Source organism: Cajanus cajan, chromosome 10 (genome assembly GCF_000230855.2).
Source record: "Cajanus cajan strain Asha chromosome 10, NIPB_CcT2T_4, whole genome shotgun sequence".
In the NCBI taxonomy this organism is placed as follows: domain Eukaryota; kingdom Viridiplantae; phylum Streptophyta; class Magnoliopsida; order Fabales; family Fabaceae; genus Cajanus; species Cajanus cajan.
In genome coordinates, this window is record NC_138526.1 from 48828275 (window position 1) to 48967372 (window position 139098).

Genomic DNA, 139098 nt, shown 5'->3' on the forward strand with positions numbered 1-139098 from the left:
AAGTGTGAGTAGCATTCAAGCCTAAATAGAAAGTAATGTAAGAAATGTGAAATTAAAGTAGTCAAACATGATCTAACATTTTAAATTAAAATATTTTAATACTTAAAATTAAGGTAATCCTCTAAACATAACTAAATTATCTAATATATAATCATTATCTAAGTAGTCTTCATGTATTATAATAAAATCATTATGTGATACTAATAAAATCGTAATGTTATAGAATAATTTTATTTGATTTGATTCTCGGATCATCCAATTTGTGAAATGTAATTTTGTGATTTGTGCCAATTAAAGCAAAATCTAATTGGTTAGATTCAGATTTAATATGATCAAGTAATTATTTTAGTTTAATCATTACTTTTATAAAATTATATGAATTGATGAACACTCCTAATGATAATAATAATAAATAATATAATATTATAATAAAGATAATAATAATAATGACAATAATTAAAAAATAATTTATTTTTATATATAAAAAAGTGTTAATAATTTTGATGATCTATAATACTTAATTTTGATTCAATAATTGTTATTTTTTTATTCTCATTTATTCTACGAGGTACTTTGCTGTAAAAAAAAAACAAATAAAAGAGAAAAGTTCAGGTTAGTTAAAGTGCTAAAATTGTTAATAATTCAGTCTAAATTAAATATAAGTTTTCCTATTATATGGATTGACTTCACAAACAAACCAACAGTAAAAAATAAATGTCTACTTTAAAGAGCATTAAAAATAATTAAAAAGATAAGAATGATGGTCAACCATATTAACGTTGTGATTTTCTTTGTATTAAGTACCGTCCTTTTCCAATAAATGACGTTATATTAGTAAGTAAATTAATAAATATTAAAAATAGTACTAGTTGATTTGGCTAACCTTTCCTAATTAAGAATGTCAAGAAATTCATACTCGCATATATTTTGTTATGAGTAGAAAATAAATAAATATTTTAAACAGGTACTCATAAATAATAAATATAAATATAAATATTTTTAATACTTACATATTAACAAAGAGGATAGATGTATGGATACATGTATTATAATATCTGTACAGTATGTATTTACTAATATTTAATTATATAATTACGTATTAAATTGATTTAAACTTATACAAATGAAGTATTTTAATAATTAAAATTATATTTTAAATTAAAGAATCTTGATTAATAAAAATCATGTATAATATTTTGATAATTTAAGTTTTAATTTTTAAGTTATTATTTTTAAATAAATTATTAGAACAAATAAGAATTATTATTATAATATTTTAAAAATAAATATCTACAGTTATTTATGAATACCTGTGAATTTTAAAAAAATGCGTGGAAACCCGCTTAATGTGAATACAGTTATTTAAACAAAATTGATTTTAAAAATTATTTTTAATAAATGTGTTTTTAAGTGATTTTTTTTTACAATAACATTTTATCAATATTTTTTTAACTTTTTATATAATGAGCACAGTTCTGAAGGTTATGCAAGTAATAATAAACCCTTATTTAAAAAAAGTAGAGATATGTAAAAGGTGCAGTGCTAATTAAAGTGATCAAGTGGTATTTCTTATCCCAAAGGCACAAACTCAAAGCCAATGGCTGGTTCATGTAAAAGTTTCATAATCAGCATAACTGCATAATGCTTTCATGAGTCATACTCCACCAAGAGCTGTCAGCTTCCATCTTTGGGTTGGATTATTGGGTCAGATTTCAGATATAAAATAAGGTAAAAGCACTGTGTTCTCACATTTCAATTCAAGATTGGATTACAAAACATCTATGATTGGATCGAGTCCTTGTCTTATACTCTTGTTAGTTTATTAGTGTAGTTTACTTTTAAAACTATAAAATAAATGTGTATTTTTTTTTAAAAAAATTATTAACATAAACGAGTACTTTATAAATAAAAACAGGTCATATCTTAAAAAAAAAACATATAACTTTAACTGTTTAAACTTTTACTTATTTAATAAATATGTCAAAAAAATTATTTTTTTAAAAGATTAAACTTAAGCTTATATAGAAGTGTTTTTTTTTAAGTTTTGTAGAACGTACAACTTATTTATGTATATAATATAATAAAAAATTTAATACACATAATACCCTATTAATAATATAATTAAATAAATTCATAATACAAAATTAAATTATTAATTTAGTATACGTATATATGCATAAGTGGAAATGTTCATTTAATATATTTTGTATCTTACTTTAGTCTTTTATTCTTTTAGAAATAAATCTTAGTATTAAATTAATTTTTCTACCATGCAAATTAAAAAAACATGGTTATCAGAAATAATTAAAGAATTTATTGACTTATTTAAAATTAAGCTTGTTGTCTTATTTAATCTTTTTAATATAAAAAATATTTAAATAGGAGGTAATCAATTAAACTAGACTTTTAAAAAAGTCATATCAAACCTAAAAAAAATCTATGATAAATAATAGATCGTGATCATAGAATAGATCATACTTATATATTTAGTTTTATCTGATGTAGATTATTCTCACTAAGTTTATTCTCTCTCTCTATATAGAGAGAGATGTTATAGTAATACCGGTGTAACTTTTACTAAGTATTATACTACTCAATAACTTTATATTAAATGTGAATTTTGTAAATTCAACCGTTAGATTGAAAGTTCATATCACTTTATATGTGTATATCAAATTTTGTTAAAATTGAACAACAACTTGAAGGTAATCAAAGTGTTTATATTTTATATTTTGAAATGAATATATTACGTCAATTTTATTTTATAAAAATGTAGTATCAAATCATCTTGGATTAATATAAAATTTTGTATATATGATCTAAAAGTAGAGAACTTTCAATCTAATAGTTGGATTTACAAAATTCACATTTAATATATAATTGTTGAGCGATGTAATACTTAATAAAAATTATACCAATATTATTATAACCCTCATATCTCTCTCTCTCTCTCTCTCTCTCTATATATATATATATATATATATATATATATATATATACCCATAAAGGATGGGATCCTACTCGCATTAGTTAAGAGTTGGAATCACAACTCAACTACGGAATATCCAACTCTAAATAAATTAACATTAAAAAATTGTTAATATACTTATAACTTTAGATAAAAATTACATATAAATAAAATAAATTAAGTATTTGTTTAATTATTAAATGGATTGACCTGCTAACTCATCTATAAACGAGATAAATTAAAATTTTCAACTCACTTTTCTATAAGAATAAGATGGATTGATTCATTTTGTTATCTTATTAATCATTTTAAGTGTAGTTTTGTACATTTACCAATATTTCCATTGCTTAATAAATGGTATAAAAAAAACAAAAAACAATTTAATCGATGTTAATCACATTCATCAGATCAAATATGATTTAATCCATGTTCATTTAATAATTTTTTTAAAAAAATACTATAATTTAGAGAGGGAGAAAAAGCCCTCACAGACCACACTATTTTCATGACAAATTGATTGTGGTAATTCATAAATAAATACAAGCCAACGGTAATGGTAAAAACCAAAAACAGAGTTGAAAATTTTAAAATTAAATATATTAAAAAAATAATTATTTTATTAAATCGGGCCAAATCTATAAAGTTGACATAAATTGTCGCATTTTATTTCTTTTAACTAAGTTATAAATATCAGTAAACTATATAAAGAGAGGAATACTAAATTTGTAATTGTTGTCAAAGATCTTCATTGATATATGATAGATAATAGTTCACAAAAGATTAGAGACCAACCACATCATAACACTTAAGATTCGTTGGATCCTTAACTTAAATAGGATTATTAATCAGGTTGAATTTGGTGCTGAAATTTGGAGTCAAGTTACAAGTTCAAAGCAAGATTAACACTAAAATACAACAATGACGGCTACAATTAAAGAGAAAGACACACACATGTATACCTACCACAAAAATACAATTAGAGAAATTAACACTCATTAGTATGAAAATTAATTTTACAAATTCAGGAAGGTAAAAAAAACACAATGCATTTCCAACCATAGGTCAAACAAGAACGTGATTGGTCAGTTAATATTCTAAACCTTTTGGTGTACCCCTGCTTTGGTGCTAAATAACACTCTTTTTTTTGTCAAAAACAAAATAATATTTTTTTGTTTTTGCTAAAAGTATAACAAGAAAGGTGTTTTAAACACTAGCATTTTTTTAATGTATTTTAAATATAAACTTAATAGAATATGAAGTTAGAAAATAATATTTGATTTAACTAAATTATTGAGGGGGGAAATCTGCTTAATTCCATTTTATGGTTTCTATCCACTTGTCAATCAGTACCATGGTCGTTTTTTGCAAGAAATTTTGTTTTTTTTTTTCTTTCTAATTTCTATTATCATAAAATATGGGCCGGGCTCTACTTTATGACAACTAACGCGCGAGCCAGTGACCCACATGAATAGTAAATTTCAGAAAATTACTTCTTGAACCGGTATCTGTTTTATTACACCAACCAGGGTTGTTTTTTTAAAAACTTCTTGCACCCTATTTTGTTTTAATCGAATGGGCCAAGGTCATTTTGATTGATGTTTTCATTCTTTTACGGTTTTACGATGGTTTTAAAAATATATTTCTTTTTTTTTATTTTTATATTTAGCATATTCAATAAAATGATTAAGAAATAGTGTATTAGAATGTGTGTATTTTTGTGTTATTACAAACAATAATGTAAAAGATTGACCAGTAAGCGTAGAAATAATTGTTACCCTTTCACTGGTCAAACAAATAAAAACATTTTGTGGTAATGGAACAAACAATTAAATATATAAACATCATCGTTGCAAATTCAATGAGTTTTTCTTTCATCCCTATACCAAGTAAAATTCACCGAATTTAATTCAGGTTTAATTTCGCTGATTTTGACAACGAATCAATTTATGAAATAAGTAAAAGATATTTCTTAAGTAACCTAGTAAACTAAAATGCATGATAAGACCCGATTTGGAGGCAATCGTGTTCTTAGTTCACCAGCCCTGTAGCCCAACTCACCAATTATATTCAACGTTTTACTTTCATACTTTAAATAAGTATCCATTATTTGAAGGAAAAAAAGGTTAAAAATTGAAGAAAAAAAAATGTAAAAATTTGAAGAAATATCCCGAGTCAAAAACAGTATTTTTCATATAAAAATGTTATACTATTTTTACTTTATTTTTTATTTTTAATATTACTATTATATTTGTCTTCTGCAGGAAAAAACAAAATAAACATCCCCCATTTGACGACCCATTTTTCTCACACGACGTTGCGCAGGTAAAAGTATAGTATCAACTAAGTTAGGTTATATATATCTTTGGCTTATCAAGATTTCTTTTAAAGATCTAATATATATATATATATATATATATATATAAAAGCTTTGTCTAACATGAAAACTAATATTTTATAATAATATCTTTTAAGTGTTTCAGATAGCAAAAAAAATTCGACAGATATTTTGAGGATAAAATTTGTTATGATATTTAAATGAATAATTAAATAGTTATCTGTTAAATAATGGAACATATATAGGTAGTAAGATATTTGTCCTGCAAACACATGCACCTTAAAAAATATTAAAAATATTCTTAGTTATATATAAAGTAGTTTAATTTAATTTATTTTTACACTAAATATGTATCATAATTATTTATTTAGTATAAATATGTCCCAAATTCATTTTTTAATATAAATATAAGTTTTAAAATTATTTAATTTTAGTTTAATTTTATTTCTTATCTTTTTATTTAAAATTTTAATTTTATTAAATATCAACAAATAATCAAGGATATCCGCAAGTATATAAAATTTTTATAGATATCCATTAAATAGATACTTGCACTAAATAGAATGAGTGACGGGAAGCTACTATCCATTTTATCTATTTCATTCCTATTCACAATTTGCTTATAATTAAATTGATTAATATGCCTAAATTTATATCCAAGCTAGTGGACTTAAACCTTCAAATAAATTAACACTTTAATATCAAACTTTTATAGTGAAAAAAAAAACAATAATAATAATTATACTATTATTTATATTTATTTTTTATAATTATTTCATTATAAAAAATGTTACTTATAATAACATACAAAAAATATCATTATATATAATATATATAAATATTAATTTATTTGACATATACTCACACATAATTTTAATATTGATTTTGAATGAGATTTAATAATATATATTGTGTTATATTATACCATATACTTATACTTTTTAACAATATACCTATATATATATTGTATTTATAGTATATATAAAAATAATTTTTATTGATAAATATTATATTATTATATGGTGTGTATGTCACTGCAAGACACTTTTTGTAGTGTTTATATTTGTTCAAATAGGTTAATTTGTTAAGTGTTGATGAAAACTTTTAATTTGAATATCTCCTAATTAAAAAAAAAAAAAAAAAAACTTGATACATAAATTTCTAAAACTCCTAACTCATTTAGTAAATAATAAGCTTGATTGGCTTAACCTGGGTTAATCAGGTCATAGACATCAACAAGCAAGTCTCATCCTTAATGATATATAGTCTTACCAACTAGAGATCATCTCAGTCTGTTAACCCTAAAAAAAAATGATTTTGCATTGTTAGATATAGTGCCGTTGTTTGTCAGCTTCAAAAGTCATAAACATTGTTATGAGAATATATATGTAAGGTTGAAGAAGAGGGAAGTATAACAAAAGATCGCAGTGAAGTTATAAAATATACCGTCCAATTGAAATGATTGATAAAAACACATTAGTTATGTGGTATGGTGGAAAATGATACAAAAAAGTACTACCCCTTTTCTTATCTTTCTACATATTGACGAGCCAATTCTCGTTACTTGTCCATTTCAAATTAAGTTACTTTAATTATATTCACTTATTGATAATTGCCCTATATTCTACGGCATATTTTCCGTTTGTCAAATATAATAATTATATTTAGATATCTTTCAAGCTTGAAATCGTCGAAGTTATAATTACTCTTAGAATTTCAACCATTTAGCTTAACTAACATCCATATAGTATGATGAATTCTCGAAAGTTGAGTACCCATTAACCGTGATTTTCTACCAAGTGGACTTACTTTTATCATTAATTAATCTTTCCAAGTATATAAACAATCATGAAAGCAAATTTGATTGCTTTCAAGATTTTAAGAACAGAATCAATTATTACCATACGAGAACTTAATGGCATCCAATTTGAAAATTGGGGATCAGTGCATGTACGAAACTTTTCATATATTGGAACAGACTAGTAGTATTGTCTTGAGCATAACTACATATTCCAAGTTAAAACTATGCGCATATTGTGTGTGTATATATATATACACACACACAATAAGTACTACATATCTTACAAAACTTGAACAAAAAATAATGTACGTATAACAATCTATTCACATCTCCTTTTACATGTATGGCAAATTATTTTTGTTAACTACACAAATTAACCTGCAAGACTAATTACATGATCATCAAATGGATATCAAGAAAAATATATATGTTGGACTACAAATAAGGTCCTTCACAACTGATAGACAGCTGAGTCTCTTTAAGTATGATATTGACAGGAGCTCAATTTCTTTATCATGTGTATGAAAAGACTTTGTTGAAAAATGCAAAACCCACTTTATGATCTTTACGCCATTTTCGCTTGTGAATTCTGTATAAGGGCGAAAATACTTGCATATTATACAAGGCTGTGTGGAGATTGATCAACCAGTATGACGAAAGAAAATCGGTAGGGAGAACAATTAGAATGAAAAGTCAACAAAAGGGAAGGAGGAAATATCTTTCATGAACTCCTCAAAGTCCCATTCTCCCGTGGCTAACTCTTGTTGAAACAAATTCTCCACCCCAGCTTTATTTTCAGCTATGCCAACGTTGCAGTTATTAAGGATACTATTTATGTCATCAAAGTAACTGTTGTTAGTTTCTCCCATGCACGTGCTACTCAGGTTATTATGATTAACAGTGGTGCTAACATTCTCAAGGGGAGGAACAAACATATCCCCTTCTACCCCGATATTTACACTCCCAAACACTCCGTTTTCCAAATAAGAACCTTTGTTGTAAACTTCACTTTGAGAAAAGCATGATCCTATTCCTTCAAAGTACCCTCCAGAAGGTTGCATGGTTGATCCATGCTCCAGCATAGGCAACCTTTCAATCATGGTATTGAAAACTGTGGTTTGCATTGATGGTGATGGTGATGGAGATGAAGCGAACATAGGCACAAAGCGTGCATGTTGGTGATGTTGCTGCGTAGACATAAACCCTCCCATGTTGAGGTCTTTACTAGGTTCAGACGAGGATTCGCTTGCGTTTGGTGAGGTTGAGGTTGTGGTCGTGGAGGACATGTTCTTGAGTCTTTTCTTTATCGTTGAGTTCCAAAAGTTTTTTATTTCATTGTCGGTTCGACCAGGCAAGCGCGCCGCTATTTGAGACCATCTTCATCAAAAGTGAAACATGCTAAATATCATGTCAATGAATGCACATCTAGATGTCTACATGTTTCTTGTTGACAGCTATATATATGCATGTATATAGAAAGGAATGCTTCGCAGGGAAACTTATAAAAAGTGATAAACAATATACAGATATGGAGTGCCTTCAACTCAAAGTTCTTGTTCTGCGCGTGTGTGTGTGTTCATGCCGTTGTTATTTGAACTTCAAAATATAAGTGTGCAAGGAAATCGACATTTCGACAGCTGAAAATTGTCTTCCTAAATTTTCTCCATCCATCGAGGGATATATTTTACAAATATGACTTCTGGATACTCAGAAACCAATTTGATATTCAGTGAGAGAAATAAAAACAGAAAAGTGTATTTTTTTTTAATGTATAATAACGACCAACTCTAGTTCAAAAAAAAAAGGCGAAATGATAAATGTTAATTAGGTGTTTGAAAAAGTAAAATATCCAAAATTCATTGCTCATACTATTGATCAAGGAAAAAAATGTATACCTCAGTTTTTACTTTTTTGGTGTACTAAGAAAAAAGAGAGAAATAGATCGGAAAAATAACCGACAAATATAATATGTCATGCAATGAACAAAAAATATAAGAAAAGATATGAAAGGAAAAATATAGTATATCACTATTCATTCATTAATGAAATAATTCTTATGCACTTCTATTTTTGATTTTTTTTTTCATTTTATTCCTATAAAAATGGTGAAAAAATGTGTAACAAAAAAATAATGTTAGTTGTATAATAAATTGTACGATAAATTTAATAATAATAAAAAAGATACATAAATATGAAATTATGAAAAGAGATAAAAAGAAAAGGTGTTATATGTATTCTCTAACAAAAATAGTGTGCAACCAATATTTTTAGTTGTTGTATGATTCGGCGTAGGTGTGTAGAAGTGTCTATTGGATTTGTTTACACGATTAAAAAAGTTGAATTAAGATATCTTAGAAAATATGCATTCTCTGGCATGTTAACTGACAAATATATAACCCTTCTAAATAGTGTCATTTTAGAATTCATTCTTAGTTTTTATGGTTTCAACACTAAAATACATCACTCTTCAGGTATTTGGCTTAGCTTTAAAGATAAACTTCGATTTTCGTAGTATATGTACTAAGAAAGTTCTCAGCAGCTGAGTCCTTTAAAGGAAAAAAAAACCCTTCAAAATTAAAGCATTATGCTGTTAAATACTATACATGCTACAGCAGTACAGTCTAATTATAAGTTCTTTAATGTTAAATACTGCATGAATATAAATTTATTAAGTAATAATAAGATTTATAAACTGATAGTTATATAGGGGGATGGAGTGGAAATGATAGACGTATATATATACCTGTTACCAAGAAGGGAATGCAAGTGTATGATGAGTTCCTCCTCTTGGGGTGAGAATGCACCTCTCTTAAGATCAGGTCTCAAGTAATTGATCCATCGAAGCCTACAACTTTTGCCACACCTTTGAAGGCCAGCATTTCTCGCCACATCGCTCCAACACCCTTGTGCATTGTTTAGCATGTAGTTCATGAGCTTGTCATCTTCTTCTGGTGACCACAACCCTTTTCTAAGCTTGCTACAGTTTTTGTTTTTAGTACCATACGCCTCTGGCTTCCTCATCGCAACGTTCCTCCAAAGGGCAATTTCCTCTCCCGACTGGTTTGATGTGTACAACAACACAAGGATTAATTTATAAAGTGAGAAATATTAGAAAGAAGCTTCATGGGGAGGCAATTAATGATGACCATGATGATGATGGTGATGGTTATGGTTATGGTTATGGGTTTGCTTGCAAAATAGGGAAGAGTGAGAAAACAAAAGAGAGAGAGAGAGAGAGGTTGGTTGACAAGTCTAGTAGAAAACGGTTTGGAGAGGGACCTAAGGGATTGAGAAAGATAGGTGGTCGTCTTGTCTTTGACTCCATGGCTTTGTCTTTTTCTTTTCTTATTTTTCTTCACTCACAAGGTTATCATCACACACATGAATCATAAGGTGCCGGACAAAATATATATGTTAATTGTATATGTATACGAGTTTGTTTTATAACCAAGCCAAGTTATTTTGCTTCCACTTCACATAGTCTCTTTTCTCCACCCACACGTGTAGTTGAAGATATATATACAACAAATATAAGAATAATGAATGAAAGCTAGGGCGGCGACGATAATGAATATCACCTGCATATATGTATTTTGTTCATTTAATTTTTAGCATAAGATCCGCATGTTTATGTTGCAATGATATAAAAAAAAAAAAAAAAAAAGTAAAACAGACTCAAATATGTGCGAATCAATGACTTTTTCATTCATATGTATATATGTATATTGGATCCACTACCTGATTGAGCTGATGATCTGATTTGAAAGCATCACACAGCCATTAGATTCATAGATTAGTGATTGTCATAAATGATTTTTTATTTATTTATGAAAATTGAACTTGGTACTAATGGATTTAGAACAATTCAAGCACACTTCTCGACCAACTGATAGACTCCTTACATTCTTAATTGATTATTCAGCCAATTCCAATTATATGTATAGAACTGTTACTTTCACAGACAAAATAAATAAATAAAAGATTACTCAGTCACCCATTTGTATAATTGGTTTCACATTTGGTAGTGTACTCCAAGTACGGTCAAGGATTACCAACCAAGGTTGATTAACACGTATGCAGATTATACCCATGAATAATACATGTATTTAGCAAAATATAATTTAGCAAAGAGACTTATAACTTTCTTAAACAGTAATCAAGAGGGAAATGTATAATTAAATTGTGATTGAAGGAAGTGGTGCACTTTAGCCTTCTCTGTGCACAATCTTTTTCAAACAAAGGTGAATCATGTGAGAAAAAGAAAGAAAGAAATGGTGCAACAGATCATTGACTTCTGACACCATCTTTTTAATGCAAGGACAAAATGAATTAAGTCACAATTTCATTTTTCTTGTGCAGAATTAGAAGCTACAAAACAAACTAGAATGGGGGAGACCAAAATCTACTTTGTTTTTGGTTCTTATTTCAATTTCAACCACACATACCTATGAAGAATATCGTGCTGGTCAGATTATTTTTTCATCTAGAATTTGGCCTACTTGCCTACTTTTTTACCCTAGTTTGTGAAATACATGTCTGGCAAATCTGATACATGGAAGCTTTGTGGTAGTTAAAGTAGTGAATTGAGGGTTTCAACTTTCAAATTGGAATGAACTATAGAATGAAATTAACTCCACTATTGCAGAATTGGAAAAAGCACTAAATTGGAATGTATCAAAATTACGAAACACCAAAAATCCTTATAAGGAGTCAAGAGACCCACTCCTGCAGCAGTAAAAAGTGGAATCAATTTGATTAAAAGTTTCAAGATGGTACACGGAAAAGTAAAAAATTCGACCAATTTAATAAAGTGGAATCCCTTTAGAGGGACCAAATGGGGAAGCAGGGACGAAGAATGCTATATTCAGTCATCAAATCATGTACTTATAGAAATGTGGCATTGCAGGATTTGATTGGGTGTAGGTAGAATAGATAAAGTTATAAAAGAAAGGAAAGGAAAATATTATCATTGGTCCACCGCAGAGTTCCAATTTAAATCGTTACCAACAACATATTACTTTGACTTCAAATAACATTCATGACTAATCGCAGTTATGGTAATACTATAGGATCTAGAAGGTTAGTTAAAGGCCATAGATTAACTATAAAAGTTGTCAAATACCACATATAAATTCACATTATAAGAATTGTATTAGGAAGAGTTTGTTAATGAGTGTATTGATAGGATTTTTCATCCCTAGAATTTGCTTTCTCTGTATTGTTCTCTCTTAAAAGCTTAGCTCTGATTGTGTGTTGATTACCTCATAACTAAGCAAGCATGAATTTAGTTAGATAAGAGGGGTCCTACCAACTATAGGCTTTCTTTCCAAACCTAGTAAGAAAATGCAACCACCAGAGTAACGACCTATGCCTCAAGGGCAGGTGGCATATAAGGAGCGTTTTGTTTACATCATTCAAATAAAAGAGCTAGAAAAACAAATGGGAAAGGCATAAAATTTTAGAAGAGTTTGAGAGTTTATTTATTTTTTGTTTATTACAAGGAACACCTCCCCTTGAACATAGGGTGATAGAGGCCCAAATAACTCAACCCAAATCAGAGTAATCAGGTGGGCCACCCAAGGCCCAAACGCAACAGAAATATACCTGGTTGGCTAAGAGATTATTATTAAGGATCCTCTTTAATTCTTAGAGCCGTCAGTTTTCCAATAGATTGGTTCATTCTGAATGGTTGAGATAATAGTACTGTTATTTTCCTTGTTCTTTAAATTTGAAGTTGTAATGGTTTATTGGGTTTGAAATGAAAATTTATGATGTTATTCAGTAGTTGTTTTCTTCAACCATTATTTCCCTTAATAACCCTTTTAATACTATTCTGAGTTGCTATCATAGGACTAGTTTCTTTTGAAGGTTTAATAGATATTGAATGGGTTGACATTCTTTTTGGGTTTGAGGATTTTTAAATACAAAAAAAAAAAAAGATTTGAGAATTTTTCTCAAAAGTATTTCTATCTTAATAATGTTATTATTATTAAATGCGGAATGAATAAATAAGGGATTTATTTCATGTGAGCAAATATATAGGCTCTTCTTTCAGCAAGAAAGCTATCCGATATCCTTTAAAAGTAAAAAAAAAATAGAAACTAGTCCAAATCCTATTTCAATTACAACATTAGAGATTTGACATCTGTAGTTGGGCTTATTGACATACTTGGGAATGATGATGGAATCATACTTGAAAATACAAGAGGTGACACACTCAAAAATCTAAGAGGAGTGGGCTAGACATAGAAGATTGGGCCAGTCAAGGCCCAATGGGCCCTATGGGCTTGGAAGGCCCGTACTTAGTTTCAACATGGGCCTAACTTGTTTTTAACTTTCTTATTATATTTTTGTTAGCATAGTTTGAATATATTTTGGTCTTGTATTTTGGACCACATAGAGTAACATTTTAGGTTTTAGGCTTGTTGGGCCTAGTTTTGGCTTCATGGGCCATTGGGCTTTTGGTACCCAATATTGGGCTCATTTTCATTCTTGTAATTTTTCTTTTTCATTGTATTTGTTTGACCAATGTATTTAGGTCATTAGAATAGGAAAATACAAGGAATACTAAAGTAGGCTAATTAGGTTAAATTAGGTTTAATTTGGAAGTCATTTAAGTTACATTTGAGTCACATGTTTAGCACCATGGGTGGCTGAACATGTGCCACTCAAATTAACCCTAAATAACTCTCAAATCAAACCTAAATGCATCTTGGTACCTAAAATTTCGGAGTAGCACATGGGAGCCAAAATTTGAATTCAAATTTCAAATTTGAATTCAAATTTTGGGCGCCCTTACCACTTTGTATGCACTTTTGAGATTAATAAAATTGGAGAGCTTATTCAGCCCAAATTTTCCTTGAAAGTCACCTTGAGAGAGAGCTTCACTTTTAGGAATCCATTAGGTTTTCCTCCTCTTTGAAGTGAGTTTTCCCTTGCACCTTAAGCTTGGATGCTTCCATCCAAGGCTTAAGCCTCTTCCTATCCGTGAATCTTCCTCCAACAAGTGTTCAAAGTTTCAGACTCCATCTCCTTGAAGAAGATCCGTGACTAGGTGAAGAATAGGAGAGGAACATCCAATCACTCCTCCTTACCTCCTCCATCACTTATGAACTTTGTTATTCCCTCCCTTAAGTTGAAGGATGGTAGAAAACAAGTTAATCAATTGTACCCAACTTGAAATCAGCATTACCTGTGTTAAAGCTAGAAATAATTGACAATCCAAGTGTAAGACTGTTGTATGATAATGTTTGGGATAGTATGTGTGTAGCAACATGAAATATAATATATTAGGATATTTTTAATTGATTAACATTATTTTTTAAAAAATTAATATGATGAACCTCTAGGTTTAATTAAACTTTTTAAATAACTCCAAACATGTGGTTTAACGGTAGGGGTTGATCCACCTTTAAGCAAGGTCAAGGGTTCGAATCATGCCTTGTGTATGTAGCCGTGTTAAATCTTGGGGCAGCTATCCCATCCATTGAGGTGTGGTTTAACGGTAGGGGTTGATCCACCTTTAAGCAAGGTCAAGGGTTCGAATCCTGCCTTGTGTATGTAGCCGTGTTAAATCTTGGGGCAGCTATCCCATCCATTGAGGTGCCTCCAACCAACGGTGGATACTCCATGTACGAACCAAAAAAAAAAATTAAACTTTTTAAAATACCACAATAAGTATTAAAAAATTGACATATATTGTTTTATGAATGAAATAGTTTTATTGAGTATTAAAAATTCAATTAGATGAAATTTGTAAAACCATAGACATTTTCATATATATGTCATAATTTAACGTGAAACTTGGCACAAAAGTATTCTTAATATTTGTGGAATCTCCTCAAGCTTTTATACTTTAATGAAAACTAGGATGAGTGGGCCAACTTTCATAGCCCAAATTTGGTGTAGAGTCATTGAGGCCCAACTCTCTTACAATTTCAACTCTTATCATAAATTTGATACTATTGTTGTGTTGGCAAGATGCATGGTTGCCATCTACACTTTGCATGGAGCTTATCCACCACCTACTTCTTCTTCTCTCCATTTTGTCGTTAGGACTTGCATCAACATATTTGATAATCAAAGAAATTGGAGTTACTCTAGAATTATAGATACTCAAAGAAATGAGTCAATGACACTAATGAATAAAATAACACTTCATTAAAGTATTACATTATTCCAAAAGATTGTATTTTTTTCTTCTAAAGTACATACATTATTTATAAAATGATATTCACAATTATGTTGTAACAATCAAAAATAGGTTTTCAAAATTAAAATTGCTTCAATTTCATTTTGAAATTAATTACATAAAATAAACAAGTAATTTTTATTATTAATAAATATTAAAAATAATTGAATATTGTAAAATTTTGATAAATAATTTTATAACATAAAGTTACAAGAGTAAAATATAAATTAATAAATTATATAACAGCAAAACTCAGTTCGGATGTTTAAATAAGGTCTCAGTCCAAATATTATACATGAAAGAAAAATAAAAACGGGATTAGGAGAAAATATCTTATTAAAAACTTTCATCCAAAATATTTAATAGAATAAAATAGTCATATCGGTGCATATTTCATACATTTAATATGATTACCTAGATAAAATACCAACTGTCTTGTATAAATTTAACTTAAGATCCTACATACGGACCAAGCCTAGATAGTTATATTAGGAAACAACTGATGAAATGTACTTGGGGACGTCCACACTTGGATCTAAGTAAATGGAATGCCTACTATGGATCCTATATGCTTCATTTATGGACTTTTTGACGAAAGTGGGGTTGTTTTAAAAGTTTATTACGTAAATGGGGTTGTTTTGAAACTATTTACGCCTTTGGGGCTGTTTATAACGGTGTCGCTATGGGCCATAGCGACACCGGTGACACGTGGCATTTTTTTTCACTTCAGGGACCATATAGATAAAGTCGCTACAGCCCATAGCGTCACTAAACGGCTTAAATAAAGTCGCTATAGCCCATAGCGCCACCAAACGGCTTAAAATAAATAAATTCAAATGTAAAAAAAAATTAAGTTAATAATTTAAAAAAAAAAAAAAATAGTGGCGCTATGGCCTATAGCGACACTGTGTCGCTATAGGCCAAAGCGCCACTGTGATAAATAATAAAGTACATATTTAATTCGTGATAAAATAATCTAAAGGAAAAAAATATATATAAAGAAAAGAAATTACACAAAAAATAAGTTTATAAATAGAAATTAATATTTAATTTGTAATATAAAATAAATAAAATTTTAAAAATAATTAAGTAAATAATTCAAATAAAAAAAATAGTGGCGCTATAGATATGTATAAAATAAACAAATTATAGAAATAATAAATTTATAAATATATATTTATATGAAATTGATAATATAATTTACTAGAATGTTGAGTATATAATAATTTTTAACAGATATATTTTATTTAAAAAAACTGGGCAAAAAATAAGTGAAGGAAAAAAATGTAGAAAAACAAAAATGAAAAAGAAAAACTGGTAGAATAAATCTGGAGAAAAAAAGAGACCCAATAACCCAAAAAAATGAAAAAAAAAAAAAAAAAGCTAGTGTCGCTATGGGCCACGGCAACAGTGTCGCTGTGGCCCATAGCGACACCAGCCTTTTTTTTTATTTTTTATTTTTAAATTTTCGTTTTTTTTTCTACTTAAAGTCGCTATGGGTTATAGCGACAGAAAGTCGCTGTAGCCCATAGCGACTCCAGCCTTTTTTTTTTTTTTTTAGTTTTTCATTTTTTTTACCTCAGTTTTTTTTAAAAATTTTTTTTTTGTGTTTTTCGGTTATTGGGTCATTTTTTTCTCCAGATTTATTCTACCAGTTTTTTTTTAAAAAAAATTTTGTAATTCATTTTCTTTTGTTTTTCTACAGTTTTTTTCCTTCACTTATTTTTTGCCCAGTTTTTTTTTTAAATTTACATATAAAAAATTATTAATAAACTTAAATAATAAATTTTCTTTAAACTACACAATTAATTATTTTTAATTAAATTTATTAACAAATTAATGATAATATATTAATTTTCTTTATTTACTTATTTTTGCCACAATTTTTTTAAAATTTAACATATTATAATATAATTTTATTTTAATTATTTAGTTTCTGTACTTTTAATTTTAAATATAAAAACGCAAAATTATAAATAAAATCTCATTATTGCACAGTGTCGCTATAGGCCATAGCGCCACTTAAAAAAAAACATTAAATAATAAAGGAAAAAAATATATATACACAAACCTAATTACAGAAAAATTAAGTTTACAATTACAATATTATTTAACTGCTAATATAAAAATAAACAAATGGTAAAATAAAATAAGTAAATAATTTAAAAAAAAAAAAAAAAAAAAAACAAATTAAATAGTGTCGCTGTGGCCTATAGCGACACTGTGTCGCTATAGGCCATAGCGCCACTTAAAAAATAAATAAATGCAATATTTAATTTGTCATAAAATAATAAACGAAAAAAATATATATACATAAAACTAATAAGAGAAAAATTAACTTTATAATTACAAATTAACATTTTTAACTGGTATTATAAAAATGATTTTAAAATAAAAGAAAATAATAACTAAAAAAAAAACAAATTAGTAGTGTCGCTATAGCCTATAGCGACACGGTGTCGCTATAGGCCATAGCGCCACTTGTAGAATAATTATATATATTTTTTATGATTACGTTTTTAAATAAATATTTTTTATTTTTATAAATATATAAGTTCACTTCATTATTTTTAAATTTAGAAATTATTTTACTTTTTTTTGTTTTTTTTCTTAAATGGTGTCGCTATGGGCTACACCATTTTTAATGGCGCACAAACTGTGTCGCCTCAGCCCATAGCGACACTGTTTTGGCTCATTCGAGCCCACCCCACACAAAAAAAAAAAAAAAACCACGTGGCATTGGTGTCGCTATGGCCCATAGCGACACCGTTGTAAACAGCCCTAAAGGCGTAAATAGTTTTCAAACAGCACCATTTACGTAAATAACTTCCCATTCAACCCTACTTTGGTCAAAAAGCCTCATTTATGCATATGATAGTTTGGTGAAAAGTATTCCCTAATATCACTATTTTTTTTTTTTAATTTTATTTCCGTATGCTAAGCCAGGTATATTTTCATATGAATAGTAATGGATACAACCAAAACGTGACATGGTAATAAAAAAAAAAAAGTATTCACATTAAATTTTGTTTAATTTACAAAACATTTACTATCATAATATTATATCACTTCATCATTATTATCATTGTTTAACATCACTATTATCACTTATTACTACTGTCATCAATTGCTATGATTGTTAATGACAAATCCAAAAAATTTGTTAAATAAGAGTAATAAAATATTTTATAATATCTTTATTAAAAATATAATAATTTTTGGAAAAGGTATATTTTTGTGACAAAAATTTAATATATCTATATTTTGTACTTTAAATTTTTTTCATAATACAACTTAATTAATGATCTTGATTTTGAGTACTTGATATAAACTACGTTAAAAATTTAGAGGAGAAATTTTATTGTTCACAATGATTTTACCAAACTTATAAATAATTATTTTCGATATCAACAATATTTATAAAAAAAAATATACATGCTTCAAATATATATATATAGATTAACTAATTAGTGTAATGTCATTTAAATTTAACTTGTTATCTTGAATTTCAATATGTTAAAATTTGGAGAAAAACTTTGTTACTAAAAGTGAATTTACTAAATTTAAACATAATTATTTATAAAAAAAATGTTTTCTATACAAAGAAATGTGCTTCTAATGTTTTTAATTATAAAAATTATTTCAGTGATTATAAATTAAAATTTTAAAATTTTAATAATTTATTAAATGTATATTTTATCATAATGTTAATTATTAATTAACAATTATAAACATAAAAAACAAACACTTCCTTTTGCTTTAAATAAACCAAAAATATAAGGTATATGCCACTGAAATTAACTCAATAAAAAACCACATGTCTAATAATATGATAGAAGATTAAAATTAGTTGCGCGAATAAAACAATTTTGTTAATAAAAAAATTTCAATTTGACTTTAAAAATAATTAGTTTTTTTAATCCATTAAAATTAAATTTGATATTAAGTTACAATAACTTACATATTATTTTCAGTTACCATTTCCAAGTTGTTGTCTTTGTTGTGACATTGCCGAAAAAATAAATAGACAACAAAATTTAAGAGTGAGACAAATTTGTGAAAGAAAAGAGTGACAATTATCATGAAAGAAACAAAATGGATATCAATCACACTGAGGAGGTCCTTTGTTAAATTACTTAAATGAAGGGTTGTCTCCAAATTTAATTCCCATTTGATATGAGACGCTAAGGTTAGCCCGATATGCTTTCTATTCAAAAATCATACTGGGTGATCTAATTTTAAAAATATATATATTAAATATGAATAACTATTTTGTGTGATAATATTTATTAAAAAAATAGATGAGAGGTTTTTTCTAAAGAAAATTTTAATTTTTATCTAATTTAACTTTTATTTATCACAGTTATTTATAAATTAAATTTTAATATTTTAAAATAAATTATTAATAAAAAATAGTTTTATAAAATTAATTATTTATCATAAATTTTAAATATAATTTATATTTATATATTTATTATTTAAATTTAAAATATAATTTATATATTCAAACATAAAATATCTTGATTTTAAAATTTATTTTGGTTGCATATTTTTTAAAATATTTATTTTAGTCATTTGTCTTCAAAATTTAGGTCAATTTAGTCTATTTAAATATATTTTTTTTCTAATTCAAAATTTAAAATTTGTATTCTAAGATTATTTATATGTAAATTATTTAATGCAATTAAAGTTTAAACCAAATGCGTGTTATAAATATGGTGAAAATAAAAAAGATTAAAAATATAATTTTTTATTATTTTTTAGTTATTTATTTGATATATTTTTCACATTATTTTTACTATATTTGTAACCCTTTTCAGATTTGAAAGTTAATTGTATTTCACAATTTTTATACAGGTGAATTTAATGTTACAAGTTTTACATCTTGAATCAATTTATTATGCTATAAAATTGAAAAATTATTGTTTTAAAAAAGATCAAATTAATTAAAATATAAAAGATAAAAGATAAAAAAAATTAATAAAAAAAGACTAAAATAATATAAAAGACTGAGAATATAATTTAACCAATAATTTATTATAAATTTTAGTTATATACAATAAACATTTTATTTCAACATTATACATGTTAAAATATTAATAAAATAATAAATGTGAAAAAAAATTGTTTTTTTTTTGGGAGTGCGTATCTTTTCATTTTGGCATAATATAAATTATGTTATTTTGGCTGTTTATCGTACTAGTATAAACTAATCAAGTTGATAAAATGATAAGTTTGATAAAGAAAAAATATCCATGGATACCAAAATCTATTTAATATTTGGAGAAAGAAAGTGATACAATGTTATAGGAAAAAAATAATAATAATAATAATAATAAATAATAATAAAATGTTTATACATCATAATAATTGCCTTTTGTTTACTTGTGCAACGAGGAAAATGAATTTATACATGAAAGTTTGAATGAAATTTTAGGGTTTTAAAATTAATTTTAGCAATGTTATTATCAGCTGGTACCACTTATGCTTAGAATGAATAGTCTTTTGTTAAAAGGCTTTTTGGTATTTCTTAACCAGAAGGTTAATTTTGCTGTTTTTTTTCTTCTAATTCATTATTTCTAAAAAAGGAAAAAAAAAAACTGGTACAACTTTTAATTATTTAATTTGTCCATGACATGAGGATGTTAGGTGCAATTGAATGCTGTAACAAAAGAAAATTAAAAAAAAAAAATAGTGTAATGAATGTGGTAGTGTGGTGAATTCATGAGTTTACCAACTCAGAGAGAAAGGACTGTCTGTCAAGTTAGGAGTGGAGAGCCGTAAGTTTTGAATTCTCTGGTTTTTAGGGTTTAGGGTTTGTTAAGGTCACTATGATTTTAGGTCATTTTTATGTGCCACAAAGAATCTGATTTAAATGACTCATATCAACTTAAATATTTTACCGTCCTATAATGATATTTGCAGTTTAAAATTTTTATTCACAAAGTAAAGATATAATTTTTATGTAGTTATATTAAAGTGCTACATTCGTTTAATTAATATATTATTTTTATGGGATAAATTAGAAATTAATTAGAGTATATTAAAAAATAGGACATCATCCTTTTAAAATATTTAGTATTTTAGATTATACATTTCACAGATCAAATATTTACCATATATAAGTAATTTTTATAATAATTATATATACAAATAAATACAATGTTTAAATATATAAATTATATTTAAAATATATATAAATAAATATTTTTAAATATAAAAAATATATTTTATATTTAAGATAAATAATTTATATTGTACTATAATATTATTTTTAATTTTTGAAAAATTTATTTAAAAATAATAATATTTATTTTATAAATATATATATATATATATATATATATATATATATATACATATATATATATAATAAATAAAATTAAATTTGATAAGAAGTTATAAGATAAAAAAATAACTCCTAGAAATATTATTATAAAAAACAATCACCCACGTATAAATATGATAAATTTATTTATTTGTGATTTTATTTCTTAAACCATAATTCATCATTAAGATAAATATATTATAATTTAACTATAAAAAATAATTTAAAAAATGCAATCGAACTCTTTGGTTCGACCGATCTGTCTAAGAACTAATTTACTGACCTATCCATGCACTAGAAGATCTTTTTTTTTTAGAATTTCAAAACTGTATAAAATAGTCAAAATGGTTGAAATTAGTATAGAAAAATGGTTTGAATCCATAGTATTAAAATTAAAAAAAAAAAAAAAAAAAAAGTCATATACCAAAGGCAGGTGATTTAACACACGTGTTCTTTAATAATAAAATAAAAACATAAGAAAGTTATATACATTATTTGATTTGGAATAAATTCATATTATCACTTTAGTTATGAAATAAAAAAAGTTATATTAACATTTTTTTATTTAACATTTCTGTGTCATTTAAACCTTTTCCATACGAGCAACACTTGTCGGTACACAGTTTACAAAACTATTTATTTGAGAAAATTCGGCTGGTTTTATTTGGAATTTTTTAAATAACACACAATATTCTTTCTTTCTAATTATACTAACATTTCTTATTTATTTATTTAAATAATGCATATGACTTTTATATAAAAAAATTTGTATTCTATTAAAAAAGAAAAAATATTAATACAAATATTAACAATTGAATGTGACTTAATTTTTTTATATTCAATTTTAACTATCAAATTATATTTTAAATATCATGAGTGTTATAATTTAGAAAATATATACTAATTTCAAAAAATAATATAAAAAAGACTTGAGTAATTATTATTTTCAAAATTAAAAGATAATAAAAACGTTCATAAAAAATATATAATATTACATGTAATTCAAAAATAAAAATGAATGCGTATATAATTGATAAAATATAAATTAATGTTTAATTTTTTTCTTTTTTCATTTTAACTAACGAAATTATTTTAATAAAAGTTAGTAATTTTTAAAAATTAGAAAAAAAATATATATCATTTAAATACGTTTATGTAAAAGTGATTATAACTTTTTTCATTTATTTAAAAACCCGTACGTGTGCTAAATCTATCAATCTGAGAAGATAAAAACATAAAATAAAAAAAAATGTTTATTGTATCGGTGCTAATGAGTTATGGGAGCAACAATATATAGGTTATAATTTTTTTTTAAAATAGAAAAGATTACAAAGATGGTTGCAATAAGGATTAAACCTAGGTCTTCATGTTTTTAACTATCTTAACCTTTTTTTACGCCGATTATATTCCACAAATTCCTTCCTGAACTTTAAATTAACCATTTGTTAGATTCAAATAGGGATGTAACTGAATGGATTAAGTATGAGATTTATGATATTTATTTTTCTCTATGTGATTTAAACTCATTCTCATTCAAATATTAATAATTTTCAATAAAAATAAAGTGATTCAACCTCAATAATTTATAGTGTTGAAAATAGTTATTTTAACATGTAAATAATGCTGGCAAATTTAGTTGAAGCGATTCAAATAGGGATGTAACTGAATGGATTAAGTATGAGATTTATGATATTTATTTTTCTCTATGTGATTTAAACTCATTCTCATTCAAATATTAATAATTTTCAATAAAAATAAAGTGATTCAACCTCAATAATTTATAGTGTTGAAAATAGTTATTTTAACATGTAAATAATGCTGGCAAATTTAGTTGAAGCGGATACTCTTGTCAGTAATGCTCGTAAATAAAGTAGGGGTGTGCAAAAAATTCAAATTTATTCGAACCGATTCATAACCGATCCGATCCATATTAAAAAATCCGATCCATTTTGAAAAAAAATCCGAACCGAACCACTTTATAAAACCGGTCCAGTTATCCGATCCATTTTTACAAAGTGGATCGGTTCGGTTCGGTTTGATTTTCTAAAAAAAACGATCTATATATGAGTAAAAAAGTGGATAACTGCACTGCACCGCACCGAACCGATCCAATTTTAAAAAAACCGATTCATATTTTAAGAAAACCAAACCGATCCACTTTATAAAAAATGGATCGGTTAACCGATCCACTTTTATAAAACGGTTCGGTTCGGTTTGAATCGGTTTTTTGAAAAAACCGATCCATGAACACCCCTAAAATAAAGTTATATGGAGCTCTTGAAATATAAGTTAAAAAGAAAATATTGAATCAATTTGATTTAGTTTTAATGAGTCTATTGGGTAGAGTATTCAAATTCAATCCAAAAACAAATTGAAAACCGAATTAATTGACTTTTGTATATAAATATGAACAACTAGAGCATTTTTAAGTACTATTTATTTAATTTTTATTTATTTATTTATGAATTCAATTTTAATATTTTAAGAATAACTTATTAATAATGAAATATTTAATATATAAATTTTAAATATAATTTATATATTTAAATATAATATTTATTTCTATTTGTAATTTATTATAATTTTATTTATAAATAATAAACGTTTATCCCGTAAAGAGATGGATCTTGAAAAAATAGTTATATTTATATATCTTTTAGAGATGAGCCTTTTAAAATGAGTTTTTAAAAATACAAAAAAAATAACTTTTGAGTTATGAGACTTAAACAAATTATATAAATATTGATGTAAAATATTTTTTTGAAAAGAGTCTAAAATAAGGACTATTGACTTCGTTCTAGACCGACCATAATTATACCTTATTTAATAAGTACTTTCTCTATTCGTGTAATTCTCTCTTATTTTTATTTTTGATTTTACAAAAATGAGATAATAAAGTTGAAATAATAAAATATTAAATAAAAGTTGATTCTTTTCTCCATAGAAATTATATTGACCCTAATAAGATTCAAAACTAGAATCTTATGCATACTACCTAATCTCTATCACCACTTGATTGACTATTAATTCAATTAAAAGTTGTTAGGATAAATTTATTATATTAAATATTTATTAATCATGTGTATTAACCTTAATGACCAATAATTTGGAATAAAGGGAGTAATTTACAGAAAAATTTATCCGAACTAAACTTTTAAAATAATTAGCATGAGATGACTTTTACAAATTAATTTATGCATAAATTCAATTTATTTTATATTTTTTCCTTTCTCGTTAGTACCTTTTAACAAATTATCCAAATGGCCTTGAGGCTGGAGTTAATACAGTCTGGTACCTTTTATGTCATGTCCACTTTGTCAGACCAGTTAATTCAGTTAAACATGGGATGAAAGATTAGAGTGCATGTTTGTAAATGAGAGGAAACAAAGAACCTAATCGACACAATTATAACGTTGGAAACAAAAATTATTGCATATTGAAGACAGTGAGCTACTGATAATGTAATTAAGCCTAAAATTTATTATAATTAACCTTAACTGTTCAGCATAATTACACTTATGTCCAAAATAATATTAACTATAAACTTTTCTTTAGAACGTGTCAGGTGAGAATATTGATTACGAGATGTTAACCAAATTGACACTTTGAGTGGAGATTATATATACATGTTGCAGATAAGTAGCAGTGCATCAAATTCTTTATTTATGACAATTGACATCATGGAGCGCTCTGTGGAAGCTTTGGAAAGAGATCTGAAGAGCGTGAGGAAGTACTATGGGAGTGGAAAAACAAAGGACGCGTCATGGAGAGAATCACAGCTCAAAGGGTTGCAAAATTTTATAGTGGAAAGAGAGGAAGAAATTGTGAGGGCCCTCAAGCATGATCTGGGGAAGCATTACGTCGAGGCTTTCAGAGATGAGGTGTGTTATGTGACTCTTGATACTATTAGCAAATAGTATACTTGTTTAAGTTCATTTCTTAATTATTAATCTATGATTACTCGCAGGTTGGAACGTTAATGAAGACCTTAAACTTGGCAACCAAGTCGTTGAAAAAATGGATGGCGGCCAAAGAGGTGAGGTTCTGGTAGCTGCCATCAAAGAGTGCACAAGATTTTTCCTTCCATAACCAAAATTTGATGTTTGTCACAGGCCAAACTGCCACAGATAGCATTGCTTTCTAGTGCAGAGCTAGTTCCTGAGCCACTTGGTTTGGTTCTCATAATCTCATCATGGAACTTCCCTTTTGGTGAGTTAATTCAAATCGAAAGATTGATCGTCTGTTTATATACGAGTTCAGAAGAATTTTTAGAGTTTCTCTATAGAAAATATTTTGATTGAAAAACTTTTGAAAATTTTTCTAAACTTGTATTGAAATAGGTCCGTAAAATTTTCTTTTAATATCATTAACAAGGTTTGTAAAAGTTGCTTTGAATATCATTAATCAGATCAACTAAGTTATGGTTTTATTAAACCAGGACTATCCTTGGAGCCACTAATAGGAGCAGTAGCTGCTGGAAACACTGTGGTTTTAAAGCCTTCAGAGATGTCTCCTAGTTGCTCTTCTCTTTTGGCCACTGTTCTGCCAACTTACTTGGACAATAAGGCCATTAAGGTCATTGAAGGTGGGCCAGAAGTGGGGGAGCTACTGTTACAGCAAAAATGGGACAAGATTTTCTTCACAGGTTAACCTTTTCCAAGCTTAGTCTTCCATCTTCTTTTTTTGTGTTCTGGTCATAATTACTCATAAGTCATAACATTTGATGAGATCTTCTTTTAATGTATGATCCAATACTAGGAAGTGCAAGGGTTGGGAGGATTGTTATGTCTGCAGCAGCTGTGCATCTAACACCAGTGACTTTGGAGTTAGGTGGAAAATGCCCAGCATTGGTTGATTCCCTTTCTTTTTCTTGGGACAGAGAGGTGGATACTCCTTCAACCTTGTCACATCTCATGATAAAAAAAAGGAAAACACAAAAAGAGAAAGGAGTTTTATTTGGTGTGGTACTGGTAGGAGGGTTAAAGTAACATGATTATAGACATGTTCCGGTGGTAAATCTATCCATTACTTCTAAAAGAGAAAAAAAAAAAAATTATATAAATTATAATTATTTTATACATAAGTTAATTTATACTTAAACAAATTCTATCATATTGACTTTTCCTAAATCTTATTTTAAACTTCATTATATATTAGTTTTAATTTATAAAAAAAATATTAAAAATTTTCTTCTTATTTTTTTCCCCCTAAAAATATTTTTAGAGACTTTTATCAAGACAAAACTTATATAATTATGTGTAAACTTGTGGAACAAAACAATTTGCTAACTGAGAGTTTCTTTTGTTGAACCACAAGGTGGCTGCGAAGAGAATTTTGGTGGCAAAGTTTGGGGCTTGTGCAGGACAAGCATGCATTGCAATCGATTATATCCTTGTAGAGAAGGGTTTCAGTTCCAATTTGGTACGAAAATTGAAAGAATCTTCCTCCTTCTGTTATTTTGATCTTGAAGCATTTCTACTCTTTCTTTCTTTAGGTGTCATTAATGAAGGTCTGGATTAAGAAAATGTTTGGAGAAAACCCCAAAGAGTCCAACACTATTGCAAGGATAGTTAATAAAAAACAGTTCATGAGACTTAAGAATTTTCTCACTGAACCAAAGGTCAAAGAATCGGTGGTTGTAGGTGGATCAATGCACGAAAATGACTTGTGAGTATCTCTCTTTTCTTGGCATATAATCCTCTAAAGTTTTCTTTTACATGATTATCCCCTAAACAATTTTGTGCAGATTTATTGAACCAACAATATTGCTGGATCCCCCACTTGATTCAGAAATCATGTCTGAGGAAATCTTTGGACCAGTGCTTCCAATTATCACCGTAAGATGCATAATTTTTTTTTGTCTATTCCTTTCTGATTAATATTCCAGGAATGTGATGTGAAGTTTCATTTGTATTTTCCTGGCTTTTGCAGCTGGATAAGATTGAAGACAGTGTTGAGTTCATAAACTCAAGGCCTAAACCTTTAGCAATTTATGCCTTCACCAAAAACCAAACTCTGCAGAGAAGATTGCTATCTGAAACATCATCGGGAAGTCTTGTATTCAACGATGCAATTCTACAAGTATTAATCTATCTCTATCTATTTCTCTACCTTATCTAATTAATTAAATATTGGGGCATCTCATTTCGAACAAAAGTAGAGGGACGTGAAAAAAATTGTTTCCGTCAGTAAAACAAGTTTTTTCCTGATAAACTTATTTAGAAATACTTCTAAAAAAAATATAACAGAAAAATAAAATTAACTTTTACATAATTAAAATAAATAAAAGTTTTCGAAGAAGTTAATAAAAGTAATCTCTTACAAATTAATTTATGTACAAGTTAATTCTATCTTATGAATCAAAATATTTCATATTTTCTTTTTCTATGAATACTTTTAAAAATGTTTATTCAAACAGTACAAGTTGCGGTGTAACAGTTTTCAATCATAATAATAAAAACAATCACATGTATTGGCTGTTTATGCTGGAAAGTTAATAAGTATGTGTTTTTGTGTAGTACATAGCGGATACCCTACCATTTGGAGGAGTTGGTGAATGTGGATTTGGCAAGTACCATGGAAAGTTCTCCTTTGACTTGTTCAGTCACCACAAGGCTGTAGCTAGGAGAAGTTACTTTACTGATTTTTGGTTCAGGTTTCCTCCATGGACTCTTCAAAAGCTTCAACTACTTGAGGTGTCTTACAATTTAGACTACCTTGGAATACTTCTTGTTATCCTCGGCTTGAAGAGATCAAAACGATCATTATCTTAGGCTTCTAATTGATGTGCCTTATGTTCCTTCACTTATCTATTTCCAGTGAGCCCCCAATAAGGATAGGTTAATCCTACCAAGTGTGTTTCTAAGTTTATGATTCTCAAGTCTATTCTCTTATTATTATTATTTTTTTTTTATCATGTATGTGTAATGTGTTATTATAATTTGGTAAAAAAAGTTTGAACAATCATTTTTTTCATGATTATAACTCATATAATATCTTAAAACTGACAACAAAAAATAATCTGTCATTATAAAACATGATTTTCGTTGAATAAACATTTTGATGTTTTAGATTGGGAAGACAATAAAATAAGAAGTAAAATAAACTAACAAATAAGAGAGATACTGTAATTCGGTGTATACCACTAGATTCTGAAAGAAAAAAAAAATATAGCCAAATGAATGGAACACCACACAAGGACAAGATAGCACACAAGCTTCACTAGAAAAATCCTGTCTTCAATTTCTAATAGTACAAGACAATGCAATTTATTCCATGGACTCCTCCAGACAGAAATGCAGTTCAAAATCAATACAATAGGACATGCTATTCACTATATGTAACTGCATTCGACATGTACTAGGTCCACTATGTTTATTATCATTTCAGGCTCAGAAGCAAATAACCAGAAAATTAAATTTTCAATAAAAAGAATAAGCTAGACCTACTGTTCAGTTAATCATTATTTATTAATTAGACATATAATTTGTATATATTTCCGGAACAACTATGAGTAGCTACAATAGTTTCTGGTTTATCCAGTTTATTGGCTCCAATCTTACACATAAACATATAGTTTGAAACTTTGAATGGACTTTACAATAAAAAAGAACATACGTAGCATAACAAATAGAAAGTTAAAAAGAAAACAACAATATTCAACATGAAATGGAATGCTCTGGGTTCAGATCTGTTGGTGGTGGATGCTAGAGGTAGACACATAATATAAAAGCCATTTATGGGTCTTCAATCATATGCTGCTATTAGGTAAAGACACATGAATGAATTTTATGTTATCTTTCTAACATTCTGGTTTTCTACTTGTCGTGTTTGAATGTTTCTGGTGAGAGTCACATGGAATAAGACCCGTTTCTAGCAAGAGTAAAATTGATGACTTTTCTATTATTATTCAAGTTATTAATCAATATTCGTGATATATTTGATTTAAACTTTTATATATTTTTTAAATGTTAAGAAATTATAAATTAATATTTTAATATTATAAAATTGTGTTATTATATTTTATTATTATTATTATCATAGTTACACAGATTCATTTATTAAGTTGAATCATGGTTCAATCATTGCCACATTTGAACTCGTTGGTTATATCCAATCATTAAAGAGTTCGTGTATTCGATCTAAGCACCGAAATTACAATTAATAAAAAAAATAAATGGTGTACAATAATGAGATCCAAAGGATGCTTATCTACCATTAACATATATTAATGGAGCCGTTGAGCTGACCACCACATTAAAATCAATGAAGTTAAGGATTCATATACTTTTCCTGAAAGATCCCAGTGAGAGTAGGCAAGGGGGGTTTGTCCTTAGAATATGATTATCATTTAAAATCATTTGATTTGGGTTAAAAAAATTAAAAGTTCCAAAATCTGTTAAGATCAGACTTTGTTCTTGATCATATAGAACTTTTTGCAGCCTCTGCTATATATATATATATGAGAGATATTCTCTTATAAATTTAATTAGATTTATTTTACTTAATAAATTATGTTTTGAGTTAAATTTTTATGAATTTAAGTTAAATTACAAGTTTTGAATACATAGATTAAATTTTAAAAAAATTAAGAAATTGAAAATTATTTAATATTTTATTGAAATTTGATTTAAAACATAAGTTATTAAATATAATAAGTTTAATTAGACTTATTATTATTATAGCAAGTAAATTCTTCCTTATTCATTCATATAATGTGCATATAAAAAATGACACATTAATAATTCAAGAATATTCTCCATTCTATGTACAACTAAAAAAAATATAGTTGCTACTTAATGTATATCTACATGATACTATAAAATATTATAAAATCTAAATTTTGATATTCACTTGTCAAATTTTTTGATTTGTGGTTGTTTATCAAACAATAACTAATTACTACACTTTTATGGGTTGCACATAAAAGAAAAAGTATTCCTAAACTATTAAGGTGTCACTTTTTATATGTGCATTATATATGTGCTTTTGTGTTAATTTGAATATATATTATAAAATATCATATCATTTTCAATTTTTTTAAAAATTTATAGATTTTATTTATATATTAAAAACTTTTAATTTAACAATTAAATCATTAAAATTTAACGTAAAATATAAGTTATTTAATAGAGTAAGTTTACCAAGACTTATTATAGGAGTAAGTTGATCTCTTATCTCATATATATATATAGAGAGAATTATTTTTATGTCAATTTAAATTAATGAAATGAAATATCAATAAATAAAAAATATTTTTAAATGTAAATTATTTATGAAAAATCTAAAATACAATTGACATGTTTAAAAATATTTATATATATACTTATTTTAAAAAATAATTTATATATTCAAATATAATATTTTTATGTATAAATTATTATAAATTTTTATTATATTATATATAATAAAGTTGTGCATTGCACAAGATAAAATACTAATACTATTTCTAAATTTAAATTTGTTAATTTTGATTGATTGTAATATGACTTATTTTTTTTTATAATACTAATATTATTTTTAAATTTAAATTTATTAATTTTGATTGGTTTTAATATGAATTTTTTTTAATTTATATTTCAGGTAGTAATTTTATCTCCAAAGATAAAAGTAATATATTGAAATAAATTATCAGTGATTAAGTAAATTATATTTTTATAAGTAATATAATGTGAAAAAATATAATGTTAAATAGCATATCAATTGCTAACATTTATTTATTAAAAAATAAATCAGTAGATTAAAAAGTAAGGATAATATTATAATAATAAAATTTATCATTCATAATATATTAAAATTAGAATTAAATTTTAAAAAATTACATATAAATATCTTAATTATATAAAATTTAAATTATCTTATATAAAATTACTAAATTATATGCCTATAAAAATTAATTATCTCAATTTAAAATATATTTTTTCTATCTTAATTAATATTATATATTTTATTAATTATTTTAACATGAAACTAATTAAGGTCAATATTATTAACGGGATTTGATATAATATGTAAAATGTTATAAGTTTAATTTTTTTATGAATAATATTTATTTGTTAGTAGTTAAAAATAAAATTATATTTCATAATAAATTAATTTAACATGAATTTAAAACATAATTTATATGTTAAAAATGTTTATTGATTATGATTTTTTAATAAAATTAATTTATATGTTTAAAATAAATATTTATTTTAAATTTTAATTATAAAAAAATATTTATCATATTCATTAACGTGAACTAAAATCTTTTCTTTACCAAAAAATATTCCTTTACAAAAAAAAACTAAAATATTTAATTTTTAAAATATATTAAAAAAAGAAAAATTACAAATAAGAACCGTGCATTGGGCCTGTTATTATAGAAGCCCACATGTGCCTAATAATCATTGAACAAAAAAACTACATAAAAATAGTTCAAAGGTGAGAAAAGGAGAGGGAACATTTGGCGCCAATTTCTCATCGTTCTATTCTAAGCACCGTTCTTGCACTCACTTCTTCTTTCACCAAACCCTAAATAGTTCCACTCTCCTTCAATTCTTCTTCCATCAATGGCTGCAGCAACTCCTTCCAAGTCTTTTCAAACTCCCTCCAAACCCAATCTACGATCCCAATCCAATCTCAAATCTTCGCCTGTTCTAACCCCCCTCACACCACAAACCCTACATCTCCGCAGATCCGTGCGCGCCAAGTCCCTCCTCTTCGATTCCCCTAAACCTCCGCATGCACCTTGTGAAGTCTCACTCACAACCCCTAAGCGGAAGACTCGACGATCGATTGATTATGTCGAAGAGGATTGCAGCAAAAACAAAGCCACAACCCGCACAGTTCCATCCGTTAATGCAGCGAAGAAGAAGAGTGGGAAGCGTTCAATTGAAACTTCCTTGGCTCCGGTAACGCCGGTTTCATCGGCGAAGGGGAAGAGGAAGAGGGAGGGTGAGGAGAGTGTTGTCACCAGAGCTAAAAGGGGAAAACCAGAGAATCGGAAAGGGAGTGCGAAATTGCCTGGGAGGCGTGTGCATTATAAAAAAGTGGTTTACGATGGAGGCGAATTTGAATTGGGTGATGATGTGTATGTGAAAAGGAGAGAAGATGCTACCTCAGATGCTGAAGATCCGGAAATGGAAGAGTGCAGGATGTGTTTTTTCTCAAATGATGAGGTGATGATTGAGTGTGACGATTGTTTGGGTGGGTTTCATTTGAAATGCTTGAAGCCACCGTTGAAGGATGTTCCTGAAGGGGATTGGATATGTGGGTTTTGTGAGGCTCTTAAGATGGGTAAGGAAGTTCAGTTTCCAAAGCCTCCCAAGGGTAAAAAATTGGTTAGAACTATGAGGGAGAAGCTTCTTTCCAGTGATTTGTGGGCTGCGCATATTGAAAGGTATGCATGTCTTTTGTTGTAGAATGACACACTCTTTCTTTTGTTGAATACTAACTGTGTTGGTGTCAATTGGGCACGCGAGTAGCATATGGAAAGAAGTGGATGGCAACTACTGGTGTCGGGTGCGGTGGTATACAATTCCAGAAGAGACTTCTGTTGGGAGGCAACCACATACTCTTAAAAGGGAGTTATATCGAACTAATGATTTTGCGGACATTGAGGTACTGGGTGTTAATTGTTTTGGTTGTTGCTTACGTACATAGTAAAATGTTAACGTGTGTAAAGGTTTTATAGTTGAACTTCCTATTTATCAAGCTTGATTTTTAATAAATTGATTCTACTGTTTTTTTGTGGTAATCATTGAAATCTTTTGCTACATCTATCTGGCTTGAATCCCCTTTTCTATATTCAAGTCTAGTTAGGAAAAGAAAACTAAAGCCATCTAGATGTACTGGAAGACAATAGAACTATTCTTGAATTTAATAGATAGTATCCATTGATAATAAAGACTGATTGCATATTTTGATAGATGATTCCACTATTAATTAATTTAGCTTTTTCTTTAATCATGTATTTACAAATTGGCCCAATTTCATTTGCCTTTATGAATCTTATCAAACCTTTACATCATAGGGTTGTTTGAATTGTTTTCAATAATAAGAAATGGAAGTTCTATTTTCATGCTAACCTGGTAAGTTAGAATATAATGTGCAATTCCACACCCATGTTTACTTAAGTAGTCAGAAAATAAATTGAACTAATAAATTTCATCATCTTGCTCCTGGAAATTTGTTCATTATTTGTGTTCAATTATATCATATTAGAGACCAAACAAAGGAAAATTGGGAATACAAAGTTATAATAATGAAACAGTTTGTGCAGCCAATGCTTATGTTATAGGATGATAAGTATGGGTGCTTTCATGGCTATTTTTAATATTTCTATAGCCTCAGGCATACTGTTTTATGTACTAGGAATTTATCCTCCTTTACTTCATCATAGTGCTCCCACATTTACTGCAGATGGAATCTGTTCTTAGACATTGCTATGTCATGACCCCAAAAGAATATGCTAAAGCTAGCAATGAGGGAGATGATGTTTTTTTATGTGAATATGAATATGACATCCAGTGGCACAGTTTCAAACGGCTCGCTGATATTGACAATGAAAGAGAGGTAATTGTGTCACAATATCTGTAAGATCCTTCTTATTATAGAAGTAAGTTAACCATTGAACAGTGGCAGTATTGATGAGGTTATTCTTACATGGTAGAATGACGAAGGGACTGACAGTGACGAAGACTGGAATCTTGACAAGGAACCAGACTCTGATACAGATGAAGATGTTGAATATGAAGAGGAAAATATTAAAAGTGCACAATCTCAGCCATTAACAAGCCATCAGTTAGCTGCTGTATGGATATTATTGTTCATTTGTCATTCATTTTCTGTTTTTGGTATTAATGATTTTTGACAGAAAATAAATATGTAATTGATGCAGAATCTGCACAAGGGACGGTTCTTTGGGCTTCAGAAGATAGGTGCAAAAAGAATTCCACAGCATGTAAGGTGTCACAAACAGACTGATCTTGAAAGAGCAAAGGCTACACTGCTGTTAGCATCGCTGCCAAAATCTTTACCTTGTAGAAATAAGTATGTTGAACTTTGAACATGATTTTAATTATTTCACATATCTCTGAAGTTAATAATCAAAACGTGCTTTTATTTAGAGAAATGGAGGAGATAACTGCATTCATTAAAGGTGCTATTTCTGACGATCAATGTCTGGGGCGTTGCCTCTACATTCATGGTGTTCCGGGAACTGGCAAGGTATTGTCAGTTGACCTTCTATATTGTTTCTTTAGTCTACTATCCAATAAGGCTTTAACTTAGCTATTATGGAGCAAGTCTTGCGTCTTAGTGCTTTTATCCATGTGTAACTGCAGACAATGAGTGTACTATCAGTAATGAGGAGTTTGAAGTCAGAAGTTGATGCAGGGAACATCCAACCATACACTTTTGTGGAGATTAATGGTCTGAAATTGGCAACACCAGAAAATATTTATAGGGTAAAGTTAATGAAGTATTTAGTATTTTTTCCTGAGTTAGTTTAACCATATTCCTTTGTTACTTTCTTATGGTTCTGATGTTCTTTCAGGTCATATATGAGGCATTAAATGGACATAGGGTCAGCTGGAAAAAGGCTCTCCACTTGCTAAATGAGAGATTTGTAGAAGGAAAGAAAACCAGAGAAGAGGCTGACCGGCCATGTATTTTACTTATTGATGAACTTGATCTTCTAGTAACCAGAAACCAGTCGGTAATCTACAAATCCTTCAACTGGAATCTTGTCATTAGGTCCATACTCTTTAAAATATTCATTTTGTGATGAACTTTTCCTTTTTTTCATAGGTTCTGTACAATATTCTTGACTGGCCTACTAAGCCACATTCCAAGCTAATTGTCATAGGTAAGATAATTCTCTTTTAAATTATGTTTTTCAGTATTATATTCTTCCAGTGTGCAGAAGTAATATAAAATCTTGAAGACTCCATATGATTATAACAACTTGAAACCTGTGGACTGCTAAAACTTATTCTTCAGTTATAATGTAATCAATTCAGGGATAGCAAATACTATGGATCTTCCAGAGAAGTTACTCCCTCGTATATCAAGCCGAATGGGCATACACAGGCTTTGCTTTGGCCCATATAATTATCAACAGCTTCAAGAAATCATTTCAAGTCGCCTCAAGGGGCTTGATGTATTTGAAAAGCAAGCTATAGAATTTGCTTCAAGAAAGGTTAGTCTCTATGCCATTATGAAGATTGATTTCCCTGACAATTTTTTGGTGTAATAGTTCATTCATATACGTTCAAAATTGTGTTTGATTATTCAGGTTGCGGCAATCTCAGGAGATGCACGTCGTGCTTTGGAGATATGCAGACGTGCAGCTGAAATAGCAGATTATCGTATGAAGCTAATTTCAAATCCTGATTTTTCTACTTCGGGTATGTGAATGCCTACAAATTTTACATGTCATCTCAGTAGAAGGGTTGGGTGGAGGGGGGAGGGGGATGGAATCAAGAAATGTTTCCTGCCTTTTGACCTTTTCATAATTAAAATTTGTTGTGTGTGAAATGGTATCATTGGTATGTTTCCTACTTTAGGATATTATTTCAATATTTCTTACCATTGTTTATGACGTCAAGGAATATCTCTTTTTAATGTCAAATGTCTTTTAATTGTATTTGCAACTGCAGATGGAAATTAACAGTTCAAGATATACTTGAATGCTTGATTTCGGTTTGTCACAGGCATATACTTTGCATCTTAATTTTTTAATCACATTGATCATTGATCATATACGAGAGAAATAGCATATGACTTTCTAATGCATTGCTTGATGATTGCTGTTCTATCTTCTTGTACAAGCTAAGCTTTATATAACATTCACTCCGTCTCATATATTATAGGGATAACAAAATAAAAAGTTTCGTTTGTTTGGATTCTGCTCCGAAATTGCATGTATACTGGTGCTTGATATTACCATGAACTGTGTGGATGAATTCCTTCTGACTTCTGAGGTGGTGCTTCTGGTCACTAATTCATTTGCTATGCTCTATAGGAAAAGGACTTGTTGGTATGGTAGACGTTGAAGCAGCCATTCAAGAAATGTTTCAAGCACCTCATATTCAAGTGAGTTGAAAGTTGCGATGTGCTGGTTTATTTTTGAATGCTTGAAGTAACACCTTTTTTACTGAATGGTAGATGTTCCCATATGGCTTAGACAGTGAATGAAATCTTGAGAATAAGCTAATAGTGATGATGTTGCTGAATGATGTAACTTTGATATGCACTTAATAAATTGCAAACGTGATCTATGTCTTAAATTGAGGACTATAGCATGAACGAAAACCTTTTTCTGTTTTATATGATCGTGGCTCAGAGTTATCTAGAAACAATACAAATGCTGTTTTAGTTCGTGTCTTCGTGATACTTGACTGATAATTTTTGGGACCAGTAGTCGTAGGGCGCAGTAAGTAATAATAAAATAGGAAATCAATGTTATCACTGCCCTATACATAGGCCATATTTTCCTCGCAAAATCCATGAAATTTAAGTATTTGATACAATCGCAAGCACCTCTTATACATTCGTTGATCTGGCAGAACGATGCTAACATTTTATCCCAGTCTTAGACTTATCCCGTTATTTCTTTTTGAAGATGATGAAAAGCTGTTCCAGGCTCAGCAAAATTTTCCTGACAGCCATGGTGCACGAGCTTTATAAAACCGGAATGGGGGAAACCACTTTTGAAAAGGTCAGCTTCTGAAGTTTCTTCTGTTATTTTGTTCTCGAGTTGCATTCAGTAGTGTTTGTTCACCTTTAAACCCCAGTCCTGAGCCCTTCACCTGACCAGCATTACAGGAAGTTTTATTTATGCATGTCATGCATATTTGACTAATATTTGCCTTTTACACGAATAGAATTCGTTGGAAGCTAATTTGAACTCAGTATTGGTTTACCGGTAAACCTTTAAGGGAGGCTATGCTCTGCCATGCTATCTCCTCCCCAAAACGTATATCATGAATATTGAAGGTAAAAGGTTGATTTGTATTGCCGGCCTGACGTACGGTTTTACTTTAAATGCAGTTGGCTATGACGGTTTCACGTCTCTGTACCAGCAACGGAGAAGTGTTTTCTGGATATGATACTCTCCTGCGAGTTGGGTAAGACTTCTAATTTCTAATGTTTTCTTTTCTTCACGGTCTGAGATGATGTGACTGTAGAAAAAATGTGGGGGATGTTGTGTTTCTACTCGAAATAGCATTGATATGGGAAGAGAATATTGAACTGCAGGCATGGCTAAGGAAGTGTTTGTGATCCGTGCTAATAACATGCTATTTGATCTGATGTTTTTATTACTTTTTTATTTGCAGCTGTAAGCTGGGTGAATGCAGGATTATTTTATGTGAAGCAGGTGCCAAGCACAGGTTGCAGAAATTGCAGCTTAATTTCCCGAGGTTAGTTCTCAAAGCCCTTATTAGCTCTTCGGCTGATTCCACAGAAACAAATGATGGGATTATGAATAGTGCCTTCAAGTTCAATACCCAAACTAGTGAATCATTCTAAGAATCATTATCCTGCCGTTTTTATCTGAACACGATTTTGCTGTCTTCTGCATGTGAGCCACAGTTGTATGTTTAGATTCAATCTGGTAGTCAGTTATTTCAAGTTTGGTTGATATGTTTTAAGACAACCAGGTCAAAATTTCAAGTTACTAACTTTCCCTATTAATTTTTTTTTTCAAAATTATTTAATATTTTTAGTTCAGCTTACATTTGCGACAATAATTTATTTTTGATAAGTTCTCTAAAATAATTGACAAAATTATGCAATTGTTTCTTCAAAATAAACTGAACCAAACCACAAGCACAGCGATGATGTTGCCATTGCACTGAGACCTAAATATCTTATCTATTTACTTTATTTACGACCTATGTATAAGCTGATTCCACCATGGATTTGACTGGTTTCATTTTACCTTTTTGGCAGTGATGACGTGGCATTTGCGCTGAGAGACTGCAAAGATGTAACTTGGTTGTCAAAGTATCTGAATTAGGAATCAGAATTACATTATGTCAAACACACCGAGATACCTGGCGAGAAGGAACAAAAACTAAGCCCCAGTAAGAGCTAATGAAAGAACAATTTTGCCCATAACTTTTCTTTTTTATATTCTTTATGACTTGCATGATTTTCATCGTCTTTAACACTTTAAAATAATATATCATTTGGTGTTGCATTTTTTGTTCAATGAAAAGATAATTCTCTTTAAACTTTTCCTTGTAAAATTATTCTGAAAAAGTTAAGCCGAAAACTAGACATGAACAAGGGATGAGCGTTTATATCCAACACGCGTGATATCCAACTCAAATGTTCAAAATCGACCTAACTCAAATGGAAAATCGAAGAAAACAAAAAAATGATAAAAAATAAAATATTAGTGGTTTGATTTTTAATTTTCTTAACTGTATTATTTGGTTTGCAATGAGAGTGTGAGACTGATTCAAACTAAATTAAATTGTACTTATATATAATTTTTTAAAATGCATAGTATATAAATTGAAACATAACATAAAATGTACATTATAATGTATGACTCATAAAAGGTATTTTATGAAGTTATAAACTACTAAGTTGTTTAAATGTACATTGTAATATATTCAATTTAAAAAGGTATTTTTTACAAAACTATAAACTACTAAATTGTATTTTAGTACTTCACCAAAATAGTAATATAAAAGTTGGTACTAAGATTATTGAGTGACGATGTTTTCAATATTTAATTTAAAGATTTGTATACTTTTAATTTTAATATCAATTTTAAATTAATAATATAATATTATATATTTTAATTAATTTTTAAATAATATATTTTTAAAATCTCTAAAATCGAAGTAAACCAAATCGTGAAAGAGTTGTTTAATTTGGTTTGATTCACATATAATACATTCAAACCAAATTACATTGAATAACACTTAATTTTTCGTTTATTCAAATCACTTTTATGCTAAAAGTCGAATAGTATTGCACCATTGACACCCGTAATATTCGATGTACAGTAGTATCACGTAATACGTATGGCGATTCCAGAAAGTCAATTCTGGTCGAGTTTGGTTCACAATTCTAAATGAGTAAATTACCATTTTATTATATATAAATATAGTGCTTTCACATTATTTAATTATATTTTTATCCACAAGTCACATTAATTCTTGAAGCTGTGAAAATAGTTAAGTTATTAGTAAGAAATCAGGTGATGAAAATAGTTAAGATGTATAGAAATATTGAAATAACTAGTGGATAAGGATTTCACATTTCTTTTATTTATCTACCAAACATAATTTTTTTTAATTAATTTTTTCACTTATTTTTCTCTTTTTCACTCTATTCCTTTTTCTTCACCAAAGAAAGGATGAAAGTAGAATCCACCAACCATAGTTTAAATAAATATTTAAACAATGAAATAATAATATTAACGTATATACTTGGACCAAAATAATAGTAATCAAGTTAACAAATTTATATAAAGTAACTATAAATTTTACTCATTTTAAATTCAACTGATCATGGAGACCCAAAAAAGAAAGAGAAAAAAAGGTTCAAGTTTCTATGCTTTATAAACATTATTAATACTTGTCAATGGTTAAAATAAACAGATAATGGGATCGATTTGATCGAATAGTACTTATCGACCTATCTATATTCTAGCTTTCATTCTTTACACCAGCAGAGTTGTGTTCAAGAAAAAATGTATTGGGATCAAGTCAAGTATTAACAAGTATTTAAATTTAAACCTATGGCGGCTAAATTTATGGCTGCAGTTGCAGAGTATTTTGAATATAATGCACATAATTGATCAGGCAGTACAAATAGATCTTAGGCTTGCTGTAAGGATGCTGTACAGGTTTTTTGCCAGAGTGACCGCCCCAAAATGGCACTTCCATGCACTGAGAGGTATGCAACATTTAACCTAGAAAGGCAATCATGGATCGGTCAGAAACACATGAAGAGAAGCCAATAAGCTCATGTAAAGCAGGGTCTGTCCCAACTTTTACAAGAAAGGGGAAAATTACTTATCAACATCAGGCATTGTCACGGGATCATACAATTCCTCCCTTTGTTCCAATGTAGGCACAGACATACCCGAAAGGTCTTGAGCACCTTCAACCTAAAAATAAACAATCCGTGTGCATGAGCAGCCCAAAAAAAGTATTCTCTGCATAATATGTAAACTGGAGTTAACATTAAATAGTTTACCTGTTGGGGGTACAGTGCATAGCCAGCATATGCACCATATGCATACAATGAAGGATCTTGAGCAGCCCCATAAGCATAGGCTTCATAACCCTGTCCATGCCCATAGTAAGAATTCCATTGACTTGGATCCATCTGCGGTCCCCAGCCACGAGGTAAGTCCTAGAACAATTTTGGGCCAAAGTTGTGTTAGCGCAAATACAATACTCCATACATGAGTTATTTGTTGAGCTAATCAGAGATATTAAACTTGTTCACGTATAACCATGAATATCAGTAACTAATATTTTAGCAGTTGTAATACACAAGATAAATATTTAATTTTATATAACTAAAATTTAAAATGAACAAATACTACGGAATATATAAATTATATTGTATATTACAATTAAAATTCATAATGAATGAACCTATTAATTACATTTTTGATTTATGATAAATAACTTATATTGTAACATGAGGTCATTGTTTAAAAAAATATTGAATTTCAATTTAGATATAAAGATAAAAAAGGATAGATTGAAAGAGATAAGTAGTTAAAAAAATATTAATAATATGGACAAAGATAAAAGGGAAGTGGTTTGAAATGGACAAGAAATGATTTTTTAGGCTGATAGTTAAATCAAATTAAATTTGATATTGAAATTAAGAATATATTTGAAAGGAATAAAAAATTAAAAATAAAACTAACAAATATACAAAATTAATTAAACTAAAGCTTGAACGAGTAATTCACGAGATGAATAGCTCATGAATAGCTTAACTCATTTACCCCCTCACGTATTCAACAATAGCTCCCAAAAAGGTATCCATAAAAGGGACAAGGATTTAGATTTATAAATATAGGAGCAGTAGATGCTTAGGTAAAAGCTATAATAGAAGTTCATATTTGTCATATGGGGGGTTCTAAATGGTAATTGCTAATGTTCAAAAAATATATCAATTTTCCGCTTACAAATTTGGTGAAACACTTCTTTGTCATCCTCCAACTAATACTCTCCCATGTAAGATCTACATTACTGTTTAAAGTCTTAACATCTTAACAGCCATTTCTACACATGTTTTGTACAATATCATTTTTTTTCCTTCTATTAGTCCATTTTAAAAGTTCTCAATGTCTCTCAACATCCTCATGTCAAGCGTATCATCTTCACAATCTCACAATTGTTCAGGAGAATCTAAAACCACATCAGTGTGCTACATTACCAACCTGAAAATTCTGGAAGACTAACAATATAACACATACCGTAAAGTTCCCGAAACTGAAATGCATGATGAAAAACATCTAAACCGAAAGAGGCCATTTCTAAATAGCAAAATCACCTGTCTAGCTGTTAGCGTCCTACCCCATGAAATTCAAACCACTTGTTGGCCTATCATCTTCCCCTGCATCTTCTGCATGGCTTCCTCCGCAGATGCTCTGCACACACCAAATATGAGAAAGGTAAACAAACAACCAGTGTGTACAGTATAATAGAATGAATAAATAAATAAAAAACAAATCAAAGCATTAGCGCATGTTTGGCTCTACTTCCATGATCCATGTTAGACAAAAATCACATCCAAAATTAATGTAACTCCAAACACGCTCTTAAGATACATAAAAAAAGTAGGCCACATCAAACTCACTTCCCTTGACAAGCAACATGCCAAAATAAATAAATAAAATGCTTAAAACTTAAAAGGGTTACTTGGGGTATAAAAAAAACGACCTAGCCCCAAATTGAACAAAACCAGACCCTTGCCAGCCTGGATTTTTGCAGAAACAATCTCTCCAAATTGCAGAAAGTTTTGCTTCAGCTCCTCCTCTGACACATTAAGATCCAAATTACCAACAAAAATCTGCAGCATAAAGCATGAAAGAGCAGCACACACTAAACACAAACCACAAAGATCTCAGGTCCACTCTCTTCATCCTCACAATCATTACTAACTAACTTACAGTAGTATTATTTATATTATATCGTACTCCGGCGCAGTGTAGGCAGGGACGGCAAGGGCAAAAACGTAAACTTGATCAACCAAATGAGAAAGATAGATGAAGCAATAAAATGGAATGGAGGGTTTTAGTTTTAGGTTTACGTTTGGGAGGTTGAGCTTGTGCGGGTGCAGCGTAAGCAGTATCGCATGGGCCTAGTGGAGCAATAAAGCCCATTCATTTCAGTCATGGCCCGATTCCGTTCATCCTCGTCGGAGAATTTAACGAAGCCATAGCCCTTGGAGCGGCCCGAAGCAGTGGCTCAGGTACGCCAATCCACAGCGTTCGCACTTCCTCCATCCCTCTCTAACTTAACAACTTTACACTATAATTTAATTACAATTATATTATATAATCAATTTCTTTATTTTTAATCTTTACACTATAGTTGTTATCTTTTATATTGTTGCTTATTTTCTTAATCATAGGATATGCTAGTTTATTCGTCCACGTGCTTTTACTTCGTTTAAAGAAACGTTACTTAGCAATTCCAGATGGTGTTTGCTTATTTGGTTATCATTTGCAACGGTATTTATGGCTGCTTAATCGGTCCTTAACCCATATCCCAGCCTAACACAGCTATTCACTCATAACAAAAATCTAAATATTATCACAAATTCCTTTCTCTTACACACTTTTATTTTCCTCTCATCTTAGTTTCTGTATGTGGCGTAACAGGAGAGAGAAACCATGGCGTTCCCAGCTACCGTTGTTATTCTTCCTCTAGGCGTTCTTTTCATCATCTCGGGCCTAATTGTAAATATAATTCAGGTAAGATAAGATTCAATCTACATTCATTGAAATATTCTTCCTCTTTGGTTTTATAGCCACTTTATTAATTAATTATTGATAATTTTCTCCTTCGTATCTAATGTAATTTGCATTATTGCATGCACATTGCCTTGCTTCCGATCCGTTAAAAGGAAAATATAACAAAATAAAACTGTGATATAGGATGCAATGCAAGTTTACAAAATCGCATTTTATTTTATCTTTTGATTAGTTAATTGTTTCACCTATATGCATTTACAGGCTATCTTCTTTGTCCTTATTCGTCCAATATCAAAGAATTGTTATAGAAGAATAAACAAATTGCTCACAGAATCACTATGGTTGGAGCTCATATGGCTCATAGATTGGTGGGCTGGCATCAAGGTGTTTTGGTTTTTTTTTTTAATTTTTTTTATTGCAAGACATTTCATTAATCATAATAAGATTGATACAATATGTAGACTAATATGAAATCACGTGTTTTGGTTATCTTAACTCCATCCATATTTTTTTATTTAATTTAACTCTCATATGCTTGCCTTGTAGCATGCACTATTTTTTATTTCGTGTTTGCTGTATAAACTTATTATATATAGAGCATAAAATTAAATACACCCGAAAGGATTTGTGTACCAAACTGGGGGCAAATGCTGTTCTTTCGGATAGTTTTATTTTCTTGCAATTCAATTATCATCATAATACTTTGTTTGCGTCTTTATCTTTTGACATGCTAAGGATTTATGTAAAGCAGTAAGTATTGCATTATCCACAGTCTACAGTCTAACTAGTTGAATCTTCGGATTGCAGATTGAACTATACACAGATTCAGAAACTTTTCAATTAATGGGTAAGGTGATAGCTTAAGTTCTTATAAATCATTGTTTTATTTATTTATTTTATCATCCTGGTCATCACCATTATTTACATTCTGTTGCTGAGCATAGTGTACTTCCTCGAAATAGTACAGGTCTCACAATTTTTCTTTTTTATCTGAGAAAATTTTAGGTAAAGAAAATGCACTTGTGATCTGCAACCACAGGAGTGACATTGATTGGCTTATTGGATGGGTCTTAGCGCAGGTGCCTATTTTCTGTGAATTTATTATTAAAATGCAGAAGTATGTCATGTTATGACAATAAATTATATCTTTGTTTTTGTGTGAAGACTAAAAGACTTTGCTAAACCACTATGAGCCTAATGCTGGTGGAAAGTTAAGGTAGTATACATAGGCTTTAAGTTCGAATTCTAATATATTTTTTAATTCTTATAAATAAAAAACTAAGGACTTTGCCTTAAAGTGCATGAATAAAGTAATTTCAGAATCATTTAGCTTGTTTTGTCTAAATATTTTATTGTCTACCATAATCGTCATTTAAAATGTTAGTTTTACTTTGAGAAGACCCCAGTTCTCAAAAGCACTGAAAAGTATACCCAAATTCCTTCACTCCCCTTCCCATTTGCCCTTATCTGAGGGAAGAAAGGGAAGTTTGAGGTTAATTTTGCAATCAACAATTTTTTAGTCATTCCCCATACTGAATTTAATTTTCCTCTTAATTTTCTTTGAAATTTAGGGTGTAGTTGTTCTTCTAACTATTTTGTGCACACTCAATTGCACAGCTTATGACTATACACTATTTTTTACCAACATATCATTTGATTCATTTCTTGGCTCATGTATTCTTTTTGATATATTTGAACTCGCACATGATTTATTTGTGACAGCGCTCGGGTTGTCTTGGCAGTACTGTAGCCATTATGAAGAAAGAAGTCAAATTTCTTCCTGTGAGTTTCTGTATATCCCTCTTCCTTCGATCTTTAGAAATTAGAAATTATATCAAGGCTTTCTCTTTTACATTTGACTGTTCTGTTGCATAGCCTAAATACTCCTTTAAACATATTTTATCATTAGTCACAATTTATTGAAAATTACAAAATTTAGAAAGAAAGATTACTTAAATAAAAAGTGAGATTTACAAAAATTTATGATTTTCAATTTATCTATTTATTATTATAATATAAAAGTCAAACTATTCTATATTACCTCAATATGTCAATTTAAAATTTAACTAAAACGTCATGTTAACAAATATAATTTTATCCTTTTAACTAAATTATCTATAAATTGATCTTTAGAAATTAAAAATTATATCAAGGCTTTCTCTTATATTTGTGGCTTCATTTATTTTTTTTAATATCTTTAATTTTAATTATCCTTCAATGCATTTTATAATTGAGTTGAATTTCAAAATCAATGTAGTAAAATATTTAAACAAAAATATAACATATTTCTTCCTTAATGACACAGTGGATTCAAAAAACTAAAATTACAACAAAATCCAATGTTTTGTCAATTATCTTCTAATTTGTCACAAACATAAGTACATATCTTATGTATAATTATTATATATTTTCTATTTTAATTTTTTAATATTTATTAAATATAATAATTTAATATGATTTTAATCTCTTTAAAATATAATACATACATTTTTTTTACACGTGCAATGCTCATTTCAACATCTAGTTTCAACTAACGGTAGAGTGTGTTAGAGAGTATAATGAAATGCGACTTTAAAAAAAAAAAAAAAAGTCACTGTAGTTTGTTAATAAAGCAGAAAATCCTGTTAGTTCTTGCATAAAGGAAAGATTGACAGTTGTATATAGTAATCCAATTCAAAGTACTTTTCAATTTTGCACTTATCATGGCCACGTAGCAGAACTGACTTATACATCAGAACCCTTGCACCAGAAGTCATAAACTGCATTACAAATTCCCAAGGGCTTACCCTGTTGTAAAAATTGGTGCTACTTCAGGAAAATTAATCTTATCTAATACAACCATAAATAATTACAGAGCATCTATGCAGGTCCTAGGTTGGTCAATGTGGTTTGCTGAATATATATTTCTAGAAAGAAACTGGACTAAAGATGAAGCATCACTGAAGGTATATCTAAATAAATTCTCCTAATGCACATATTCATATTTTCCTCATTAACAACTTATTTATACTTGTCTTGGCTTTTGTGTGGCAGTCAGGTTTTATGCATCTGGAGCACATGCCATTGCCTTTTTGGTTGGCTCTTTTTGTTGAAGGAACTCGTTTCACGCAGACAAAGCTTCTACAAGCTCAGGAGTTTGCAGCTTCAAAAGGGCTACCTATACCTAGAAATGTTTTGATTCCTCGTACTAAGGTGACCAAAGTTGGTGATTAGTATATTAGGAGAGTTAAAGTATTATAATTTTTCACTGATATACTATAATCTATATCCTCTTTCTAAGTTGCACCAAGATGGCAACATTGACACCATAAGTTTCTAATTGCACATTTTGATTGTGTTTTAGCAGATAGCTTGATACCTTTTAGCTGATAATCTTTCTCCAGGGTTTTGTCACAGCAGTTGCAAACCTTCGGGGATTCGTTCCAGCCATTTATGATTGCACATATGCAGTTCCAAAGAGTGAGGCTTCACCTACTTTGTTGAGAATATTTAAAGGCATGTCTAGTTCGGTAAGCCAATTGAAAACCTTGACAGAAGCTAAATTAGATAAAACACAAAACGCCATTTCTGTACTCCAAAATCAACTCTTTTATTGGCCCTCCTCCTTTATGTGATACAAACACAAATGTTGCTATTTGTCTACCACGATTTCATGATTTTTCTTATTCATTCAAACTCTTGAATTTATTGTGCTTGTCAAAATAATTTTTTGCTGATAGAAATTAGATGTCTCTCACCTTGTACCAAAAGATGAAAAATGACTTATTTCGTTGTTTTTTCAGTTGAGTTTTTTTATTTGAAACCACACATTATTGGTTTCATCATTTCATTAGTTTGTGGCATTGTGTAGATTGTTGATATAGCGAACCGCAACTTTATCAGAAACAATAAATTTGAGTTTTTTGGTCTAACAGAAGAAATAGTTAACTACTATTGTTCCTACAACTTCATTAATGTGCCTGCTGTTAAATACAGGTGAAGGTTCAAATTAAGCGTCACAAGATGGACGAACTTCCAGAAACAGACGACGGCATAGCACAATGGTGCAAAGACGCATTTGTTGCCAAGGTATTATAACCAGTTTCTAGAATTGAGCTTTTCTTCTGTGGTTCTCGTAGTTGTTTTTATAATCAGATGCATGCATGCATACATTGCTAAAAAATTTCTATACTACGATAATTGTGCAAACAATTAACAATGTGTATTTTCTAAACTACAAGGATGCTTTGCTCGAGAAATTTAGTACTACAGAAATATTCAGTGAACAAGAACTTCAACAAATCCGTCGGCCTAAAAGATCTGCTTTGGTAAGATTCTGCAAAACAAGAGTATATATATAGAGCAAGAAATGATTACATGGTCTAGTATCACTCAATGTGTCACTTAGAGATTGGCCGACATCATAAACATAATGTTCTGTACTATCAAATAATTTCTCGAGTCATGTGTTTGTTTTGTGTCTGCACAGGTTGTGTCTTGTTGGTCTTGTCTTCTTGGATTGCTTATTTTTGAATTCTTCCGGTGGTCGGCACTGCTCTCCTCCTGGGAAGGGATCTTATTTACAATGCTTTTCCTGCTGCTCATAACAATTATTATGGAAGTTTTCATTCATTCATCTCAAGCAGAGCGTTCTAAACCCATGGTTTTACCTACACAAGACCCCATCAAGCAGAGGCTTCTTCAGCCATGAATGATTCGGCGCATGCATGTTAATCTTCATCACATGTCTCTACTTCATTCTCACACTTGTATATTACTATTTTTAACCTGCCCTGTCAAGTAAAATAATATCATATCTATTCCTTGGTATCTAGTCAATTCTTTAGTGAATGACTTAATAATTAAGTGGGAAAAATGAATTTTATTTTACAGATTAGGTTATGGGTAACCGTTGTAATTAAGACATTATAGTGGTAGTATTTTCTCTATAATCAACTTTTGAATTTATATCTAAATTCGAGATCTCTCTTTTGGGCTTTTTCATATGTTTTTCTCTTAATAAAATATGGTATTGACTTTTATTTTTTATTTATTTTTTCACCATCTCAGTAGTGATGATCAAAAGACTGAGTTCGTTTAACTGTCAGAATAAAATATAACAATTATCCTAATATGTTATAATAAATTATTTGTTGTGTCAATATATGATATGATAGGTTTATCCGATTCTTCATCCTATTCCTATCATATTGATATCCAATGTATTTTTTATCGAGAAAAAACCTGTTTTGGGATTTGGGGAGCAACAAAATAAGCACTCATCCTCTATCTCATACATTATATTATATAATACAAAATATAAAATATATATAATAAATATGACATAGATAGTATTAAATATTGATTTATAATATAACGGCATATATATTATATAATATATAATAACGTATTCTCTAAAAAGAAAATAACGTATATGTAATAGTTTATATATATATATAAATAATTTTCATGCAACATTTTATCTTATATATAGTTATAATAACTTTAACATGTAAAATTATAGTATATTATTAATTCAAATATTAAAAAATAAAATAAATAAATTGTTGTTCAAATAACTTTTAAAGGAAATATTTGAAGGTAAATTGGACTGATGAGGGGAAGGAATCGAGTTTGTTAAGGTAATTGTTCTTCTTGTTCTAGGCGTTTAAGGAAAAAATGGTGTGAGAAGTTTTGGACATGAGCTCTCACAGATATGGCAGTAGATGAAACCTCCTGCCATGTATTGATGGGTTCTGTTCATATCCACTTGTGCATGTTGTTTGAGAGACAATAAAGTTTATTAATAAAAATATATATGTACATGTTAAAGTGTTCTGTTCTCATCAATAAAAATTACACTGTTTAATAACATTGACCGATCATGTTAAAGTGGGAAAGAGGCAAGCCAACAGTAAAAGAAGGCGAACGTTGTTTGAGAAAGAGAGAGATTGAAAATAAATATTATTATTTTTATATAAAATTTTAATGTGTTGTTACAATGTTATTGTGTTCAACATGTCAGATTTAGGTACGTGTCCATACAAGAAAATTGAATCGTTTTTTTCGTTGTTCGGTTCTGATGAGAAATAAATATATAAGTGCAATTAAGTGCTGTGAAAAGCAATGCAAGAGTTTATTACTTTATTGTAGTGTAAAAGAAGAAGGTGCTCCGTTCCGAAATTGGAAGCAGTGAAATGGGATCGTTGAAGAAGGAGGAAGAGCAAGATCTGAAGGTGTCGAATGAAGCTTTACTGTATGTTAACGGAGTTCGCAGAGTGTTGCCTGATGGATTAGCTCATTTATCTCTTCTCGAGTATCTTAGAGGTACTCTTGCATGCATGCTATCACTTTCTCTGTCATCCCTTTCCTTTGTTTATCTTTTTATATTTCTTCATATGCTTCATTTGGAGTTCGCTTCTTCATTCACCGCTTCAAAAAACACATGCAATTCAAGAAAATTGGGACTTGTGTTGTCCTTGTATGGGGGTTGTTGATGGTGTGATTCACTTCCATTTTTGTTTAAAACTTACTCCAACTAAATAAAAAATTAACCATGATTTAATATAAAATTTGAATTAAATTAAATCTATTTTTTTTAATTTAGTTTGATTTGACTTTTGTGATTTAAAATTAGAATATATAAATACATAAAAAATTTTAATCACTTAATATATGTAGAAACATTTATTATCATTTAATTCAATTTTAGTTATTGTATTAAATATTATATATAATTTGTCACTTAAAATAAAATTATTTTTGAATGTAATAAATAATTAATAAATTTTTATTCTAAAAGTCAGTAATTTATAATTTTATAAAATACTTTTTAAATCATAAACTATCTCCATATATCTATATCTATAAAAGGGATATATTTTAATAAACACTTTTTTGAATTTTATTTTTAGTGGACCATTATTATACTCTTTCGATATGAAAAAAAAATTTATATTCTTTTTAAATAATTATACGAAGTGTCTCAATTCCTTTAATATATAAAGAATTTTTTTAATTGTTAGTTACATTAATTATATCTTTTAAAAATATTTTTTATTTAATTAATAATTTTTTAAATAAAAAACAATTTTTTTCTTCTTATTATTAAATATCAATTAATTAGATAAAAACAATTAAATAAAAAAAGAGAGCAACCCCAAGCGTGTGGTTCAGCTATCCCACCCTTTGAGGTGCCTCCAACGTAGCGAGATTAGTCACTGCAGGACGAACCAAAAAAAAAAAATAAAAAAAGAGAGCAATCTCAAGCGTGTGGTTCAGCAATAGGGTTGACCCACACTTAAGCAAGGTTAGAGGTTCAAATCCTGCCTTGTGTATGCAGTCGCGTAAAATAAAAATAGAAATTTAATACTTATAATTAAATAAATAAATTTTCTTAAAGATCGTATAATTTAATTGAAATAGTTTTGTAATTAAAAACAAAAGTAATATATTAATTATCTAATTGGGTGTACCCTCTGACACCGTAACAATACTATTAGGCCACGTCATGGGGCTCTCTGATTCTGGTTCTCTCCCACCCTGTACCCTTTCATGCATGCCTCCCCATCTCAATCACAACCAATATCCATTTTTTCAAATCAAATACAAGAAAGAGACGTGCATGTACTTATCTGTTTTAAATATTTAGAAAATTTAACTTATAATTTATAATTTATGTAATTTTTATTTTATTTTAAATTTATATAAAAAAATTAATTAATATAATTTTATAATTTTACTCTATATTTAGAATTCTTTTTTTATTTATTTATTTATATTTTTTATGTAAATAAAAATATATTTAATTAATAAATGAGTATAAGATAGCGGAATGGAATATTAAAAGTCTTCGTTTCATTCCTAATGTCTTGATTGATAGAAAATTAATGAATAAAAAATAAGATGGAGAGAGCGAGAAAAAGAGAATAAAAATAAAAAAGCTTTGCCTTTCAACGTGATTTTGTAATTGATTTTGATAATATTAAAAATTAATCAAAATATACATTGAAAGAATGTTTAAATACAAATTTAAAAAAACTTTTGAATTAAAAATAAAGAGCTTCTGCTGGTTCAAGGTTATAAAAGAAACTCTTCTAGCCTTCTCCAATAGACCTTAAGACTCCCGTCAAACTGATTTAGTAAAGATGCATATGTTCGGTTATTATTAGGTAAAATTAATTTTACCTCCAAATCTCAGTTTGACTAAAGGTGATAAAAATTAAAAAGTAGTTTCTGCGTTAGGTTGACAATTTTACTCTAATAGTGTGTTTGGATCATATAGGTGAGAATTGCAATTGGTTCTACCCCACAAAATCATATGGTGATACCCTTGAAAAGAAAGAAACAACTATTAATTGCTTTAACTTCACCGTTGGAAATTAATTGATTTTTTTCTCACCGTGAATCTAATCCATACACACTAAGTTTTAAACCAAACTTTCTTTCAGGATAAAAGTATCAAGACATAAATCACTTCGCTTCACAATAATTTTTAACTAACATAAATTTGCTTGTCCTTTTAAAGTTTCTCCTTGGTGAAGCTAAACTAATTATGGTTTTCCACTCTATTTGTTACAAAAGATATAGGTCTGACTGGGACTAAACTGGGCTGTGGGGAAGGTGGTTGTGGAGCTTGCACAGTTATGGTTTCTCATTATGATAGAAAATTGATGAAATGCTCGTAAGTGTGTCTTTCTCATGCCTTGCTGATTTGATGCTCCTACATGTGAAACACTACACTCTTTTATCTTAACATCACAGTTGCGCTTTCATTTTGAAAATATTCTTCCAGACATTATGCTGTCAATGCTTGCTTAGCACCACTATATTCTGTAGAAGGGATGCATCTGATTACAGTGGAGGGATTGGGAAGCTGCAAGCGTGGACTACACCCTGTCCAGGTGAGACATGCTCGTACTATCTTCTTTTATCATGCTTGTGTAATAGTTGCATGGTACTGTTTTGAGTATCCTTTACTTGTTTGGTTTTCATTGTGAAATGTGTAATACCTCTCAATACTTGAACTTACCCCTTTAAACTCTTCAGGAATCCCTGGCTCGCACCCATGGTTCACAATGTGGATTTTGTACACCTGGTTTTGTCATGTCCATGTATGCATTATTGCGGTCAAGTCAAACACCACCTAGTGAAGAACAAATTGAAGAATGCCTTGCAGGAAATTTATGTCGGTGCACTGGTTACAGACCAATACTTGATGCATTCCGGGTCTTTGCAAAAACTAGCAATGACTTATATACTGGTGTTTCTTCATTGAACCTTGAAGAAGGCAAGTCTGTTTGCCCATCAACGGGAAAACCCTGCTCATGTAATTTAAACAATGTAAATGAAAATGATAAATGCGTGGGCAGTGATAATAGATATGAACCTACTTCGTATAATGAAATAGATGGGACCAAATACACAGAAAAGGAACTTATTTTTCCTCCAGAACTGTTGTTAAGGAAACCGACCTCGTTAAATTTGAGTGGAGTTGGTGGGTTAATGTGGTATCGGCCTTTAACACTTCAACATCTATTGGATTTAAAAGCCAAATATGCTGATGCAAAGTTGCTAGTTGGTAATAGTGAGGTAGGAATTGAGATGAGACTAAAGAGAATGTCATATTGGGTTCTAATTTCTGTAATGCATGTGCCAGAACTAAATGTTTTGGATGCAAAGGATGATGGCATAGAGATAGGTGCTGCAGTACGATTATCTGATCTTCTGAATTTTTTCAGAAAGGTGGCAACTGAGCGCGCTGTTCATGAAACTTCGTCTTGTAAGGCTTTTATTGAGCAACTGAAATGGTTTGCTGGGACACAGATAAGAAATGTTGCATCAGTTGGAGGGAATATATGTACTGCCAGTCCAATATCAGACTTGAATCCTTTATGGATGGCAGCCAGAGCAAAATTTCGAATTATTGACACTAAAGGAAACATCAGGACAGTCCTGGCAGAAAATTTCTTCCTTCCGGGTTATCGTAAAGTGGATTTGGCAAGTGGTGAAATCTTGCTTTCAATATTCCTGCCTTGGAATAGGACTTATGAGTTTGTGAAGGAGTTTAAACAGTCTCATAGAAGGGATGATGATATTGCCATTGTAAATGCAGGTATTCGTGTTCATCTTCAAGAACATAGTGAAAAATGGGTGGTTGCTGATGCATCAATTTTTTATGGTGGGGTGGCTCCGTATTCACTTGCGGCAGCAAAAACGAAGGAATTTCTCATTGGAAAGATTTGGGACCAAGATCTGTTGCAAAATGCATTGAAAGTCTTACAAAAGGATATATTACTCAAGGAAGATGCTCCTGGCGGAATGGTAGAGTTCCGGAGATCTTTGACTCTAAGTTTCTTTTTTAAATTTTTTCTGTGGGTGTCTCATCAAATGGATGGCATCAAAGAGAGTATACCATTATCCCATCTATCTGCTGTGCACTCAGACCACCGCCCCCAAATTACAGGATCTCAGGACTATGAAATCATGAAACGTGGGACTTCTGTGGGTTCTCCAGAGGTTCATCTATCTGCAAGACTTCAGGTTTGCTGAACTTGTTAGGCAAAATCATATTCACTAAATTATTTATAAAATGTTGTATTTTTATTCCTGCTTCTCTTGCTGTTTAACCCGCAAATATGTGATATTATGAAAGATTAAATCCTGTTACTTATCTCTAGGTTGTAGTGGAATTTAAACTGTGGCCGAAATTTGTTAAACCTGGGATGCCCTGAATAAACTTGTATTGTTTCCACTGTCCCGATATATCACATGCAATATGCAACTTCTATGTTTTCTATATGTAGTTTTGCCCATTATCATTGCCGTGTCTTGGCATGTTATTAGCATTGCTGCCTTCTGGGGTCATTCGATGATGGACATAGATTTAGTTTCTTATACACAAAATCAATAAGCTTTGATATGATATTCCTTTTTGTTGGCTACATGTTTTCAAAATTGTAAATATATGGGATCCTTGTTTTTAGTTTATCTGGCAAATTCTGGTCATTTTATTGAGTTTTTCCTAGATATGTTACTTGTATCTATGAGTTGCTTGAATCCTTTGTTACCTGCTCTCTCTCTCTCTCTCTCTCTCTCTCTCATATTTCACATGTTACCTTTGGTGTTCCCAATCTTTCTATTGTGTTCTGCATGTGGTCTCTTCTGCAAATTATGCCTTTTACTTTTCAGTTGAACGCTTGGCCACACAGTTAATATATCTTATGTTCAGGTTACAGGAGAAGCAGAATATGTTAATGACACACCAATGCCTCCTAATAGTTTGCATGCTGCCTTAGTTTTGAGTACAAAACCTCATGCCCGAATAATTAGAATTGATGATTCAGAGGCCATATCCTCAACTGGATTTGTGCGCTTATTTCTGGCCAAAGATGTACCGGGTGATAATAAAATTGGACCAGCTGTTGCTGATGAAGAGCTTTTTGCCGTAGATTATGTGACTTGTGTGGGTCAGGTATCTAGCTTACAGAATAATGTCTCACTTGTAATTTGTTTATTATAACTTCAAAGCTTAAAGGGAAAGGAATTCTGACTTCAATCAATCTTCACACTTGACTCTATTCTCTTTTTGCTTTACATCCGTCGCATAGTCTTCTTTTCAAGCCACTCATAATTATTTATAGATCTATGAAGTCTTGATGTTGAACTGCGTTAGGTCTGTGCATTTGTCTTCATTATTGGCTTATCGTTTAATCATACAAATATACAATGAATTGTACTTGAAGATCTTTCATAATATCATGTTGAATTTCCCAATTCACCGTGGCTTCCTATTCCCAATTACACCAGAATGCTCACTCAGCCTTCTAGTCCTACTAATGATTGTCTTTCTCCTTCTGTATACATTATTTTTTTTTTTTGCTGAACTTTCTGTATACATTTGACCAAATCTCAAAGTTGAAGGATGACTTTTACAAGCAATTGTGATGAATTCTCATGGAATAGATACAAATGAGTATCTATTCCCCATATTACTTTAAATGAGCATGGGGAATATATACTCATACAAATGAATCTTGTGCCAGGAGCCAGATTTCAATCAGTGATTCAAGGATTTTCAGTCCTCTGCTCTACCAGCTGAGCTATCCTGACCATTCTTAACGCATAAGCCTCATCGTTTATTTTAAAAGATTACTAGAATATATGTCAATGGATCTAAGTAAACTAAGTCAAAAAATATAAAATTATAAGTTAGTTTCAATAATAGTAATTATTTTGTAGTCAATGGGATATATATGTGTTTTCAGGTTATAGGAATAGTTGTGGCCGATACTCATGAAAATGCAAAGATTGCAGCAAGAAAAGTTAATGTTGAGTATGAAGAGCTCCCAGCCATCCTTTCAATACAGGATGCCATCAATGCTGGAAGGTTTCATCCCAACACAGAGAAGTGTTTGAGTAAAGGTGATGTTAATCACTGTTTTCAATCAGGTCAGTGCGACCAAATAATTGAAGGGGAAGTTCAGATGGGAGGTCAGGAACACTTTTATCTGGAGCCACAAAGCAGTTTGATATGGACAGTGGATGGTGGAAACGAAGTTCATATGATATCATCTACTCAAGTAAGTTATACAATTTTGTAGTGGATGCCTAAATTTTATAATATATGTATTTTTTGGAAGCTCAAGTTATCCGAAATTTTTAACTTGTTTTTATCATATCTATTGCTTTATGGAAAGATTCAGCCATGTATAACTGAATCACAAAGTATTCATATATTAAGTATTGAGAACAGCAGATGTATATAATGACGATAGCAGAGTCAAACATTGGTGAAATAGTGAAAAGAAGGGCATTCAGAATACAACTAATTCCATTTTGGAAACTTGGTCTTTGGGAAAATTAAAATTAGTCTTTCTTAACTATGGCATGTCGTTCTGTATGCTGAACAAGTACAACTCAAAATGGGATAGATAGAGTGAATTATACTGAGAAGTGAGTTGAATAATTCAATAAAATGGATTTTTTTACGTCAGCATTTTTTATCTAAAGCTCTTCGATCAGAAAAAATGGAATTTTCAAGCAAAAAGGACCATCTTAAGAGCTGCTACTGCTACGCATATGGACATCTGGAAAACTTTATTTTATGATGGTATTATTGGCACTGAGAAGGATAGACAACTTGATAAAGAGGATTATCAATATGCTCAGATGGTTCATTTCCTTCCATATTGACAGGGTGGTAACATTTACTCTACTGTTCTTCTATTGCAAGATTATTGAGGGAGCTTCTGGTGTTGTTTTCTTCATTGTCATTTTCTCAGTCTTTTGTGTTAGGTACGCCTAGACCTATGGAAGGATGTTATGCATGTTTGTGCGTTAGTGTTGAGTGGTGCTGGTTTGTATTGGCTGTAACTTATGGCTCGAAGGAAATAACTGCGTTGTAAAAATAACATTGTGTTATTGCAGGGCCCTCAGAAGCACCAGAAATATATTTCTCATGTTCTTGGCCTTCCCATGTCAAAGGTAGTTTGTAAAACAAAGCGAATTGGTGGTGGATTTGGGGGGAAGGAGACAAGATCAGCCTTTATTGCTGCTGCAGCTTCAGTTCCATCCTATCTGTTAAATCGACCAGTGAAAATCACACTGGACCGCGATGTAGACATGAGGATAACTGGGCAACGCCATAGTTTTCTAGGGAAGTACAAGGTATGGCTACAGTTATTTACATGCATTTAACTGGTGTTTTTCTTTATAGTTTATACGTCAATGTTTTATTGTAAAATAAATCCTGTGAAATTTGTATTATTAAAAAATATAAACAGGTGATACTTATGCACTCTGTTTGTGTCACGATGAGTTTGAGAATACCTTCTCTTGATGTTTCTGAGTGATGTTTGATCTGCCAGCACATAAGAATGTCTAACACCCTACGTTCTCTCCTTGTTTTCATGTTCATTTGGCCCTTGTTTTGCTTCCTTACAACAACGACAAAACCCCCAAGCTTTATTCTCCGGGCTGGAGGTCAGCTACATAAATCACTCAATACCATTGATCCCTGTCAAAACCCAGAATTTCTGAATTCCATTTAAACCAATATGTTTTTTTAATGGTTTCTCCTACAGTTTTTTAGGTCTAGATTTTCCCTTTCTAAATGGATTATCATCCATTTGACCTCCATTTTCAGTTTATCCTTTATTGGTCTTCTTATCACATGACTAAACTGCCCTAAGAGAGTTTCTATAATTTTCTTAGTGTTGCTCCAAATTTCTATCATACACATGATTTGATCTTATTTTTATTGTCCACTTATCTATCTTGGCATTCTTATCTCTGCCACACTTAAGTTTTGCCCTTATTGGTACTTCACTCCTTAACAGTCACTGCCACAGAGCACCACTAGTCTTGTAGTGAGTATTTCTCCGACTCCAGTCCCACCTTGCTTAAATCCTATGTGTAACTTCATCATCAATATCCCCATCACTTTATAAGCTAATTGATATATTGAAGACACCTAAAATGTACAGCTCCTGGTATGATGGATTCATCAATTGTCACCTCTTGAAGAGGGATAACATGTGTCTTTTGGAATGTGCATTACATATACGAAGTCTTACTCCGACTTCAGTAGAAATGCTTTGATTCCAAAGCCACTCTCCGTGACTGTAAGTTTAAATTTACATGTTTTGACTTATTACTATGGCTATAGTCCTGCAATGTAAATAAATAAATAAATAAATAGTGAGTCAGTAGCGCTTACCTCTCAGATGTGTTAAGCATGTATCAATAACTTGAATGATCATGATAATGAACTAAATGCTGGAGAGAAAAAAAATCTTACCAAGGAGAGATAATTAACCTTGCTTTGCTATGATGCCCAAATGTTTGTTATGACATGATATGATACAACATGAATATGAGAATAAGACAACTTTCTTAAAAATTTACAATACGACAACTTTTTTTAAAAATTTAGGATATGATACGTTTTGGATATGTTAATAAAATTTTATAGAAACTTTTTTTCTAATTGTAGAATATTGGTAAAGAATGACATTAATTCTTTCTCATTAATTCATAACTATGATGATTACAATTTATAAAAAAGATATTTGTGATCATAACCACAAAAAATACAATTTTTGCCCATATCAAATTAACTATATTAATAAAAGCATCTTTGGTAGAATTTAAAACTAACATTGATTCTATACGATAGTCTATGACTCAAAAGCATCATTATTAAATTACTCTCTTTTTTTTAGTAATTTTTTACTAAATTACTCTCTAATGCTAATTGTATCACTCTCTTCTCTGTCAAAATATCTAAGAGACTAGAAAATATTTTACAGTATGACAAAACTTTTATTTTGAATAATTCATTCGCCTTCTGCAGCCTCTGTTTCTTAAATAGACAGCAAAATATATGTTTTTACAAGAAGGTGAGAGATTACAAGAGTTATACAAGAAAGGGAGAGATTATAGGAGATTTCCTAACAGTTATGATATATGCCCCCGTATAAAATAATACAGCTATAATCCTATTAAAACAGGTAATAAATTACATTAAATATATATTAACATTCTCTCCCTAGAAAAAAACAGTTTCAAAATTTGGTTCATCAAGAGACAACTCTATCATTTTAAGAATATCATCAAGTGGATAATGCATATCTTTACCAATGTCCCACAACCTAGTCTCTCCTTTTTTATACTCTTCATCTTTTATAGACAAAAGTTGAAGGTCAAAATGCACATTAACCAAATCTTTTACCTTTTTGGGTCCATTTTGTTTTTCCTGAAAGAATGAATAAAGGAATATATACTCCAATTCCTTTCACAGTATGATAAAAAACATGATTGTACAAAAAATTTAAGACAAGCTTTTTGGATACTTTTTAGATATGTATACAGAAGTATCCAGGATAAAAAGGTTAAAAAATAAATAAAAAAAAGTTTGACACTTTGAATACATATCTAGAAGTATCTGGGCTTCATAATTGCTAACCCCTGATTTCCTACATTCTGTTGTTCTTGAGAGTTGTTTAGTTGAGTAATAATAAAGATAAGTTAGTTATAGCCCCTGACTTGTAGATAAATTGGTTGTAAACAGATTAGCTTTATTAGGATAAACTGTTGGTTATTTTATTGAAGGAAAGGTTGAGAGAGTGGAACGGAGAAAATTGAGTGTGGAACAGAGGAATATGAAACTGCATGTATTTTATTGAAGAGTGCAATTGCTTTTATAAAGCACATAAGTGAACGGAAATGTACGTAAATGTAGGCCACTATAACCACTAACAAACTAGTGCTCTTAGTGCCTAGAAAATAGCAAATAAATCCTACTAGTCAACATGACTTTTATTTTCCTAAAAAATAGCATAACATATAATTTAATTTTTTTTTTAATATTTCCAATAGTCATCAATCAACACTCCTCCTTGACTTTGGAACTGCAAACTCCAAGCTTTTGTCTCAAGAACTCAAATCTAGATTTTGGAAGTGCCTTGGTTAGGATATCAGCCACTTGATCTTCTGATTTGCAGTAAACTAGTTTCACTTGTCCTTCTCTTTGAACTTCTCTTAAAAAGAAAAGTTTTATCTTGAAATGCTTTGTTTTGCCATGAAAAACTGGATTATTGGCAATTGAAATTGCAGCTTGATTATCCACAAAAATCTTTGTGCTGTCTTCTTGTTCTATGTGTAAATCAGCCATGATCTTCCTTATCCAGACAGTTTGATTTACAGCAGCTGCAGCAGCAACATACTCTGCTTCTGCTGTTGATTGGGCTATAATTTCTTGCTTTTTGGAACACCATGAAAAAACTCCAGAACCAAGTGAGAAACAATAACCAGAAGTGCTTCTCATATCATCAACACATCCTGCCCAATCACTATCTGAATAACCATGAAAACTTAAGCTTTCAACTTTCTTGAACCATACACCATAATCAATTGTGCCTTTAACATATCTAAGAATTCTTTTTGCTGCTTGAAAATGAATTTCACTAGCACAATGCATGTACCTTGATAACAAACTCACTGAATGCATGATATCTGGTCTGGTGGCAGTTAAATACATTAAGCATCCAATTAAGGATCTAAACAGCTTTTCATCAACCTTTTCAGCACCATCTTCTCTGCAGAACTTTTCTTTTTGGTTCATTGGAGTTGCAGCTGACTTACACTCTCCCATGTTGAACTTCATAAGCACTTCCTTTGCATACTTTTCTTGGCACACAAATATTTCATTTTTCTTTTGTTGCACTTGCATACCAAGAAAAAATGTCATCTTTCCAAGGTCTGTCATTTCGAAGACATTTTCCATTTCTTCTTTAAACTTGTCAATCATCTCCTTACAATTTCCTGTAACAAATAAGTCATCAACATACAGAGATATCATAAGTATATCTTCATTCACCTTTTTAATATATAAGGTGTACTCACTCAGACTTTTCACAAAGCCTAAGCTCATTAAATGTGCATCAATTCTGCTATACCAAGACCTTGGTGCTTGTTTCAGACCATATAATGCCTTTTTCAGTAGATAAACCTTGTCTTCTTGTCCTTGAAGAGCAAAACCTTCTGGCTGTTCCACAAAAATTTCTTCCTCCAAATATCCATTCAAAAATGCTGATTTTACATCCAATTGATGTATAAGCCAGCCCTTTTGTGCAGCTAGTGCTAGCAGCAACCTTATTGTGTCTAGCCTGGCAACTGGGGCAAATGTTTCAGAGAAATCCACCCCAAACATCTGAGCATATCCCTTGACAACAAGTCTTGCCTTGTACTTGTTCACAGAACCATCAGGATTGAACTTGGTTCTATAAACCCACTTTACTCCAATGGCCTTCTTATGACTAGGTCTATCCACCAACTGCCATGTCTGATTTTTTTCAATCATTTTGAGCTCCTCTTCCATAGCATTTATCCACTTTTTGTCAGTTGCAGCCTCTTCATATCCACCAGGTTCCATGACAGCAACATTACACCTTTGATAGATGTCAGAAAGCAATCTTGTTCCTCTGACAGGTTCATCATCCACATCTTCATTCTCCTCCTGCAATCCAAGCTCATTGTTGCCTTTCCAGTCCAAACAATCAATTTGTTCAAGGAATTTGTTGTCTTTCCAGCTCCAACAGTCAAACTCCAAGAATTTCACATCCCTGCTAACAATGACTTTGTTTTTGTGTGGAAGATAGATCCTGTAGGCCTTTGAAATCAAGCTATAGCCTACAAAAATTCCAGGTTCTGCTTTCTTGTCCAATTTGTCTCTCTTAATATGAGGAATATAAGAGAAACACAAGCAACCAAATATCTTTAAATTAAAGAGCTCAGGTTTGTAACCGTACCATGCTTCAAAAGGTGTTTTCTGTTGTAAAGCTTTTGTTGGCAGTCTATTGAGTAAAAACACTGCAGTATTTACAGCCTCTGCCCAGAATTTTTTAGGCAAATCTTTGTCATGAAGTAAGCACCTAGCCATCTCCATAATAGTCCGATTTTTCCTTTCTGCGGTGCCATTTTGCTGAGGTGAATAAGGGGCTGTAAGCTGGTGTTCTACACCTGTATCTTCACAAAACTTGTTAAATTTTTTGGAAGTATATTCAGTTCCATTGTCGGATCTGATCATCTGCATTTTGCACTTGCTTTGATTTTCCACCAAAGTTTTAAACTTCCAAAAAATGTCAGCAACTTCATATTTAAACTTCATAAAATATATCCAACACATTCTTGTCATGTCATCAATGAAAATAATATAATACCTACTGCCATTCAATGATGGTGTGCTCATAGGACCTCCAACATCTGTATGTATCAATTGTAGATTTTGTATAGCCCTCCAAGTCTTGTTTTGTGGAAATGGGAGTCTTGTTTGCTTTCCATACTGACAGGCAATGCATGTAGGAGATTCTTCTTCAATATCAGATAAGCCTCTGACCATGTTATTCTTCTTCATGAATATTAGAGCACTGTGGTGAAAATGGCCCAATCTTTTATGCCAAAGTATTGTATTGCTGACCTCTTTGTGCACTGCAGCATGTTCTTCACTCATGAAGTCCAAAGCAAAGCTTTTTCCTTTCATTCTGACTTTAAATACTTCCTTGCCTGCTGAATCTTTGATTATGCAGTTTTTATCTTCAAACAACACCTTATAACCTTTTTCAAGCAATTGAGGAACACTCAACAGGTTTTGGTTAATTTCTGGAACATATAAGACATCTGAAATTAGTTTCAAACCTGTTTGACCTTCAATTGCCACTGTTCCTTTGCCTTTTACTGCAATATATGCTCCATTACCCACTCTGACTTTAGAAAGTGCAGTTTTGTCAAGTTCTTTAAAGAGCTCTCGATCATAACTCATATGATTTGTGCAACCACTGTCTATGAGCCAACTTTCGGTGGAGCTATTGGCAGCAAAGCATGTAACAGCAAACAATTGTTCCTCTTGTGATTGATCCTCAGCAACCTTAACTTCTCCTTGTTGTTGATGAGATTTGCAAATCTTTTCCATGTGTCCCAGCTGCCCACACTTATGACACTTTACATCTGGTCTCCACCAACACCTTTTTTGTGGATGATTGGTTTTCTTACAATGAGGACAAGGTGGAAAAACCTGAGTATTACTACTCGTGTTGTTGATCTTGTTTAATCTTCCAGGTCTGGTATCATTGTTCTGCTTCTTCTTCTGTTTGTTGCCATTGCTCTGGATTTGACTTGAAAAGCACCCTCCACAGATCCTTCTTGCCTCATAAGTCTTCTTTGCTCTTGGGCCTGTAAGGCATGCATCACCTCTGCCAAAGTGATCTTAGATAGATCCTTTGTGTTCTCCAAGGTAGCTATAGAAGCTTCATATCTCTCTGGTACTGATACAAGAATTTTTTCAACAATTCTTGAATCAGAAAAAGCTGTGCCCAGCAATCGTACTTTGTTGGCAATGCCAAGCAACGTATTTGAGTACTCTTTTATGGTGTCTGATTCTTTCATTCGCTGCAGCTCAAATTCTCTCATTAAATTCAATACTTGCATGCTTCTAATCCTCTCATCTCCTGCATATTCTTCCTTCATGTAATCCCAAATTGCTTTTGCTGTGTTGTGAGACATGATCCTGGTGAAAATTATTTTTGAAACACCAGAAAATAAACATGCCTTTGCCTTTGCTTTCCTGGTTTTTTTTTCCTTGTGGGTTTTCATCTGGGTTATAGTGGGGTTGTCGGGCAGCGGAGCAATTTCGTAATCCTCCTCCACTGCTTCCCAAAGATCCAAAGCCTCTAGGAAGTTCTGCATTTTTATGGCCCAGAGGTCATAGTTATCTCCATCAAAGATAGGAGGAGCAACTTGAGAAAAACTTGTTTCGGCATCCATTTCAGGTCCCGTAAGATGTAGCTCTAGATACCAATTTGTTGGTTATTTTATTGAAGGAAAGGTTGAGAGAGTGGAACGGAGAAAATTGAGTGTGGAACAGAGGAATATGAAACTGCATGTATTTTATTGAAGAGTGCAATTGCTTTTATAAAGCACATAAGTGAACGGAAATGTACGTAAATGTAGGCCACTATAACCACTAACAAACTAGTGCTCTTAGTGCCTAGAAAATAGCAAATAAATCCTACTAGTCAACATGACTTTTATTTTCCTAAAAAATAGCATAACATATAATTAAAATTTTTTTTTTTAATTTCCAATAGTCATCAATCAACATAAACAAAAGTTTATCTCTTCAGTTGCATAGTCTGTTGCTTTATCTGTTACGGGAATATTGTAATAAAAAACAATTATATATTTGTTGCCAAGTGAATGAATAGTAGCAAGCCATTGACCATAATTCAATAAGTAACAACATTGTTTTCATCACTTTTTCACGTGGTTGAGTAATTAGTGTGAGATATCATTTGATTCAGGTTGGATTTACAAATGAAGGAAAGGTGCTTGCACTGGATCTTGAAATTTATAACAATGGTGGAAACTCACTGGATCTGTCGCTTGCCGTCCTTGAACGTGCTATCTTTCATTCAGACAATGTGTATGAAATACCAAATATGAGGGTAATGGGGAGAGTTTGCTTCACTAATTTCCCTAGCCACACTGCTTTCCGTGGATTTGGTACTCCTCAAGGCATGCTCATTACTGAAAACTGGATTCAAAGGATTGCTGTGGAACTCAAAATGAATCCAGAAATGATAAGGGTAAGTTACAATTTTGGTTGTTTTTTTCTTCTCTGAATTGCACGTATAAAATTTTACTGTCATCCTACTTGATGTTGGACATTCTAGTCAATCTTCCTAATCCAAGATTCTTTCTAGGAAATTAATTTTCAAGGAGAGGGATCCGTTCTGCATTATGGCCAGAAAGTTCAGAACAGCACACTAGCCCCACTGTGGAATGAACTTAAGTTATCCTGTGACTTTGCGGAGGCACGTGAAGAAGTTGACCAATTCAATGGTCATAACCGCTGGAGGAAGCGTGGCATTGCTATGGTTCCTACTAAGTTTGGTATATCCTTTACATTAAAACATGTCAACCAGGTAAAATCTAAGTACTATCATGCTATTTTAATTTAAGAAATGGAAAAAGAAAGTGATTTCATCTGAACTTTAAGGAATTAAGGAAGCTTGTCATGTTTGTTTTATGTTTTTGTGGTAACAAAGTTTCTGGTATAAGACTGGGTAGGTGTTGATAGGGATAGGTCCAGTTATTTCTAACATAGATGTCTCCTCATTTGGTTTCTTTTGGTTTTTATTTTTCTATTTAAATTTTTTCTGTGTTTCATTGCCTACTATGAGTGATCAAGATTTCACATAACGATTGTTTCACTAAAAACAATTGATGCACTCTTGAGCTCTAGCCAATGTATAGAACCTTTTAAATAGGTTAAAGTTATCAATTAGTGTGGGATTCAAGTATATGATTGTTTTAAGAACTAGTATTCTTTCTTAGACCTCTCTTAATTTGGAGAAAGAAGATAAGAGAAATTTCTTAACAGAATTACTATCAAGAAAAGGGAAAGTTGAAGTGGGGACGAGAAAATTTGGGTTATCTCTATATGCAATAAATCTATCCATGCAGGGTTTACATGGCTTATTCTGCTGTTTGAATTTCCCGCCTCTTGTATTCTTTTGCTTCATAATATTATTTTTTTTTGTATCTTTTTTCTTTCCCATGCACACGGGATTTGTATCTAGTATGGTCATAAACCACTTCAAATTTGAAAGCATAACATATTATAGCTGAATACAGCATGTTAAGGGTAAGGGCTATATATATATATATATTAGATTAAGTATATATTACGAAATTTGGGTAAGGACTAGCATCATAGGATTTGAACTTTGGGATTACTAGTCGTTGGACAACTTAATTCAATGAGAACTACATTAGTTGCTTAGCAATCATGTTTTATATTTTTGCGGTACTTTTGTTTAAAATTTTATTTTTCCTAATATTCCTATTTTGTTATTTGTGAAATGATTTTGTTATTAGATAGTGATAATGTTGTACTTTCATCTTTTCTTAATAACTGTAGGCAGGTGCTCTGGTTCAAGTGTATACGGACGGAACTGTTTTAGTTACCCATGGGGGTGTAGAAATGGGGCAAGGTTTGCATACCAAAGTTGCCCAAATAGCTGCTTCGGCTTTCAATATCCCTCTTAGTTCCGTGTTTATATCAGATACTAGTACTGACAAGGTACTAAGTCACTCATTTTATGGGTTTATTTTATTTTATTTTTCATGAAAATTAGTGTCTACTAGATCATACCAGGTAAATAAGTAATTTGTTACTTTCTTTTTCTCCTTCCCTTACAACTTTTTTTTAGTTTTTAATGGGTTTAATCCAAAACAAAATCAGCAAAGTCAATTCAAGGTTTAGAACTTCAATCTTTAGTTGGTAGTTTTAGAAAGCTGCATGGGTTTGCAAAATGATTATGTATAGTTCCTTAAGTGCAGTTAATACTATTTTTTTTTATATCAAAATTGGAATTTTATTACTTTGATAGTATGCACTTACATTTAATATGGATTTAATTAATATACCTTTACACATGTTATTCAGATAACTTTAATTATGATCAGAGAACAACACCAATTATACTTAAATAACTGTATGGAAGTTTTGTCAACATATATATGGTAATGGTGGGCTTCGTCAACTCTCCAAAGTAATTTTGGAGAACAACAAAAGCTCGCGAGCTATCATAAGAAAGAGACCGGGTGTTTGGAACCTTGTTGTTTATAAGTATTTTGAATATAGTATTAATATCCTTTTGTATTCTGGTTCAATTGGATTTTCCTTTTCTAATTTCCCCCTTTTACCCTTTTTTGAATCGGGGGCTATTGTTTCTGATGCTAAATTTCTGTGATGTACTCATGCTTGCTGCAAAATTAGGTTCCTAATGCTTCTCCAACAGCAGCTTCTGCCAGTTCTGATTTGTATGGAGCAGCGGTTTTAGATGCATGTGAGCAAATAATGGCACGCATGAAACCTATTGCTTCACAGCGTGACTTCACCTCATTTGCTGAGGTACTCTTGTATTTTCAGAATTTGCTTCTTAGTCTACGAAGTGATCTACCCCGAATAAATGACTTTATAAGCAAATTTATTAATTGTATTTCATGGAAGTTGTATTTATTTATGTTATGACAATATGTAAAAGAAAGAAATCAAAAGAAAGAAGATGACACACAAATTACGTGGTTCAGTCAGTGTGACTTACGTCCACAGGCAGTTCAAGAGTTTCTTATTTCTGAATGAATAGAGATTATGATATAGATGTCTTTTAACCTTATAACAAGGATAAAATATAACAGCCTCATTACAACCCAAGTAAAGATAGAAATAGTAACGGACAAAATATAAATTCAAGACATCTCAACAATTCTCCACCTTGACTTGAATTTTCCCAAGTCACCCATAACCACTAACCAAGAACAACTCTCCTGCCTATTCTCCCCAAAGGGTCTCAAGCGATGTGAACATTCACCAAGTCCAAGCTATGCTTAAACTTTTTAAAAGACAAAGGTTTAGTCAACATATCTGCTGGATTGTCTACAGTAGCTATCTTCTCTATGGAGAACAATTTGTCTTTAATTACATCTCATATGAAATTCAATCTGACATCAATATGCTTTGATCTTTCATGATAGATTGGATTTTTTGTCAAACACAAAGCACTTTGACTATCATAATAAAGTATACGTCTCTGCACATTCAAACCCAAACTATCAATAAGATCTTGCAACCATATACCTTCTTTAACCCCTTCTGTCAAGGACATGTATTCCACTTCAGTGGTAGACAAAGCAACAGTAGGTTGAAGTGTTGCTTTCCAACTTACAGCACAACCATAAAGAGTGAAGATATAACATGTCAAAGATCTTCTCCTCACGAGATCTCCACCATAGTCATAGCCAATAAGACCACACCCAATATCATTAGAACCATAAACTAAGCAGATATTACTAGTACCTTTCAAATATCACATAATCCACTTCACAACCTCCCAGTGAGCCTTTCCAAGATTACTCATAAATCTACTAACCACACTCACAACATGAGCCAAATCTGGTCTTGTACAAACCATGACATACATTAAGCTCCCAACAGCACTAGAATAAGAAACCGTATTCATATACTCTTTTTCTTCATCACTACTGGGAAGAGTGCTATCATCAAGTTTAAAATGTGTTGCCAAAGGAGTACAGGCTTAGAATTCTCCATTTGAAAAGACTGCAACAACTTTTCAATGTATTTCTTCTGAGATACATAAAGTAGACCTGCATTCCTATCTCTCCAAATCTCCATTCCTAAAATTTTCTTGACCGCACCCAAATCCTTCATCTCAAACTCACTGCTCAACATAGCTTTAAGAGTATCAATATCAGTCTTGCTCTTAGCTGCAATTAGCATGTCATCCACATACAACAACAAATATATATAGGAACCATCTGATAGCTTCTTACTATAAACAAAGTTATCAAACTCATTTCGAACAAAATTATAGGAAATCATAAAAGCATCAAACCTCTTGTACCACTGCCTCGGGCCCTGTTTTAAACCATACATGGATTTTTTCAGCAAACACACATGGTTCTCTTTTTCGGCCTCAAGGAATCCATCTAGCTGGGACATGTAAATCTACTCTTCTAAATTTCCATGCAAGAATGCAGTTTTCACGTCAAGCTGCTCTAACTCCATATCCAAAGCACTCATCATAGCCAACAGAATTGAATAGTCTTATGTTTTGCCACAGGCGAGAACACTTCATGGTAGTCAATTCCCTCTTTCTGTGAAAAACCTTTTGCCACAAGTCTTGTCTTGAACCTGGATGGTTCAACTACAGGAATCCCTTCTTTCCTTTTTAACACCCATTTGCATCCCACTAGCTTCACACCTCTAGGTAATGGTACTAACTCCCAGGTTTGATTTTTCTTAAGTGATTGCATCTCTTCATCCATGGCAATTAGTCATTTCGATGCTTCTTTACTTTGAATTGCCTCCTTATAGGATTTAGGCTCATCAGAATCAAGATTTTCACCAACTACCAAGGCATATGCAACAGAGTTAGTATCAACAACATTAGTAATATCTGCATACCTCGTAGGTTTTCTGATTTCCCTCCTTGTTCTTCTTGTTGCTATGCTTTGAGGCTCTTCTTGAACATTACTGGATTGTTCCACAGGATTCAAATTTTCTTTATTTGAATCTTCAACCTCAAGCTCCACCTTCTGATGAACTCCCTTATTTGTACTTTTATTTCCTACAAGATTTTCAACCTCCTCTTTCTGGCCAAACATAACAGACTCATTAAAAGTAACATCTCTGCTAATAACAAATTTTTTTGTTCTGTTATTTTCAGTGCACCATAATCTATATCCTTTGACACCCGTAGGATACCCAAGAAATAAACATTTCATTGCCCTAGGCTCTAATTTACCATCATTAACATGAGTATAAGCAGGACAACCAAATATACCTAAGCCAGAATAATCAAAAGGTTTACCAGACCATACCTCCTGAGGAGTCTTTAAGTCAATTGTAGTAGATGGAGACTTGTTCACCAAATAGGCAGTAGTATTAACTGCTTCAACCTAGAATTCTTTTGAGAGATCAGCAATGCACCGAGTACGCTGAAGTAGTGTTTGATTCATTCGTTCAGCAACGCCATTCTGTTGTGGTGTATGTCTCACTGTGAGGTGCCTAACTATACCTGCTTCTTTACAGTAATCATCAAATAATGCATTGCAGAACTCCAGTCCATTATCTGTTCTTAGAGTCTTGACTAATTTCCCGGTTCGTTTCTCAACCATAGTCTTCCACTCCTTAAAATGCCCAAACACTTCATCCTTGGATTTCAAAAAATATACCCAAACCTTTCTAGAGTAGTCATCAATAAACGTCACAAAATACCTGCTCCTTCCATGGGACTGAACTGGGGAAGGACCCCATAAATCAGAATGAACATATTGCAATATTTCGGTTGAAGTGTGCTTACCGTGACTGAATTTTAGCCTGCGTTGTTTACCCATAACACAAGATTCACAGAACTCCAATTTTCCTGTCACTGCTCCACCCAACAGTCCTTGTTTACTCAACACTGCAAGTCCACGCTCACTCATATGTCTCAACCTACAATGCCATAATTTTGTATTATCAACATGTTGCTCTAAGGAATGAGATATAGACACCGTTCCCTGAAAGGAATTGCCAAGCATAACATAAATTCCATGTTGTAACTTTCCTTTCATAACAATCAGAGCACCTTTAGAAACTGTAATATGTCCATCATTTCCTAAAAAACTGTACCCTTGTTTATCTAAGGTACCAATAGAAATCAGGTTTTTCCGTAAGCCAGGAACATACCAAGCATCAAACGTTCTGACCATGCCATCATACATTTTGATCTGTATAGCGCCACTACCTTTTACTCCAAGCTCTTCACCATCACCTAACTTTACACTACCATTCCATTCTTTAAATGAATTGAACAGTTTCCTGTTAAAAGTCATGCGATAATAAGCTCCGGTATCCATGACCCTATCAGCAAAACCAGTAGTACTAACAGTCAAAACATCTCTGCCATCTCCTTTATCTGAACTCTCACCAGAGACAGTTGCACTAGAACGAACAACAGCTGCACTAGCGTTACTATTTCTATCTTTCTTCAGTTGTGGACAATTCTTCCTTATGTGCCCCACCTCTTTGTATTTGTAACATCTCACTTTCTTTGACTTTGAAAGTGATTTACTGCGTGTATGACCCTTGCTACTATTTCCTCTCTCCATGTTTCTGTCTCTACTAACTGTCAGACCTACATCATCCACATTAGAACTAGAGACTACTCTTCTCTTCAATTCTTTAGATTGTAAGTTGTCTTTCACATTATTGAGAGTAATACTATCCCTGCCATACAACATAGTATCAATAAAATTCTCATATGATTTTGGCAGAGAGCATAACAAAATAATAGGTAGATCCTCATCATCAACTTTAACTCCAATACTCTGTAGGTCCAAGATAATTCAGTTAAAATTATCAAGATGATCTCTCACAGACATATTCTCAGACATCTGCAAGGTACAGAGACGTTGCTTCTGATACAACCAATTGGTTAGGGATTTCTTCTGGAATTTATCTTCCAACATCTTCCACGTCCCTGCAGCCGTTGTCTCTTCACCTACCTCTCGCAAAACCTCATCAGTCAAACTCAAGAGAATCAAACTGTGCGCCTTTTCCAACATCGCTTTCTTTACATCATCAGTCATAGTCGTGGGTAATTTATCCGCACCCTCTAGTGCTGCAGCACAACCCTGATGCACAAGAACCGCTTTCATCTTCAATTTCCACAAAGTGAAATCATTCGATCCATTGAATTTATCAATATCGAATTTATACGAAGACATTGCGTTTCTTCAGATCAGGCCCTAGCGTAACCTAGATCTCTGATACCAATTGTTACGACAATATGTAAAAGAAAGAAATCAAGAGAAATAAGACGACACACAAATTATGTGGTTCAGTCAGTGTGACCTACGTCCACAAGCAGTTCAAGAGTTTCTTATTTCTGAATGAATAGAGATTATGATACAGATGCCTTTTAGCCTTATAACAAGGATAAAATATAACAGTCTCATTACAATCCAAATAAAGATAGAAATAGTAACGGACAAAATATAAATTCAAGGCATCTCAACAATTTAAATTTTATATAAATGCGGAGGAGTTGGAAGGTGTGAGAGGAAATAACTGAAATTTTTTTTATTAATCTTACATATTTTCAAATAAATATCTTGGGTTTCAAGATGAATACAAATATAAGTGATTGCATTAGTTTGAAGACTATGTCAACAAGTCTTGTACTTACTAGTATCTTATGATTGTCACTGCTTTTAAAAGGTGCCTCGTGGTATGGTTGAAAACTATTGAACATGTTTTTGTTATGCTTTTATTCTTTTCAGCTAGTTGGTGCATGCTATGAAGAGCGAATAGACCTTTCGGCCCATGGATTTTATATTACACCTGATATTGGCTTTGATTGGACTACGGGTAAAGGAAAACTGTTTAGGTATTTCACTTATGGGGCCGCGTTTGCTGAGGTTGAAATTGACACACTGACCGGAGATTTTCATACTAGAGTGGCAAACATAGTTTTGGATCTAGGTTATTCTCTGAATCCAGCGATAGATGTTGGACAGGTACTTTTTCCTTTCTATAATTATTTATTGTTTTCTTTTATTATTAATTTCAGAACAGATAACTAGACAAAGGAAGTTTATTAAGGATGTAGAAGGAACACGACAGGACAGCATTTCCTTTAAACGGAGATCAGAAAATTTCATAGAAAATAACTTAAGTCAGCTTCCTTATATTTTATGATGGTGAATGAAATTTGGCTTTCATGAATAATTTGAATGTTTGTAAGTATTTTCTTAATCAAAATGCTTGTGTTGACTCTTTGAGTGATCAGAGATATTACAAAATATTGTCTCATTGTGATAAAAAAGCTTATATCAATATGAAATGGTTTCACTTTGTGAGAATAGTGAAATTTTTCAAAGCCTGTTTTTCGGAGTCTTTATTGCAGGATGTTTGGTTCAGGATTGAGACCTTTTTGGGGAAATGATGAAAGTTGTATTCTCTGTGTGTGACGTGTGTATAATATTAAACACTGTAAAATTCCTTTACAACTTCCTATTTTTACCTCCATGGTCTTGAAAACCAGGTTTGCCGTAATTTTCATGATAATTTCATATTTTGTTCTTGCTATTTATTCTCACAGATTGAGGGAGCTTTTATGCAAGGTTTGGGTTGGGTAGCTTTAGAAGAACTTAAATGGGGAGATGGAGGACATAAATGGATCTCGCCTGGGTGCCTTTACACTTGTGGACCAGGAGCTTATAAAATTCCTTCTATAAATGATGTTCCCCTCAAACTCAATGTCTCACTCCTGAAGGTATGTTCCTGAACCCTGAACTATTATATTAGATGGTCATTATAAGATTAAAATATTGATGAGTTATTAATTCACAAAATTGAAGATATATCAACATGTTGACTTCCCTGTTCATTGTTGTATGCTCTAATTGGTAGGGTCATCCAAATGTTAAGGCCATCCATTCATCTAAAGCTGTTGGTGAGCCTCCATTTTTCCTAGCATCAGCTGTGTTATTTGCAATCAAGGATGCCATCATAGCTGCAAGAGCTGAAATGGGGTGTAATGACTGGTTTCCTCTCGACACTCCAGCAACTCCTGAGAGAATTCGGATGGCTTGTTTAGATGAATTATCATCATCGCTTGTTAACTCAGATTTCCATCCCAAATTAAGCGTTTGATACTCTGCTTGTTCACTTGTTAATTTTCTTATCATAATAATACGTGAATGCTCACACTGAATGTATCGGATGTCCAAAAACATAGATAATGGGTTACTCTCACCCGATACGAATATATGATGTAGCAATTCACAATAAAATGCAATGGCAACTTACTGGGTCTATCTTGTCTGTATTCTTAAATTATATTTAAGAATGCATATTTAATGTCCTTTAACTTACATAGTTTAACTTACGCAGTTATTGGGTTGGTTAGAGGAGAATGAAATGGAAGAAATATTTTAAATTTGTTTTGTTTGATTTAAATTCTAGGCGGGAGAGTAAAATCTCTCTTAACTCAATTTTATAGCTCTTTTTTAATATTGAGAGATTTGAAAAAGAGATAAAAGATTTTAAAATATTTATAGTATAATTTCTAGAATATCATTTATGTTTTTAAATTTAAAATTATAAAGATATAAAAATAAATTAATTTTTAAAAATTTCTTTTCTACGTGTGAATTAAACAAAAAAAAAAAAGTTGCTTTCCTTCCTCTTCTCTTAATCAAACAAAATTTTTAACTTTCTCCTTTCATTAAAATTTCACCCCTCCTTTAAATTAATAAGATTCTAATGTTTTGTTTGAGAAAGGAGAAAAATCAAAAAGAATATGTGAAGATTAATTTAATAGAAAATAGGTAAAAAAAAATAATGTGAAATTTATAATTATTTAATAAAGTGAAATTAGGTGAGAAATAAAAAAATTGATATTTTAAATTTGTATTTTATATAGTTAATTTTTATGTAAAAATATATTATTTAGACAGATATACTTTTACCTTTTACTAACAAACTGTTTAGACAATAGTGTAGGATGGTGCAGTTTTTGTGAAAATTTTCACATAAATTTACCCATAAAAGAGATTAATTAAATTCACATGGATCTCATCACAGATTCTTTCTAAATTCACTTAAATCATCTCTCCAAACATGTTTTTTTAAAAGGAAAATTGCACTAACCTTCTCTAAGGCCTTTTTAAATTAAACACAGTAGTTTTTAAATGAGTACTAACCTCTCTTATTTATTTATTTAAGTGGCACAATAACTCTTTATATATGATAACAATTTGTGTACTATTAAGAAGAAAAAAAATATTAATGCAAATATTAACAATTGAATGAAATCTCTTACTTAATTTTAACTCTTAAACTATATCTTAAATATCATGTGTGTTGTGATTTTAAAAATACAAATTTTAAGAAACAATTTCAAATAAAGAATGAGAAATTATTATTTTTAAAATCGAAGAATGATGAAAATTTTCAAAGAGAAGATATAATATTGTACGTAATTCAGAAACAAATAATAAATATGTATATGATTAATAGAATATGATTTGATTTTTATTTTTTTCTTCTTTTCTTACCTTAATTATTGACATTATTCTAAGAGAGGTGAGTGATTTTAAAAACTAGAAAGGGGGTGTGTATTATCTCAATAGACTTCGGAGAAGATATGTGCAATTTTCTCTTTTTTTAATTCCTTGATAATATATCATTTTATTTTTCTTTCCCTACTAAACCACATCTTCCAAACATACCATATATATGGGTTTTTTGGTTCAAAAGAGGAGGAAGGAGGGATGAGATTTTAATAAAGGGAAGGAATAAAAATTTTATTTGTTTGAAAGAAGTGAAGAAAAATAACTCTTTTCTTATTTGATTTATGAGGAAATGAGAGAGATTTTAAAAAATAATTTATTATTGTGCTCTTATAATTTTAAATTTAAAAATACAAATGAGGATATTCAAACATTACATTAAAAATATTTTAAAATTCTGAATCTCTTAACCAAATCTCCCAATATTATAGGAGAGTTAAAATCAGATCATGAGGGATTTCCCTTCTCACCATTTTCCTCCTCTTTTCTTATAAAAAGTATAAATAAATAAAAAAGAAGTTTATAAAAATCATCTTCCCTTCTTCATTTCTTTTCAATCAAATATTATGATAAATATCACATGCACAACATTAAAAAAAAAAACATGTATTAAATTAATTAATTAGATTTTATTCAAATGTTTGATAAATGTTTTTTCTCTTTTCACATTATTTTTGGTGGTATTTAAAATCATATATTATATATATATATATATATATAATTATTTTTTCTAATATCTCACCTGATTAATTTTTATAATGTAAAACTGACGCGATTTTTAATTTAAATATAGTTCAAATTTGATTTTATTTTAGAACCAATTTGGCATATTTATACTTTTAATAAATATATTATATATTATGCATAATTAATTTTAAACATTGATAATTAAGTAGATTAATATTTGTAAACATGTACTTCAATTAATCTTTATTATTCAAGCTTTGATAAACAAACAATTAAATATTTTTGCATACGTTAATTTAACTTATATTAACTTCTGTAAGTTAAAAATGAGTTATCAAAACTTTAAGGACTTTTACAAATTTAACCAATGTATGAGTTAATTTAAGTTTGTTAAAAATTAATTTTATTTTTCTTTCTTGTCTCGTGAGTTCTTTTGGAGGAATTTATTATAATAAGCCCGTAACAAGGTTGATTACGATGTTGTGTGATGATGCCTCTACACTGACATAGAAGTACACGAGTTAATTGTACAACTGATTCTCTTATAATTTATAATCTATGATTTTTAATTGCACAAAATTAGTCTCTTAATGTATTGAATTAAGAAATTTTACTTTATTCATTAATTCATCGTGGGAGTATATGATTAACACCCGAAAATATTAACGTGTCATTGATGATGGAGAATATATGCAATTTTTGATTTAAGTATCCTTATCTTTCTTTTTCTATTGGATTATGTTACAGGTTTACCGGCTATTATAGGTTATCACATCTATTTATATATGGTTATAAATTATTTATATAGAGACCCCTGGTATTGTACTGTTTTGACAGAGAAATTGAGATCAATTCATTTTTCGTTTTTCCTTCACTGTGGCTGACTCTGTTGCATTTTTCATTTTCTTTGTTCACAAGAAGTTTATACTTCTAATATGGTATCAGAAGAAATCAACTCAGACATGACAACACAAACGAAAGATCCTACTCAAGATCCAAGCAACCCCCTCTTCCTACATCATTCGGATGGACCCGGGCTTGTTCTCACCTCTCAGCCTCTTGATCACAAGAACTATACCACATGGAGTCGTGCGATGCATGTGGCTCTCTCCGTGAAGAACAAGCTTGCCTTCATAGACGGAACCCTCCCGAAACCCGCTGCCACAGATTCTACCTTCGTTGCTTGGAACCGTGGAAATAATGTGGTTATATCCTGGCTCTATAACTCTGTCTCAAAGGATATAATCACGAGTATTCTCTTTGCAACCACTGCCAAAGAGATTTGGGATGACTTGAAAACAAGATTTTCAAGAAAGAATGGACCTCGGATATTTCAACTCAGGCGCCAATTGATGTCTCTGCAACAGGGATCAAATGACGTCAGTACATACTACACCAAATTGAAATCAATATGGGAGGAATTAGCTGGTTACAAACCGAATTTTCAGTGCACCTGTGGAGGACTTCAATCCCTTCAAGAACACACACAATCTGAATATGTCATGTCCTTCCTGATGGGTCTCAACGATTCTTTTTCACAAATCCGTGGTCAGATTTTACTCTCTGATCCTCTCCCTTCAATTGGTAACGTTTTTTCCCTAATTCTTCAAGAAGAAGCTCAGAAAGAAATTGCAATTACACACAGTTCTAATGATTCTGAACACATGGCTTTTATTGTGAACCAACCTGCTAAAATACATTCTGACAGCAACAAAAGTGGATTTACTAAGAAAGAAAGACCGAAGTGTGCTCACTGTGAGATGTTCGGTCATACCAAAGATAAATGTTACAAACTTGTGGGGTACCCCCCTAACTATTTCAAAAATCGTCAACCAAAAGTTGTGAATCAAGTTGAAAACTCAACTGATTCCTTGAATTTGAATTCTTCATCTAATCTGACCCATGCTCAGTGTCAGCAGTTGATCACTTTTCTGACTAATCAAATGCAATCTGACAATAATCTTGATGCTCTAGCCACCAATGTTACAGGTATTTGTATGAATGTAAAATTTCCTGACAAAGATAACACTTGGATCATAGATTCAGGGGCTACATCTCATATATGTTGTTCCAAACACATGTATAACTCATATTCACCTCTTCATAATTCTAATGTTTTGCTGCCTAATTCCACTAAAGTTAAGGTAGAAGGAATAGGGAGCATTAGGCTGAATGATGATATTTTTCTGCATAATGTTCTTCATATACCTACTTTTAGATTCAACTTATTATCTTTATTAACCCTCATCAATGAGAATTGTTTCAGATTTGTTTTAGATACCAACAGCTGTATTCTCCAGGACCTCAAGACCTTGAGGAAGATTGGCATTGTTAAACAACGTCACGGGCTTCTCCTCTTTGATTTTCCTAAGTCTGGTTTAAATCCTGTTTGTAATCAAATTTCCAATTCTATTACCTATGACATTTGGCACCAAAGATTGGGTCATGTACCTACTTCTGTATACAGACTTATTGCTAATAAAACTCAATTGAGTGCTATTGACTCCAATTTTCATTGCAGCACCTGTCATCTGGCTAAACAAAACAGACTTCCTTTTACAAATCCTAACAATTTCAGTGCTAACGTTTTTGATTTAATTCATGCAGATATTTGGGGACCTTTTCGGGAACCAACCTATGATGGATACAAATATTTCCTCACCTTAGTCGATGATATGTCTAGATTTACTTGGATATACTTACTAAAGAACAAGTCTGATTGCATTAACATCATACCACAATTCTGTTCTTATGTGGAAAATCAATTTCAGTCTACTATTAAAATGTTTAGATCCGACAATGCTAAGGAACTTGCTTTTAAAGAATACTTCTCTAAGAAAGGCATCATGCATCAATTTTCTTGTGTAGAGAGACCACAACAGAATAGTGTTGTGGAACGAAAGCACCAACACATTCTTAATATTGCTCGGGGTTTAATGTTCCAGTCAAATGTTCCTCTCAAAGTTTGGGGTGATTGCATTAAAACTGCTGTGTTTCTTATGAATAGAACTCCTAGTCCTATTCTAAATTGCAAATCACCATATGCACTTGTATACAACAAACTCCCTAACTATTCTTCTTTCAGGACTTTTGGCACGTTATGTTATGCATCCACTCTTATTTCCAGCAGGCATAAGTTCAGCCCAAGAGCTACTGCTGCTGTCTTCATTGGTTACCCTCAAGGCTACAAGGGATACAAGCTCATTGATCTTAGCAACAATCAGGTTTTTATCTCAAGAGATGTATGTTTCTATGAGCACATCTTTCCTTTCAAACAGACGCCAACTGCAACAATCAATGAGAATGCTGTCATTTCTGAAATTACACCCAACTTGGTCAATCCCAACAATGAACCTGAAATTGATACTGATGCAGATCTCCCTATTTCAACATCTCATTCACCCACATTACAGCCTGTCATAAATCAACCTGATTCATCTAATAACCCTCCAAGGAGATCAACACGAAACACCAAATCACCTTCCTATCTGTCAGATTACCATTGCTACAATGTGAACACGGAATCTGCAATCATGTATCCTATACAGAGATATCTAGACTACTCCAGACTCTCAGAATCTCACAAACATTTTATATGTCAAATATCAGAAAATTTTGAACCCCAAACCTACAACCAAGCCATCAAACATGAACATTGGCGTCAAGCAATTGAAGATGAACTAGCTGCAATGGAAGTCAACAACACCTGGACAATTCAACCTCTGCCTCCTAACAAGAAACCAATTAGTTGTAAATGGCTTTTCAAACTTAAGCTTAATGCTGATGGAACAGTTGCCAAACACAAAGCTCGGCTAGTAGCAAGGGGATTTACTCAACAATATGGCTTGGATTTTCAAGAAACATTTTCTCCCGTAGCAAAGATCACTACCCTTAGAGTTTTACTCGCTTTGGCAGCATCCAAAAACTGGCACCTAGCTCAACTAGATATCAACAATGCTTTTCTCAATGGTGACCTTGAAGAAGAGATATTCATGAAAATTCCTCAAGGATATGTTTCAACCAACACAGGCATAGACACCACCAAAGCTCCATTGGTTTGTAAACTCAACAGGTCAATTTATGGCTTAAAGCAAGCGTCTAGGAGTTGGTTTAATACTTTCAGCAACACTCTAATCTCACAAGGTTACAAGCAGTCCAAGTATGACTACACTCTATTCACGAAAGGTTCCAGCTCTACATTCATAATTATTCTAGTGTATGTAGATGATATTGTGCTAGCTAGTCCAATCCCGCATATGATCCACATGGCTAAAACCATGCTCCAGCAACACTTCAAGCTAAAAGACTTAGGAGATCTCAAATTTTTTTTAGGATTGGAGTTGTCAAAATCACAGGAAGGTATTTATCTATGTCAACGACACTATGCACTAGCCATTCTTGAAGATTCTGGCATGCTGGCTTGCAAACCTTCAGCCATTCCAATGGAGGCGAATCTTAAACTTCATGCAGAATCAGGAACCAAGCTCCAAGACCCAAGCATATATAGAAGGCTAATTGGGAGACTCTTGTATTTAACAATATCTCGGCCCGATATTTGTTATGCTGTCCACAAGCTGAGTCAATTTGTGTCCAATCCTCACACTGACCACATGAATGCAGCAACATTGTTACTTCGATACCTCAAGCATACTGCTGGTCAAGGTATTTTATTTAAAGCTAATTCTGACACAAGGTTGCATGCTTATGTTGATGCAGATTGGGGTACATGTAGTGACAGTAGAAGATCCACAACAGGGTTCTGCGTGTTCCTGGGCAATTCGTTGGTCTCTTGGAAAGCAAAACGGCAGACAACAGTTAGCAAGTCTTCCGCTGAAGCTGAGTACCGAGCCCTTGCATCTGTGGCCAGTGAAATAATTTGGCTGACAAATCTTCTAACAGACTTCCAAGTTTCAACTACACATGCAGCAGTTTACTGTGACAATAAAGCTGCTATTCATATAGCCTCCAATCCAATATTCCATGAAAGGACAAAACATCTTGAAATAGATCTTCACTTTGTAAGGGAACAAGTCACAAGAGGAGTTCTCAAATTATTTCATGTTCGGAAGTTTCATCAGCTTGCAGATGTATTTACCAAAGCTTTGCCAAGAAATGCTTTCCTGAGCATTTTGTCCAAGATGGGAATTGACAACATCTTCCTCCCATCTTGAGGGGGGGCTATTGGATTATGTACAGGTTTACCGGCTATTATAGGTTATCACATCTATTTATATATGGTTATAAATTATTTATATAGAGACCCCTGGTATTGTACTGTTTTGACAGAGAAATTGAGATCAATTCATTTTTCGTTTTTCCTTCACTGTGACTGACTCTGTTGCATTTTTCATTTTCTTTGTTCACAAGAAGTTTATACTTCTAATATTTTCCACCAAGTCTCCTTATCTTAATTCTTTAATTTCTGTCATTTAATTATATAAAACTTACAATTTTAGTCTTACCAATTAAGTAAAAGTTGAAACAGTACATATAAGATCTTAATTTCAAGTTTTATTTTATTGAAATATAAAATAATTTACGTTGCATTGCATAATTTGCATTGCACCAACGAAGGCCAGCTTCTGTGAGTTTTTAATTCCCCTTTCAGTGGCACTTGTACAATGACAATTCACAATGTTTAACTATCTATCATGCTTTGCTACATCTTTCTAGTAATTAATTAACTGTCCTATTGAAGGGATTAGGGGCTTTAATTATCTTCTAGATACCTACCCTTCATTTTCTTCCTTTCCAAATAGAGTGTACACTGTGATAGCATACTCTTACATTCCCTTGTAAGAATAAAGAATGGTTTCGATATCGTTAGAATTGATGTTACTTGTTCTGTATATGTCTATTTTTTAAATTAATGGAGATTAATGAATCTCAATCGAAATCATTTGATTATATTTATGAAAATATGATCAATTTTATTTCCTTTTTCTGATATAATATTTAGAGGAACAATAATTTCTCTGATTTTTTATATTATTTTTTTAAAATCAGTCTAACAATAATATAAATATATTTTTATTATTAAATGATTTTTTTAAATTATTGTATTATTTTGTTATTAATCGTTATAGTGAAAAAGATTTATTTATTTTTTTAAAATAAAAAGAAAGAAATAAACATTAAATTAAGAGTTATGATTATTTAAAAAGAATATATGATTTTATTACATGATTATTAGTAGTTGAATTTAATGATTTTTATTTTCCTTGTGTCATTCATTTTTTAAAAGGATAAAGTTATCAATTATAATAATTAGTTTTTAAATTATAATAATCAATTTTTATTAGCCAGTTTTTACATATCTGCTTTCCCTTTATTTAGGCTAACTGTTAGTACTAAATTGGTAGAATTTATTCCCGTGATTCTTTCCAATTTACGTTATCAACTTGTATATTTATACTGCTGTAACCCAATGACAATCAATCAAATTAATTCCAAACATTTTCCTATATGGTATCAGCCTAATACAAGATCCTCTTCTCCCTTTTTTTTTCCAACACAGGATGCCGCTCCTTCTTTTCTTTTTGCCTCCCATGGCCAACGACAACTCTTCATCTATTAGCAACCCTCATGAGCCATCAAAACCCTTCATTTGCATCACCCTCAGCAGTGTCACCAAGCTTCTTCCCTCCAATTACCTCACCTGGAAACTTCAAGTTGAAGCTTTCCTCGATGGCTATGATCTTCTCAAATATCCAGATGGATCCTTTCCTGCGCCGGCGACGACGGTCTCCACCACCCTTGAACCTTCGGTGACAACTCCGAATCCTGCTTACCAAACCTGGCGTCGACAGGACCGTCTTATATACGGTGCTCTCCTCACCACACTCTCCTCTGAAGTGGCATCCCTGGTGTCTCAAACAAAGACATCACATGATCTCTGGACTCTTCTCCAGCGCACCTATGCCAAGGCATCCTGCAGCCACCTCAAGCAGTTAAAGGAGCGTCTCCACACGGCGTCCAAAGGTACCCAATCCATCACCACCTACATGCATTCTCTGAAGCAAACTGCAGATCTCCTTGCCTCACTTGGCTCTCCTGTCTCCGTTGAAGACATGACTGACCATATCTTGCGTGGTCTCGACGACGGCTACAGAGCTGTCATTGACGGCGTCAATGCAAGGGACACTGCCATTCTTTTTGATGATCTCCTCGAGAAGCTTCTCATTCAAGAACTCTCCCTTGTTGCTGCTCAACGGCAGGTTCCTGCTCCCATGACAGCCTTGAATGTACAAGCACGACCCAACCATTCTGACAAAACTCGGTCTGGGCAATTTTCTGCATCATCCACTTCACGCCCTGACAATCGCAAATCGTTTCTTAGTCGCTGTCAATGGTGCAATGTCAAGGGTCATGTTCTGTCTTAGTGTCACACCTTCAAGCAGTAACACCCTGGTGTCCCGCAGCCTCCTCGTTACTCTTCTGCTAACCCTGGACAGGTTCAGGTCCATACTGCAACTGCTGGCACCTCCAATCTAATTTTCTGGTTGACAGTGGAGCAACGCATCACGTCACCAATGATCTTGCCAATCTAGCGCTTCATCATCCTTACACGGGTCCAGACTCACTGTTTATGGGTAACGGTTTGTTGAGATTTCCGTTGAAGTACTTTTTATTATAATTATAGATTAGGTTACTTCCCTCAACGGACTCAAACACGGCAAGTGTACCGGCCGTACAAGTAGTAAAAATATCGTATCCACAGGGATTAGAAGGTAAACTAAGCATTCATTGGCTACTTGTGACTTGAGAACAATCCCAATAAATATGAATATGAATTTAAGAACAAAACTACTGGAATTGTTAAAACACAAATAAATGAATTAGAAATGAAATAGGGTGAGAAATGGTAAAATGGACACTTGAAGTTGTGGGGGTTTGATTCCACCAAACAAACACTAGTGAATCCTATGTCTCTTGTTACATTCATTGTTCAGTCAACCATAAATTTACTCAGACCTAATTCCTTAGAGAAAGAGCCTAGGTGCAAAATATTGAATATCAATCCCTTGAGTACTCAATACCTCCACCCGCATTACCGGTTAGGATTTTAAGACTACTAATGGGTCAAGCCCTATCCCTAGGTACAATTCCCACTAGGCATATGTTCAGAACTAGTTTCAAGGATATTTCCCAATACTCAATGAAACCTTAAATCATGCAAAGGGTGATCAAGCCAAAGCAAGCATTAAGCATAGAATCATACACAACAAGGAATGAAACAAAACATATATAACATTAAACACAAAAGGATTACAATAGAGTTTGTTGGTTACATCAAAACCCCAATACAATGGATAGAACCTCTCAAAACAAAGAGGGGAAAACTAAAATAGAGATGGAAGAGGAAAGGAAGAACCGAAGGAATGATCCACCATGGGAGGCTTCCGAAGCCTGAGAATCCCTCCTGCAGAGCTCCTGGAGGCGCCCCTGGGTGAATGAGGGAGAAAACCCTCAAAATTTGCCTTTTATACGCATTTGGGGAGACAGATTAGGTTTTACGCGCTCAGCGCGTTAAGCTGCGCGCTCAGCGCGGGTGCTTTCCCTAATGCTCCAATTGCTCTCGGCCTCGAGCGCGCTCAGCGCGTTTTACTTGCGCGCTCAGCGTGAAGCTCCAAAGGCTGAGAGTTCTCTCTGTTTTGTGCCCGCTCGGCGCGTGTTCTGGCGCGCTCAGCGCGGTAGCCTTCTCTGCTCCTTAATTCTTTGAGTTTCCACTCCAATGGCCTTTTTATCCTCAATTCTCTACTTGAATACCTGCATATACAAAAGAAACCAAAATGAGAACAATTAAAATGCAATGATACAAAGAATGGAAGAATTTGATCATTAAATCTTGTATAAAAACAAGTATAATTTAGGCTCATCAAATTCCCCCAAACTTAGAACCTTGCTTGTCCTCAAGCAAAAGGTAATTAATCAAGCAGATAACAAGCAATGCATGTGTGTCAAATTCCTTATTCTTGGTTCACTTACAATTTCATTTCACAAGCATGAACCTTAAACGAATTTTCAGCCACAATTATTGCAATGGAACATGACAATGTGCAAACAAAAGTTTCAAAAGAGATCAAAGAACTGAGAAAAGCTAATGACTATCTATGAATGCATCCTCACTAGGAAAGTGTTTCTCTCTATGCACACTAGTGTATAGGGGTGAGTGTTTCTCTCATATCTACTACTCACGCCACAGGATTCAACTTTGCTCTTCGTTTCCAAATGAAACCAATGGTAATACACATGCAGGCACTTATCACAAGGGCTTTATTAGGGCAATTTAAGGTAATTAGGGTCAAGCATAGCAGTTTCATGGTTTTTCAAGGAATAAGGGTGCTATAGCTTAAGAGAGTACTTGAAATTTCTTCAATAATTTCTTTCTCCATACCCCAATGTATCATTTTAGCACAGGCCCTCAACCAATTCCAGCCATTAGCCTTTATATGATGCATCTGTACACTTTTGCATCTTATTTCATTTTTTTTTTTCTGACCACATACTTCTTCTTTCTCAAATTTCTTCATTCTTCAACTCCCCTAAACTTATTTGATGTCATCAATATACTCTCTTAACCAAAACAAGGGTTTATGGTTAATTTTTCAAAAGTTGGGATAAGTGGAAAGTTGAGTGTTTAAGCTTAGGAAGATATGGGTCAAAAGAAAAATAAATATGGCTTTTTGGCTTAGATGGTTATCAAAATATAGAAATGCCTTGATCATGTAATTGCACTACACTAGCAAACCACCCGGGAAACTCAAGCAAAGTCTATCATGCAACATAAGTGTAGTTTCTCTCATCAGTATTTAGGCTCAGACCTCACTCGGTTAGCATCCACAGATTATCACACTCAGCTCAGTCTATGATCAACATTGAAACCCGTATGCAACTAATCATGAACTAAAGCTCTAATATGACTTGAAAATGTCTAAAGTACACACACCATAAACATCAAGCAAACCTCAATCCAAAATTGATCACATACAAAACAAGTATTCAACAAGATTAAAAACCATGCTCTAGCAGGATATTCAAAAAGATGTACCAACCAGAGTAATCCAAAAACAATTAAAATACTGAAAATAACAACAGAAAAATAAATTGCAAACAGAGGTGAACTAAGGTGAGCTTCATCTATTTCCATCAAATTTGGTCATCTTCCTCAGTAAGTGCTCAACCGCATCTGCATCAGCAGCTCCACTCCCCCACATTTAGAAGCCTGGTCCCCAGGCCAACCAGTATATGCCTGCAAGTCCTAGTAACCAGAAGTGGTGAAAGAGTATAATCATGAAGAACATGGTGAGCATAGAATACAATGATGACCATACAATTATATCAAAAATGAAGAACAACCTTAGACCAAAATTAAACACAACAACAAACACAAAGAAGCATGATTGAAAATAGAAAAATATGGGGATTCAGGAGGGTGCGCGCTCAGCGCGTTACAGGCGCGCTGGGCGCTATCAGTAAAAAATCAGAGAGGTTCACATCTGATATGGCGCGCTGAGCGTGAATGATGTCGCGCTGAGCGCAGCGTCAAGCGCGCTGAGCGCGATGGTTCCAGAGACCAAAATCTGAGAATTGCGCTGAGCGCGGAAATGTGCGCCCAGCGCGAAGCCACTGACTTGGTCAGTTTTGCCTGAATTTTACTTTGAAAGAAGGCCTTAAAACCACCCATAAACAGAATTACCTCATTTCTCACACTCCAAACAAAATATACCCTATATTCAGCCATTCAAGCATGATTCACACACTTAACAATTAACACAAACAACACATAACACAAAACATATATACATATAAACAAACAAGTCACAAACAGCTATAAATACTCAATTTGCCATTCTAATCCCCGGCAACGGCGCCAAAAAACTTGTTGAGATTTCCGTTGAAGTACTTTTTATTATAATTATAGATTAGGTTACTTCCCTCAACGGACTCAAACACGGCAAGTGTACCGGCCGTACAAGTAGTAAAAATATTGTATCCACAGGGATTAGAAGGTAAACTAAGCATTCATTGGCTACTTGTGACTTGAGAACAATCCCAATAAATATGAATATGAATTTAAGAACAAAACTACTGGAATTGTTAAAACACAAATAAATGAATTAGAAATGAAATAGGGTGAGAAATGGTAAAATGGACACTTGAAGTTGTGGGGGTTTGATTCCACCAAACAAACACTAGTGAATCCTATGTCTCTTGTTACATTCATTGTTCAGTCAACCATAAATTTACTCAGACCTAATTCCTTAGAGAAAGAGCCTAGGTGCAAAATATTGAATATCAATCCCTTGAGTACTCAATACCTCCACCCGCATTACCGGTTAGGGTTTTAAGACTACTAATGGGTCAAGCCCTATCCCTAGGTACAATTCCCACTAGGCATATGTTCAGAACTAGTTTCAAGGATATTTCCCAATACTCAATGAAACCTTAAATCATGCAAAGGGTGATCAAGCCAAAGCAATCATTAAGCATAGAATCATACACAACAAGGAATGAAACAAAACATATATAATATTAAACACAAAAGGATTACAATAGAGTTTGTTGGTTACATCAAAACCCCAATACAATGGATAGAACCTCTCAAAACAAAGAGGGGAAAACTAAAATAGAGATGGAAGAGGAAAGGAAGAACCGAAGGAATGATCCACCATGGGAGGCTTCCGAAGCCTGAGAATCCCTCCTGCAGAGCTCCTGGAGGCGCCCCTGGGTGAATGAGGGAGAAAACCCTCAAAATTTGCCTTTTATACGCATTTGGGGAGACAGATTAGGTTTTACGCGCTCAGCGCGTTAAGCTGCGCGCTCAGCGCGGGTGCTTTCCCTAATGCTCCAATTGCTCTCGGCCTCGAGCGCGCTCAGCGTGAAGCTCCAAAGGCTGAGAGTTCTCTCTGTTTTGTGCCCGCTCGGCGCGTGTTCTGGCGCGCTCAGCGCGGTAGCCTTCTCTTCTCCTTAATTCTTTGAGTTTCCACTCCAATGGCCTTTTTATCCTCAATTCTCTACTTGAATACCTGCATATACAAAAGAAACCAAAATGAGAACAATTAAAATGCAATGATACAAAGAATGGAAGAATTTGATCATTAAATCTTGTATAAAAACAAGTATAATTTAGGCTCATCACGGTTCAGGTTTAAACATCTCTCATTCTGGAACACTTTTACTTAATGATTTATCCCTCTCAAATACTTTGTGCGTTCCTTCCATGCAACAAAAAATCCTTTCTGTCTCTCAGCGTACCAAACAAACTAACTCTGCTGTTGTTTTATTGCCAAACTCTTTTCATGTGAAGAACTTGCAGACGGGTCAAACAACCCATAAAGGCTCATGTGTGGATGAACTCTATCTCTGGCCAACCAACTCCCCATCCGTCCACTCTGTTCGCACAGACTCCTTTGCTTCATGGCACTATAGACTTGGGCATCCCTCCTCTTCTATCTTCACTTTCATTCAGCAGCATTTTTCTTTGGGTTCAAATAAATTCCAGCAATCAGATTGTAACTCATGTCAAATTAGCAAAAGTCATAAACTTCCTTTCCATGAATCCACTCTTAAATCATCTTATCCTTTGGAAATAATTTTCTTTGATGTATGGACTTCCCCTGTTTTATCAATTGATGGTCTTCGCTATTATTGCATGTTTGTTGATCATTTTACTCGCTATATTTGGCTATATCCGATAAAACGTAAATCTGATGTACAAACTCTGTTTCCCAAATTTAAATCGCTTTTTGAAAATTTCTTTCATCACAACATCAAAATTCTTTACACGGATAATGGTGGTGAATATATTGGTCTTCGTCTTTTTTTAAGCACTCATGGAATAAGTCATCACACCACACCACCCCACCTCATACACCTGAACACAATGGAATTTTTGAACGCCGGAATAGGCACATTGCCGAAACTGGTCTCTCTCTTCTCCATCACTCGGGTTTGTCCCTCACATATTGGCCTCATGCCATGACAATAGCCGCCTATCTCATCAATCAGCTCCCAACACCAATTCTTGGGTACCAGTCACCCTATTCCAAATTACTCAAAATTAGCCCGGATTATCATAAGTTAAAGTGTTTTGGTTGTTTGTGTTTTCCCTGGATTAAACCATATGCTAACCATAAACTTGCACCAAAGTCTGCTATGTGTGTTTTTGTAGGTTACTCGGCTGATCAACATGCATACTTGTGTCTTGATCCAACCACTGGAAGGATCTACACCTCTCGCCATGTCAAGTTCGTTGAATCTGAATTCCCGTACAGCTCCCTAGCCCCTCAAGCCAGTTCGAGTGCAGAGCAACAACAAGGCCCACTACAGCTCTCCATACTCCATCCCATAAACCAACCCATGGTCAGTACCACTCTAAACCCACCGGCGGAGGTCTCGACTGCCCCTTCATCTTCATCCCTCACCAACTCCCCCACTCCGGCCCCACCCTCCACTGGCCACTCCGAGTTCCCTCCCTCACCTCCAACCTCAACACCATCCCCACAATGTTCTATGCCACCATCTCAACCCGCTGTCAACCCTCACAGGAGACCCCAACCTGATGGGGGTGGCATCATCACCCGGTCTAAAAACAACATTGTCAAGCCCCTCAAGAAGCTTAACCTCCATGTCCAACCCTTTCTTCCACTCGAACCCAACACCATCACCCAAGCTCTTCGCGACCCTGATTGGCGCTCAACTATGCAAGCTGAGTTTGACGCCTTACACCACAACAACACTTGGGAACTTGTCAATCGGTCCTCTGCTCAAAATTTGGTTGGCTGCAAATGGGTTTTTCGAATCAAACGACACCTGGATGGTTCGATTGATCGATACAAAGCTCGACTAGTTGCCAAAGGTTTTCACCAACGCCCTGGTTGGGACTATACAGAGACATTCAATCTGGTTGTTAAACCGGTCACCATTCGCATTGTCCTCACACTTGCAGTTCATCAACGATGGTCCATCCGTCAACTTGATGTCAACAATGTGTTTCTTCAAGGGACGCTCAAAGAGGACGTATTCATGCTCCAACCCCCTTGTTTTGTCGACAAAAGTTTCCCTGATCATGTTTTTCGCCTCAAAAAGGCACTCTATGGGCTAAAGCAAGCACCTCGCGCCTGGTATACAGAACTTCGCGCGTTTCTCCTTTCTCTTGGCTTTGTTAATTCAACTGCAGATGCCTCTCTCTTCATCTACCAGAAATCAGGTTCCACACTATATTTATTAGTATATGTTGATGATATCATTGTCATTGGGAGTTCCTCTACAGAGCTGTCCAACCTTATTTCCACCCTTCCTGCTCGGTTTTCGCTAAAAGACCTTGGATGTCTTACCTATTTCTTGGGCGTCGAAGTAATTCCTTCGGCTACAGGACTCTTTCTTTCGCAGAGGAAATACATCACTGATCTACTCCATAAATCAGGCATGGCTAACACCAAATCAGCATCCACTCCCTTGTCCGCCAGTGCTCAATTACTCAAGGATTCCGGTGATCTCCTACCTTCCCCAACTGAGTATCTTGGACTCGTGGGAAGTCTACAATACTTAAGTAGCCTTCAACACCAACAAACTTGCGCAGTTCATGCAACACCCCAGAACGGCGCATTGGTCTGCCCTCAAACGGGTGCTTCGTTATTTGGCGGGCTCTTGCGACAAAGGCATCTTCATCTCAGCAACCGCTCCGCTAACTCTTCATGCTTACTCAGATGCAGATTGGGCAAGTGATAAGGATGATTATATCTCCACCACTGGTTACTTGTTGTATCTCGGTAGCACTCCCATCTCTTGGAGCTCCCGAAAACAACGCTCTGTTGCTCGCTCCTCGACCGAAGCAGAATACAAAGCCTTGGCTGACACGACCAGTGAGCTTCTATGGGTCCTATCCTTGTTCACTGAACTTGGTCACATGCCCACAGCCAATCCAGTTATCTACTGTGACAATCTTGGTGCCACAACTCTCAGCGCTAATCCTGTTTTCCACTCTCGGATGAAACATATAGCCTTAGCCTATCATTTTGTTCGTGAAAATGTTCAAAAAGGCAAGTTTCGGGTGTCTTTTGTGTCTACTGATGATCAGCTTGCTGATATACTCACAAAGCCTCTGCTTCGCCCTCGGTTTGATTCATTACTGTCCAAGTTGCGTCTCTCTTCCAGATCGTCCAACTTGCGGGAGGATATCAATTATAATAATTAGTTTTTAAATTATAATAATCAGTTTTTATTAGCCAGCTTTTACATATCTGCTTTCCCTTTATTTAGGCTAACTGTTAGTACTAAATTGGTGGAATTTATTCCCATGATTCTTTCCAATTTACGTTATCAACTTGTATATTTATACTACTGTAACCCAATGACAAAATCAATCAAATTCATTCCAAACATTTTCCTATAAAAATATGGTGTTATTGGAATACGTCTTCTAAAAGATTTTTATGAAATATTTATTTTTAGATTATATATATCGTTATGGTATAAAAATTAATATAGGTTATTGTTGAGATTTCCGTTGAAACACTTTTGTTAATATTTGTAAATTCGTTTAATTCTATCAACGGTCTCAAACACGGCAACTATACCGGCCGTTCAAGTAGTAAAAATATCGTATCCACAGGGATTAGAAGGTAATATAAGCATTTATTGACTATTCGTGACTAAAGAATAATTCCAATTTCATAGTTTGTGCAGTGAATTCAAAGTTGTGACTATTGGAATGAAAACTGTAAATAAATATTGTTTTGTGAGTGGAAAAGGTAAGGAATGGTATTGTGGTATTGTGAGGTTGTGGGGGTCAGATTTCACCAAACGTAACACTAATGTATCCTTAATCTCTTGTTGAATTCATTGCTTAGTCAACCCAAGAGTTTACTCAAACCTAATCCCTTAGAGAAAGAGCCTAGGTGCGGATATTGAATATCAATCCCTTGAGTACCCAATATCTACACCCGCATTACGGGCTAGGGTTTAAGACTACTAATGAGTCAAGCTCTATCCCTAGATACAATCACCACTAGGCATATGTTTCAGAACTAGTTTCAAAGGTTATTTTCCAATACCCATGGAACCTTAAATCATGCAAAGGGTGATCAATCCAAAGCAAGCATTAAGAATAGAAACAAACACAACAAAGAATAAAACAACATGTGTATATATCATTAAAACCGTAAAGATTACAATAGAGTACGTTGGTTACATCTAACCCCACAAAATGGGTGAAACCACTCACAACAATGAGGGCAAATACAAAATAGAGATGGAAGAGGAATGAAGAAACCGAAGGAAAGACCCACACACGAACAACTCCAAGCTCCGGGAATCCCTTCCACAGCTCCTAAAACTCGTCCAATGTGTGAATGGAGAGAAAGATCCCCGAAAATGGCTTCAAATACGAGCCTGGGAGATCAGATTAGGGTTCCGCGCCCGGCGCACAATTCTTCGCGCCCGGCGCAAGTTCTTCCAGAGAAGTCAAGCACTCTCTGTCTCAACACAAGCCCAGCTTAATTCCTTTTGCGCCCGACTTAATTCCTTTTGCGCCCGGCTTAATTCCTTTTGCGCCCGGCGTAATATAACTGGCAGAGATGAAATACTCTGTTTTTGTCACACCCAGCGCGGGTTATATTGAGCCCGGCGCAGAACCTCTTCTCTGCTCCTTAGCTTCTTAGGTTTCCAATCCTAAGAGTCTTCAATCCTCAAGTCACTAGCTCAATACCTGCATAAAAAATGAGGTGTATTAAGGTATTGTTAGCTGAATTTGGGTTAGTTATATCTGCACACAAAATGAACCAAAAAGAGAACAATTATATTGCAATGGTTCAAAGGATGAGTGGAATTTGTTCAATAAGTCTCATCCAAAAAGAGGTAAAATTGAGACTTAACAGTTATGAGATTAAATTAGTGTCTAAAGATACTTAAAAAGAAATATTACTTTTATAATAATTTCTCAGTTAAAGAAATATAATACATTTTTCATATATTTATTGTACTCACGAATCAACAATATTGAAAGAAAAAGAAATGAGAGAGATTAAGAGATATCCTAAGTTGATTTATTGTCTCTTGAAGAATAAACAAAATAATGAGATTTTTTTATGCACATGAGCATCTTAAGTAACATTTTTCATTTCCTAAAGTGGATGTAACAATGTATTGACTTTTTTTTATCTCATATTTAGTAATGTGAGAAGTTAATATTATACGATATTACAAAAATAATTGAAGGTTCTAAAAGAGTTAATATATTGCTACATAGAGAAATAAAGTTATATATTAATAATGTGTTGTATATTCTTTTAAGTCTCGTAGAATCTTATTAAGTTTCATGAAAAATGGTTTAAATTGTATCATATTAAAAATAAATAATAAAGAAAATATAAAATATTTTAAAATCACGAGATTTTATTTAAATAAAAAATATGAATTGTAAAAATTATTTTTTTCTATGATTTGTATTCCACATATATTAGTATCGGTGAAACATATATTGTCATAAACAAAAGGTTCACAAATAAAAATTTGGCATGATTGATTACGTCATCTCAAGTCTATTGTGATGTGAAAAATAATTAAAAATTTATGTGAATACTTATTGAAGAATTAGAAGATTTTTTAATCTAACATTTTTATCATGTCCCAATTGTTTCTAATAAATATTAATAATTTGACCTTTAGTAGAAAAATTGGAAAAGAAACTCTTATATTTTTAAAATGTATTCAGAGTGGTATTTGTAAATCAATACACCTACCATGTGATCCATTACGATATTTAAAAATTTTAATCGATGCATTAACTAGATGATCACATGTTTATATATTTTCAATTTACAATCCAACGTTTATGAGATTATTACCTTGATTAATTCGACTAATAGTTCATTTTACTAATTATCTAATTAAGAAAATTCACTTACATGCAATATATAGTTATTCATTTACATGAAATATTGTTGGAATGAAGATAACAATATTTTTATTATCTTAGAGGATTTTTTGTCAAATCCTTATAATGGTAAATCACAAATGAAATGTTTGTTTACATTTGGTGGTATAGTCATTCACGAAAAATTGTTATATCTATTGGTTGATTGAAAGAAGAATGTATTAAAGGAGATAGAAGAAAATATATTTTTCCTATATTATTTTTAACTTATCTTTGAAGTAGTGGTGATATAATTATTGAACAAGTTCGTTTATATAAGAACCTAACAAATTTATTTAAAAAGTTATTCACAAGTATAATTTATGAACAAGTAATATATAAGTTCGTTTACATGAGAGGGAGATAATTTATACTTATTTTTTGTCATGATTTTATTCCATTGAATTTTTGTGACAAGATTTTTAATAAGAGAAATATAGGCTTAAATATGTTTTTAGTCCCTCAAATTTAGGGTAAATCTGTTTTTGGTCCCTCAAATTTAAAATTGTTATTTTTAGTCCATGTAATTTTAAAAAATCTTATTTTAGTCCTTATATTCAAATTTTGTTAAAAAGTTTATCAAACATTATTACATAAAATCTACTTATTGGTATCCCTATTAGTGAAAATATCACATTAAATCTGATTAATATTGTATAACTGTCTTAATTAGTCACTTTCAAATATGTTATTGGTGATCTAAGAAACTAAAACAAGATTTTTAAAAATTACAGGGACTAAAAATAATAATTTTAAATTTGAGAGACCAAAAATAAATTTACTTTAAATTTGAAGGACTAAAAACATATTTAAGCTAGAAATATAATACCATACTATTTTTTATTCACTAGATTTTTGTATCATAGGTTTTCTCCCAACAAAATTTTAATGACACACATTCTATGTTAAAGGAAAAATGTTTTCAATATTTAATGATGGTTCTTCATTGTTACATTTTTATTTTATTTAATATTATCATTTTATTTGTAATTATTTATATTTATAAATAAATTATCTCACTGTTAAAAATAAAATAAAAAAACTCTTTATTCTCTCTCTCTCTCTCTTTTTTTTCTTTCTTTCCTCTATTGTTTCTGGTTTATAATTTTACGTTGATGGTTTTGTTTTGCGGGAAGCCTAATTCATGTATTTTTCAATTCCAAAAAAATGGAATTAGAGCAAGAATGTGGGAAAAAGATTGGGATTGGACCTACAAATTACAATAGTCTAACACGTGCAACAATAGAGTTAGTTCGCGTGACTTGACTCGATTTTTACCGCCTCAACTTTCCGCACTTTGAATAAACTAAATTAAATTACTCTTTCCATTCTCATGCTCACGACAATGACATCTTCTCTTCGCAACCTCGATAAGCCGGTGCCAGCGTCCTTCACTAGAATAGTATATATATTATCAATACCTTTTTTCTTTTTTTAATATTTAATCCCCACATGACTTTGCATATAATTTTTTGTTTATTTATTTATTGCATCATTGGCTTTCGTAGATGAGTTGGAGACGATATGGTTTGAGTAGGAGTGAGAAGATTGAATCGACGTGATCGTAATCAAATAGTTCAAATAAGTGCTGTGAAAAGGACTACACGAGTTTGTCGTAGTATATAGAAGAAGGTGCTCCGTTCCGTTCCGTTTCGAAATTGGAAGCAGTGAAATGGGATCGTTGAAGAAGGAGGAAGAGCAAGATCTGAAGGTGTCGAATGAAGCTTTACTGTATGTTAACGGAGTTCGCAGAGTGTTGCCTGATGGATTAGCTCATTTCACTCTTCTCGAGTATCTTAGAGGTACGCATACTATCAATTTCTCTTTCATATCCCTTTCCTTTTGTTTATTTTACTTTATAATGCTTAATTTTGGAGTTCGATTGATGATTGATCTTTAGAAAATAAAAGTCAACAGAGTTGGAAAATGTCTTGTCCTTTTTATTATTTTTATTTATTGTTTGCAAAATCAAAACGGTTTCATCATCCACTTTGTTATTAGTGTGTTTGGATACTTCTTGGAATTGATATTGACTAAAGGTGACAAAAAGTAGTTTCTGTGTTGGGTCGACAATTTCACTCTAATTGTGTTTGGGTACCAGTGAGAATTGATTCTACCCAACAAAATAGCGGTAATACCATGAAAAAGTAGAAACAGCTATTAGTTGCTTTAACTTCACCGTCGAAAATTGATTTTTTCTGACCGTGAACATGTTCTAAACACGCTTTAAGCTTTACTACAATCTTGCTTTCAGGAAAAAAAAAAAAAAAACATCCAGATATAAATCACTTCATTTAAAAATATTTTTTTAACTAAAATCAATTTTATTTGAAATCAATTTTGCTAGTCCTTTTAAAGTTTCTCCTTCGTGAAGCTAAACTAATTATGGTTTTCCACCCTATTCGGTACAAAAGATATAGGTCTGACTGGGACTAAACTGGGCTGTGGAGAAGGTGGTTGTGGAGCTTGCACAGTTATGGTTTCTCAATATGATAGAAAATCGAGAAAATGCTCGTAAGTGTGTCTTTCTCATGCCTTGCTGATTTGATGCTCCTACATGCGAAACACTTCCTTCTTTTATCTTAACATCAAAGTTACACTTTTATTTTGAAAATATTCTTCCAGACACTATGCTATCAATGCTTGCTTAGCACCTCTATATTCTGTAGAAGGGATGCATGTGATTACAGTGGAGGGATTGGGAAGCTGCAAGCGTGGACTACACCCTGTCCAGGTGAGACATGCTCGTACTATCTTCTTTTATCATGCTTGTGTAATAGTTACATGGTATTGTTTTGAGTATCCTTTACTTGTTTGGTTCTCATGGTCTAACGTTGTTATCCCTGGGCTTTGGCCACGTGCTTTCTTCTTGTTTTAAATTTATATTTACCTGTCAATACCTTGAACTTACCCATTTAATCTCTTCAGGAATCCCTGGCTCGCACCCATGGTTCACAATGTGGATTTTGTACACCTGGTTTTGTCATGTCCATGTATGCATTATTGCGGTCAAGTCCAACACCACCTAGTGAAGAACAAATTGAAGAATGCCTTGCAGGAAATTTATGTCGGTGCACTGGTTACAGACCAATACTTGATGCATTCCGGGTCTTTGCAAAAACTAGCAATGAATTATATACTGGTGTTTCTTCATTGAACCTTGAAGAAGGCAAGTCTGTTTGCCCATCAACGGGAAAACCCTGTTCATGTAAATTAAACAATGTAAATGATAAATGTGTAGGCAGTGATAATAGATACGAGCCTACTTCTTATAATGAAATAGATGGGACCAAATACACAGAAAAAGAACTTATTTTTCCCCCTGAACTGTTGTTAAGGATACCAACCTCGCTAAATTTGACTGGAGTTGGTGGGCTAATGTGGTATCGGCCTCTAACACTTCAACATGTATTGGATTTAAAAGCCAAATATGCTGATGCAAAGTTGTTAGTTGGTAATAGTGAGGTAGGAATTGAGATGAGACTAAAGAGAATGTCATATCGGGTTCTAATTTCTGTAATGCATGTGCCAGAACTAAATGTTTTGTATGCAAAGGATGATGGCATAGAGATAGGTGCTGCAGTAAGATTATCTGATCTTCTGAATTTTTTCAGAAAGGTTACAACTGAGCGTGCTGCTCATGAAACTTTGTCTTGTAAGGCTGTTATTGAGCAACTGAAATGGTTTGCTGGAACACAGATAAGAAATGTTGCATCAGTTGGAGGGAATATATGTACTGCCAGTCCAATATCAGACTTGAATCCTTTATGGATGGCAGCCAGAGCAAAATTTCGAATTATTGACACTAAAGGAAACATCAGGACAGTCCTGGCAGAAAATTTCTTCCTCCCGGGTTATCGTAAAGTGGATTTGGCAAGTGGTGAAATCTTGCTGTCAATATTCCTGCCTTGGAATAGGACTTATGAGTTTGTGAAGGAATTTAAACAGTCTCATAGAAGGGATGATGATATCGCCATTGTAAATGCAGGTATTCGTGTTCATCTTCAAGAACATAGTGAAAAATGGGTGGTTGCTGATGCATCAATTTTTTATGGTGGGGTGGCTCCATATTCAATTGCGGCAACAAAAACGAAGGAATTTCTCATTGGAAAGATTTGGGACCAAGATCTGTTGCAAAATGCATTGGAAGTCCTCCAAAATGATATATTACTCAGGGAAGATGCTCCTGGCGGAATGGTAGAGTTCCGGAAATCTTTGACTCTAAGTTTCTTTTTTAAATTTTTTCTGTGGGTGTCTCATCAAATGGATGGTATCAAAGAGAGTATACCATTATCCCATCTATCTGCTGTGCACTCAGACCACCGCCCCCAAATTACAGGATCTCAGGACTATGAAATCATGAAACGTGGGACTTCTGTGGGTTCTCCAGAGGTTCATCTATCTGCAAGACTTCAGGTTTGTTGAACCAGTTAGGCAAAATCATATTCACTAAATTATTTATAAAATGTTGTATTTTTATTCCTGCTTCTCTTAATGTTAACTTGCAAATATGTGATAGTATGAATGATTAAATCCTGTTACTTTTCTCTATATTGTAGTGGAATTTAAATTGTGGCAGGAGTTTGTTACTCTGTGATCCTGTAAAGAAGTAACATGTTAAACCTGAGATGCCCCGAAGAAACTTGTATTGTTTCCACTGTCCCGATATATCTCATGTAATATGCAACTTCTATGTTTTTTATATCTACTTTTGCCCACTATCATTCCTGTGTCTTGGCATGTTATTGGCATTGATGCCTTCTGGGACCATTTGATGATGGACATAGATTTAGTTTCTTATACTCAAAAGCAATAAGCTTTGATATGATATTCCTCTTTTGTTGGCTACATGTTTTCTAAATTGTAAATATATATGGGATCCTTGTTTTTAGTTTATCTAGCAAATTCTAATGATATTGAGTCTTTCCTAGATATGTTACTTGTATATATGAGTTGCTTGTATCCTTTGTTACCTGCTCTCTCTCTCTCTCTCTCTCTCTCATATTTCACATTTTGCCTTTGGTGTTCTCAATCTTTCTATTGTGTTCTGCATGTGGTCTCTTCTGCAAATTATGCCTTTTACTTTTCAGGTGAAACGCTTGGCTACATAGCTAATATATCTTATGTTCAGGTTACAGGTGAAGCAGAATATGCTGATGACACACCAATGCCTCCTAATGGTTTGCATGCAGCCTTAGTTTTGAGTAGAAAACCTCATGCCCGAATAATTAGAATTGATGATTCAGAGGCCATATCTTCACCTGGATTTGTGAGCTTATTTCTGGCCAAAGATATACCGGGTGATAATAAAATTGGACCAGTTGTTGCTGATGAAGATCTTTTTGCTGTAGATTATGTGACTTGTGTGGGTCAGGTATCTACCTTACAGAATAATGTCTCACTTGTGATTTGTTTATTATAATTTCAAGCTTAAAGGGAAAGGAATTATGACTTCAATCAATCTTCACACTTGACTCTTTTCTCTTTTTTCTTTACATCTCTTGCATAGTCTTCTTTTCATGCCACTCATAGTTATTTATAGATATATAAAGTCTGGATGTTGAATTGAGGTAGGGTCTGTGCATTAGTCTTCACTATTAGCTTACCATTTAATCATACAAATATACAATGAATTGTACTTCAAGATCTTGCATAATATCTTGATAATTTCCAATTCACTGTGGCTTCCTATTCCCAATTACACTGGAATGCTCACTTAGCATTCTAGTCCTTCTAATGATTGTCTTTCACTTTCTATATACATTCATTTTTTTTTTGCTGAACTTTCTGTATACATTTGACCAAATCTCAAAGTTGAAGGATGATGTTACAAGCATTGGTGATGAATTCTCATGGAATGTTAAGTCAATGGATATACATGTATGTTTCCAGGTTATAGGAATAGTTGTGGCCGATACTCATGAAAATGCAAAGGTTGCAGCAAGAAAAGTTAATGTTGATTATGAAGAGCTCCCGGCCATCCTTTCAATACAGGATGCCATCATTGCTGGAAAGTTTCATCCCAACACAGAGAAGTGTTTGAGTAAAGGTGATGTTGATCGCTGTTTTCAATCAGGTCAGTGCGACCGAATAATCGAAGGGGAAGTTCAGATGGGAGGTCAAGAACACTTTTATCTGGAGCCGCAAAGCAGTTTGATATGGACAGTGGATGGTGGAAATGAAGTTCATATGATATCATCTACTCAAGTAAGCTGTACAATTTTGTAGTGAATCCTTAAATTTTAAAATATATATATTTTTTGGAAACTGAAGTTGTCTGAAATCTTTAACTTGTTTTTATCATATCTATTGCTTTATGGAAGGATTCAGCCATGTGTGACTGAACCACTTAAGTATTCGTATACAATTAAGTATTGAGAACTGCAGATCTATATAATGACAATAGCAGGGTCAAACAATGGTCAAAGAGTGAAAAGAAGGGCATTCAAGAATACAACTAATTCCATTTTGGAAACTTTGTCTTTGGCAAAATTAATCTTTCTTAACTATGGCATGTTGTTCTATATGCTGTACAACTCAAAATGGGATAGAGGGAGGGAATTATACTGAGATGTGAGTTGAATAATTGAAAAAAAGGGTTTTATTTTATTATTATTATTATTATTTTACGTCAGCAGTTTTTGTCTAAAGCTCTTTGATCAGAAAAAATGGAATTTTCAAGCAAAAAGGACCATCTTAAGAGCTGCTACTCATATGGGCAACTTGAAAACTTTATTTTATGATGGTATTATTGGCACTGAGAAGGATAGACAACTTGATAAAGAGGATTATCAATATGCTCAGATGGTTCATTTCCTTCCATATTGATAGGCTGGAAACATTTACTCTACTGTTCTTCTGTTGCAAGATTATTGAGGGAATTTCTGGTGGTGTTTTCTTCATTGTCATTTTCTCAGTCTTTTGTGTTACATATGCCTAGACCTATGGAAGGAAGTTAAGCATGTGTGTGTGTGTTAGTGTTGAGTGGTGCTGGTTTGTATTGGCTGTAAATTATGGCTTGAAGGAAATAACTGCATTGTAAAAATAACATTGTGTTGTTGCAGGCCCCTCAGAAGCACCAGAAATATGTTTCTCATGTTCTTGGCCTTCCCATGTCAAAGGTAGTTTGTAAAACAAAGCGAATTGGTGGTGGATTTGGGGGGAAGGAGACAAGATCAGCCTTTATTGCTGCTGCAGCTTCAGTTCCATCCTATCTGTTAAATCGGCCAGTGAAAATCACACTGGACCGCGATGTAGACATGATGATAACTGGGCAACGCCATAGTTTTCTAGGGAAGTACAAGGTATGGCTACAGTTATTTACATGCATTTAACTGGTGTTTTTCTTTATACATCAATATTGTAAAATAAATCCTGTGAAATTTTTGTATTCTTAAAATATATACTAGTGATACTTGTGCACTCTGTTTATGCCACAATGAGTTTGAGAATACCTTCTCTTGATGTTTCTGAGTGATGTTTGATCTGCCAGCACTAAGAATGTACGCCCTACATTCTCTCCCTGGTCTGATGTTCATTTGGCCCTTGTTTTGCTTCCTTACAACAGTGGTAAAAACCCCAAGCTTTATTACACGGTGTGGAGGTCAGCTACATGAATCACTCAATACCATTGATCCCTGTCAAAATCCAAAATTTCTGAAATCCATTTAAACCAATGTTTTTTAATGGTTTCTCCTACAGTTTTTTAGGTCTACATTTTCCCTTTCTAAATGGATTATCATCCATTTGACCTCCATTTTCAGTTTATCCTTTATTGGTTTTCTTATCACATGACTAAACTGCCTTGAGAGAGTTTCTATAATTTTCTTAATGTTGCTCCAAATTTCTGTCAGACACATGATTTAATCTTTTTTTGTTTGTCCTCTTATCTATCTCGGCATTCTTATCTCTGCCACACTTAATTTTTGCCCTTGTTGGTACTTCACTCCTTAACGTCCACTGCCATAAAGCACCACCACTAGTCTTGTTGAGTATTTATCCATTCCCAGCTTGCTTAAATCCCATGTGTAACTTCATGATCAATATCCCATCACTTTATAAGCTAATTGGTATATTGAAGATGAGAAATGCAAGCAACACACTCTCTATCACACTCTTTTAAACACACCCTCTCTCATTAGTTGAAATTTATTGAAAAATGCAAAATTTGGTTGGTCTTACCCTATTTAATAATTCTCTCTCCTGATTTTATGATTTTCAATATATTATAATCAATAAGAGTGAGTGTTAAGAGAAGTTTATTAGAGAGTGTGTTGCTACCAGTCCTCTATTGAAGATACCTAAAATGTAAAGCTCCTGGTATGATGGATTCATTAATTGTCACCTCTAGAAGAGTGATAACTCGTCTTTTGGAACTTGCATTACATTTACATATTGAAGTCTTACTCCAATTTAGCCAAAATGCTTTGATTTCAAAGTCTCTCTCCATGATTGTATGTTTAAAGTTACACGTCTTGTATCATTACCATGGCCATAGCATCCTGCAAAATAAATAAATAAAAAGTGAGTCAGTAGCTCGCGCTTACCTCTCAGATGTGCTAAGTTTGTATGAATAACATGAAAGATCATGATAATGAATTAAATTCTGGAAAAAAAAAATCTTATCAAGGAGAGATAATTAACCTTGCTTTGATCCTTGCTAACCCATGATTCCTACATTCTTTTGTTCTTGTCAGTTGTTTAGTTGAGTAATAGCATTGTTTTCGTCACTTTTTCACCTGTTTGAGTAATTAGTGAGAGATCCCATTTGATTCAGGTTGGATTTACAAATGAAGGAAGGGTGCTTGCACTGGATCTTGAAATTTATAACAATGGTGGAAACTCACTGGATCTGTCACTTGCCATCCTTGAACGTGCTATGTTTCATTCAGACAATGTGTATGAAATACCAAATATGAGGGTGATGGGGAGAGTTTGCTTCACTAATTTCCCTAGCCACACTGCCTTCCGTGGATTTGGTGGTCCTCAAGGCATGCTCATTACTGAAAACTGGATTCAAAGGATTGCTGTGGAACTCAAAATGAGTCCAGAAAAGATAAGGGTAAGTTACAATTTTTTTTTCCTCTGAGTTGTACGTATAAAATTTTACTGTCATCCTGCTTGATGTTAGACATTCTGTCATTCTTCCTAATTCAAGTTTCTTGCTAGGAAATTAATTTTCAAGGAGAAGGATCCGTTCTGCATTATGGCCAGAAAGTTCAGTACAGCACACTGTTCCCACTATGGAATGAACTTAAGTTATCCTGTGACTTTGTGAAGGCACGTGAAGAAGTTGACCAATTCAATGGTCATAACCGCTGGAGGAAGCGTGGTATTGCTATGGTTCCTAATAAGTTTGGTATATCCTTTACAACAAAGCTTATGAACCAGGTAAAATCTGAACACTGTCAAGCTATTTTCATTTAAAAATGGAAAAAGAAAAAAGTGATTTCATCTGAACTTTAAGGAAATAAGGAAGATTGTAAAGTTTGTTTTAAAAGTTCATGTGATAACAAAGTAAAGTTTCTGGCATAAGACTGGGTAGATGCTGTTAGGGATAGATCCGGAGCTTATTTCCACATAGATGTCCCTTCATTTTTTTTTTCTATTTTTCTATTTAAATTTTTCTCTGTTTCATTATCCACTACCAGTGATCAAGATTTCTCATAAGTCAGGACAATTGTTTCACTAAAGAAATTGTTGCACTCATGAGCTCTAGCCAATATACAGAACCTTTTAAATAGGTTAAAGTTATCAATTAGTGTGGGATTCAAGTTTATGATTGCTTTAAGCACTAGTTTTGTTTCTTAGACCTCTCTTAATTTTGAGAAAGAAGATAAAGAGAAATTTCTTAACAGAATTAAGATTAAGATAAGGGAAAGTTGAAGTGGGAGGTTATCTCTATATGCAATAAATCTTTCCATGCAGGGACTAGATGGCTTATTCTTCCTGTTTGCATTTCACGCCTCTCAAATTCTTTTGCTTCATATACTCTTTTTGTATTATTTTTCATTCCCATGCACATGGGATATTTTATCTAGTATGGTCATAAACCACTTCAAATTTGAAAGCTTAACATGTGATAGCTTAATACAACATGTTCAGGGTAAGGGCTATATATATATATATATATATATATATATATACTAGATTAAGTATATATTACGAAGCCCAGCCCAAAGTTCATATCCTATGATGCTAGATAGGATTTGAATTTTGGGATTGCTAGTCATAGGACAACTTAATTCAATAAGAACTGCATTAGTTGCTTAGTAATTGTGTTTTATATTTTTGTGGAGCTTTCATTCAAAATTTAATTTTTCTTTGTATTTCTATTTTGTTAGTTGTGAAATGATTGCGTCATTAGATAGTGATAATGTTGTGCTTTCATTTATTCTTAATAACTATAGGCAGGTGCTCTGGTTCAAGTGTATACGGATGGAACTGTTTTAGTTACCCATGGGGGTGTGGAAATGGGGCAAGGTTTGCATACCAAAGTTGCCCAAATTGCTGCTTCGGCTTTCAATATCCCTCTCAGTTCTGTGTTTATATCAGATACTAGTACTGACAAGGTACTAAGTTACTCTTTTTATGGGTTTATGTTTTTTTTTTTTTTGGAAATTAGTGTCTGCTAGATCATACCATGTAAATAAGTAATTTACTACTTTCTTTTTCTCCTTCTCTTACCACTTTATTTATTTATTTATTTTGAGTTTTTAAATGGTTTATTACAAAAGACAATCAGCGAAGTCAAATTCAAGGTTTAGAACTTCAAACTCCAGTTGGTAGTTTCAGAAAGCTCCACAGTTTTGTAAAAATATAATGGGAAAAAAATAACATTATCATAATGTTTTTTGTATATAGCTTTTTGTCAACTCTCCAAAGTAATTTTTTGGAGAACAACAAAAGCTCGCAAGCAATCATAAGAAAGAGATTGACTGGGTGTTTGGAACCTTGCTGTATGTAAATATTTTGAATATAGTAATATCCTTCTTTACCTTCTGGTTCTTTTGGATTATCCTTTGCTAATTTCCCCCCTTTTACCCTTTTTTGAATCTGGGGCTATTGTTTCTGATGCTAAATTGCTTTGATGTCCTCATGCTTGCTGCAAAATTAGGTTCCTAATGCTTCTCCAACGGCAGCTTCTGCAAGTTCTGATATGTATGGAGCAGCGGTTTTAGATGCATGTGAGCAAATAATGGCACGCATGAAACCTATTGCTTCACAGCGTAACTTCACCTCATTTGCTGAGGTACTCTTGTATTTTCAGTTTTTGCTTAGCCTAGGACGTGACATACTCAGAATAAATGATTATATAAGCAAATTTGTTCATTACATTTCATGGAAGTTGTATTTTTATTTAAATTTTATATAAATGCGGTGGAGTTGGGAGGTGTGAGAGGAAATTCCTGAAAAAAAAAAATTATTTGATTAGATCTTACAATTTTCATATAAATATCTTGGGTTTCAAAATGAATACAAATATAAGTGATTGCGTTAGTTTGAGGATTGTATAAGAAATTACATCTACTATATTCCAAATCCTACTGAAGTGTGTACGACCTATAGACTATGTTAACAAGTCTTCCAATTACAAGTATCTTTTATGATAGTCACTGCTTTTAAAAGGTGCCTTGTGTGTGGTTGAAAACTATTGAACATGTTTTGTTATGCTTTTATTATTTTCAGCTAGTTAGTGCATGCTATGCAGAGCGGATAGACCTTTCGGCTCATGGATTTTATATTACACCTGATATTGGCTTTGATTGGTCGACGGCTAAAGGAAAACCGTTTAGGTATTTCACTTATGGGGCTGCGTTTGCTGAGGTTGAAATTGACACACTGACTGGAGATTTTCACACCAGAGTGGCAAACATAGTTTTGGATCTAGGTTATTCTCTGAATCCAGCGATAGATGTTGGACAGGTACTTTTTCCTTTCTATAATTGTTTATTATTAATTTCAGAATAGACAACTAGATAAGGATGTATATTAAGGATGGAGAAAGAACAGGACAGGACAAGAATTCTTCAAACAGAAATCAGAAAATTTGATAGAAAATAACTTAATTCTGTTTCCTTATATTTTATGATGGTGAATGAAATTTGGCTTTCATAAGTAATTTGAATGTTGGTAAGCATTTTTTTTAATCGAAATGCTTGTGTTGACTTTTTAGGTGATCAGAGATGTTGCTAAATATTGTTTGATTGTGATATGAAAAGGTTTCACTTTGTGAGAATTGTGCAAATTTTCGAAGACTATTTTTCGGAGTCTTTATTGCAGGATGTTTGGTTCTGGATTCTTCGTACAACTGAGACCTTTTTGGGGAAATGATAAAGTTGTCTTGTTGAGACCATTTTGCAGGATGTTAATATTCCTTTGAATTATTCACCAAAATAATTAATATATATATATATATATATATATATATTCCTTTGAATTACAACTTCCTACTTTTTCCCTCCCTATTCTTGAAAATCATATTGCTTTATTTTTGCATGATGAATTCATATTTTGTTCTTGCCATATATTTTCACAGATCGAGGGAGCTTTTATGCAAGGTCTAGGTTGGGTAGCTTTAGAAGAACTTAAATGGGGAGATGGAGCACATAAATGGATCTCGCCCGGGTGCCTTTACACATGTGGACCTGGAGCTTATAAAATTCCTTCTATAAATGATGTTCCCTTCAAATTCAATGTCTCACTCCTGAAGGTATATTCCTGAACCCTGAACTATTATATTAGATGGTCATTATAAGATTAAAATATTGATGTTATTAATTCACAAAATTGAAGATATCAACATGTTGACTTCTCTGTTTATTGTTGTATGCTCTAATTGGTAGGGTCATCCAAATGTTAAGGCCATCCATTCATCTAAAGCTGTTGGTGAGCCTCCATTTTTCCTAGCATCAGCTGTGTTATTTGCAATCAAGGATGCCATCATAGCTGCAAGAGCTGAAATGGGGTGTAATGACTGGTTTCCTCTCGACACTCCAGCAACTCCTGAGAGAATTCGGATGGCTTGTTTAGATGAATTATCATCATCGCTTGTTAACTCAGATTTCCATCCCAAACTAAGTGTTTGATATCGGCATAGTCACGTTAATTTTCTTATCATAATAACACGTGAATGCTCACAATGGTCCAAAAACATAGAGAATGTCCAACTTACCACTCACCTGATACCCAATATGATGTAGCAATTCACAATAAAAGCAATGGAAACTTACCGGCTCTATATTGTCTGCATTGTTATGTTATATTTATTTAAGAATGCATATTTAATGTCCTTTAACTTAAGTACCAGGTGACAAGATCAAAAAAAGTATTTGCTGAATTAGTTAATTAGATTTTATTCAAATGTTTGATAAATTTTCTTCCCTTTTCACATATTTCATTATCGTTGATATTTAAAATCATGTGTAAATAAAATTAACTTTTCTAATATCTTACCTGATTAATTTTATAATGTAAAGTCACAGGATTTTTAATTTAAGCAAGGTTAGGGATAGGGGTTGATCCACGCTTAAGCAAGGTTAGAAGTTTGAATCTTGTCTTGTGTATGCAGTCACGTTAAATCTTGGGGCCAGCTATCCTACCCTTTGAGATGTCTCTAACGTAGCGAGGAGATTAGTCACTGCTATCGGCGGTGGATACTCCAGGGACGAAAAAAAAATTGTGCAAGTATGACCTTATTTCACAATCCATTTGGCATATTTACAATTTTAATAAATATTTAATGCATGAATGCTTTAGACATTGATAATTAAGTAAATTAATATATATATATATATATATATATAAACATATACTTTAATTAATCTTTGTTATTCAAGCTTTTGATTAATGGATAATTAAAATATTTTTTTATAAGTTAAAATTAATTTATTCATTAATAATAAGTTACCGAAGAACTCAATGACAGTTCCACGTTTTTTTTTGTATCGGCAAATGTTAGTAATTAGTAAGTTATGTTAGTTGGGTCACAGGAGGTTCGAACCTCTGACTATCCTTATCCCTCCAGCCCCAGGACCACCCCCTTCGCCACCAAACCACCTTATCACTCCGACAGTTCCACAGTTTTAACTCATACATGAATAAAAATAAAATAAAAAATCTCGAGTTCTTTTGAAAGAGTTTATCAAAATATGCTCTAACATTGACTATGATGAGCTGCCTTGACGGCTGTGCTGATATGGGAGTATACATTGTTTAACTGTATTTTTATTCTCACATTAATATCTGATTATGGTCCTCTTTTTTGATTGAAACAAAATTAGTATCTTAACTTTTAAAATAAATAATTTTGATCCATTTATTAATTTGTTGAGAGTTTTCTTAACTTTTAAAATTAAGTAATTTTGGTCCATTTATTAATCTATTGAAAATACAATATTGACTCTTAAAAATATCAACGTTTTTTTTATTCATTATAAAGAGTATTTTTTATTGAATAAAAAACAATATTTTGTAAAAATTTGACAAATACAAAATATGTGAATGTTAACATGTCACTTGAGGAACATTTGATAGGGGAGAAGTTTTTTCATATTTAAGAATCATGATTTTTGTGAATTACAAATCGAGAAATTATGATTATTGAGAATAACTAAAATATGTTTGTTTAGAATGAAAGATTTTGGAAATATTCATACATGATTCTTGAGAATTAAAGATTTTCATGTTTGGTTATAATAACATATTCCTAAGTTTATAAATATTTTTTTACAAAAATATATTTTATTAAAATAAATTCATTGTATATATTTATCTACGCAAATCTTATTAAAATTATTAAATTTTTTAAAAATAATTTAAATGCAGAATTCAAAAAAAAAAAGAAAAAAAATACTACATTATAATTTAGAAAAATAAAATATATCATTTTATCTCATTCAAATAAAAAAGTATTAATAAATATCAGTAAAATATAAAAATAAAATAAAATATAATAATATTATTAAAATTAACAAAGTCAAAGAATAATGAAATATAAGAGAAAGAGAAATAGAAATATGAGAAAGAGAAAGTAAGAAAGAGAAATAAAAGAAAAAGAAAGATATTTTTGTTTTAAAAGACATATTGTAGTCTTTTTATCTATATAAAACTTTCTTCTTAATTCAAGAAAGTTAGATTCTCATCCTCCAATAGGAATGTTTTTATGGAAAAGCAGAATAAAAATGATTGCTATAAAAAACTAAAATTTTCATTAAAAGATTTTTAAGAATGTAAAAATATTTCCTATGTCAAATACTCCCTTAATGTTGCATGAAGAATATATAATTTAGAAAAAGATAATTATTTTATTGTATTTAGACAAATAAAAATTCATTTCCACTACAATCAATTATACATTGATTATTAAAATAACTTTTTTTATAATTTTTTAAACAGATTTTTAATCATTTAATTATATAAAATTTACAATTTTAATCTAAGTATTAATCTCATTAGAATATTAATTATTACATTTATAGACTTTTTTTAAATATATCAAAAAAAATTATTTATTTAAATAACCTGGGTCCAAGATTATTTACACAAATAACCTATTTTTGAGGCTCAGGTGAGAAATAAGTTACTGGGTAACCGATTTCTCAAAGGAATTTTTATATTTTTTTTCAAAAAGTGAATAATTATTTTTTTATTTTACAAAATCTGAAAAAAAAAGCCCAAAAAATGAAAGAAAAAAAAAACCAACCTAGTAACCGATTTTGGATTTTGAAAATAGGACCAGGTTATTTAAATAAATAAAAAAAAACCATATATTTTAAATAAAAAAAAAGTCTACATTTATATATATATATATATATATATATATATATATATATATATATATATATATAAATAAGTGAAGTTCTATAGAAGAAACTAGCTCGCAGCACCGCAAGTTGGGGCTTCCTCTTCTCTCTTCTCCGCAAATGCAATTCCCCGAACTCGTATTTTCTCTGTCTTCACTTTTTTTTTAATTTTATTTAAATTTTAAACCGTCTGGATTCATTATGATAGTGGCAAAAGTAGTAAGTCTGGTAAGTATTTATTATCTGTGTATCCCTTCAGATATACACATGATTTGCACCAACAATTGTTTTGAAGAATCGAAGGGCAACTTCTGTGACTGAGTGCGACCAAAGTCACAGCCACTAAATTTGATGGATTCTGAAACTTCGTAAGTTTTTAATTCCCCTATTTGTGGCACTTGTACTATGACAATTCACAATGTTTAACTATCTATCACACTTTGCTTTTATCTTTATATCAATTATTTAATTAATTAATTGCCCTATTGAAGGGATTAGGGGCTTTAATTATCTTCCAAATACCTACCCTTCATTTTCTTCCTTTCCAAATAGAGTGTACGCTGAAATAGGATATTCTTACATTCCCTTGTAAGAATAAAGAATGAGTCCATTTTGAAATGCTTCATCTCATTCAAACTTTTGCCCATTTTGTACTCAAAACATAATTGCATCATTGACTATTATCTAAGTAGTGTGTGAATGATGAAAGTTATGTCATAACTTAGGACGAATTTCAGTCGAGTTATTTTCCGTAGGTCGTAAATTCAAAGGGCAGTCTTCCTTTCATTTAGATGTTCATCATGTTGATCTTTTTTGGGTAATTATTAATTAATTAATTAATGCTTCCAAGATGCTGCGAAAGAGACATCTCAAAATTTGTGTACTCGTATCGGCCTCGTGTCTCTTTATGAGTATCACCGGTGCATTATTTAAACAAATATGGAAGTCAAGGGAGATAGCTTATCTCTTTTTATTAGTACTATTTTCTCTTTTAAGAAGCCAGTCCTTCTCAAAGATTCCGCTTGTACGAGGTTCCTTTTATGGTATCAAATAAATTTTTTTTATATCAAGGAGTAGGGCACGAATTACATCAAAAACGTATCAAGAAGAAGGAAATGCAGCAATGGAAACTTCAGAACCAATTACAATAATATAATACTTTAATGAAACAACAAACTTTTGAATCAGCAGTAATACATGACACAGTATTCATAACAAGACTCTTCAGTGTAGACCCTACATTATTAACGAAGTCTTAATATTAAACTGCAATAATTCATGGCATAAATTTATTGAAACAATTTAAGTTGGTTTAGTTAGATTAATAGCCTTTTGCAGGAGGCGGTGGTGGGCTATAGAGGAAGGGAGAAAGATGTGGAAACTTGCTGCCATGAGGAGGTGGGGGTGGAGACTTGTACACATATGGAGGAGGTGGTGAAGGAGATGGAGGTGGAGGAGACTTATAGACATAAGGAGGAGGTGGTGATGGAGATGGTGGTGGAGGAGATTTGTAGACGTATGGAGGAGGTGGTGATGGAGATGGTGGTGGAGGAGATTTGTAGACATATGGAGGAGGTGGCGAAGGGGATGGAGGTGGAGGAGACTTGTAGACATAAGGAGGAGGTGGTGATGGAGATGGTGGTGGAGGAGATTTGTAGACATATGGAGGAGGTGGTGAAGGAGATGGAGGTGGGGGAGACTTATAAACATATGGCGGAGGAGGTGAAGGGGATGGAGGTGGAGGTGGAGGCGACTTGTAGACATAAGGAGGAGGTGGTGATGGAGATGGTGGTGGAGGAGATTTGTAGACGTATGGAGGAGGTGGCGAAGGGGATGGAGGTGGAGGAGACTTGTAGACATAAGGAGGAGGTGGTGATGGAGATGGTGGTGGAGGAGATTTGTAGACATATGGAGGAGGTGGTGAAGGAGATGGAGGTGGGGGAGACTTATAAACATATGGCGGAGGAGGTGAAGGGGATGGAGGTGGAGGCGACTTGTAGACATAAGGAGGAGGTGGTGATGGAGATGGTGGTGGAGGAGATTTGTAGACGTATGGAGGAGGTGGCGAAGGGGATGGAGGTGGAGGAGACTTGTAGACATAAGGAGGAGGTGGTGATGGAGATGGTGGTGGGGGAGATTTGTAGACATATGGAGGAGGTGGTGAAGGAGATGGAGGTGGGGGAGACTTATAAACATATGGCGGAGGAGGCGAAGGGGATGGAGGTGGAGGTGACTTATAGACATAAGGAGGAGGTGGTGATGGAGATGGTGGTGGAGGAGATTTGTGGATGTATGGAGGAGGTGGTGATGGAGATGGTGGTGGAGGAGATTTGTAGACATATGGTGGAGTTGGTGAAGGAGATGGAGGTGGGGGAGACTTATAAACATATGGTGGAGGAGGTGAGGGAGATGGAGGTGGAGGCGACTTATAGACATAAGGAGGGGGTGGTGATGGAGATGGTGGTGGAGGAGATTTGTAGACATATGGAGGAGGTGGTGAAGGAGATAGAGGTGGAGGAGACTTGTAAACATACGGTGGAGGAGGTGAAGGTGATGGAGGTGGAGGAGACTTATAGACATATGGTGGAGGAGGTGAGGGGGATGGTGGTGGAGGAGATTTGTAAATATAAGGAGGTGGTGATGGAGATGGTGGTGGAGGAGATTTGTAGACATATGGAGGTGGTGGTGAAGGTGAGGGAGGTGGAGGAGATTTGTGGACATATGGAGGAGGTGGTGAAGGAGATGGAGGTGGAGGAGACTTGTAAACATAAGGAGGAGGAGGTGAGGGAGATGGTGGTGGAGGAGATTTGTAAACATAAGGAGGGGGTGGTGATGGGGATGGTGGTGGAGGAGATTTGTAAATATAAGGAGGAGGTGGTGATGGAGATGGTGGTGGAGGAGATTTGTAGACATATGGAGGAGGTGGTGAAGGTGAGGGAGGTGGAGGAGACTTATAGACATATGGTGGAGGAGGTGAGGGGGATGGAGTTGGAGGAGACTTGTAGATATAAGGAGGGGGTGGAGATGGAGATGGTGGTGGAGGAGATTTGTAAACATATGGAGGAGGTGGTGAAGGTGATGGAGGTGGAGGAGACTTATAGACATATGGTGGAGGTGGTGCGGGGGATGGAGGTGGAGGAGACTTGTAGACATACGGAGGGGGTGGAGATGGAGATGGTGGTGGAGGAGACTTGTAAATATATGGAGGTGGTGGTGACTTATAGAAATAAGGTGGAGGTGGAGATTTGTATGGATATGGAAATGGAGGTGATTTGTGATGGTGGGGTGGGTGTATTACAGGCTTTGGAGGTAATTTAGGATGGTGGTGGGGTGGGACATGCTTCGGTTGATGGTGATCGGTTGGCTGGAATGCATAGTAAGGTTTATCATCATCACCGGCGACATTGATAGCAATTAGGCAAAAAGCAAATGCATAGATGAGTGGAGGCCAATGCCTCGGCCCCGCTGAAGTTCCCATCTTCTGTCAGTGTGCAGCACCAGTCGTTGTTTAGATGACCTATGCACTATGCTTGCTTTGCAATGTATGCATCGTAACCCTTTATATAGTGTTAGCCTTCAGTTATGGTTGATAATATTTATTTGTTAAATGCTTCGACAGTCTGGACTAACGATTTAAATTATACATGCTGCACGTTATCCTTTTTGTTCAAAGCTTTATATCATGAAATTGTGGTCCTCTATTAAGTGAATTCATATTTCTTACGATATGGATTGGTAACAAAGTCAAGGAAAGGGGTTGGTAATGACATGGTTAGATGTAAGTACTAGTTAAATTGGATCCAATTTTGGAGAAACACGTTAAAGAAACCAGCTATGATTATTTCCATTAATTTTTAGAGAACCGGTGATTATAATGGAGCATTTCAAAAGTACTACCAAACATCATATTGAAGTCAAATGTCAAGGTGTCGGTGAAAACAAAAACCTACCAGACATCCCTATCAATAGGCTAATTTACATTCTCGAGTCATCACAATGACCATATTTAAAATTATCACCAAGATAATGTGGCGTAAATAATTTTATTTTGACTCGTATAATTGCTGCAAGTATTTCCAGGCTACATTAACATTTTTTGTCTGTTCTTATTAACATATGTTTTTCTCATCTGCACAAGTTTGTTCTTATGAGCCTTTGATCAGTTACCTATGTGAATTTTCAAGAGTTCAACTGTTGATGTAATATTATTGTTACTCCAGTGCCATGGTGCTTAGTTGACTAATATTTCTTTACGTAGTGATTGCATTACACACTTAAAATATGTTTTGTTTAGACATATTGAAGGGGCTGCTGCTGTTGTTACTTTGCAATCATCGTGTTGTTTAGACTTTAAGCTTCAGGGGCATGTTTTGTAAATATATGATGATCCATCCGTTACATTTTGATAGTCATTTAATTGCAGAGATCAACGCAATTTGCTCCACTTAATGCTCTTACTGATTTATTATGTCCTTGCAATCGAACAGGGAATACTATTGTTTATAATTATAACCTTCCTTTATGTGAACAAAATTTTAAAACCTTCCTTTATTTCCTCTTGTTTCCCTTTTCTCATCTCCATCAAAGTTGACCAAAAATGCTAGAAAGAACCGATGAGAAATGCAGAAGAATGCCTATATCAGAAATAATACCTAGTTTTGAAATTAGATGTATTAAAAATTATGAGTGAGGTTTATTAAATAAAGGGCAAGACTGATACAACTGATTTTTAACAGATTTTAACTTGATGTAATAATGTGTTGGTTAACATTTATATGATAAGAAAATTTGATGCACAACCAGGGAAGAGTTCCTTCTACAATTATGTATCATAATTAAAGTTTTAATCTATGTTATTTTCTTCTTGACCCTGTTAATTATTCCCTTGATTATAATATTACTCACGAGTCACGACATATACCCTGTCATTTAGTATTTCTATTTTAAATTCCCTCATCAAAATAGTCTTTTTAATGACTTTCAACGCATTATCATACACACACAACACAAGCTTCGTAACAGTGCAAGTTTTGCGGATAGAACGTCTATTGGTTTGACATGGTATTGATACAGGTAATCTCCGCTATCTCATTGGCTAAAAGAGAATTGCATCATATTGCAGGTGAGTTATGTATAAGTTACTGTCATATATAATTGTTTAGTGGGGAGGCACATTCAGATGCAACTTTGACTTCAAAATTATATTTGCTTGGCAGTGTGGGAAAGAAATACTATTCGGAATTTAGTGGGAAGCCATCAATAATCTTCCCTCACCACAGGTTCTCCTCAATCTTAATGTATCTTAAGTATCATGATAATAGATAACAGTAATAATAATATCTCTAAAATGCATCCCTAAGATATAAGAACTAATTTTAACCATTTTATTTTAGGTAGATGGTTAAGTTAATATTATCTTAATTAATTTTAATAGTAGTATCATATAATCTATAAACTGTTACACTTATATGGAGTTTATCAACTTCTATATTTTCTTTAGAGAGTAATAAGTTTCATGTATTCAATTTTATACGAATAGTAAATTAATTTTATTTAAATCATTTTTAATTCAAATCTTTATACTACATAAGATGTAGATTTGTTCATCGTACACACGTAAAATTTCACTCATATTTTTTTGTATTCCCCCCTATTAAATATGTTGCAAATATTTTATTAGGAAATAACAAATATTGGTCAATTTAATTCCTAAAACTACCTTGGTCAGTTATTTTATTTTTGTAATTTCAGGGATTGAAAATGCATTGTTTTAAAAAAAATGTCAAGAACTACACAGTTATATTTTTATTTTTGTAATTAAATTGATTGATGCTCTTAATTTCATAGTATTATTTTATTTTTATTTTTTTAATAAGTTTTCATGAAGAAATACAAAGAATATAATTTTTATATGATGGTGAAAAATTGAAGTAGTATGTATACGATTTTAAGTTTAAACGTATTATTGTTATTATAATTCTGGATTAAAAATGTATGATTCTTATATAAACTAATGTAATGCATAAATACATTTAAGATAGAGTTAAAATTGATGGAAATTAAGAGATTGATTTATAAAAAAAATATATATATAATAATAACAAGAAATGCTAAAATTTAAATGAGAAGTTGAACCCTCTTGACAAAAAAATAAAAATAAATAGAACAAACAATGTGTCAAAGTTACAATGCTTTTAACTTTTATGCACATTAAAAGTTGGTTTTATTAACTTTTTAACACTTAAGACTGATTTAAATAATTAAAAATCAACTATTTTTATTAGAAGAAAAAGCAGTTATTATATTTTGATATTTTTAATGTAATAAGTTCTTTCTTTTATAATGAATTTTTTTATAATTTAATTGCTTGATATCAGATGTTATAATTAAGAATAAAATATAAGTGTAATACTTTTTTTTTATTTTTTTTGTAATGATAAGTTTAATATTTTTATCCATATAAATTACAATGACAGTAATAAGATTTAATTCTAAGATTTTACACTACTCAAATATTTTATCACTATGTTGGTAAATTTAATTATTTAAATATTATTTATAATATTCTTCAGGTAAAATCAAAGTTTTATCTTGATAATATCCACAATAAAAATTTAACATAAAAGTTCGAGCATTGCTATAAAAACAAAACTATAATTTGATTAAAAAAATATTGCATCTTATAGATGAATGCAAGAATCAAGATGTTGGAGGAGGAAGGTTAAAGGCTCTTTCGTCTAACACGTTCTCACAACTTATTGATAAATTTGTTTACATTCCATAAAAGGATAGAAGATCGAGGTGTCATCCTAAAAGGTCAACGACTTGAAATGAAAAAAAAAAAAAAAAAAAAAAAAAAAAAAAAAAAAAAAGATCCCCCAAACAGTTGTTCAAATAATTAAAGCCAACAAACTTCATGGCAGCAGGTAAGTGATGTAAGAACCATCAATTTTTCTCATATCAAAGGTTACCAAATTTATGAGTTTCACATATTATTTAATAATCCTCTTATGATAATTTTAATGATTTTCAATAAATTTTAACTATTAAAAGAATTATATTTAAAAGAGTATATTTTTAATATTTTTCATTTAAAAAAAAAAAAAAAAAACGAGTGAGAATGTCAACATATTCGAGTATTCAAAATTCCTTTCAATTCATACTTTTTTAAATCAAAGTAATTCCTTTTTTGTAGCAGTAAACTTGTATTTTAAAATCACGAGTTTATTTTCCTTTTCATTTAATCAAATAAGTATAGAGAATTTAATATTTTTTCTCAATTTCGTTCATTGTGATTATGGAGGGGAGGGGAAGAACTGGTTCAACGTTAACAACTTTATGTAATAAGATGTAATTAATTTTTTTAAAAAAATAGTTATTATGTATAATTATTATGAAATACCTTTTAAACCCTTATTTCGAGCCAATAAAAATTGACTAAATTGCCACTTTTGGTGGGAAGAGAGGAGGAGGAACTAGTCCAACGTTAACAGTTTATATTATAAGGAGTACATTAAATTAGATTTTAAAGAATTTTAAAATATTTTTTTATTATAAAAAAGTCTTCAAGTATTCAATCAATTTTTTTTAAGATTTAAATTTTTTTGTCCTTCAAATTTAAGATAAATTTATTTTTAAGCTTTCAAATTTAAAATTGATTATTTTAGTCTTTATAATTTTAAAAAATCTTATTTTGATTCTTATACTCAAATTTTATCAAAGAATTTGTCAAATATTGTGGCATAAAATATATCTAATGATATATTTGTTAATAAAAATATCACATTAAACCCAGTTGATGATGTATAATTGTTTTAATTTGTCACTTTTAAATATGTTATTAGTAATCTGAGAGACTAAAATAATAATTTTTAAAAATTACAAGACTAAAAATAATAATTTTAAATTTGAAGGATCAAAAATAAATTTACCGTAAATTTGAGAACTAAAAATGTATGTAGGCCTTTTTTAACATAAAAAAGTCATGTATTATTCAATTAAGATAATCAAGATTTTTTAAAAAGTACATTAGAGTCGGGTGATATTAAATTAAGACAATTAAGATTTTTTAGGAGTACATCAAAATCTGATAGTATTCTATTAAAAAAATCACTTAAAAAAATCTATTAATATTAAAAAACAAAGAGATTTCATCAGACTATTTTAAAGAATGAATTTTGTAAGAAATTTTAGTAGAATTTACATTTAACTCACTCATCTAATAATCTCACAAAAACTTTTGAGATTTTGCATAATTTATTATTTTGTTCTATTTCTCTTTTTTTCTTGCCTTGCTTCTCTCTCCTTCTCCTTTCTTGCTTTCTCTCTTCTATTTTCTTTCATATCTTAGCTTGTCTTTTATCTATTTTCTCTTTACCTCTCTATTTCATATTCTTTCTCTTTCTATTCATCTCTATCATTTATTTCTTCTTCTTATCTCTATTTTTTCTCCTATTTTTTTTTAACTATCAATATTTTTTATTCATTTTTATTTGTCATGATGTATAGTTTATTAATATTTTTTTTAATGATTAAATATTTAAAATTATTTTTGAATTATTAAATATTAGCTATTGCTAAAATTTTAAATTATTAATGTACGTTTAACAAATGTTTGTTTTTAATAAAATTTAATATTGAAATGTCAAATTTTTAAATAAATATTAAAAATATATTTTGACAATTCTACTTGTTAATTAATATCGTAAATTTGAATATATTCAAATTCAATATCATGAATGAAAAAATATAAATGTATAAAAAATTATATATAGAAAAATGTTACTTAAGAAAACATGAAACAATAATCAATTATTTATTAAAAGGTTGAAAAAGATTATTGATCTTATTCAAACCTTATCATGTATTTTATTTTATTTTATTAATTGTATTATTTTTAGAAAAAATCATATTGTTCTTTGAAGTCTCATAAAATCCTTTTAGTCTTACAAAATTTTAAGATGTAAATCTACTAACATTTATATTACAAATTTTTGATTAAAAATTTATTTTAAAAAAATCTTAAAACTTATTACATTTTACAAAAAATTTTAAAAAAATCTTAAAATTCATTAAGTTCCTACTCCAGACTATTTTGTGCTAAAATTGTCTTGTGAAATTTGAATCCAATATATCCACTAAAATAAGAAAACATGTAATTAATTTTATCTTTTAATTGGGTATTATATATAATTGTTATGAAATGTCTCTTAAACCCATATTTGAGTCAATAAAAATTTACAAAAGTGTCATTTTTTGGGGGAGAACTCATGTTAACAACTATATAATAAGATGTTAATTGAAGATATTTTAAAAAGTAAGAAAGAAAAATATACATTCTCAAAATTTTTAACAATAGAAACAAAACAAAAAAAATACAGTGTGTCTAGATAGAAAAATTAAATTAATTCTTTTGAAGAATTTCAAATATCTTGTATGAAATGTTTTGTTTGAATAGAGAATTTAAAAAAAATTAAAATCTAAACATTTGTGAAAAAAAAAAAATTTACCTCCACCTTCTCTCTTTCAAAGTTAGCCTGAAAAAATATCAATAGTTTTTCTAATTATTGTATATTTGAAATTATTTTTAAAATTGTACAATATTTTTTAATTCTCCCAAAAAAATAAGATGGAGATAGAAAAAAAAAAACAGAAATTACAATTTTAAATTCTTCCAAAAAAATAAGAATTTGAAAAAAAAAATTCTATCTCCATCTTTCCTCTTTCAAAGTTGACATAAAAAATATCAATATTTTTTTTTAATTATTGAATATTTAAAATCATTAAATATTTAAAAATTGACTAATATTTAGTTTTATAAAATTAAATCTTAAAATCTTAATATATATTTGTTTAAAATCAATTCTATCCATGGTAAAAATCAAATTTTTCTATCAAAATTAAGAATTTAAAATTAAATTTTTTGAATTGATTTGTCCAAACAAAAGATTTAGATAATGATAAAAATTGAAATCATAAATTCAAATTTCTTAGAATCTCTAAAATTCCTCGTCCAAAAAAAAATCACACTTTTAATTCTTTTTAGAAACTATAAAATGTCTTATGAAAATGATCTAGAATTTTTTAAAAATTATCTTATAATAAGGATCAAATAAGTATCAATCAACCATTAAATGTAATTAATTTTCTTTTAATTGATCGTTATGTATAATTATTATGAATTGTCTTTTAAAAGCCAATAAAAATTGTCTAAGGAGGTGTATTGAATTAGGATTTTAAAGAAATTTTTTTAGTTGAAAAAAGTCTAGTGGATTTTAAAAGACTTTGCAAGATTTTCATGACTTTTAACATTTTGTAAGATTTTATAAGACTTTCAATCAGGATTTTAATGGACTCTACAAGACTTTTAAGTTAAGATTTTAATGGATTCTGCGGGACTTTGTAAACTTTGCAGAATTTCGTAGATTTTTTACATAGAATAAGAGTTCAAGATTTTTTTTTCATACATTCAAATTTAAAAAGAGACAAATATAAAAAAACAACAATGTCTAATAAATAATAATAATAATAATAATAATAATAAATCTCTGTAATATCATATCCTTCTAAATAGCATTCACTCACATATCCATAGTTATACTAGTTCTATAAGCATTAACATCTTTTCGCTCTTGCTCCTGAGTTTTAATAATAGGCTCAAAATTATGATTTTCATTAACTGGTAATGTTGAAAATGAAGGTTCATCCACCACTCTAATTGAAAATTCATTAGAATGATACTCTTTACGAAGAAAGTTATGTGGTGCTACACATACTAAAAATTATTCTAAACATTTCAAATTTCTTATAATTTGTGATTTAAAATATTTTATTTATAAATTTATAAATGATTAAAAAAATAGTGGGACAAGTAGAAATTTATAAACATCAACTATGAAAAATAATATATGAAATTTGTTACAAGTACAAAATAATTTTTTAATTTTTTAATTATTTTCAATTATTCACTCGTGAAGAAATATTTTTAATATTGAATTCTAGGATACTGGAATGTCTTATGTTAATTTTTTTTAAATATAAAAAATCCTAATTTTACAATATAAAAATAAAAAAAATAAAATTCATAGTAAAAAAGAAATAAAATAATTGTTGAGTCATAAAAGGGGAAGGATAATAGTAACAATTTTAAGAGAGGGAAAAAGATCACAATTTTTATGCTAAGAGGGTTCTTTCCCTAACTAAGATTCATTCTTATCTCATTTTACTCACAGAAACCCTAACTTAAATTCATCTTATATATATATATATATATATATATATATATATATATATATATATATTGTTCTAATAGATCTAAATTGATTACAAGGTCTTGAAGATTTACAGTTGATTATAGAGATCATGATATCTATTTTAGCTTTCACCTTTCTCTTTTCTTGATGCGTGTTATAAAAAAAATTACTACTTAAAAGTTGAAATTTCACGCGTTTTCTATGTTATATAACTGAGGAACAGTTTCAACTAATAGAGCAAGTTAATTAAAGAGAACAGAGAGAAAAATAGAGCAAGTCAATGACACTATCATTTACGTATGGAAATTTCACCAAAAAAGGGAATGGAACAGGAACAGTGGTACAATATTATATATGAGCAGTAGTGCAGTATTATTAGCAAGAGAAAAAAATGGAAATTTAATGAGCATCGAAAAAAAAAATGAAAAACTCACTTGAAAATTCTTGAAGCACTTGAAAAGTCACTTCTCACAATCTTCCAAAATTTGATGGGTTTGGATGAGATTGTTTTATAAATTTGGTATTTATAGATACTACTAAAAAGTCCTTCAAAATCTTTCTAATATAATAATTCTTTAAAATCCCTATATTTTTGAATATCAATAGATTGTTTTTAAGTTGTAAAAAATTTCAAATAAATATCAATGAATTTTAATGGACTCTTTAAAAAATCTTGAAAATCCAGATTGAATACCACTTGATTGTTTTTAAGTGACATAAAATCCTGATCGAATACCAACGAACTATTTTACTAATTTTTTTTTTTTAAATCTTATGAAATCTTAAACCAATACACCTCCCTAAATTTAATTTTGGGGGCGAGGGAGGAGAGAAACTGAAGTTATATAAAAGGATAAGATAAAATTATCTGTTAATTGGCCATTATGTATAATCATGATGAAATGTCTTTCAAACACTTATTTTGAACCAATAAAAGTTTACTAAATTGTCACTTTTTAGGAGAGGGAAGGGAGAGGAACTGCTGTAACGTTAACAATTTTATATAATATGATTAATTTTGTCTTTTAATTGACCGTTATTTATAATTATTATGAAATGTCTTTTAAACTTTTATTTTGAGTCAATAAAAATTGACTAAATTGTCACATTTTGGGCTGTGGGAGGGGAGGAACTATCCAATGTTAACGAGATAAGATGTAATTAATTTTGTCTTTGAATTGATCATTATGTATGATTATTATGAAATGTCTTTTAAATTTTATATAATAAGATTAATTTTGTCTTTTAATTGGCTATGAAATAACTTTTAAACCTTTATTTTGAGCCAAAAAAAATTAACTAAATTGTCACATTTGGAAGAGGAGAGGGGAGGATCTATTCAACATTAACAACTTTATATAATAAGATAAGATGTGATTAATTTTGTCTTTTAATTGATCATTATGTATAATTATTATGAAATGTCTTTTAAACCTTTATTTTGAGCCAATAAAAATTAATTAAATTGTCACATTCGGAAAAGAGGAGAGGGCAGGACCTGGTCCAACATTAATAACTTTATATAATACATAAGATGTAATTAATTTTGTCTTTTAATTGGCCATTATGTATAATTATTATGTAATGTCTTTTAAATTTTTATTTTGAGCAACCAATAGGTTAGCTTAGTGGTTGGGTAGGGAGAGGTTAGGATAGTTATATAGAAGCATGAGGACCTAGGTTCAATCCTCATTGCAATCATCTTTGAGTCAATAAAAATTTACTAAATTGTCACTTTTTGGAGGAGGAATTGTTTCAACTGTAACAGCTTTATATAATGAGATGTCAATTAGAGAGTTTAAGAAGTAAAGAATAAAAAAAATAACATAATTTCTCATAATCTTTAATAAGGGTAAAGTAAACATCGAAAAAATAATTTAATATTTTTTAGAAATCATAAGATAACTTATAAGAAGACCAAAAATAATACTTTTAAACTACTTCTTATAACAAGGATCGGAGAGAGTATCAATCAACCATTAAATGTAATTAATTGTCTTTTAATTAGCCATTATGTATAATTGTTTTGAATTATCTTTTAAACCCTTATTTTGAGCCACTCAAAATTGACTAAATTGTCACTTTTTGAAAGAGGAGAGCATATAATTAGATAAGATGTATTTAATTGTCTTTTAATTGGCCATTATATATAATTATTGTGAATTGTCTTTTAAACCCTTATTTTAAGCCAATAAAAATGGACTAAATTATCACTTTTGGAGAGGAAAGGAACTGTTTCATTGTTAACAACTTTATATGATTAACAACTTCATATAATTAGATAAGATGTAATTAATTTTGTCTTTTAATTGGCCATTATGTATAACTATTATGAAATGTCTTTTAAATTCTTATTTTAAGCCAATAAAAATTTACTAAATTGTCACTTACTTTTGGGGGGAGAGGAGGGAGAGATTGTGTTAACAATCTCATATAATAAGATTAATTTTGTCTTTTAATTGACCATTATTTATAATTATTATGAAATGTCTTTTAAATTCTTATGCTGAGTCAATAAAAATTGACTAAATTGTTACTTTTTGGTAGAAGGAAGGGGAGGAATTGTTTTAACGTTAACAATTTTATATAATAATTTTATATAATAAGATAAGATATAATTAATTTTGTCTTTTAATTAGCCATTAAATATAATTATAATGAAATGTCTTCTAAACCATTATTTTGAGCTAATAAAAATTTACTAAATTGTCTCTTTTTGGAGGAAGGGAGTGAGGAGGTAATGTAAACAACTTTATATAATAAGATATCAATGGGAGAAAATTTAGTAAGTGAGAGAAAAATTCACACATTCTCACAATTTTTAACGTGACAAACAAAGAAAAAATAATTTAATACTTTCAAAAATCTATACGATCAAAGGGAGTATCAATCAACCATTAAATGTAATTAATTTTCTTTTAATTGACCATTTCGTATAATTATTATGAAATGTTTTTTAAATCCTTATTTTGAACTACTAAAAATTGACTAAATTATCTTTTGGCGGAGGGTAGAGGAGTTGGTGCTCCAATGTTAACAACTTTATCTAATACTAATAATGAAAAAAGGACTCGTGAAAAAAAAATTAAATAAGTTGATAGTTACTAATTTTTAAAAAGTAGTTACTGTTTTGTATATGTATTTTTTTTTCTATTTTATCCTTAGATATATTGGTGAAATAAAAAGTAGAATATAAATATAGGAGTATAATTGTTTTTGAAAAAGTGGATGAAAAAAAAGATATTTTCTTTATATATTGTTATAGATAAGATGTAGTTAATTTTGTCTTTTAATTAGTCATTATGTGTTATTATTATGAAATATCTTTTAAATCCTTATTTTGAAGAAATAAAAATGGACTAAATTGTCACAATTTGGGGGAGGGTAGGGGGAGGAATTGCTCAAACGTTAACAACTTTTAATAACAAGATGTATAATTATTATGAAGTGCCTTTTAAACTTTTATTCTATGCCAATAAAAATTGAATAAATTGTCACTTTTGGAGAAGTTGAAGGGGAAGAACTAATCTAACGTTAACAACATACATAATAATAAGAAGTAATTAATTTTATCTTTTAATTAGCTATTATCTATAATTATTTCGAAATGTCTTTTAAACCTTTAGTTTGAGCTAATAAAAATTGACTGAATTGTCATTTAAGGAGAGGAGAAAGAGGGAGGAACTTCTTCAAAACATTAACAGCTTTAAATTAATTTATTATTAATAAAAAAAGTTAACTAAATCTCCTCGCAAATAGTATAAAAAAAAAGTTTTAGTGAGTTTTGGAGAGATGGGAGTTGAAACTTTTAGAGAGAAAGGAGTTGTTATAGAACTTCTTTTTTTATATAATTAATTAATAGATTATTATGAAAGTATTAAATGAAAAAAAAGCTATTTTTAATATAAAAAATTATATTCTTAACATACCAAAAAAATAGAAAAAGGATGTAGCAAATAAAGCATTATGCGTTTTGGATTGTTCTTTTAAAATTTGCGTACAACCCTGGCGACGGCTTCCATTTCATAGTCAAAACCAACTTCACCGTCGTCTAACTAGAAAAATCGAAACAAAATGAATTATAAAGAGATAGCTAAACTCAAGGAAAAACTGAATCATATGCAATGCAGGTTACTTCTCTTCACTCGAAGATGATGATTTGTGTTTTGACTCGTCGGCTAACACCTCCGTGTAACACATCGGGCAAGCCTGAAGAAAAACAACACCAAAGAAAAAATAAGACAAGTATTTCAGCAAGCACTGTAAGTATTTGATGAATTCATCATAAATTAATAGGAATCAACTAAACTGATTTGGATCCTAAAAAATATGCTAGTGAGAAAATTAAATTAGGTCTCATACATTCATGATTTGTCATTATGCTTGTAGTTATAAAATTTGCAACACTTGTACTTTTATTTCATCAATGCTTTAACAAATTCTAAACTTCAGAAAGTGTATTATGTATGCATTCAGAGGATCTGATTCCTAAATAACTTGCCTTGTTGATGCTAAGCCATTTGTTCCCACAGCTAGCATGATAGACATGTTTACATGGTAAAGTAATCCTCTTCTCCCCTCTTTTATATTCCATCTGGCAAATTACGCATCTAAACAGGAAGAAGAGTCAGAATAACACATTACGGAGGAGACAAAATCCAAATACTTGCTCTTCTACCAAGAAGACAATAGAGAGACAAGGCGCCTCTAGTTGCAACTCTAAGCATGCAACTGGCTGTACGTCATAGTATTTGTAGATTGTAGTATAATCTCCACATGCACGTAATTTTGGGATTATTAAACCCTGTCATGGCCAAGGGAAGCCATACCGCCACATTCAGACAGACAGCTTCAGATTTTAGGATCATGAATGACCCGTTAATATATTCATTCATTGCCATATCATTTATAAATTCACAAGAATCCATTTCTCTATGTAAGAAACTGTTACATGTTCCGGGATTAACAAGGTCCTAGATTAAATAATTTTCACATGATACGGAATTGAGCTTTATTAATTATTTTTTATAAATTGAAAAATTGTTATCACTTTGAGTCGGTCAAATACTTGTTCGAAACTTTGAGTCAGTCACCTAGTTGACTATTGGTTTTGATATCACTGTTGGGCACTTGAGATTCACACACACATCTTCATATTAATATGATATTGTCCACTTTTGGCCTAAATTCTCATTATTTTGTTTTTGGTCATCTCTCAAAAAATTTTATACCAATTAGAGATTATGTTTTTTATAAACTTTAATTTATTCTCATGATCTAGTGATGTGAGACTTTATTTGTATCTTAACATAGACTTTAGGCTTAAACTTTTATGGTTTTGCTTTTGATCATCTCCTAAAAGGCCTCATAAGAATGGAGATTATGTGTGTTTTTATAAACTTTAATTTTTTCTCATGATTCAATAATGTGGGACTTTGTATTCCAACATAAAAATTTATAAAACTGATTTATGTTATGTAGAAATTAGCCTAGGCTAGACAACGTAGAAGTTCAACAGAGCCAAGAAGACATAATTCTGATTAAAATTAGCCCAATGAAAAACTTGCATACAGGAATTTCTTATCCCTTATTATATATTTGGTTCTAAATAAATAAATAGAGCTAATAAAGAACTTGAAAAGCAGCAGCAAACGATTTTGAATGCAATAGAAATGAAACAATTGCATTTGAAAAAACTAAAACAAAGTCTAGAAACAGAAATATTACCTCTCGTCCCGTGACTTCTTCCTGAAGAAGAACCAGCCACACTTGTACTTCTTAACTGGAAGCAATGAGATCTGTTCTTGGGAGAGACCGCGGCTCTGAGTTCCAACTGACTCACCTAATTCAAGTAGTTCCTACAAAAAAAATGATATCAATGTGGGGAAAAGATAAAGGAATAAAACCAAGTCAAAGAAGTCTATACTTCCAACTTTTATCTATTGCTATTCATCGAGATGGTTCGCATAACAGGGAATTTAGATCGCATCATTGGTAACAACAACCAAGCCTTTTTCCACTAGGTGGCCCAAACATTAGCAAGTAGCAACGAATTTAACAAAAAAAAAAAAAACACTATCCAACTATTTCTACAATAACTAATATGAAAAAGATATCAATAAGAAAAAGTACTTACAAATTCCCAACCACTGAATGAACTATAATGAATGAGGACAGGAAGGAATTTGAAGACTTCAAGACTATGAAGTGTTCGTAAATGATCAGAATGCAGAAACACCCGCACATATCAGACAACTTGGAATCCCATCAACCCGTATATTATGATAATTCAACTTTGATGGTCGGCCCTTTAGTTTTCTGTTACAATGGCAAGTGTCTCAGACACTCATCCATTGGTTTTGAACCCTTAATAACTTCCAAAACTTTATTTTTATAGCGGAAGTTAAGTGTTGTCGATATCATGCTTCTTTGCTTGTTTATAATTTATAAAAAGGTATAAAGATTTTACAGCGGCTTCCTTTCTTGTAACTGTAATGGGTGACAAGAGGTCTAATTGCCTAATGAATCCCACAACTATCAACTGTGCAACTAATCTAAGCAATTGTTAAAACCATAATAAAAAATTATAAAAAAATATCTATTATAACTACCTTTATACAACATTTTAACAAAAATGTTTCTTTGTTAACGTTTTTTTCTTCTTAGAATTGATGCAATAGTAATGGATATAACATAATGGATTGTGCGGGAAGAAAGGAAGAAGAAAGGCTTGTGCTGGAGCAATGCAGAAGACAGACACCAAAGGAAAAAGTTGACGGTATTTCTCATAATCAAACAGTTGTAAGACTTACAATTATATACATCTTGAAAATTGACTGTATACTTTTCAAAAATCAAACATAAGATAGTTGCACGTTAGGAAAGAAATATGTGGGCTACAAAAGGAAGGCTCTCAGTCCAACCTCATAGGTCATGTTGTCAGGATCAATATTGTCTTCCCAAAGGACCTGAAAGTTTTTTTTTTAAAATAAATGGGTTAGCTCATCTTAATTAATCGGTGATTGTGCTAAAGGCAAAGGTACGACTTCGATGTTGAATGAATTGCCGTTTAATTATTTATTGCACCATGAATTTAATGAAATACCTGATAATTATTGGAATTATGATGATGTCTTCGTGGACCTGAAAGAAAAGAGACAGAATTGCTTATATTTTGAGCATACAATTTATATATAGGTACCGAATTACAGATCTGCAAAAGGGGATTTGGATGGATAATATATTTGAGGAAAACTATCCTCTGATGAAACTCGATAACATACATTCAATAGAACTGTCTCGTGTGGCATTGTTTACTTCTTCTTCTCTTTCTATACGTACTGTGGCCATTTCTTCATTGATTGTTGGTGAGTTTTCCGAAGGCCTTCTATACTCACCCGTCAATGGTTCATGATGGTTCACCTCATAACCATGACTGTCCCGATGGTACGAGGTACTCTCTGTTTCAGATAGCCCAGATTTGTAGAAGCTTGTAGTTGAAGGGCATGAACTCTCCTGTATATGTGTATATATTTATGAAACATATTTTACTTGAAACTTCCAATTAAGCTCCACTCATAGGAAAAGAAAATCATGCTTTTTTGCATATAAACACTTCAAAAGACATTTATTGTATATTTGATAATTATGATTCGAGAAGTTCTTCTCTGTCTAGTGTATATCAAACTAAGCAGCCTCATCCCAATAGACCTATATAGAGGAAACAATAAAAAGGGTACAAAGTTTTCTATCAATATCTCAAACAGAACCTAAATAAGATCCCTCAAGGTAGCTCAGCACGTGAGGCGCCAGAAAAAATGACGTTAACATGTTCGTGTGTTAAACCTTCAACATATTTAATAAATCTTCCTGCTGTACTATAGGGACTGCTGATGTTATTGTAATCGACTTATCGACCTCCATGTGTGGATTCCAACTCATCGTGAATTCTATCTGCCAGACAAGTAATCTGCAGAGTGAATTCTCAGAAAATAGTGAATCTGCAGAGTGAATTCATAGATTCAACAATGCAAGAAATGATCAGGCTTTGTTCCTAACTATTGTTAACCTGGATGTTTGGACGCAAGAAATGATTAGGCTTTTCTAGTTGCAATTACGAAAGCCCAAATCATTGTCCTAATTGCAATATTTAGGAAAGCCAATTATCACAGCAAATTATGGAAACAAATCACAATCCATGTGATTGATGATCTCGACAATAAAGGTTAATAAGATATAATCATAATTTACCTTGTTAATAAACAATGATAATCATTGCTTACAGACACGTTATTGTTATAGATTTTTTAGTATTTAAAGTATTTCGCTTTCTAATGGAACCCCAATGTATCTCTACAAGCTTTACTCCAATGGAATGAGTATAAGACTAATTTTCAGTTTGAAACTTAGTTCCACTTGAAACTCTTCGTCCCTCCCTAAGGATGTATTATGCGGAAATCAAATAAAGTTCCTCCCTCTCCCAGACTCGGCGTGTGTTTTTAACTGATTCAGTACATGATTATTATTATTGGTAATGGTATATAAACCAACGAATATTTTCTGCATTCATTGCATTCTAAAACGGAGGAACAAAGCTTGCAATTGCATGAAGCATTTTCATGGTGAACTGAATGAAGTGGGAAAAAAATCGCGTAAAAGAAAAAGTGAAATATTCGATCTCCGGCGAAGAAACGAGAATTGAATGACGTGTACCTGGTTAGTTGAAGGGAAGCAGAGAATCGCATCAGTTACATTGATTGTAGTAGCATAAGGGATCAACAGAAGAAAGAGTTGTGATGGGTGAAGATAAAGAATGAGAGGATTGGGAGGAGATAAATAGAACAAGATTGGATGGAAGGAATACGAAGAAACGGACCTTGATCGATTTTGGTGCCGAGACAAACATGAAACTGAATCAATCAATCACTTTCTAACTGCCTCTCTTCACTCTGCTTTCTCCACCTTTACGCACTTCTTGCATAGATCATGATCACCTGCATCGCACCTCTTCTCTAACCGTTACACCTTTTTTTTCCTTTTTTTTTAATGGCTAAAATACTTTTTCAATTCATTTACTCTACTTTTATTTTTTAGTCTCTATATTTTAAAAATAAATATTTTTAATTTTTTATATTTATCTTTTTAATCATTTTAACCTTTGTTGTTAATTTTTTTTTAACATTATATGCTTTATAAATTTGATATATGAATAATGATACAGAATAATAATTTAGTATGGTCATTCAAATACGTGTGAAATTTTATGAATTATAAACAAATTTTTAATTTCAGAGAAAGTAAATTACAAAAATATAAAAAGATGAAGAATCTAATTACAAATTTTGTTAGTTTAGAAACCTAATTAAAAAAAATTTGATTCAGATAGCCAATTATGTATTAAACCTTATTTCTAATATGTTAACTTAGCTAAACACAGTAAACACTTACTGTGTGCTGTTGCTTATTTATTTCTAAGACGGACATTGAATTGGGTTCTGTGGCCATCAAAGAATACAAGACACTCTTCCTCCAAAAGAAGTCGCATGTCTGGTACATGAACTCGATATTACAGACTAAGTTAGAATAAGTTAATATACGTGCTTAACTATAATGATTAAAAAATCATTATCTTAATTATAAGAATTAGGAAAGCCTGATAACTATAACAAGTTATAAAAATAAGTCACTATAAATATGGTTAGAAGATATAAAAAATAAAAATGAAGGTACAGTTTTTTTTTTTCCAGCAAAATTGAATTTAAGGGGCTATTTTCGCGTGTTTAGAAAGTGAATCCTTTCAGATATATAAATGATAAATTTTGTTGAAGAGAGCCAAGAGACTCGCCAAAAACGAAACTGATTCAAGTTGGGAATCATGCAGGTACATTTGGTGTATTCTTTAACTTTCGTATCAAGTGACAAGTGGATTTTTTCTTTTTTAAAATGAAATAAAACAACAACGACCTATAGACAGACATGAAAATACATCATTTCAGAGTTTAAAACTATAATCCTCCTAAAGCAAACACTATCTTCTTTTGCTGGTTAGCATTTTCCTTATCAAAATTCCTTCACCATAAATATAAATACCTGATACTTTTGCTAAACTTATATTCTTTTAGTTTTTTTTTTCTTTGGTAGCGTATATTCTTCAAGTTTACCACTTCACTCATTCTTTATTATCTTTTCTCTGTCGACATTATTATGTTCAATAATTAAGTAGCATTATTGTTGAGAAATTAATTCTTTTAGGATATCATTTAGAATTGAAATATATTATATTTATTTTAGATATTTATTTCTTTTTTTAAGATTATAATGTAAGTTTAATAAATAAATACTTTTGAGATGAGAAGAATCACCTGACTTGTAGTGGGGTCATCGCCTTAAATGAGAGAGGAGGTCATATGAATTAAGGTTTTTAAATTTCGTCAGAAAACTTGTGAATGATGGTTTTCAAGTATCGCCAAAAAACTTGTGAGAAAGAAGTTTCCAAGTTTTCCCATAAAACTTATGAGGAAGAGGTTTTCAATTTTAACCCACAAAACTTGAAGAGAAGATTTTCAAGATATATGTAACACATTTTGAAATAAATAATAAATATCCTTGTGGACGTAAGCATGAGGAGCTGAACCACGTTAAATAAATTTGTGTAATCTTTTCTTATTTCTTTTATGGTATTATTTTAATATGTTTCTCATCATCATTATTGTGCGTAAAAGAAAAGAAGTTTTTTTTGTTCCCAACAGTGGTATCAGAGCTCATGATTCGTGGAGTCTGGTGATGGTGACCTGTCACTTGAGTATTGAATATTGACATACAACGATTCCAATACCCAAGAAATGGAGACAAGAAATATTGCATAGTAAAAGTATGATTGAAAATGATTGTGACAAGCATCCATGGCAACAAGGTTAAATTTGAAAATTTTAATTGAGGGAGGAATTATTGAGAAAACAATTCAAATTTTCAAATTCAAATCTTTGAGATATTATTTAGATTTTAAAAGATATTGATTCTTCTAGGATATTGTTTAGAATTGAAATATATTGTATTTATTTTAGAGATTTGTTTCTTCTTATAAGATTGTAATGTAAGGTCAATAAATAGAGACTCTTGGGATGAGAAGAATCACCCGACCTGTAGCGGGGTCACCACCTTAAATGAGAAAGGAGGTCATATGAAGAAGGGTTTCCAAGTTTTGCCAGAAAACTTGTGAATGATGGTTTTCAAGTTTTGCTAGAAAACTTATGAGGAAGAGATTTTCAAGTTTCACCCATAAAACTTGTGAGAAAGGGGTTTTTAAGTTTAACCCACAAAACTTGAAGGAGAGATTTTCAAGATATATGTAACACATTTTAAAATAAATAATGAACATCCTTATGAGGAGTTGAACCACGTTAAATAAATTTACGTAACCTTTTCTTATTTCTTTTATAATAATATTTTAATATATTTTTTATCATCATTATTGTACGTAAAAAGAATAAAGTTTTTTTTTGTTCACAATAATTACTTCACAGCAGAAACTATTTTTTACTGTGCATCACAAACCCATGTATTTGTACATTATTGGTCCAATACATTAAATTTAAAAAAGAATATGTAAAAAAAGACTATGATAGAAATCAAAGATAGTTAACGCGGTTTTTGTAATCCCACAACTTGATACTAAATAACACTATTCATAATTAAGCCCCACCGGAACCATACTTCTTTTCCATGACAAGAACCTGAAGTTTGTCGTAGCCTGCAAGCACACCAGCACCCGCAACAGCACGAAGAATATTTGCGCCAGCGCCTTTGAAGAGAGATTTTGAACCTTCATTCTTCACAATTTGAGAGAATGCATGGAAAGAGCTCTTGTACTTAACAGCTTCACCTGATGTCATCATCATTCTTCTACGAACAGTATCTAAGGGATAAGAGACAAGGTTAGCACCAGTGGTAACGAGCCACCCCAGAGCAAAGCTAGCAAAGAAGCTATCCTGAAATTTAGTAAGAAAATGAAAGAGAAAATGATTATATTAAATAATGAACCAATGTGGCAAAATGTGAACTAAAAGTGCAATGCCTCCTCACCTGCAAAGTTCCCACCAAGAGCACTGGTTTGAGAGAATCATACATTCCAAAGTACAAACCACGGTAGACAATGATTCCGACAATAGAAACATTGAAGCCACGGTAGAGGCCAACAATTCCGTCTGATTGAAGAGTCTTCCTGTAGACATCCACCAAACCATTGAATTGCCTCTCTCCACCCTTTTTTACAGCCTTGGCATCATTGGTGAGACGAGTTCGAGCGTAATCCAATGAATAAACAAATATGGAGGATGAAGCTCCTGCTGCGGCACCAGATGCTATGTTCCCTGCAAACCATTTCCAATACCCATCCTTGTCTTTCTTGAAGTTAAATAGCCTCTTAAAGTGGTCCTTGAATGCAAAGTTCAGAGCCTGCAAAAGTATTAGAAAGAAGACACAATCTTAATTATTAATGATCAATAAATTGTTGTATGGTTTGAGACCATCATAGTTCCCACTAAGTTGACTAGAACTATGAACACGTTATCTGAGATCACAATAATTTCTCCTAAGGAACACAAACCAAAGAAGAGATGCAAAGTTCAAATATGGGAAACTACATGAAAGGAGAAATTATTGCATTGGTCTAAAACTATCACGTGTTCATGGTAGCCGAGTATTTTAGACATTTTAGTTTAAGAGACAGAAGTGTTCATAGTCCGAGTTAATCTCTATGTGACACTTCACTGAGTTTTCCAATTTATTGGACAGAGTTAATAAAACTTGACTATGAGAACGTGGAAAATCAGCCAGGTCAATGGACGCACATAATCCTCATCCATGCAATAATTTCATGTAAGAATGAATGACAATTATACCTGTGTTGGGAAGTAACGGATAACATTGACAGTGTTCCCTCTCCACAGTGAAACAAACCCCTCATCTTTGATTGTTCTGCCAAAGCAATCTCCAATGCCCTTGTAGGGTTCAGAGAGCCGACCAGCCTTGATCATCTCATCTTGATTTTGAATCAGAAGCTTTACACGCTCAATAGGAGCAGCTGCAGTCTTGGACACTGCTGCAGAAACACCACCCATGAGAAAATCAGTGGCAAAGCTTGAGAAGTTTTTCTCCGACGGGGATGGAACAAACACTGGTGAAGCAGCTGAGCCTACAGAATGCATGACAGGCCACTGCAACCTTGCATTTGAATAATTTTTCAATGAAAATTGTTGCTGACAGAGAGGTGACCTTTTCAATCCTCCGGAACAAGTTGCAGCATGTGAGGGAAGGTTGTGTCTCAAGTGAAGCTGGCCAGCAAACTTTTCTTGGATTGTAGGGTACTGTTGCCTATCAACCATCAGTTCTTGAGTAGCGGTCATAGCTGAGTTCTTGGAATTACTATAAACTGCAAAAGAATAAATCATATTAAGCTATTTATGGACTTAAATGAAATCAGGACCTAGGTTATTTTAGAGTTCAAGAGTAACAATGAATTCCAAATAGCATTTAAGTAGCTTCTGTTTCTTTTTAACTGTAAAAGGACAAGAAAAAAGGAAGATGTGAAGTAGCTAATGACAAAGAGTTGTATCCTTTTGTAGTATTGACCCCATTTTTGTTTATGTAAGACATGAGGTATGGTAACATAACAACCATGCATTGTCTGCAGTAATTGCCTTTCCATATATTGATCGATAGAAAACTACTTTACCAAAGAAATTAATCCGTCAAGATCATCCGAGTCTGATGAATCTTATATGTTAAAATTTATGCAGATAGAACCACGCTTTAATTGGAAAGACAGATATAAACCAATTAACAATAGAATCAAGTAAACAGAGGGTCTTATTGTTACACAAACCAACTTAAAACATAACCCAATAACTTAAAGGACAAAAACAAGCCACATAAACTAATTTGTAAATCAACACAAACATTGTTATAAAAATAAACAGAAATAGAGAGATTGTACCGCTGGTCTTGCCTTCTTGAATGTGAACGAAAATAAGATGTTGAGAAAGAAGCGTTTGAATGAAAATATTCGAGGCTCACGAACTTAATTTATACGAACTTGTAAATCTTGGGGATCTAAAGCATGGTAAGCACAAATCCTACGATTTTGGAGCAACAAGTTGAATTTTCATTTTAGAATGGAATAGTGAATGCGGAAAAATGAACTTTCACACCTTGAAAGCTGGAAATTAAGGTTTCATGGAAATTTCTGAAGTTGACTTACTTGCACAAGACTTTTTCACGTTGGACCATTTTTGACAATTAAAAACCTCTTTGTTCTATCTAAACATATCCACTTGTAATCCCCCAAAATTGACGAAACATGAAAAGTTTCTAAGAAAAGAATGCAGTAATAGGTTAAGCCTGTCAAATAAACCACTGGATCGAATTTAGCGGGTCAAGATTCATAAACTAGCATAGATGTTTTTTACATTAAATTATAAATTAATAAGACATCGTCTTCACATACTCTAATGTCTTAAGAGCTGAAAAGTAGCAAATTTCTTAGCTTAAGTACTAGGTTTTACGTGAATAAAACTGTACTCAATATCTCGAATACAAGAAAAGTATGTGCTTTAATATTAGCATCTTTGAATCCAACTTGCGTTAGATTTAAAATCCAGTCCTTTCCGCATTTGAAGCAAAAGCATAACATGATAGTATCTCTTTTTTTCGTCTCAGCTTTAGGAGGTGAAACAAAATATCCATTATACTTATAAGATTATTTTATATTGTTAAAATCTTTTAAAAAATTATTTCTTCTAACTTAATCAAAGCCGAACACGCGATCCTGTTGACTGGTCCGAAACCTATATACTTAACCGGAAACAAACAATAAAATAACAATAAGGGGAAGAAGAAGAAGAAACAAATTACAATACTACTACGTTGGCGACAATTAAAAAAAGTTGATCAAAACAAAGGAAAGAAAATGAACTTTTCAAAGACTACTTTGAAAGCTTTCACGAAGGTGCTTCGCAAATACATAGCTAAAAAATGAGTTATGCATACTAAACGTAGCTTCTTAATGTAACAAGGTTACAACAAAGTCTGTACCAAAAAAATTTACAAGAAAGTCGGTGACATTTGCCCAGAGATGCTGGTAACCTTTTTCCCCAGAGTTTGCACCATTATTTGTGTGTATAATATACAGATGCAAAGCCAAAAATTAAATCACGCATGTGGTACGTGGCTACAAATATAGCAGTCACAATTGAGTTGACTAAAGACAAGTTAAAACCACACCAATGATGAATTGATGACCAATAAGAGCTCAAGTGCCTTAGAGCAATATCCTCCTACTTGTGTGTCACTGACAAACCCCACATGCCATCATAATATCATATAACGACTAAATGAGGTAAAGCGACTGGTTGAGCAAAACATTTATTTCTTCACATTCAAAATGAATTTTGGCTTCTTGGCTCAGTTTGCTAACGCCACAGCACTGCAAAAGGTATAAAAAATATATATTTGTTAACTGAACTCTCTTCTCAACAACATTGTTGAAAGATCAAGAACAAATTATTTTATCATTCATTTTCTATGTCAATGAAACTCTATATACCGAGTAACCTACTATGTTAGGCACTTGGTATAACTGCAATAACAAATTATTAAGCATATAGAGAAAGGGTTTCATTTCATACCTCATTTAAGCAATAATGACAGATCCTTTCTGAGAAGGAGCTACTGTTGTCTGCCTAAGCTGATAGGTTCTCTCCCTTGTGGTTGTGGCCGGTTGATTCCAAGAGAGGCAGGGTCTAAAGACATCTCAGATGTACTGAAATCTGTCTCGAGCTCCTTCTGCTTCAGTTTCAAGATCCTGCGCTCGTTTTCCAATTTCATTCTTTTGTTCTCCAACCGCATCCTCTCCAGCTCCCTGTCCTTCTTGCTGCAGTATCTTAACCACTTAAGCCGTTGTTTCTCAAGTTCAAATGCTTGGGCTTGGTAGCTGATATTTTGCTCTTGAAGCTGCAACATCTGGATCTTAATCCACTCTCTTCGTTCCCGTGATGACTTTGTGGGGTCTTGAAAAACCCTTGCCATTTCAACCTCGAATTTATCCATCCGAGAAGTTTGTGGGCCAAAATGGCCATCCTCCTCAATTAATTTATTTCTATCACAGAGCTCCTGCATCCTCCCTCCATCCTCGTGTGCATTAACATTAATTTCATCATCCAACTCATCATCATCGGTTTCATTGTTATCCTCATCTTCGTCCTCAGATCCATTATTATCTCTCGAGTCCCTCCCATGCTCCATAGAATAACCTTGCAAGTCGAGATCATGGCTATTTGGTATTCTTTGCCCATTATGGTAGGCACACATCTCCTTATAAAACAAGTGTTTTGAGCTCAATATCTTCCTAACATCATCCTTCATCTTAGCTGACAAGTTAGGCATTGAATCCATCAGCACAGGATTCTCAACCACTTGACAACAAGTTCCCCTTCCAAGTATGTCATTTAACCTCTTGTATCTCTTATTTAAGTCATTGAACTTGTCCTCACACTGCTGCGGTGATACATGGCAACCCTTGCCTATCATTATCCTGGAGACCGTTTTCCACTTGCCCTTCTTTTGTAAAACCCCTGATTTCCTTTTATGACCATCCATGCCACCAATTGTGCCATCATCACCCACACAACTCACCACTGTTATGAGAAGCCTAACCACATTGTCTGTCCACTTCATTCGCTGCCAAGGAGATCCCTTCTTGCTCTTCCCACCGTCCAGGTTCTCACAATTCCCTTCTTCTGCATAGCTAGGCTCATCATCCTCGCTCAACTCATTACTGTTGGCAGGATTAGAAGGAGCAATTGCCTTCCCTTTACCAAAATTCAACGCCGCATTCAAACTTTTCACTTCAATCAAGCCAATGGGGTGATCATTTTCGAGACCACCCATCATATTCATGTGCTGTTGACCAGCTATTGATGGATGGCCCAATTGAGTCTGTTGGTGTCTATGAAATGGAGATTCCAAGTCCAAAATCCCCCCATTGGGACCAGACAGAAAACCACCACCTAAACCCGAACTATTCATTACTGGAACACAAACACAAACCCTAATTCTCAAAGATGCTGATACAAAAAAGCCTAAAACAGAAACTTAAAATCCCAATTGGGGCGTGGTCAGAACTCAGAACAGCATTTATCACCAGTTGACTAAGCCTTACACCACCAGAAAACTGGAAAGCCAAATCTTTTGCTCACACATCATCTCAAAAGCAAAATAATTCTTAGAACCAGCATATAGGAAATAAGCGAACGCATTAACAAGTAATAATCGTAACAAGCTTAATATGTTGGATGTGTGATATGAAGAGATACCCTTGAGTTCAAATTGAAACCCCCAACATGAAGCATAGACTGATATTCACAGGGATTAAAACCAAAGCTAACGACAACATCTGAGATTGGTTACAGATCTTGTGTTTAGCTTTACCTGTTGAAGACCGACGATCAGTGCACAGTAGTGGCAGCAACAAAGGAAAAAGACAAGAAAGAGGGGGGGGCTTTCCTCTGTTTTATGAGTGGGGAACCAACTTCAATGTTTCTTTTATCTTTTTTTACGTCTAAAATTCACTACTAGGATGGAAAATTTCTTTCTTGCTCGTAACCATCGCCTTACCCCGCAGATTTTTTAGTCCTTCTTACATTATTTTTTTAAAAGTTAAAAATTAATTTATAAACAATTATGATAAATAAAAAAATTAAATATAAAATAATAATTTTTATATCTTATTTAATAAAAGTGCATTAGATAAAGATTAAAATTGACTTGGTAGTGGGAAGAGTCTCACCTAAAGTCAACAACATGCATAAAAAAATAAAAAAAAAATAAAAAGAGTTAACAATGGTAGAGTTTAACAATAGTAGACAAAACTAAAATTATAATTAGCTAATGCTACTTTTAATTTTTATTATAGGACTCAAATAAGTAATTTATCAAATTTAAAAAGGTAATTCTTTTATTAAGATTAATAAACACGTGTTTAATTTCCCTTTCAATTTATTCCTCGATTTGGTAAGATATTAATTTAGGAGAAGTGGGTAATGTAATGTTTCCAAAACTTTTGCACTCGAACAACAAAAAATTAGACTGTTTTATTTTAAGATACATCAAGTAAATAAATTTCATTGACTTGTTAAATTCAAAAAATACATTTTATAAAGACATTTAAAAAAAATGATGTTTGATACATAATAGATTGAGTTTTATAATATTTATTTTTTCTAAAAACTTATAATTTAATAAGTTTACTCAACATTTTTTAATTATTAACTAATAATCTTCAACAAAAAAAATAAAAAAATAGCTTTTCAATTGGGTTTTGACTATTCATCTAATTTTGCAAACATAATATATTTTTTCTTCTTACTTTTGTCTAGGACTATATAAGATGAATATTTAATGGTAAATTTGTCTCATTTTAGAAATAAGTTAATAATTTTAAAACTTAATTTGTTGTGAATTTTATGTACAAGTTTTGTAGTAAATTGAATGTGATTGTAAATCATAAATAATTTTTTTAAGGAAATATTTTTTTTTTCAAAGTCATTGTTTTTAGATTTTGCAAAAATATATTGAAGCTATCGTACACATTTTAACATGTATTTCAAATTTTTGTTAAGATAAA

The 139098-nt window shown here is 31.8% G+C and overlaps 11 protein-coding genes, 1 non-coding gene and 1 pseudogene across 22 annotated transcripts; 8 read left to right on the forward strand and 5 right to left on the reverse strand.

The window, feature by feature from the left end:
• Positions 1–7393: 7393 nt before the first annotated feature.
• On the reverse strand, positions 7394–10504 carry LOC109805966 (transcription factor MYB46). Its single transcript, XM_020368274.3, has 2 exons — positions 9848–10504; positions 7394–8481 (listed from the first exon to the last, which is right to left on the reverse strand). Exons 1-2 carry the CDS (start codon positions 10123–10125, stop codon positions 7785–7787), a joined length of 975 nt encoding a protein of 324 aa, XP_020223863.1. The 5' UTR covers positions 10126–10504; the 3' UTR covers positions 7394–7784.
• Positions 10505–25255: 14751 nt separating this feature from the next.
• On the forward strand, positions 25256–28586 carry LOC109806074 (aldehyde dehydrogenase family 3 member F1). Its single transcript, XM_020368424.2, has 10 exons — positions 25256–25504; positions 25591–25659; positions 25736–25832; positions 26062–26268; positions 26382–26506; positions 26940–27044; positions 27118–27290; positions 27370–27460; positions 27555–27704; positions 28142–28586. The coding sequence occupies exons 1-10, from the start codon at positions 25289–25291 to the stop codon at positions 28394–28396; spliced, it is 1488 nt and encodes a 495-aa protein (XP_020224013.2). The 5' UTR covers positions 25256–25288; the 3' UTR covers positions 28397–28586.
• A 3456-nt stretch (positions 28587–32042) lies between these two features.
• On the forward strand, positions 32043–38811 carry LOC109805908 (origin of replication complex subunit 1B). The gene is made up of 16 exons (XM_020368194.3): positions 32043–33003; positions 33089–33224; positions 34026–34178; positions 34276–34416; positions 34504–34655; positions 34733–34832; positions 34949–35071; positions 35161–35322; positions 35415–35472; positions 35627–35805; positions 35902–36013; positions 36631–36701; positions 37231–37326; positions 37659–37735; positions 37946–38029; positions 38562–38811. The coding sequence occupies exons 1-16, from the start codon at positions 32174–32176 to the stop codon at positions 38626–38628; spliced, it is 2541 nt and encodes an 846-aa protein (XP_020223783.1). The 5' UTR covers positions 32043–32173; the 3' UTR covers positions 38629–38811.
• Positions 34086–34163, forward strand: LOC114916416 (small nucleolar RNA snoR28). Its single transcript, XR_003804866.1, has one exon. It is a non-coding gene; the product is annotated as a small nucleolar RNA snoR28 (small nucleolar RNA).
• A 1290-nt stretch (positions 38812–40101) lies between the features above and the next one.
• LOC109805456 (polyadenylate-binding protein RBP47B'-like) lies at positions 40102–42677 on the reverse strand (annotated as a pseudogene). The gene is made up of 5 exons (XR_014429993.1): positions 42539–42677; positions 42150–42246; positions 40830–40988; positions 40646–40740; positions 40102–40542 (listed from the first exon to the last, which is right to left on the reverse strand). The product of XR_014429993.1 is annotated as a polyadenylate-binding protein RBP47B'-like (transcript).
• A 253-nt stretch (positions 42678–42930) lies between these two features.
• Positions 42931–48558, forward strand: LOC109805455 (1-acyl-sn-glycerol-3-phosphate acyltransferase PLS1). Of its 4 annotated transcripts, none has more exons than XM_020367532.3 (12): positions 42931–43070; positions 43483–43575; positions 43837–43959; positions 44383–44422; positions 44581–44654; positions 45298–45357; positions 46443–46520; positions 46609–46767; positions 46959–47084; positions 47551–47643; positions 47796–47882; positions 48044–48558. In XM_020367532.3, exons 2-12 carry the CDS (start codon positions 43495–43497, stop codon positions 48263–48265), a joined length of 1143 nt encoding a protein of 380 aa, XP_020223121.2. In that variant the 5' UTR covers positions 42931–43070; positions 43483–43494; the 3' UTR covers positions 48266–48558. The 4 variants fall into 4 exon arrangements, with proteins under 4 accessions (XP_020223121.2, XP_020223122.2, XP_029128840.2 ...); XM_029273007.2 differs by having other exon boundaries at positions 42933–43070; positions 43462–43575; XM_020367533.3 differs by lacking the exon at positions 43837–43959.
• A 1103-nt stretch (positions 48559–49661) lies between these two features.
• LOC109805880 (xanthine dehydrogenase 1) lies at positions 49662–73506 on the forward strand. Its single transcript, XM_020368148.3, has 14 exons — positions 49662–49881; positions 52138–52237; positions 52349–52457; positions 52603–54096; positions 54785–55027; positions 55821–56135; positions 56983–57222; positions 64413–64697; positions 64815–65036; positions 66035–66196; positions 66896–67030; positions 71965–72201; positions 72786–72959; positions 73097–73506. The coding sequence occupies exons 1-14, from the start codon at positions 49752–49754 to the stop codon at positions 73337–73339; spliced, it is 4089 nt and encodes a 1362-aa protein (XP_020223737.2). The 5' UTR covers positions 49662–49751; the 3' UTR covers positions 73340–73506.
• A 2876-nt stretch (positions 73507–76382) lies between these two features.
• LOC109805661 (retrovirus-related Pol polyprotein from transposon RE1) lies at positions 76383–80618 on the forward strand. Its single transcript, XM_083064905.1, has one exon. It carries the CDS (start codon positions 76383–76385, stop codon positions 80616–80618), a length of 4236 nt encoding a protein of 1411 aa, XP_082921031.1.
• A 14043-nt stretch (positions 80619–94661) lies between these two features.
• LOC109806687 (xanthine dehydrogenase 1) lies at positions 94662–106615 on the forward strand. Its single transcript, XM_020369161.3, has 15 exons — positions 94662–94766; positions 94873–95166; positions 95779–95878; positions 95990–96098; positions 96293–97780; positions 98496–98738; positions 99257–99571; positions 100429–100668; positions 102141–102425; positions 102533–102754; positions 103774–103935; positions 104481–104615; positions 105053–105289; positions 105903–106076; positions 106210–106615. Exons 2-15 carry the CDS (start codon positions 95037–95039, stop codon positions 106450–106452), a joined length of 4083 nt encoding a protein of 1360 aa, XP_020224750.2. The 5' UTR covers positions 94662–94766; positions 94873–95036; the 3' UTR covers positions 106453–106615.
• Positions 106616–109219: 2604 nt separating this feature from the next.
• On the forward strand, positions 109220–125416 carry LOC109805563 (uncharacterized). 6 transcript variants are annotated; one of them, XR_014430000.1, is made up of 7 exons: positions 109220–109305; positions 109427–109535; positions 110506–112709; positions 114241–114289; positions 114384–114446; positions 115854–116102; positions 124550–125416. XR_014430000.1 is itself a non-coding variant. In XM_083065067.1 (3 exons), exon 3 carries the CDS (start codon positions 110590–110592, stop codon positions 112483–112485), a length of 1896 nt encoding a protein of 631 aa, XP_082921193.1. In that variant the 5' UTR covers positions 109220–109305; positions 109427–109535; positions 110506–110589; the 3' UTR covers positions 112486–112877. The 6 variants fall into 6 exon arrangements, 1 of the variants encoding a protein (XP_082921193.1); XR_014429999.1 differs by having other exon boundaries at positions 115854–116093; XR_014429998.1 differs by lacking the exon at positions 115854–116102 and having other exon boundaries at positions 124550–124681; positions 125038–125416.
• On the reverse strand, positions 124370–130800 carry LOC109805660 (E3 ubiquitin-protein ligase BIG BROTHER). The gene is made up of 8 exons (XM_083064906.1): positions 130781–130800; positions 129132–129294; positions 127703–127934; positions 127525–127562; positions 127343–127387; positions 126147–126277; positions 124921–125029; positions 124370–124628 (listed from the first exon to the last, which is right to left on the reverse strand). The coding sequence occupies exons 1-8, from the start codon at positions 130798–130800 to the stop codon at positions 124551–124553; spliced, it is 816 nt and encodes a 271-aa protein (XP_082921032.1). The 3' UTR covers positions 124370–124550.
• Positions 130801–131930: 1130 nt separating this feature from the next.
• Positions 131931–134657, reverse strand: LOC109806523 (ADP/ATP translocase 1, mitochondrial). Of its 2 annotated transcripts, none has more exons than XM_083065068.1 (4): positions 134425–134657; positions 133319–133848; positions 132501–132872; positions 131931–132406 (listed from the first exon to the last, which is right to left on the reverse strand). In XM_083065068.1, the coding sequence occupies exons 2-4, from the start codon at positions 133820–133822 to the stop codon at positions 132110–132112; spliced, it is 1173 nt and encodes a 390-aa protein (XP_082921194.1). In that variant the 5' UTR covers positions 133823–133848; positions 134425–134657; the 3' UTR covers positions 131931–132109. The 2 variants fall into 2 exon arrangements, with proteins under 2 accessions (XP_082921194.1, XP_020224546.1); XM_020368957.3 differs by having other exon boundaries at positions 134413–134656.
• A 704-nt stretch (positions 134658–135361) lies between these two features.
• On the reverse strand, positions 135362–138005 carry LOC109806698 (uncharacterized). Its single transcript, XM_020369170.3, has 2 exons — positions 136103–138005; positions 135362–135900 (listed from the first exon to the last, which is right to left on the reverse strand). Exon 1 carries the CDS (start codon positions 137499–137501, stop codon positions 136143–136145), a length of 1359 nt encoding a protein of 452 aa, XP_020224759.1. The 5' UTR covers positions 137502–138005; the 3' UTR covers positions 135362–135900; positions 136103–136142.
• Between the last annotated feature and the right edge of the window lie 1093 nt (positions 138006–139098).

Coding starts and splice junctions, on each gene's coding strand:
- LOC109805966 (XM_020368274.3), bottom strand. CDS start 10,125: ATGAGGAAGCCAGAGGCGTATGGTACTAAAAACAAAAACTGTAGCAAG. Junction 8,482..9,847: donor CATTCCCTTCTTGGTAACAG/GTATATATATAC, acceptor CTTTTGATGAAG/ATGGTCTCAAATAGCGGCGC.
- LOC109806074 (XM_020368424.2), top strand. CDS start 25,289: ATGACAATTGACATCATGGAGCGCTCTGTGGAAGCTTTGGAAAGAGAT. Junction 26,269..26,381: donor GGACAAGATTTTCTTCACAG/GTTAACCTTTTC, acceptor ATCCAATACTAG/GAAGTGCAAGGGTTGGGAGG. Junction 27,461..27,554: donor CAGTGCTTCCAATTATCACC/GTAAGATGCATA, acceptor TGGCTTTTGCAG/CTGGATAAGATTGAAGACAG.
- LOC109805908 (XM_020368194.3), top strand. CDS start 32,174: ATGGCTGCAGCAACTCCTTCCAAGTCTTTTCAAACTCCCTCCAAACCC. Junction 33,225..34,025: donor ATGATTTTGCGGACATTGAG/GTACTGGGTGTT, acceptor CATTTACTGCAG/ATGGAATCTGTTCTTAGACA. Junction 38,030..38,561: donor TTGCAGCTTAATTTCCCGAG/GTTAGTTCTCAA, acceptor CCTTTTTGGCAG/TGATGACGTGGCATTTGCGC.
- LOC109805455 (XM_020367532.3), top strand. CDS start 43,495: ATGGCGTTCCCAGCTACCGTTGTTATTCTTCCTCTAGGCGTTCTTTTC. Junction 45,358..46,442: donor AAGAAGTCAAATTTCTTCCT/GTGAGTTTCTGT, acceptor GCATCTATGCAG/GTCCTAGGTTGGTCAATGTG. Junction 47,883..48,043: donor GGCCTAAAAGATCTGCTTTG/GTAAGATTCTGC, acceptor GTGTCTGCACAG/GTTGTGTCTTGTTGGTCTTG.
- LOC109805880 (XM_020368148.3), top strand. CDS start 49,752: ATGGGATCGTTGAAGAAGGAGGAAGAGCAAGATCTGAAGGTGTCGAAT. Junction 55,028..55,820: donor ATGTGACTTGTGTGGGTCAG/GTATCTAGCTTA, acceptor ATGTGTTTTCAG/GTTATAGGAATAGTTGTGGC. Junction 56,136..56,982: donor ATATGATATCATCTACTCAA/GTAAGTTATACA, acceptor GTGTTATTGCAG/GGCCCTCAGAAGCACCAGAA.
- LOC109805661 (XM_083064905.1), top strand. CDS start 76,383: ATGGTATCAGAAGAAATCAACTCAGACATGACAACACAAACGAAAGAT.
- LOC109806687 (XM_020369161.3), top strand. CDS start 95,037: ATGGGATCGTTGAAGAAGGAGGAAGAGCAAGATCTGAAGGTGTCGAAT. Junction 102,755..103,773: donor CAACAAAGCTTATGAACCAG/GTAAAATCTGAA, acceptor TAATAACTATAG/GCAGGTGCTCTGGTTCAAGT. Junction 105,290..105,902: donor CAGCGATAGATGTTGGACAG/GTACTTTTTCCT, acceptor ATATTTTCACAG/ATCGAGGGAGCTTTTATGCA.
- LOC109805563 (XM_083065067.1), top strand. CDS start 110,590: ATGGAGGAGGTGGTGAAGGAGATGGAGGTGGAGGAGACTTATAGACAT.
- LOC109805660 (XM_083064906.1), bottom strand. CDS start 130,800: ATGACCCCACTACAAGTCAG. Junction 126,278..127,342: donor CTGACAACATGACCTATGAG/GTTGGACTGAGA, acceptor TTTTTTTTGTAG/GAACTACTTGAATTAGGTGA. Junction 125,030..126,146: donor AAGAAGTCACGGGACGAGAG/GTAATATTTCTG, acceptor CTTCCTGTTTAG/ATGCGTAATTTGCCAGATGG.
- LOC109806523 (XM_083065068.1), bottom strand. CDS start 133,822: ATGACCGCTACTCAAGAACTGATGGTTGATAGGCAACAGTACCCTACA. Junction 132,873..133,318: donor TCCGTTACTTCCCAACACAG/GTATAATTGTCA, acceptor ATACTTTTGCAG/GCTCTGAACTTTGCATTCAA. Junction 132,407..132,500: donor TCTTGGTGGGAACTTTGCAG/GTGAGGAGGCAT, acceptor ACTAAATTTCAG/GATAGCTTCTTTGCTAGCTT.
- LOC109806698 (XM_020369170.3), bottom strand. CDS start 137,501: ATGAATAGTTCGGGTTTAGGTGGTGGTTTTCTGTCTGGTCCCAATGGG.